This window comes from Solea solea, chromosome 15 (assembly GCF_958295425.1).
Source record: "Solea solea chromosome 15, fSolSol10.1, whole genome shotgun sequence".
Lineage (NCBI taxonomy): Eukaryota > Metazoa > Chordata > Actinopteri > Pleuronectiformes > Soleidae > Solea > Solea solea.
Genome location: NC_081148.1, coordinates 13453489 through 13597667, shown reverse-complemented (window position 1 = coordinate 13597667; position 144179 = coordinate 13453489). Strand labels below are relative to the sequence as shown.

The following is a 144179-nucleotide window of genomic DNA, read 5'->3' as shown; positions in this document are numbered from 1 at the left end:
CTGTCCCAAGATGCGGTACAAGGTATCCATTGTCTTCAAAACGTTTCTTATGTTTGCAATTTTATACAAACAGCATCTCCATAGCTCTGATGACATGCTATTTATTATTATTAATAATAATAATAATAATAATAATAATAATAATAAGTGATACATTTAATTGTGTACATAATTTGTTCTTTGATAAAAATTTGTTTTCAACATAAAATATATATACATATATATGTTTTACTTTACATCATTTCAGTAGTGTATTTTATCTAACTTTTTAAAAAAATTACCTTTGCAGCTTTACATGATCCTTACTAAACTGCTATGTTGGTGTACATCATTAACAGTGTGAGATTTCCATGCTTCGGTTATAATATTTCACGGAAAGTCCCTCCACTCCCCAAACTTTCACAGTGATATATGACATTTTGATGTGCAAGCCCATATTTGTCTAATGTCTCACACTGAGCATGTCTTTCACATCATCTCTGTACGAGAAAGGATCTGTTCTGTACTGTGTTGTCAGTTGAAGAGGAAGGACAGTAAAGCTATGAAGTTTAACTGTACTATTCTCTCAATCCACCCCCTTCACACAGACTTAGTCCTCATCTCTTAAACCAGTGAGAGACATAGTTTGTGCCTCTTGATTACTTTTTCATAGCGCTATCTGACCAACTGTCCCTCTGTAGGAAGAGGGAGATCCTCCTCTTCCCTGTTTGTGCTCTCATGTTTGTTATTATACTGGCAAAGGCACATTAATCCCGGCTTTTTCCCTTCACTTTTCACATAATACAGTTTGTAGTTTTGCTGTCCTTACCCGTATAATATGGGGTTAAGGTTAAATGGTATTCCTTAAAGATAAACTTTCGGTCACAGTTTAAAGGTTAATCAAGGATACCTTGTCAGAGATCCGTTGGCCCTGTTGAAACGAGATAAGCATAAAAATGCATCATGTAATCAAATGCATATGGAGAAGTTATTGCACTGCAGATTCAGATGCAGGAAACCTGAAGTTAAGAGTGGTAAAAACCAGACAAAGTTGATGATGGAGGGCATTTCAGTATTGGAAGAGTGTGTGAGAGGGAGAAAAGGGATAGAGGGGAGGTACAGGCGGGGAAGAGCGGACAGGGCTGCTGAAGACATTAAAGGTTGAGAGAGAGGTCACACTTGCAATGTCAGCCCAACAGCAGACATACTCATAAGCACAAATATTTGTGCATCTTTACACAATTACAGTTGTTTTACTGTGGAGGCCACTTCTCACAAACATGTTCACACCGGACTCTGCATAAAGACAATGACCGAAAGCGAGTTCATTGTATTTGTCAAGATTTACGATTCATCCTTTCATTCTCTCATTCATTTACTAATTCCTCTCCTGCTCTGTTATTCCATGTCAATCTTCACAGGACCTGTTTTGTATCCATGGGAATTTGATGTCTTATTGGGGATTATGGCAGAGAGCCACATCTTTTTATCCATTTACATCTTGTTTTTGGTGTTATTGGTGAATATTGCTCGGCCCGTTTTCTTGTTTGAAAGCCTGTGTATGGAATGCATTGTGTGTTTGTTCTTTTTATATGTCTGTGTGTTGAATCTTGATCGTGCTGTTTGTCTGAGAAAATCGTTGCCACAGCACCTAACCTCCCTCCACTGGTATTTACTCCTCAACCCCCCATATCTGTTATTGAGTATTTGCCATCACAGTGTCTTGTTCACAGCCTCCCCACTTCTTCCTATTTTACTCATTTGGAGCAACACAGAACAAGGGTGAGAAGGTTGCCCAGTTCCCACCTTTGGGCTCTCACACTCCCATAGAAACACACCCGCGCTCAAACACACTCTCAGCACATGCACAGTGTCCCACTCCATTGTCTGATTTGCATATGAGCCAGAGTAGTTAATTAATGCACAGACATACTGTGGAATTGTTCGTTTTCAAGATGGGGAGCCTCTAAATTCTGCTGTTATTGTGTTGGGGGGGGGGGGGGGGGGGGGGGTTGCCTCTTCAAAGACCAAGACACCAATGCTTACACCCTGTTGGACACCACTCAAAACACCTTCAACACTACTCCCACTCTCCATTTTATCCATCTGCTCCTGCCTTCTCACTTGCCACTTCTTTGGAACGCACTGTACCCATCTCTTGCTAAAACTATGTCCACACTATTGTGGATACCTTAAAAACAAAAACAAACCCCTCTTTTCAGACTTTCTTTGCACATTTAGAAGGTGCTTTTCACACAAAAACCTTTAAATATTTCCTATTTGGAAATATTTGAAAATAGACACACTGTGATGTCTGTGGTTAAATATGAAAAATAAACTAAATTTGAATCACTCTTATTTCTGATTATTGGCTTATAAACTCTGAGAACAAGTGTTCGAAGAAATTGTGTATAATGACCCGATTTTTGACATGACCTGATTTTCAGTTGAAGCTGAAAAGGCCAACTAAAATAGTATACTAACACAAACAACTCACAAAAACCAGTTTAGAATTTCATGCAATTGTTCATACGGTAATCTCAGTCCCTGAGGAGCAATAGAACTGCACTGTTTATGTAACTGATACTATTTGCATTGTGAAAGGCATTTTATGGTGACTCCCTATAATGTTCATAGGCGTACTTAAGAGTTTTTTTAAAAAGTTGTAGTCAGGTTACACGTTAAGCCACCACCTGAGCTGTTCTTATGTGTTAAGGATTGGACTATGTAAAGGTACAGTCTCAGAGTGGACTGACTATGAATCCTCCAGGTTACATCGCGACATACCCAGGGGGACAGCTCCATGTGCAGTGAGTTGATAATATCTTTTATCAACTCAACGCATTTTCAAAGCCTGGACATGGATCTGAAGAGCTGGATTCCTTAAAGGGTCCTAGAAAACTTGGAGTCCAGCCAAAAACGGGGGACTGCATGGCCAGTGTCAGATCCTCTTCTTTGTTCTCAAAGCTGGGACTGAACGTCCCACAGAGCCTTGCTGGTTTGGCTGGTGGGTTCAGGGTTAGACGTGACATCCTGCCCCTGGCCACAGTCCCTGCTCCTTTGGCCCTCTGATGTTGAGCTGTTGAGAGCAGAAGGTGAAGCTGTTGGAGGCTAAATGAGACCAAAGGTCTTGGCCCTCCTGTCACTCCACCTCGCATGTCTAGCTAAAGGTCATTTGAATGAACTGTCTTAGTGAGACTTTGCGCATTAAAGTGATCAGTTCTCTGGCCTGGTAATATTTTTATAGAATAGACTGACTGTGCTTAGATGTAGACAAACACTGAAAGCGTATATATCAGCTAGTTGAAAGCTAGGGGCTGCCCCAGTGTATACTCCACCATTAAAACCTTTTGCAATAGGCCTACATCTGGATGCAGCCATACTTGACACGATCGGAAGATGATTCCAAGCAGTTTACTCTAAACAATTGAAAAGTGACTTACCTTTCATTTGTTTTCTCACTGTATTTTATTCCCCTGTCCTCCAATATGATATTATACATTTGGGGATGGGATATATGGCTCAAGCCAATTCTTTGTTATTGCTTTTCTAGCAGCCATACTTAGTAATGGTTGACCGAAATATAGTCACAAATGACAATGGTTTGTTTCCTTGGGGTTTAATGTTTCCACTTTTTACTTAGAGAACAAAGAGATCTATTTTGCATGGTAGTGATTTTCCATTTCTTTGTAGAGATGTATGCGAGCACTGGTCTGTGTCAGTTACTTAAGCATAAGTGCTGAATAAGCAGACTTTGATCATAACAAATGAAGCGGCCTCCCACTTGACTTTGCCACTCTGTAGTACCTGGTCCAATAAGAGGAGAGGCTTACACATTCACATGCACACACAAAATTAATAGATTATACTCAGAGAGACAGAATTCCCCGTTTTACATACTTGGTGAGGGAGTCGGAGAGTCACACGAAGAGGCTTTTATTCTTGTTATTAGCATTTACAATGAAAGAATGTCACACTGAACTCAGGAAATTATTGCATTTTCCACTAAGAGGAAGATGAAGAAGTCAGCAAAGTGACCAAGAACAGGAGGAAGAGGACAAATGGAGAGAAAGAAAAAGAGGTGACAAAATGTGTGCCAAATGAGGAAAGGAGGCTAGATGAAAAGGATTATACATTTCTCGGTGGCACTTCACTGACTTTTTAAAAGCTTTTTACAGGCAGCTGCACCTCCGTTCCCTTTCAACCCAACTCCTCCTCACTGACAAACAACAAGCAGTGACTGAGCTGGTCAGTTCTCTATCAACAGCCTGCAGTTTTTTTCAAATTCAGCAGACCTGAAATGAATAGATCCAGGCGTCGGCAGCCAAAAGCATGTTTTGAATTTGATGTTAATTTCACCCTTCTGCTCATATGTGCCTTAATCACTGAGTGCCTGACGGCCTTTCTGTCACCTGCTGAATGAGGTTTAGTTATCACGACATCAATTATGACAAAGTACCGCCCATCTCAGGCATGGCCGCCGGACCTCCTTTTCTCACGGCGTACGCACCTGCAGACAGAAGGTTTTAAAAGTTAGACTTTTATCAATGTTAGGCCTGATCTTTTTCTCACTCACTTCTTTTAAGATTAGCAGAAACTCTTCAACAAAGACAAAAGGCACTTTTCTTTTTGAATTACCATAAGGTCATCAATAACCATATGTTAATTGTAAACCTCTTCTTTAAAAAATAAGTCTCCTCTTCAGGTACGCAGTGGCAGGCTAGGACATGCCAAAAGTCCACAAGCCACAGCTGTCAGGACTCCGCAATCTCCATGCATGTTGTTTTCATTCTAGGGACTCATTCAGACAGAATTGTGTGTGTATGTGTGTGACCTTACATTCTGTGTGTGTCACTTCTACATCTGGGTACATTAAGAGTGACTGTGAGTGAGTTTGAGGCATTTAATGGAGCGTGTTTGCCACAGAGATTAGAGAGTGAACAATGATAATGCACAGCGTCTTTCCTCTCTTGCCTTTTCTGTTTCTTGGAAGTGCTGGAGTTGTTCATGACGGTGTACTATAATGTTTTTGAGTGTTGTTATGCTCTTTGCATACACATTTTAAGTCCCTGATAGATTTTGTTATGTTGTTTTTAAAAGGTTTTCAGTGCATACCATACTGTGGTTTTATGCTTCACAGGTCCAACATGTCTGGGCACAGTACATTCACCTCTTCTTCACTTCTTGTTTCCATTCTCCTTTCAGCAACTGTTAACGAAGCGATCTGCCATAGTGGTTGGGATGAAGGATTGATAGAGGGAGAAGAGATTGGACTAAAAACATGCAGCAGATTTCATTTGGAGATAAAACGTGGCAACACATTTTGTTCATTTATTCTAAAGTTATTAGAGTGCCAGCAGGCAGGAGTGACTCCTGATCCTGTTCCACCAATTGTCATAGTTGCATGCTAAGATGCACTGAGTCATTATGGCAGAGATAGAGGTGGTATAAAGTTACTTAGTGCAGTGTTCCATGTTGGACTAATGGCATCTCTCATGTGTTTACCATCATACTTTGTTTTGTTTAGTTTTTTTACGCCACTTATTATTTTTTCTCTGTTCTTTTCCTTAGATGAAGCAATTGATGACTGCATTTAGCATTTATGCTGATATCATTGCCTTCCAGTAATGTGCCTATCAGAACCAGTGCCCATCAAAATAAAAACAAGTCCATTTTCACCCTCTCTGCCAAAGCATACCCATTTTGTTGCCTGCCAATTCTCTCCCCTCCCCCGATTTAAAAAGGTGCCTTTCTGACAGAAACAGGGTTGTTTGATTTAGCTCGACAGGAGACCACCAACAGTGTGCCTCTCAGCAGAAACATTTGTTTAAAGTTTTTGATTTTTTTTTTAAATTTTTCTTCTCTTTTATGCTTTATCATCTCTTTTTGTTTTCCTTATGTCTTGCCGCAGTTGTGTTTTTAACAAATCATTTACAGGCCACAGCACAGTTGGGGGGGGCAGCCACTGCTTGGCACCCCCTAGCAAGCGTGCTGACAGGGTTAGGATCTGAGGGAACATAGTTCAAAAGGTCAGGTCATATAAGATGCAGTCTCTCTGCTGGTGGAAGGATGGAGCTTGGTGAAGGCTGGTGGCAGGAGGGTGAAAGCAAGGGGGAGGGATGAAGGTCATGCGGGTGAAAATGCAAGTTTAGAGATGGTGTCATGCTGAGCTGATCCAGAGCCCTCTAGCTGCCACTCTGAGGTGTTTGCCTTGCCATTACCTTCCCCACTATTTATTTTCAAATCTGCTGCAGCCACACCACTTTGTCTGAAATGCTTGGCCTCTTCTTGACAAGGGAATGCATTCAAACCTTGGATAAGTACTGCTGGGCCAAATGAGCGTGTATCTTAAATGCAATTAGACGTCGATTCAGCGTGTGGGTGGATGGCCTCTAGTTTGGTCTTACAGTCAGAAGTTTGAGCTGGGGTTTTAAGGCACAGATAAGGGGCTATGGCTCCCACTGCAAGTCAGTAAGCCGTGGTCTGTGTCAGACGGGCGTAACAGCTCGCCTGCCCATAAAGCCAGAGGAGATAAAGAGATAAAAGTACCCAGTCTGTGAGCTGATGCCCATAAAAGTGCTGCCATTGGTTCTCAGAGCTCAGTCGAAATGCGATCCTGTAAAAATATTTTCTCCTCATTAACCTGTCATCCGTGGAGCCGTGACGCATAGCAAGGCAAGGGAGTGCTGGGATAGAGTGGAATGGGTGGAGGGGATTGTGGGGATTGTATAGAGGCCCAAGGGGGAGACTTACCAGCCTGGAAGCTTTATTTGAAGGGCGTTCTGTGGTAATGCGTTGAGTATGGTGAAAAACCCTTGGCTGGCCCCGAGTGTTTAAACAGCAGCAGTTAGCGTAAATCTCCCCAAATGCAGACACCAGACAAATTCAGGGGATACACACACACACACACACACACACACACACACACACACACACACACACACGCATGCATGCATATGTACACAATGCCACAGACTGTGGCGAGAGTGCATCTGTGTGGGCCACTATTCTGACATAATGCTTGTTTGGACATGTCTTTCATCGGTGCTGTCCCTCTGTCCAACCTTCTTGGTTTTTAATGTCATTTGTCAAGCTGCATTTGTTTGTGAGAGCTGTGCTGTTTACATGTGTCCGTCAGCGGCCACTGGCCCCTCAGCCGTGCCCCTACGTCTGGGTAGAATGTGTCTCAACAGACTATATAGGGGATGTATTGTGAGAGATGTATGTTTAAGAGAGAGTACGGATGTAGGGATCAAGGCCTGTGTTTATTGGTTTTCTGCTAAGATTGGTCGACTCTGACCCTGGGTCAGAGTGCTGGCCTGGGCCAGTCTCGTTTAGGCCTGCCTGCCTCTGCGTCAAACTAGGCTTCTTTGTTTTCCCCTTTGAATCCCATCTTGTCCTGGATGAGAACAAGCTGAATAACACACTGCAAAGAGTGCAAAGAGGCCACAAAATGTGACATGGTGACTGCATTTGCCTGTTTGGGTCAAATGTCTGTTTTTCTCTGAGTGCATGATCACCATATGCAATGTTTGACATTATAGCCTATTCAGTATTGTGTTTAGGCTTGACCTACACTATTATAAAGCAAATTTCTATTTGTATTGCATGTTATTTTGCACACTACTGTATCCAAACTACTGTTTGCCAAAGTCCAACATTATTGACCTCATCTGTCTTGGAGCCACTCTGTCTCACACTAGATGGCGTAGATGTTTAGTTGAGCAGCAGTTTATTGTATAAATAGATGGTCTTTCTTTGAGTTATAGTGAGAGAGATGCACAATGCATTTAGATTTTCTGCACAGTGCCTGGCTTGTGCACACACATATAGGGACACATCAGTTTAGGGGAAGGGTGGGTGAAAACGCAACTGGAGATATGAGCAGGAAATCAGCAGCAGATGTTGGTGTAAAGTAATGCAGATGGAGGCAGGGAAACCTTCATACTGCAACAAGTCCACCTCCTTTCTCTTGGTCTGTTCTCCACCAATCCTGAAAAAGAACCAGACTGGAGCACTGACACTGCATTGTGACTGCAAAACAGTGACTAAGTTCATCCAGAAGTCTTCTCGTGTTCTATAATATTGGAAATGGACAGCCCATGGCCGCGTGGAAAGGGAACTTGGCTTGTAACTGGAGGGTTGCCAGTTTGAATTTTCACAGATCAAGGGCCTGGGTACCTCTGAGCAAGGTACCCAATCCCCATTGCTTGCCATTGATTGGGTTAAGTGGACACTCTAAATTGACCCCAGCCACGGGGGTGTGCTCCATATTCTCCCAAGCACAGATAAATGGGAGGGTTGTGTCAGGAAGGGCATCTAGTGTACACTGATCACTGCTGAGAAGCGATGGAGAAGCCGGAGGAAAAAAGAAATGTTATAAAATATAAAGCCCAAAGGAGAAAGTGTAAAAATGATTTAGATATAATGCATTCATTTATCTCAAGCTGAGTTGAATTTTAACCTGTCATCAATTTTGTGGCACATAACGTTATGGTTGATAATAAAAATTGTCTCAACTCTACACAGACCAAAACCTACAGTACCTGTATGACTACTGTCTAATCAGGCAGCAAGGAAGAAAAGAAGCCAGAGGATTTCTTTGGCTGCAGCGAAACACCCCATTTATTTATCAGATTAATTGCTTTTCATATATTTCTCACACATATGTGTGTGTGAGAAAAACAAGGCAAAACAAGGTTGCTTGGTGAAAGAGAGGAAGAAGGTGACAGTTTTGTTTTGAAGAAGATAAGTTGACAATAAAGTTCACTCTGACAGCAGGGCCACTGCTGTGTTTATGAGAGTAAAATGTGTGGCCTGAAAATAGTGAATAATGGTCTGTCACAACGGGACTCTTGAGTGATAATAGATCTTCATTGTGTTGTATAAGTGCATGTCAAACCCTGTGGAGATATGTGTTTATTTATTTCTAATGACAGAGGTTGTGTAATTGTTTACACTGGGGTAGCTTGTTTCTTAAATGAGGTTGAGTCATTTTCCTCTCTGTGTTGTTAAAGTTAGGTTTATTGGGAAATCTCCGCTGTAGAAGATTCCGTTCCTATAAACGGTGACCTCTGCACATTCATGAGCAAAAGCACAGCACTACTGGGTTTGTGTTAGCTTTACAGTTGGCATTTTATGAAGCTTCTCCCCCAATGGGGCCACCATTGTATGCACCTCATGCTTCTTTCCATCTCACATTCCCATCCCAGCTTTGTCTTTCCAAGCACTCCCTCTTCATTCACCACTTCCAGGATCATCTCTCCATACTGACCTGGCCCTCAGACATACTGTGTCCTATTTATTTTAAATGCCATCCCTTTACTCGTCTGCACCTAATTTTCTCTCCTCCCTCCCCGTCTCCCGCTATCTCCATCTCTTTTCTCACACCTCTGATGGCAGCCAAATTCATGTGCTGAAGTTTGGACATTTCCTTCTTTCTCCATTCATTTGTTCACCGTCCATCTCCCTCGCTGTCTCTCTAAACAAGCCCTTTGCGAGGCTGTCACTCATCAACATCAACTCTATATCCGTCCGAACTTGCAAGCATGGAAAGGAGGGAAGGATAGTGATGGATTGGTTTATGTGGGAGGGTTTGGGCATTTAGAAAGGGAGGAATGGAGCGATTGATGAGAGGAGGACCAAGCTTTGGTCTGGAAAGCTTCATTCGGGTTACCTATTTAGTTGCTAGGTATTCCTCAAGTCCACACAATAACATGCACAAGGTACTCACACAATAAACATTACCACACAGCTTTTTGGCCCTTAATATGTCTGCCGGCTGTCACTTCCCGTGGTCTTTTTACACTTCTTTGTACAACTCAACAATGTAAACAACATCCATGTTACTACATTTTTGTCTGAAAATGGCGTTTTCAGACAAAACATGATCTGCGTCTGTGAGTATTTCAGCTCTGTATCAGGACTACTCAGCATCTATAGTAATAGATACTAATGTAAACAGGCAGGAGGCAGATTCTCCCCTCTGCAGTCGTTTGCTTTGTTACTTGAAAATACTACTAACGTGAAACACTAATTGCGAAAAGTAAGAGCCTGGATTTCTTTTATGAGAACAAGGCAGAACTGAACCTGAAAGTAAGTTTGAACAGATATTGTTTCAAAGGTCTATTTCTGTTTATCCAGACTGAAGCACAGCAGTTGGCAGCATTGTCAGACTTCTCAAACGTTTTGGGACTCTAAAATGCTGGAGTACTGGACAGCAGGCGTGTTTGGAGCACAATTTATGCATTTTAAACCAAAATAGACTTGTGTGCACATAACTTTCAGCCACTAGGTTAGTTGCAATGGCAGTCTTCTCTAAGTTTCAGTAAAAGAAAACAGGGTTTCTGCTGGTTAAAGCAACCGTTAGTCAAAGAGATAGATGTTGTGAGGGAACTGAAGCCATAACAGAAAACACAGGGCTGAACAGGAGCCAGGGAAGAAGGGGCAGCTGTGAGCCAAAGTTGGGAAAGGAAAAAGTTAAGTGGGAAGATAAAGAAAGTCACTGCTGTGCAACAAGTCCAATAAAAAACAGAAGCTGACAGATAGGCTGTGGAAAATTAAGCTTTTCTTTTTATCCTGTCTTTTTCTTTTCTCTTTTTCTCTGTCCAGACCACTAATCGCTGTGTCCTCTCATACTCTTCATCTCACTTTGTGTCCTTTTTTCTTTTCAGAGGGAGAATAGAAATGTTCCTGTGCCATAAGAAGACTCAGGGTCTCATTTTGGTTAGATAGGCTTTTCTGTCTCCTGAAACTTCACAGCAGAAGACTGGATATATAATCTTTAGACACTAAATGTAGGTCTGAGGCTTTCTGGAATGGATTTCATGTCTTTAAGAAATGCATAGTGATATGAAACACAAATGGCTTTTCCTCATGGTTTCAATAACCAAAGGTCTGTCCTTGCTGGTTTCCTCTCTGGCAACGGCTAGTTGCTGTTTCTGCTTTGTTGCTCTGATTCCACCCTTTAGTTTAGGTGCAATGTCAGGGAGGAGCGGCCTATAGCAGCAAGTATGTGTGTCATGCAGTGTTTACTGCAGAGCAGGTGTGTGTGTTCTGTACATAGAGGTGTGTCCCACTCCAGTGTTGAAGGAGTGCATAGAGGTGAGGTAGAGTGTGAGAGTGTCAGGCTGACTGTGGTGACAGTTGTAGACAGTTGTAGGTTGTTGGGACATGGAGAGCATCCAATCAATGTGTGTGTGTTCATTGCAGCTACAGATTCATAGCATACCAATCCCTATCCATCTGTTAGCAGAAGCACTTAAAGTATGTTTTAGCTTCACTGTGAATTGTTTTTTTTTTTTTTTTACTTTTGCATAGCTGTATATGGCTTCTGTTATACATGTTAACCTTTTACCTGCACCTTTTAAATACATTTTATGGGTGAACAAAAAATGGCTGTAGATGAGAATAAGAACATTCTGGCTCTGTGTATGTTTTGAATTCTTTTGTTTTTCAGTTGCCATGGTATCCTAACCTGCATGTCAAAACAAGCAAGATAACCTCCATATAGGCCCACTGACAGATGGGCAGTGGCCAGAGTGCCCGCGTAGCAACAGCATCTAATAATGTCTTCCTTTGTGTTGCTCACAGTAACTTCCTTATGACAGTCATTTTTTGTTCATTTCAATCTATCTACCACCACCTTCTGATCCCAGAAATTCTGGATTCTGTGCCCTAAAGTTTGATGTCACATAAACTATAAATATTATTGTGTGTGTTGAGATAGTGCAGCAGGGCTGTTGCAGGCGCCTGGTTGTTTACAGAGCTATCTCGGCAGTTTGTATTTGTTTGGAGTCATGTGATAGAACACAGGTCCCTGATAATGGATCTCTTTCTGTTGGTTCTACCTCTCTCATTCTTTCTTCTTGCCCTGCAGCTGTTTTTATTCAACTTGGTTTATTTTTCCATCCTAAATGTTCGGTCAGATGCAGACTTTCGCAAATGCATTACAATAGGCGTGTGTGTTTAACTTCCTGTTGCACACTGCAGATGATTTAACACTCATTTAAGTATAGCTGAAGCAACACACGTAAACAGTCAGTCCAGATATCAACCCACATCCTGACCCTGAGGTCATTTCACAGCTTGTCTTCACAGCTTGTCAAAATGGTAACTCAATGATTATTTCAGTGGTCAGTTTGTCTATAAAATGTCAGAAAACATTCACAACATGAAGATGCTTGCTATGTCCAACTAAAAATAAATACCAAAGATATTTGATTCATTAAAATGTAAAGAACAATAGATACAAGTCTCAAGTAAGCAAATGTTTGACTTATTATTATTATTGGAAGATTAATCATAACCTTTAAGATTGATGGCATTTTCTGCTGATTGATAATCTGTCATAAATCATTTATGTAACCCTCCCTCTCTGTCCTGTTTTCATTTCTCAGGGGCAGTACCGGCCTTCAGACCTCCTTTGCCCCGAGACCTATGTTTGGGTACCAATAGAGCAATGCCTACCACATTTGGAGAACTCCCGCTATGCTCGTTTCAACCAGGATCCTGATGCAGGTACAGCTATACATCGCTTCACTGTGTTGAAGAAACTAAGGAAACAGCATTTCCCAACGTTTATCTCATGTGATTGGATCAAAGAATCTGAACTCCCATTTTGAAGGCTCCAGAATCGCAATTTGGCCAACACCCTGTTGAGGTTTAGCAAGTAGAAATTCACAGACGTCCCATACAACCAGGCTGTTAGAGGACAATACCAGCTGTCAATCACACTGGCGTCCATCCACTGATACTGCAAAATCAAGTGTGGGCAAATTTTTCCATAAAATTCCCTTCAAACGGATGCCGTTTTGGAACTAGTGGAGTCGCCCTCAGTATATTTCACTTCTGTATAAGTATCCTCAGGACGACTATACAATTTTTATGTATGGTCCATGGGTTGCATACTGTTTGATCTTTGTCTTCAGCCCACTAGGCCTTATGTTAACATTTGATATAGTTTCACTGTGGCTGTTCATTGACAATTGTGGGTTTGCTGTGCAGCTGCGCTCAATGACTGAACATGGGTCAACACGGCTGGCAGCTCCGAGCACACAGTCCTCATGTTCCTTTATTGTGGTAAGAGCAGGGCTAGAGTTGTCGATATGGAAGGTTCATTAGAAGAATAGTGATATCAGTGGTAATAAACCACATGTAGAAGGTAGACTGGCAGGCACCCATAGCCTGGGTTGTCAGTGTTGGAGCCTGGGGCCAGGGAGAGTGTAAGTGAAGTTGAAAGTTTTGACAGGATAATTTAGAATTAGTTTTTTGTATTTTGTATTGATTCATGGCCAAAAAGACTCTCTCTCTTCATATTTTCTAATCTCTTTCTGTTCATCCTCCTGTGCTGATTCTGTGTTTTTATGCCCCAGGTGGATTTAGGTGAATATGCAGTTAGATCCAGTCAGCTCACACATAAGCCAGACTGAACATGTTTACTTTTTATAGCGCTGCGAAAAAAAACCTCACACCTCATCGTACCGTTAAGGTTATGACACTGCTCGGCTTCTAAAATAAGGTTTACAGTATTACATGAACAGTTGTAGCAGACTGTTTGGGGTTAAATTAGACTTAATTGCAGTTAACTGAGGGCTGACCGATAAGCATAAAAACTCCCAGAGATATAGAGAGGGGGAGGACGTGGAGGAGTCGGTCAGTGTCACACTTCTAAAAACTGAAATACAGTGAGACTCTGGAAAAAAAAAGTGAGGATCAATCGCTTAGTCTGAATGTGAAATAAATAAGTAAATGAAGCTGCAGCTGCTAAGAGACGGTGAGAAATAATTCTGCTGCTTCTGTGTGACAAGAATCACTTTAACGTATTCAAAAAGTCTAAAATGATATGATAATGTGGCAGTCGTTCATCTGCCCAACCCTAATCCACAGCCTGTATGAAACAGAGAAGCTTCTGAAGTTGAAATGGTGTTATCTTATACTATTATTTCACATATTTTGATTTGAAATAATCAAACAAATCTAAACGTAAAGTTCATAAAGTAGCTTTCTTCAAGATACACTGGTAAGAGTTGGTGTATATGATGATTCCGATTTGAAAAAGTGTTGTGAATTGCGAAACAACATCATTTTAAACGTGTGATAAAAGTGTGATTAAGTGCAATTAAATAATGAATTTCTTTGTGAAAAAGATCTTTGTTTGACGGTCCTAGTATAAAAGGTGTACAGTATATTCATACACAAGCTAAGTGCTTAAAACCTTATGGATTGAGTGAGTACACAGGGGCCAGCAAGCTCCAGTTTACTCTTCTCCATTAATCTACATCACCAAACAGAAAAGAGCCACTGATGGACAGTAATAGAAGATGTGAGGGGACAGATATTTGATTATCAAGTACGCAGGGACTATAAGAGAGGGAGTAATAAAAGAATAGATCGGGGGAGCAGGATGGGGGGGATGTAATAAAATTGAATTTTATAGAAATGGTAAGTGAAATGGAGGGAGGCTGGTGTCTGTATCTGCCGCTAGAAGAGAGAGATGTATAATAAAATAAGAGAAGAGAGGTGGGTGAGGAATGAGACGTATATGAACATGCTTTGATTTGGCACCACAGAGAAAGGTGAAAAGCAGCACACGTGATAAAACTTTCTGGCACACATGCAAAAAAGGGTTCTCTGCTCCCTTCTTTGTTGCACATTTTCAGATTGTGTGAATAGCTTCAATGTGTGGACACAACGTACCACCATTTGTATATAAAAAAAAAAGTTTTATCATGTGTACATCAATCTTCAACCTTTGCTTAGTTCCTGCTAGCTTTTGGTGTTGGCTCCTGGGCGTGGTGCTTTCACCACCACGCCCAGGAGAAATTAAGGCATTAAATAAGACCATTAACGGGCTGATCATTTACAGCATTGCTTTAACAGTTTAGCCACTGGTGGGTCCGACCTGCTCTTGTCAATCATACCTTAATCCCCTGATTAGGCACAAATTACAAAGTGGTGGTCTAGGAGTCTGAGATTTTCACAGTGGCCAGTTTACGGCGTGTTTGCGGCTCTCATGGAGCCTCCATTCCTGCATGGAATGTTGATCTTGGATAGAGCCAGACATTATTTCAGGCTGAGCTGTCCAGAGGATCGCAGTGCCCTTATATTCCTGAGCTAGCTGTTCTGATGGCTGGCTCCTAGGTCTGTTGCCAATCTTGTGAGGTTGAGCTGCGGCTAAGGTTGTTCTCTGCCAGAGAAGCAGTGGTGTGGATATCTTCTCCAGAGATATGCCCAGTGCTCAGTCAGTCACCAGGTCAGCCTGTGCCTGTGTCATCATCAGGTTAGCAGCATGGCACACAGTCTGAATTGGCAAAGGTCTAAGTGATGATATGTTTCAGTCTTGTCCTGGGTCAGTTTTGACCGCTTGTAAGGGTGTGGGAATCTCTTTTGCATCTTTTAAGGAAGTCAGTCAAGCAACTTTACACTCTTGCTACTTGTAACACCATATATTCAACAGAATGTTTCATCAGTGTGATTAAGTACACCTCCTGAAGTTTTATATCACTAAATCTTAAATAAGGTCAGTATTCGGTGTGATAAATGGATGACAGTTAAAATGCTTCAATGAGATTTGGTTTGTTGAAAAGCTTGTTAGAGGTTATAGCCTTATATACAGCAATAAATAAACACAAATCTGTTTTTAAACAAAAATTAGGCCTGTTTGTAAGGCCCTGCCTCAGACTCTATGTGTCACCCGGGAGTGAATGAGATGTCCTTGGGGTTGCTGGACGTGCGTTAAAGTGGTGACCGGGTTACAGCTTTGTCCTAATGAGGTGTGGAAAGACAGCTAATCTAAAGTTTACACAATGCTGTCCAAAACAGGCTCACATTGATTACATGCATGTTGCTGACACATTGAGGGTCCCAGGCCCTTTTTGTGACACCACCCCCCCCCCCCCCCCCCACAATATACATACAGGACGTACTCTCACATGCACACACACACATTCTACACAACACATATGTAACTTCTCTCTCATACACGTATAATCAGTGTGGGCACTTGACAGAGGCAGGAGCATTGTCCGCTCAGTAGGATAAACACTTGCAAAGATGTGTGACACGAGTCGTCACACTCTGGGTCCTAAGTGCATCCAGCAGGCACCAACTAAGACCAAGATTACGTATAGCATACACACACACGCTACACTTAGCTGCCTACAATTATAATATATATAAAATGATGTGCAACTAACGATTATTTTCATAATCGATTAATCTGTCGATTATTTTCTCGATTCATCGTTTGGTCCATAAAATATCAGAAAGCCTTAAAAAATGTTGATCGGTGTTCGTCAAACCTGGAAATGATGATGTTCTCAAATCTTGTCTTGTTTTGTCCACAAACCAAAATCATGAACTTTTAATGATTTCTTTGTTATCCAGAGCAAAGAAATGAAGAAAATATTCACATTTAAGAAGCTTAAACAATCGGGAGTCTTGTTTTAATCATGAAAAAAAAGCTTCAAACCGATTAATCGATTATCAAAATAGTTGTCGATTAATTTAGTAATCGATTACTAAATGATCAATCGTTTCAGCTCTACTCCCATTCTCCTTTCTCTAATTTATTTCATTTCTCAAACAAATGTGCATTTGCTTCTCATCACACTGACTGACTTGAAGATCCACAGCATCTGTGGTTCCAGCAAAACACAGTGAAGCCTAAATATTAGGTGGGAGATTCAGTGTTAGCCTTGAACCACCAACCCTCTTTATTTTATTTGAGATACAATTTATTTATACAGGTTATGTCTCAAAGCTGGAAATAGGTTATACTATATTTTGCAATATACACTTTTTATACTGTGTCTCACTGTCAGTAGGACATTTCACATCAATTTTGATAACAATAAAAATGGTGATTCCCTTTATAATGTCGATGAATTCCCGTGATGCTTTCTTTAACGGTGGAGGTCAAAATTTATGTTCAGCTAAAGAAGACTTAGGGTCAGCTGGTCGGATGTGTGCGAACACCAGGGCTTGAACCCAGGTCTTCCTGTCAAAGAGTAGTCTTGTGACTCAGTACACCACCATTTTGGCCCTTTCCTTTTCAAAACTAAGCCCTGCTTTGGAGTCGTAACACTGGGTCAAATTCAGTGGTCGTAACCCGATGGCCTGCTATTGACCAACATCCGGTGTGAGGCAAGTGTTTAGAAAGTTTGAGCTGCATGAGAAGAGCGAGAGGAGCGTGGCAAAGTGTCAGGGCTCCTCGCCTCGGCCCTGACCCTAGTGCTTCATGGCCGACCCTCAGCACTCCTCTTCCCCCTGATCCTTGAACCCTCGACCCAGAGGAGCTGTGACCTCAGAGTGGTGTGTCACTGAATGTCCGGTGGGCCTGACGGAAACAGGGTCTGGAGCGGCTCAAAATGAGGAGGGAGCATGGATGGAGAAGAAAAGGAAAGTTGTTTATGTGAGGAACGGATGTTTGGATTGACTGGAGTACGAGAAGGAGAGAGAGCGAGAGAACGGGCCAAGGGCCTCTGCTTGGTTTTTCTGATAAGATTAATAGACCATCTTAAATCTACATGCTGCTATTTACTTTGCTCTGTACAGCAGGCTGTGGTACTTTAGTGCAGTGTGTCTTACTGGAGTGGACACATTTGAAATGCTGTTATAGTGGGCTGACACACTGATAAAAAAAAAAAAACATGAGGAAGCACATCGTGCTTAGAAAGACAATACTGACGGAAGCTCAAGTTATTTAAAGAAGCATTTAGCATTTAAATAGTTCCACTTAATTCCTTCAGGACACATTCATTCTTTGTGGACTAAAACTATGGTCAAGCCTTGTGGGGGTGGGAGGAACAAAACATGTGCATGTGTTTTAAAAGCCATTTCTCCACATGCTGAGACTTAACATTCTGCTGGCTTTCTTCATTTAAATGTTTGCATCGAGCATTCTTCAACTGTGTGACTCAGCAGAGAGTAGGTGGAGACATAGTGGTTAGAGCATTACCGCGGGGAGGGTAATAAATAAAACATGAATTCACAATGTACTTTGAAAATTTTGGTTGAAACAGGAAAATGTCTTGATGGAGATGAGGGTTTTGAGGTCCATGGAGCCTCAGGGTTTTGTGCTTGTATCAGCTCACTCTCTTTCCTTGAGCTTGCTTGAGGAGGTACATCTGATAACATCTGGTGGAAGAGAAAACACCATTTTACAGCTTTTTTTTTTCTGTGATCCCAGGGATTTGACACCGCCCTGGCGTTTTAGGAAATAGTAGAAAAATGTGCCTTTTCATTGGTAATATTTCGTAGATGCTCAGTTTTGAGAACTTATATGTTTAACTCACTACTGTTCACTATAAGGGATGGGCATTTCTATCAAAAAAAGCAATTTGAATATTCAACATTATTATCCATCATCAGACATCATCATGTAGAACAGTCTAAATGGATACAAGACTGTGTGTTTGTTAGTAAGTAATGTGTCATTTAGAACATGATACATGTTTTAAAAATTATGCAAAGGCATAAGACAGACCAGACAGGAGAGAAATTAAAGATAAAAACTGCTTTTTAAAGTCTTTTTACAGTGTGTGTTTGTTAGGGCTCGGCAATGTCTGTCAAACAGTTTATATTGCTCTATACTTTTCTTCATAATCAATATAATGATTTTATACTATGCAATGCCACTGTGAAACATGACACAATTGCAGTAAGTGGTTTTCGTAACATGTGTGAATTGTTTCTCTGTTTGTTTTCTGTCTATGAAGAAATGTCAAACCACAGCTAACGGGTTTCACTCGGGAGCAAAACGGAATCTTTAGTTAACTGACATTTAAAGCAGAAATGATCAGTCGACTGATAAGAATCTGAGTTGAATGTCCTCTCTGCACCAACTGTGAGGGTCATTTTAGGGTCATCATTTTTACCCTTTTTTCGATCCCACTCTTAAGAGGACCATTGTTTGGTTTCTAAACATGCGCACTTTTGAGGTTAGCAGTGTTTAACAAGATCTAATGAGATGCCAACAGGGAGCAAGACCCCATAAAGTAAGACCAGTAAACTGTTCTTGCACCACCGTGACTCCAGGTTTGGGGCTTTCTGCTTCTCCAGCAGCTTCTCGGAATAATGGTGTACCACTGCCAAGTCACTCAGAGATTAACCCAAATGAGTGAGGGAAAATAAGGACAGTGTTTATTGTGCTTGACGTGTCTACTCTGGTCTTTATTATGTTCTCATGTGTGCCTGACTGTGTCCAGGAGATGCCCGAGGACTGAAGGACATCGACAGAGCAATGATGCTGTACAAGCGAGTCGTCATGCCCTATGCGGTCTACTCCCGCAAACGCAAGGGCTCCAGCGATGAGACGGAGGTACAGAAATATGCCAGCTTGGTTGGCCAGGACTGCGCTGAAAGAATCCTGCTTTACCGCTCTTAAACATACAACTTCACACCACTGCACCTTTTTTAATCCACACCTCCCTCCCAGCATATATCCGTGTGTCTCTCTTTCTGTATGTCTGTGAAAAGTGCTTTCTGGTGCCCCTGTAGTCTCACCATGCTTACAGGCTTGTACAATGCAGTAGCCATTTACTGTATGTTTATACCCATCACTCACTGGCCTCATACATTAGCTGTGTATCTTTTGAGGAGTTCCATTTTTACCAATGATTTCTGCATCATCTTGTCTTATTTTTAGATATTTTGCATCGTTTTGATTTGACTCCACACAGGAACCAGACCCTTTGTATTTTAATATCATGTACGGATCATCAGGCAGATGAGAGCTCTTCTCTCCTGAACAGACACAGGTTTGGATATATCTCTGCACTGTCACTTGAAGAGCATGTTCCCTCAAAGTCCACTAAATTTGCTTACGTGGCATCTTCATACACTCACCTGATTTACTTACATTGTTTAGATTTTTAATCTCATGATTTATGTACAGCCGTTATATTTAGATTTCTTCGTTTTCTTTTCGTTTAATATTGGCAGTTATTTTTTGTTGAACCAAATAAAGGGGTTGTATATTCCCTGCTTGGAGGTTGTGGCTTTCCTTTCACGTTGACCCTGCCGTGCAACACCGCACCTACAATTGGACAGGTGAGTTGCAGCATATGTAACACAAATGCAAATGACCTGTGGACACCAAACAGGGGGCTCGGCTCTCAATAGACGACTGGCTAAACTGGACTGAAAGAGTCCTGATCCTGTCCAAGATCTTAAAATGAGATATGCACACTTTAAGCTGCATATTTTGAATACGCGAGCTGCAGAGGTTAAAAGGCTTGATCCCTACTTTTCTGTGAAGGAGTGGCAGCTTCAGTGGTTTTAACACTCTTTCGATTAATTCTGGTTTCTCACTCACTCACTCATCTTCTGCCACTTTATCCTCCACACACCCTAATGATTTCACACTCTTTTTACTCAATTGCAGGTGGTGGTAAGAGCCAAAAGTAAATAATAAATAAATAAATACAAATGTGGGTTTGAAGTTGTACTTTGCAAATAATTTCAAAACATGCCTTTTATAATTATAGTTAGACCTTAAGGAAACATGCAGTGCAAATATCAAAATGTAAACTGGGAGCGTGTGATCCACACCAATCAGCCACTAAAAGCACTCACTTGTTGTATTATCAGTTCAGTTTATACCGTGATATGGTAACGCTAAAAAATGTCTGATAGTAGCACCATTGGAAACTTCCTACAGCCATTTTTGGAGTTGTTTTTACCACCAGCAGCACCAGTTCAGGTTGAAAAAAAGTCTGATGCATTGCATTATGATGGTTTAAGTTGCAGTCCTAAATTCTGTCCTTGTTTTTTTTCAGCAGGGAGCCCCTGCTTAGGATTTCACACACGGTGACGACGCGATGCAAGTAGTCACGTAAATGCCGGTAGTGCTGTGTGGCAATGTGGCAAAAGATCAGCAGCAGACTCAACAACAACAACAACAACAACAACATGACATTAGAGTGATCATAATGGTGTGAAGATTTAAATAGCAACCCTGCATGTTCAAGTCTGCTCACGTTGTCGTTATTTATCAGCTATTTAGCCAAGTTGAATGAACAGAGTAAACATCCTGCTCCTCAAGGTCCTTTCTCTCAGTTGTTGGACAAATGCAGTCAGTGGTTAGAGTTACAGACTAACCACTGACCAGAAAGTGTCAGCTTGACCTGTATTCATGCAGTGTTCTGCTCTCCAGTGCCACACACTCAGCCAGCCCGCCTGTCCGATTGGGTGCCGACTGAGAGAGCCAGTCTCTCCAGTTTAAACTGAGCCTTGGTTTAAGAGCAGCCTGTGTCCTCTGAAATAAGATAGATTGACAGGCTAATTCTCCAAGACGGGAACACTGATGCTGGCTAGTGGCCCTGTTGGATTCACTGTCTCTCTCCCACATTAGGCATGCTTACCCTCTGACTTAATATGCACAAAGATAGACACTCATACACACACACACCTGGCACTGTCACGACTAGTTAGTCTTGGTGGAGTAACGCATCAGGACATGTGCCAGTACTGTGGTGGACCTCTTTCTGTCAAAATTGAAAGTACCCCGGACCATTTTGGTTATTTTATGAGACAATAATACTGCAAAACACAGCATGGCAGGGTCTGGACATTATGTCTCTGTGCTCGTAAATCTTATTAAAATATGAGGTCTGCACTGACCATGCACTGCTGCCGAAATACTGTTCAGCCAAAGGTCAGCATGTAGAGGATAAAGGAGACTGGTGAGAAGGCTCTCCTGTATGTTCATGGCGACATGAGACGCAGAAGTGGTTTAAATACACGCTCTGGTTTGTTTTAGACCGAGTTGGTGCCAAATGGGTGTGGTTTGTCACACTGGAAAATAAAGGGACTTCCAAAAATGCTGTGAGAGGAGAGTGTGACCCTGTAATAAGCATGGATGGATCGCTGAATAGGCCGATCTGGCAGTGGCCCAGGGGCCCGGGAGCCAGAGGTTGTGTGTGAAGCGACTGTTAACATTTCTTGTTTGGAAGTCATAAAGTAAAGACAAAGTAGAAGTAAAAAAAGTAAAAAAAAGACAAAAACAAGCACAAAGAGACAGACAACAAATAGACGTGTAGTACCTAAAATGGACTACAGGTATCTTACCAGAAAAGTCACTTTTTTATAATATTACTTAAGTAAAAGTCTTAAAGGCTGTGGGTTCAATTCCTGAGTCACCAAAGGGCTCAATGACCATTAAGAAATAAAGAATGACCAAAGGGACCCAAAGCTGCCACACAGAGTCCAAAAACAACCAGAATGTGACACAAACGGATGATAAAGAGACAAAATGAACAAAACAAAAACAAGGGCAAATAATGCACACCGCATACTGCCAGTTTTAATGTGAGCAGTATGTGAGCAAATGATAATGAATTAACTCTCCACTGGAAGTCTTTGCGTCAGTCACATACAGTACAGTACATACCCCCACTCTTTCCTCCGACTGCAATCCACCGCAGATGTATTGAGGCCAGATGAAAATGCCCAGGGACCCACAGAGAAAAGATGGCTTAGCGTGAAATACTGTGGGAAGGAAAAACAAATCGGAAACTCAGGAAAAAGGCACAACATGGCTGAGGTCGTCCAGTTTTCCAGCAGAGATAATCTCTCTGCCTGTGGAATCGTGTCAGAGAAATATGGAATAAAAACCCTTTACTTACTTACTACGTAATCCTCTCTGAATGTTAAATGCCTAGTAATAATAGCTTTTGTGGTAAAAAAAAAAAAAAAAATGTGTATAGGTAGAGCATGGCTGTGCAGATTTGAGCTCCTTTAAAATGATTCATTTTCCCACATGGTCAACAGAAATGACGCCAGGGGTTAAAGCATCCGCTAATCACATCTCCCGTATGTATGAGTGAGCTGAGACTCCATGTCGCATCCGATGAGGCTATTACATGGAAAAATATGGAACTATCTGTCGGCAGCGACCGGTTTGATCCCCGTCCTCTTCTGTCCTTCACCGAGCTAATCTGTCTACAGTACATTCAAGCTTCGTCTCATTGTACTGGGGGACAGAATGTAAACACGGCCTCTGCCCACACTATGTATGTGTGTGTTTACTCTTGTATGCGTGGGCTGCTTGTTTGGATTGGCTTCCCATAAGAACAGTGTGAATTTTTTCAACTTTTTCTTCTTCTTCTTCTTTTTTTTTTATTCGCTTATGCTCACTCTTCTCTCCAGCGTGCATGTCCTGTTGTTTGTTCCATTGTGATGTGGTTGTGTGTTATTGGTGCATGTTTGTACTGGCACCCACGCCAGGCCCCCCGGACCAGCGGAAGCTCCCGGGCCAGAGGAAGTGCCGGCCTCCTTTGTTAACTTTGTCCCCCCCCCGGATTAAATGTATCGTACCCTAAATGCAGGTCCTTTCTCCTGGGGATTATCTGAGAGACTGCGGGGTGGAGGGGGGGGGGAAGGGGCGGTTACTGGGACCCTGTCACCCAAATTCAACACGCCACCACCAGACTGCTCCCCATCCGCCTTGCTAGGATACAGGACATTCGGGGAGGCTTTGTGCCTCTGGAGACAATACTAAAATGATTAGCCGGAGTTATTAAGGGACCATAGAAAATGCATTTTGACATGGGGCTTCAAGTTGATCCAACTGGCTGTTGGACACGGGGAAAAGTATTAGGTTGTTGTGTACATACTCACATAGACCAGTAGTTACGGAGTGAGCTATTGAAGCTTGGTTGTTTTTTTTTTAAAACAAACAAACAAACATATTCTCTCCATCATGGAAGGCCCAGAGCCTCAAGCAGTAATTCAACTGTCTTAAATATAAATTGATATTGTCGAGGGAATACTATCTGTTTACATTTACTCAAGTCCCTGAGATAGTATTCACTTTATACTACTGTAATTCAGAGGAAGATATTTGTGCCTATATATTGTTGTGGGCTTTTCTCCAAGTTGACAGATGTAATTGAACTTTTCAGACTTTGTGTTTAAAAGAACAGTTTGACGCCCAAGGACAAAAAAGCAACCCGTAATACAGTATTTCACGCAGATCAAAGATTTAGTCAAGTAAAAACAAAAGTAAAAATAGGGCCTCGCACCCCTCTAGCCCTATTAGTATCATGGAACATTTTTTCTTGTTTTCTCATCACTCAAGCAAGTTACCAACCTTTAAAGTGGAAACCGAAAGACTAAATCAAACCAGCTACAACAATAAGGTCTTTTTTTTTTCTTTTTTTTTTATTGCTGATGCATTAGTGTTAACGGCGTAATAATGCCATATAATGTATGATATCACATCTCTCACAGGGGGCATTTTTCCACAGAGCTGTTTTTGCTGTTTTATTTCTGTAGTTTCACTCAGGTACGGTTTTATTGGAGTGATTTTGTCACGCGAGAGAATGTTTACATGGGTTGTTAATGAACACAGTAGGCTCATGGGGTTTAAACTGTAAAACATGTTTTGTGGTAATTCGTCATTATCAATTCACAGTTTCACTATAAAGGTCAGTCATATAAAAACCCATCCCATGTCTCAGTGCTCCTCTCTCTCTCTCTCTATCCTCTGTTTACCCTTCCCTATGTTCCATTATCTTCTCTTCTGGCACAGGCCTGTCCATCTCTTTCTCCCGATGGCAGCCATACATATTCACTCTGGCATTAGAATACTAATGTGTCAGTGTGAATAGAGTAAAGCTGTTGGCTGCTGGTGGGAGTAGACCCTCCTCTCAATATGTGCGCTGTCTCCTCTGGGGAATCTAAAGCTTTCTACGCACGCTCTCACTCCTTGCTCACTGAGCTAGTTTCCACCAGATTTGGAAAATAGAGTTTTAGGTTGTTCAGATGTTCAGGTAGAGGTGGAGTCAGTATCCAAACCACCTTAAATTTATATCCATTTATGGCCTGTGAACACCAATGCGGCCTGTATTTGCAGAGTTCTAAATCTGCCTGTTGAATGCCGCTGTTGTTGTCGAGGGGAAGTGCTTGGCATCGTCATGGCAACCTGCATTTGTTTGGGGGTGGCGCTAACCTGTGGAGGAGAACAGAAAATATGTCTCTGTAATTAAGATTATAAAAATGCTGCATTCACTCCAGTGGGAGTCCTTTTCGACGCAGTTTTTCCACACCGTGTCATTAGTGGTGCTTTTCATGACACTAGTACACAGTGCAGTTTTTCATGCGTCCCACATTAAAGTATTTTTATACATTGCCTTTGGAAATTCCTTGTAAATGTATATGGCGTTTCTATAATTGCCTTGAGCGACGCATGAAGTCAGTCTTGTTTGGTTTCCCTTTGCACGATGCACCCCCCCCCCCCCCCCCACACACACACACACACTTTACTAACATTTCGCCAGTAAAAAAAAAAACACATCGTCTTTTCTTCTACTTCATTATAACATATGGACAAGACATGAGTATGTTTTCATTAACAAGTTACAGTGTAGTTTGGGACATTATTGCCTTAAAAGGGCTTTATCGCTCTATATCACAAGGAGTAAAACACGGTGTGCTTGACACGCACATTAATATTTTCATTACAATATAGTGATGTGGAAAAGTTACAAAAAATCTATACAGTATATATATAAATCATCCGCAGCCTGAATGCTACACAGTTTGTTGTTCCCCTTAAGTGTAATACAGCTGTACCGCATCACCCCCCCATCTCCCAGAGTTAGAGAATCCTCCACACATGAGCAGCCATTCCTGATTAGCCACACATTTGAGAAATGTCTGAAATGTTTCATGCGCCTTGTCTCAGCTCAACTGGTGCAGTCAGATGCCCGTACAGGACTGATAAAGGCACGGGGTCGGGGAGCTGAGGGGTCCAGAGGGGAGGCTCCACATGCCGTGGGGGCCGCTGTTTGGTTTGGAGGATGAAGCCTTCAAATACATGCCACTCTTTTGTCAGAGACATCAGATTGCACAACAGAAATCAGTCCAGAAAAGACCATCTGAACTCCTGTTGCCTTTTTCTGCATTACGATGTGGAGCGGGCCACGTGTAGATGGATGAAGAAAAGAGGGTCAAGTAGAGCAGTCTGGCAAGAACTTGAAATTAGGGGAAAAAGGTGTAGCAGCTTTTTTGGACTCCATACGCAATATTTTACGACCGCCTTTACGATGTTATTTAATTTAAGTGGTTGTGTGCTCATAGCAGCCCCAGTTATGATGTAAATACTCTGCAAAAGTAATATAACAACATGGTGATTAGATTTGTATTTATGTTTTAAATTTCAGTTCCAAACGAACGCTAGTAAATGATGATGAAAAATATAGGTGTGCTCTTAAAAACAAGGCCGAGAATGATGTGAAAATGCTGCAGAGTTTAGGTAACGGCCGACGCAATCAGTATGAACCACAACTGTGTTAAATACTCTGGTTGATGTGGTTTGCTTGGACAGTGCGGCGCAAAGGGAGAATTTACGTCTGGGTTTTGACTTTGTAGTCACTACATGGCGCCCGTAAATCCAACCAAATAAGGGCCGTGGCCAGAAATCATGCTCCCTCCAAAAGCTGGAGTCTTTCAGCCATATGGAGATAGAGGGAGAGATTCACTGATCCCAGAAATCCCTTGTGGAACACAGCCTGGCCTGCTCTCATTCAGCCACTGTGGACACTGGATCAGGGCCCACCAGTGGCTTGCAGAGAGATGATCAATCTCGCAGAACACAAACTGTTCCACACTAACAGGGGTGTTGGATGTGCGTGAGTGTGCGGGCTTAGCGTCTCCTCTGAAATTTTTATTGCTGACTACGCTGATGCATGATTGGAAATTCACTGACAATTCCTTCATACCAGCACTCGCCCAAGTCAAAATTTGGCCACAGTGAATAGAAGGATTTTTTACTCTTCTCGAAAAAGGCGTCTATAAGTCCAGGTCGCTGCGAAAACAAAGACATTGTAAACCAACATGTCTCTCAGCAGTGATTCAACAGACGCTTGCTCAGGTCAGCATTTGAGGCCGCAGTGAAGAAAGTTGCTGGCAGGCTGGATTTCTCAGAAAATATCCCCGTTGCTGGTTAGCAAGCCACACAATTGTGCTTTGGCCAGAGGACTTTGCTGAATGTGCAAGAAGCAAATAGGGGATAGCAGATGAGAAAAATAGAAGAAAATACTGAGCTGCCATGCAAATTAAATGAAGAATGTGTATGTATGATTTTAATGTCACAAATGAAAAAAAAGGAAAGGATGAAAAATGGAGAGAAATAAACATCATCGGGCTGGCTGGGCCTCTTGTTTCATTTGGCGAATCCAGCCTCAGCACCATTACAGTCATTACCCAGGAATCCAGAGTCAGGGAAAAGAAAACCAGGCCTTTCCTTCCTCTTTTTCCTCCACTTTTCACCTCTGTCACTGACTTTCTTGAACCTTAAACATTCTATATGTCTCTTTGCTCGTCTTTTGTGATTTTCTCTAGTCTGTTCTAGTCCTTCAACTCACTCACTAGTCTCTTTTTTTCCGGTCTGTTTGGGGTTAGAATAAATTCTACATTTGGAGAGAACGTGAGATTCTTAAGTGCACCACTCTGAAAAAGCAGCACCAGATCATTTTGGGTTAGTGTTTATGATGTGTTCTGGAGGCCAATACTGTAATATGAAGAATAATATAACAAAAACCCGATCTCCAAGGCTGCAGGAAAGGAAGTGTTTTGGGCTCTGGTCACATTATTAGTGTTATTTTTCATTAAATGGGGTTCTTTCTGCTGGGAATGAGGAGCCCACATCGGTCTGTGGCCTCCCGAGTTTTACTGTTCAATAAACAGAGCAGGGAAGAAGATGGTCGACACCACACATGTCGAGAAACCCAGAAACTTCAGCACATGAATCAAAAATGTCTGGGCAGGAAAGCTCTCAAAGCCCGGTGCCGCAGCTTTACCACACAGGATACATGCAGCTAGATGTTGACATGGTGGGGGGGGAGAATATTTGTGTTATTTTCTACACAAATAAAGACAGCGTTAATTGCTAGAAAGACAGATGGAGACCAAGACAGAAGGAGCCAGAGAAAGTCATGCATGACCCTGACCCTGACCCTGACCCTGACCCTGACCCTGGTCACCACACTGGAACCACGTTGCTGTTGCAGCGGAAATTACCATCACAAACAAGACACTAAAACTCACAAAGACATATTTATGTTCCTTTCAAGATAACTGACCATGTGACTCTTCCCTCTTCCAATGTGCATTTTTCTTGCTGTCTTTTTCTACTGTTTTAACCTGTGTGTGTGAGACAGAGAAGCTGGCCCTTCATATCATCTTATCTCCTATATCCCTCCCATGAGTTTCCTCCTCATTCTTTTTTCTTCCAACAGGGTGAGCTGAGTTCCTGTCCTGCTAAAGTGACTTTCCATCATATGTGTAGGGACAAACTACTGGACTCTTTACTATGAAACATCGACGGGACTGACCCTGAAACTGGACATTTCACTCATGTAATGTAAAGTCAGTCCGTAGGTGCACGTTGGAGCTTTGAGTTGCAACTGTGACGGTGGCAACAACAGTTTATTTTATCATCACAGTACTACAGGTTATTTGATGGATTTATCAGATTGTTCAAAGTGAGTGTGCACTTGCTGTATGAGCCTCTGGCAACATCCACGCTACGCTGTTGTTTCTCGAAAAAGCAAGTGGCAGCGTATTAGTCTGGACGGGCAGAAAACGAGACCTTTTCAAACAATCATGCAGTTGCCAACGCTTGCTTCCTTATTGGACACTGGACTATCAGTCGTGATGGAAAAGCTCTCTCTGAACACTTACTCGCAGTCTCATCTCGTCGTTTGTCTCAAAATAGAAAATCCCTGCTCTGACTTTTCACCATCGTCGTTTCTTGTGAGCACTACTTTCGGAAACTAAGACTGCAGAGAAGTCATGTCGCCTTCGTCTCTTCCCGGCCGTTTACTTAATAAAAGTCAAATACTAGTCTGAGCCAGGTTGATCGCACCCAACACCCAATGATATCCTGTGATGTTACAGTGTCGTTGTGCCAGGAGGAGGGTGGCATCAGTGTCCACTCTCCCTTGTGAGCGGACTTAGCATGGTGCATTCTTCCCTTTCAAAGAGTCTGAAGGACCATCGTCGAAGACAGAAAGAGACACTATTCATGACTGGACAAGGTGGAGTCACTGGGCGCCGTCTCTCATACTCTCCTCTCCCACTGCTACACTGACGAGAGGCAAGAGATGCTTTTGTCAGTCCTGTTGATGAGTGGCAGGCCAGACTGACCTTTTTTTTTTATGTGTGGTTTATGGGGGGGGGGAGCGTCATGGTGTGGGGTGAGGGCGGAGGGGTGTTGTCCGTCAGATGGACTGACAGGCAGGCGGCCTGTGGGAATGGCTGACACGGGCCATCCGGGGCCTTCACGGGCTAACATGGGGCCCTTTTATGGGTTTATCAAACTGCTGACCCCCCGTCACCCTGTGCACAGGAAACACTCTGACACATGAATGGAGAGATCATGTTAATAATGAGAACGGGGCCTGGGACGAGAGTCAGGGTAGGGGTGAGTCATGTGGAGTGGGGAAGACGAGCGTGCAGCGTGGAATCGCGGTGTGAACTTGGTGGGTTGAGATGGAGATTCAGATATGAGGATGCTTTCCCTGCACTTGTTTTTAGGCTTTTAATATTATACTCTTTATTTAAGACTGTTTACAACTGTTTACACATTCTCACTCAAAAGACTCCATAGAGAAAATCAGTGTTTATAGCTCGCTGGGACACGGGAGATACTGTTGTACTGGTGCCTAGTTTGGTGAGTTTGTATCACTAAGATGAATCTATCCAAATAAAGGATTTGAAACACTTAAGTCACAAAATAACACATTTTAACTCACTGACGGAGGCAGCAGTGGATCAATAACTCTTCTGTGCCATGATGAAACATTGCTGATTGTCTGGTGCAGGGAGTAAGCAGTTCCCAAAGTGAAATAAACTTCAAATGTGTATATGTATATATACATATATGTATGTATATATACATACATATATGTGTATATGTATATATACATTAAGATTAAGATACTGCTTTTTCTGTATGCCCACTGTATTTTCAGTGAGGACGATTGACGGCGACATCAGAGCCTTACTTTTGTATCAGTACATCATACAACCACTCTTTCAAAATCCTGAAACATCCCTTTAAATATCACACTCTGACAGAGGTGCTGCCAGTTCACGAGCGAGAAGAGCTCTCCCCTTCTTTTTCAGCATCGGTGGTGATTTGTTGTACGTTCCGTTTGAAGTTGCTCGAGTAGTTTATTACATAGCGTGATCTCCATCTCCACCTTTAATCTAGCTCCCAAACCAATGCTCCTCCTGCTGAAATTCATCAAGTCTCCTGTGTGAGTCAGTTGTCCCTTAAAACAGCCATTTATTGTTTCTTTCTTTCCTCCTTCCCAGCAGCAAAGTACAGTATTGGTAAACAGATCATGTAACACTGCAGCACTAAAAGAAGCCGTCACAGACAGAACGCTTCAATGATAACAAGGATGGCAATAGTTAGTAAGAGGGAAGGGGAGATTTGCGGGGGGAAAGCAAAGGGAGCGGGGGCATTTTGAAGCATTTCACAACAGTACGTGATACTTGCCGTGTGTTTTTTTTGTTTTTTTTTGAGAAATTACGAGGTTACATGCGATGCATCTTGTCAAGTGGGGCCTGTGCTTGTCAAATTAAAAACTCTGCAAAATATTTATCGGGCAAAGATCTAATCTGTAGCTGTCTTTGTGGTTCATTCCTCCAAAGATGTAGATATTTTAAATCCATTATTTATGGTAAACTCTCCCTCTTATCAACCTTCTACGTGGGAGATATACTAAACATATCTCACCCTCAGACAGTTGTGAGATTAACATACGTCAAAGTCAATGTGGAGCTCAACATCAATCCCCCTTTCAAAGGTTTTGGATCTGAACACATTTCTATGAAGCTGAACCTGTGACCACTGTGAGTGAACGTGAGCTGTCCACGGCTCTGTGTGTACAAGTGTGTGTGTGTTTCTGTGTTTCTGTGTTTCTGTGTTTCTGGCTCGGTTTAGTCTTGTCTGGATTTAAAGGCCAGGGCCCTTGTGTTCTGCGTTTGGGTGTCTGGGTTTCGGCGTCCTCCTCTATCCAGGACGGCTTATTTATGACCTGAACCAAGCCCGGTCCAGCAGCCAGAGAGACAGAAGGAGAGAAGGGATCGTGTGCTGCATCACCCTGTTGCATTCCTACGCACACAAGACTTGACTGACACACACACACACACACACACACACACACACAGTACAGATAAGGAGATGTGAATATTTCCCATGATCTCACATCACAGACTGTGAGTATTAGGCTGTCGACTGAGCCACTTTCCCTCCCGTCTAATATCTCCACTGTCTTAGTGTGTGCTTTGATTCTTGATAAGCTGTATATTATGGGATTCAACCTGCATGATACATTACAGTGCTACCATTTAATGCTTGATTTGAACTTTGAGATGTTCTGATGGAGTTTAGTTCATCAAAATGTGCTTGGATCATCCATGTATCTTAAATTTCATAATCCACCCATTTCTGCACTGCTCTGTGCGGACCCTACATGGACACCTCCAAAAGACACAACGAGGAAGAGGGTTACCATGGACGCTTGATTGAGGTTATGTGAGGAAGTCCGCCAGTAACCCCGCACACACGACTCACAAACAAAGAAGTAGCCACTACTGAAATGGGATGAAATGGAATGTGAGATTGAGTACATATGCGTGGAACACGCCGGTATGTACGCACTTGTGCAAATGCAAAGCTGCTTTCCAGGGGGATGTGTAATGCGTTCAGTATAACCTGACCCTTAGTGCGTTCTGTTAGATGCTGATCGTACACAGATTTCCTCGGTTGGTCTGACGTTGCAGGCCCGTATGTCAAAGTCCTGCATTTTCTCATTGCTTGAACCTACTGAGGCCTCTTTATAGTCAGTTTGGATTAGGGAGCATGCGGCTCAAAAACCGCCGTTTCTTCCACGCTCTCTGTCTCTTCCCTCCCTGCTGTCTTTTCACCTTTTCCCCATTATGTAAAGGCTCAGCTCCATCATACATCACTGCTCAAACATCCCTGTGTCAGTGAACTCTTGAATACCAAAAGACATCGTATAGGGTATGCGCAGAAAAGAAAAAAAGGATGTCGTTGCTTTGGTGTTTAGTTTCAAAACAACACGGCAGCAAATCCGCGGCTACTGCTGCTGGTTTTTTCCTGTGGTGGACATGTAAACGAGACGGGATGGGTAAAGAGAGTGCTTCGCTGCACCGCTCTCTTTCTTTCACATTTGCTCTTCCTTTTTTGTGGTTAAATGCTGCGGAAAATTGGATGGCCTGGCAAAGCAGAGGTAGATGTTTTCCCCCGAAGCAGAGTGCGGACGGAGCACATTCCAGAGGAAAGCTGTGTAAATCCCTCCATTGATTTGGTGCGAAACCTTCCTGACCTCTGGAATACATTAGCAGATTATCCATGGAGGCCGTGTGCACACAGCTCTTTTAGCTCAGCTGTCAGCCTATTCAGTCTCCACACCAGCAACGGTCTGCCCGTGGGCCCCCCAAACGCATCGCCCGGATATCAAAACCTAATTACGACTCTGCGTGTACGTATTTGTGTACACTTTGCTTCATAAATCTGCAGCACACATGCAGCATCGTCACTCACTTTTTAAAACCTACAAAGGTTGCAACACGTCTGTAGGAACATGAAATACTCCTTAACCTTCAACATTTTTTGCAAGTGTATTTTCTGGCGTATCACATTGTACAGCCCCAATTTAAACAAAAAAAGAAGACTGTCTGTGATCAATTTTATGAATCCAGACCATGTTTTTAGTGTGATTCTAGAGATAAAAAGGATGTTTCATCTTCAATAAATTGAGTTTGATGGCTGGTTAACTGTATGCGCATCATTGTTTCTTTATGATACGTCTTTAACAATTCCAATGTGTGTGCTTATGTGTTTGTCATGGAGGTCTGTGGCGAGTGTTGGTGCTTCCTTTACATCTTGCAGTCAGGAGGGGAGTCCATTCTTCCTTCTATTCAACTTATAGACTCTTTCACACTGAAATAAGTAGGTATTCTTGGGACCTTTGAAGCTGCTAAATGGAAAATTCAGACCATTCCCATTACCAGTGTTTGGTCTGTAGTGTGGTGTTTTGTTCATCCCCGTATCACCCAACCAACAAAGACCTCAGCTATAAAGCTATGTTGGTTACTATGGTCCCTTTTCAATCGGTCGTTCAGAAGATGATGATGAAATAAAGAAACCCTGAGTGCTGTGCCACGTTTTAAAAACATTAGCTCCAAACATTAAGGGATAATGTGCGTCGCGGGATTGCACCGGAAATGACGCATCGGTGCCAAAAGTGAAACAAGTCAAAACTACTAATGCTGATCAGAGCTGACGTTCCCACTATGAAAAACGTGTTTTTTGACTCGTGGGAATGGTTTGTGTGTCAAGACTGGATCTATCGTGTAGTAAATATGTTTTAACGTGAGCTAAAACGTCAAATAAAGCTGTAAATACAATCGTGAAACTTGTTATTTTCACCCCGTTTAGTGGATGAATAATGTATTGGCATAACTGATAGTAAACCAGTGTGAATGTGGACGCCAGGTTTTCCATTGTATCAGAGCCTTTGGACATGTGCTTTTCATAACATTGTAAGCTCATATAAACGCTGACAGAGTGTTAATGGATTGAGCAAGTGGCCACTGACCTGGTATTGTGCTTATGTGTGTTCGGATGCATGCATCTTGTTTGGGGGGGTGAGGGGCTGCTGCTCTGGGTCAGGGGAACAGGCATCGTGGTCACAGGCCGCAGGACTCACCAGGACCCCTGTGCACCCCCCCCACCCCCGCCCCCCTCAGAGGGGACACATGGTCTTGAGACCTCCTGACAGACTCCCTGACAGACCTCCACACCACAGGCAAACACTTCACACACCAGCCTGGCAGCCTGACACCCAGATGGTAGCTGCTCACTCGCCGTCCACCCTCCACTAGCGTGAGGCAGATGAGATGAAATCAGCTCATCTGTCATCGGTGTGTTTTCACTGATGAATGAAGGCTCCACAAAACCTCTGGGACTAATAATGTTATGGCTCGTTCTGCTCCTTTCATTCTTCTCCACTGTGTTCTGCACAGCAGTATATTACTCTTATTAACTCTAGCTTACTCCGGTTTATTGAACCAAGTGTCAAGTTGACTTTTCTATTCTTGACTCCTCCTCCATTCTGTACGTGACTATACATCTAATGAAGCCATAGTGTTACTTCTGCCATGACCAGACTACTCTTTTGCAGGTTTTTGGTTCTCTTGTCTCTATGATTCTTTTCCCGGGGATCTTCATCGGCTGCTCCTGTCCGTCCACCGGCACAGCAACACATCATCATCGCTTACCCGTTATCTTGCAGCTGACGTTTATATATACGATGAACCTCTTCCTGCTTTAATCAGTTCATGCTGATGTAAAGAGCGCGCTCCCCCTGCTCCATATATTATCATCACATCCATCATTCTTTATCCTCCAAATCGTCGACCACCATCACCACTAGTGTCTGGACTCCAGGGGATTTATTTAGCTGCTGCTCAGGCCAGAAAGCCTTCAATCTCAATATCTCCTTGACTTTATCAAGACATTTAATCCGAACAATGTGTCTATAACTGATATTATAAATAACTATTCTATTCTATTTACTCTACTACTACTTGCTGTGTTTATAATTGGTCTTACTTCCGCGTGCTATAGGACATTCTTATTCTGACTTACGTTTCTATAAACTTTCCTGATACTGCAGTGTAGCATACATACAGTGTTGTGACCAGTACACTGATGCTATTCACAGCTATTTTGCAGCTGTGTATTAACAGCGTCTCGGTCCAGATTGGCAACATGGGTAACAAGGGTTGAATACAGTGGACAGCAAGTGAAATACGCACCGCACTCGTGCTCGCACCACATGTGCAACTGATGTGAGAACATTATGAGGAGAGTTTTTACTGCAGACTGAGGTACTGCTACCAAACGTCCAATCCTAGTTTAGTTTTCACCGTGTTGTAATGTGTGAAAACTCGAAAGCTGCTGCTGTCACTTATATATTCGATTATAATTAAACGTTGAATTGTTGTAGTGAAATAATATTTTACATTTTTAAATAACGCAGTCTTTGTTGTGATGTCTGAGCTTCAGACACAGGTTAGAGGCTGCGTGGCCAAAAACATGTTACACACATGTTGGTGCGGGAACTTACCGCGAAAGGTTAAAGGACCATCGCCAGCCACTGTTTGCACTTAAATGGAGTTTGCTTGAAAAAGTTGGCCTGTTTGTCATGCCATGTGTGAGGTCATCCCTTTCTTTTCTCCCTGAAAGAGTTTCCCGCCCTCTGGCTCTCTGCACCCTGGTTAATGTTTACACCCTGATTGATTTGGAGTAATGCAAGACAAACAACATGTGATCAGCCTCAGAAGTGGCTCCGCGCTCTGCGAGAGAACAATTTGGCTCCTCGGCTGGAAAGCAGAGCAGAGCCCAGAGGTGTTGTGTTTTCACGCCATCTTTGATTTATGGTTCGTCTTCGGCTGAACCCTTAGTCAGGTTCCCCCTTTCTCTCTTCTTCTCTCTTTACCCCCCGTCCCTCCTATTGCCACTTAATTCATATTATTGTTATGCGTCCCTTCTCTCCCGTGTTTCTCTCCAGCCTTTTTTTGTCGGCTTTTAATTGTTTTTACAGGGAAAGAAAGATCTCCTCATACTTATTCAAATCCTCAATCTAATCTGAAACTAATCTATACTGTGATCCCCCCCCCCCCCCCCCCCCCAACACCACCACTTCTGTCTTCTTTTTCTTTGCTTCAGGGTTAAAGTTCAGCCTACTCTTCCGCGACCTATCAACCCCACTGACAGGACCATATTGATTGTCAGACTCAGTGTGACCTTTCAGAATAATAACAACCATAAAGCTAAAATATTAATTGTGGGGTTTTCCTCTGCACTGCAACAGGAAGTAAATATTAAATAGATATGACAGATAAATGGTTTTTATACATGACAATAGTTACCCCTCCCCCTTGGCCCCCACTTTCTAGTCTCGCTACCCTTTGCTCCTTTTCTCCTTCTCTCTATGTCCCCTCTGCCCTTTCTCTTCTTCCAGGTCTCCATTACTCCTCCTCCTCCTCCTCCTCCTCCTCCTCCCCCTCCACCCTTCAGTATGCTGTGAGGGATCATGGGTAGTGTGTGCAACATGGGCGCTTATTTATTGTCACTGTGAATTACAGTGACATAGTAAAGGAGTGACGGATCATGTTAGGTATCACAGGCAGGAAAGGCCAGGCTGGGGTGGAGATGGGTGTTTTTGGGTGTGTTTTTCGCGGGTGGGGGTGGGCGGTGGGAGGAACTTTACCAAAGCCAGAGGAAGAGACAGACAGGGGGGAGGGACTTTCGCTGTGAAAATCACGATCTCATGTAACAAGGTGTGTCTCCGTGACTTTCACTGTTACACTAATTACGAGCTGAGGTTTTCCCACAGCGCTGCACTGGTCGTACTTTTAAACACAGCAAACATTCTCATTCCATAGGGTGAGAGATTATTTGTGGAACATGGCGTAATGTTCCACAAACATTACGCCAGTCGTGGTTGTTTGCAGTCTGTAAAATAACTTTTCAACGGTATGTGTAGTTTGCACAAATAATAATAATAATAATAATAATAATAATAACAAACCATCAGACTGGACTGTGCAGTGAACTCTGCTCTCAGTGGACACATGTAACTCATCCCCATGTGCAATAGTGCAACATCTCATGTTTACACTGTATATATCAAACATATCTGTACAATAGAACACTTAATACTTAACTATAACTGTATAAAAACTAAATATCTGTGTGATTATGAAGGGATTTTTTTTTCAAAGCACAGAATATTTATGTTAGAACGTTATGATTAATAAATAATGTTCTGTTTATTAATCAACTGTTAACAGATCAATAATAATCCAATATTGTAATAAAACATTGCTCATAGGTGCATTCAAATTTTTGAAATGACGTCATTTATTGACAATTGAAATACAGACATTAATGTGAGGAAACCACTGACCATTTATGGATTCACTGATGGGTGAATCAGAGCCACTGATAAATAATTGTCCTCTTTTCAACAAACGCCACATTTTACAGTTCCATAATTCTTTTCTTAAATCTCTGCTGAAACAGTTCTTCGTGTTGCCGTTGTCCCACTTTTCCACGATTATTTGATCATGATTGATGAAATATGTACTAACGGGGCCCCTGAACGGCTAAGTGCTTTGAGAGGATGTGTAGCATTCAGCTTGATTCATTTATTTGTACGGCGCAGAACGAGAGCGGAGCACAGCAGCCTCAATGTTTTCAGGCACAGGCGTCTGTTTATATGTGAAGACAGATTTCTTAAGTCTTTTTTTTTTTCCCCAGCAAGAGTCAATAGCTCTTTTGTCTTGAGGTGCATTTATTTCTACAGAACAGTCTATCCAGGTGCCTTCATGAGTGCTTAGTTATTTTATAGGCCTTTTTTTTTTTGTTTAATCCTCCTGCTTTGCACAGCTCAGGGTTTCCGCCATTGCTGTGGGCCAGAGGGAGGGAGAAATAGAAACCAGTCGATGCTGAGAGATGGGTTTTTCTGGGGGGCGCCATTGCTCAAGAGCATGATTAGGACTTGCAAGTGCAGAACGATGTGGTAGACAACAATGTAAATCTCCCAGTCTGTTTTCCGGAGTTGGGCATGCTGCAACCTGAAGCTCTGAGTAAAGCCAGCTTTGCTCACAGTCACTTTTCTGTTAGTGAGTGCGGGAAACTATGTAATCATAGGGGGGAAAATGCACAAATGCAGTGAGGCATGACTTTTTTTTTTTTCTTTTTTTTTTTAAAGTTTTTTAAAGTTTTTTTAAAGTCGTTCTGCACATGCACAAGGATTATTTGCCGGGATGCAGAGCACAGACGTGTTAAACCAGTCTGTCACTCTCCCTCTCTTCTTGTACCTATCTCTCGATGTAGTGCAGAGGCTGGTGGAGTTGGGCAAAGGTCAGGGCCACTGGTGAGGAGGTGACTCCTCAGGAGACCGCTCAGCTCAAATTAGGCCTCAGATTGCCGTTCACGGTCAAAATAGTTAACCTCAGCTCACCTCATTGTCCCTTAAGAAAACATATGCTTTGCCTCAATGCCCGAGTCCCATTTTTTAACAAACCGCCTCATTCACACAAGAGCCACTGACACAGACCTAAACATCACCTGAATAAACACTTATGTGCCCTCAATAACACACAACACGTGATGCCCGTGGACACATTTCTTTAATTAGCAGAACTGCAGTCGTTGGATGAAACGACAGAACCAAACAGTGTTTATTGCTCCCATGACTTAGAATTTTGTACGATCCTGCCTCTGGACAGGGCCTTGTGTAGGGACACAAGAGAAACAATAAACAGAGTTAAAACTGGGAGCAGGGGAATGGAAAGGAGCACAAAGCCAAGGTCACTTCTATAACTGTCGCCCCGTGGAGTGATTTAGGTGCTGCGGCCAGCGGGTTGGTCCAATCGCAGCTCAGCAGAGTGAGTTAGGGTGGTATGGCAGAGGTGTTGAGAGCCTTGGTGGTAATGACTTGCTGATGACATCAGGACATAGAGCAGAGTCTTTTCTCAGCCTGGGGGTTAAAGGCCAGACAGCCCATTCCCTGACCCAGTGATTTATTCCCTGGGCCTCCCTCAATCTATTAACACAATAAAAGCTACATGTATGCTTGGAATGCATGACACTCTCTGAGGTGGGCACTTTAGGCTGATTCTAAATACTTTCCGTGAGTTTCTTCACGCCTCTCTATTCCTTGCTTTGTCACTACTTCAGCGACAGCAAACATTTAGCCAGGATCCGTCAGGTGACAGACCGTGTTCATCTTCTAAAGCTGTAAAAGACTTGCAGCAGAGTGAAAGTCTTGCAGAAGCCCCACTGCCACGAGGACTCCCTCCAAGATAGCATCACTTGTCTTCACAGCGCTGCGTCGCGCTGTTGTTGAGAATATAGATTACATGCAAGACAAAGCACACATTCTGCTGTTTGTGGGGAAAGATTTGGCTCCGAACACTGTGAAATATTTAACCTGACTTCCTGCTGCTTCGGGGCGAGGAGTACAGGATTACTGTAGTCAGCATTAATATCTAATCCTCACTGACAGTGGGTGAGCAGAAAATTATATACATTTCCACTAAAGTAATACAATAAGCAGCAATAAGTATTTGGAATAAGTGCCACTGCATGTTGCCATGACAAGCACCGCCCGACCACAAGTCTTATTCAAAAACTCATTTCAGTGGTGAGTGTCACTCAAAAAACAATTCTTAAATAAACAATTAGGTGTTAAAATGTTTTTTTTTTCCTGCCAACTAAAGGCTCCAGATTTCCAAAAAGTGACTTTCAGGGACAGCCATGTTTGCTGCTTTTACACCATGATTTGGAGTTTGATTCACACGCTTTTATTCCCGGTTGCCGCCGTCTCCAGGTCTAACTGATTATCCTCGTCAGTGAAAATGCTCAGACGGTCCTGGACCTCTTCATCCGTCCATCTGTCGCTGTCTTCTTCGTGGTACCTATTCTCAATGTTTGGAATAAAAGGTTTAGGTTTTTATAAATGCTGAGTGAAATAAAATGTGAAATGTGGTGCTGCAAAGTAGTATCTCTCAAACATGTACTTGGTTCATTGTTCCTATGGTAGAAACTCACTGTTTGTGAGTCTTATTCCTAAACTAGAGAAACACTAAGAGGGCACACATCTGTGCCAAGGCTGCACGGTTTCCCACTGTGTCAAAACACGCAAATCCAGACCAGCACTAAAATCGAATGATTTCTTCTTCGGGCCTTAACCTACATCTCCGGAAAATTCAATTTAAATCTGTCCTTAGCTTTTTGAGTTACGCTGCTCACAAACACAAACAAAAACTAAATCTACTTGGAACGTTTCATTACTTTTTTTTCTGAATGATGAACTTTTGTCAGATATTTAAATGAAGTCTTTAAAAAAAAAAAAACACACTTGAGACTTTCAATTGCAAAAATAGACAACTGAAGATTAAGTTTTGTTTTCCAAAAACTCTTTACTGCTGGTGACAGTGAGCATTGAGCAGTGGGTCACTGTGCAGTAATGAATCTCAGGTGTAGCAATGACATAAGACTCCGTCAGCTTGAAGAGAAAAACAAACCAAACGTTCAGCAGTGTCAGCACAAGCCTGAGTCCTGACTAATAATGTGTCTGTCTCTCTGTGTGTGTGTGTGTGTGTGTGCACACGAGAGCACACGTGTTTGTGAAAAATGCTCATGTTTGAAAGACGAATTATGAGAAGGAGGCCTTTAGACACTGACGACGTGATGAGAGAACTCCTTGTCAAACCGTAAAAAAAAAAGAAAAACCTTTCTCCATTTTATATGGACTTATAAAGTTGTCAGTTCCTCTCACTCAGCATTTCTCCGTGTCTGTGCCTTGAAAGAAAACTCTTGTGTTATTTTTATTAGGAGCGCTGGTGCCAGTCAGGTGGGAGGGAAAGCAGACATTTTGATCAAACGTTACACATGCAACACTGCGGCGGCGTGCCTCATGTTCCTGCTCCGTGTGCTGCTGTGTGCCGTTGAAACGACCTAACTCCCAGCTCCAAGTTGGAAACATCCACCCCCCTCCTTCGCCGTGTGCTCGCTGAGCTACATTGCAAGCTAAGTCTGCAGGCATCCCAGCTATTCCAAACACTCTGGAGTAGTGAGGTGGAAACATGTGAGGAATCTGAGCGACTGACCGTCCACTCCCCCTCCATCCACTCCCTCTATCCCTGCACTCTGTTACCTGCTGAGGGGGAGGAGACGACAGGGGGGGAGGCCTGCTTCTCTGGACGAGGTTATTACGGCGTATCAGTGACACTAAGGAGGCAGACCTGCTGACTTATGGAGTGATGCCTCCTCGGCTCAAAGAAGAGGGGACTCTGCTGTGCAAGATGGCTCATGCTGGCTGGTGTGGGAGCGTCCAGCACAAAGAACTGGCCTCTTGCTTAGTGGACACAAAGAGGTCTCTCTCTCTCTCTGAATAGTTTCCCCACTTTAAAACCTATTTTTTTTTGTTCTGCATTTCTCTTCCTCGCTAACCCAGCACCCAAACCTTCTTCTCACACTTTCTGTCAGCGCTCGTTTATGACGCCACATGGCTGCAGAGCGGCTATATGGTTTGAATTAGACCCCTAGGCGTGCATCTACTTCTTATTTCTCCATAAAGTCCCCCCACCCCCTACCACACACACACACAGCACCACGCATTTGTTTCATATTTTGCGCAGGATATGACTCACCTACGTTTGATGTTTTAATTATATAGTGTCAGTGATATATTGGGAGAAAAGGGGTAAAAGTCTCTTGGCATGGTGACGTTACAATAACATCTCGCTGCCATTCATGCTTAACCGCAGCACCCTCAAGGAAGAAAAGGGAGAACAAGTCTGTTTTGTGCTCAGTGATTCTTAACAGTGAATAACTTAGTTAGACTTTTGCAGCATTTAGAGGGATAGCGGGAGGGAGGGGGGGGGGGGGGGGGGGGGCTTTGCAGTTGTGGCCCAGTCCACTGTAGAGAGTGGATTGTCTTTGTGCCTCTGCAGTAAGAAAAAAAGTGCCATATAACAGTTCATTGACTCCAGGAGAGGCGTACACTGCAACCACTGCTTATAGTCACACTCGTACACTGATGGGATTAGTTGTGATGACGGCTTAAAATAGCCTCGTCCGTGTTCCTGATTCATCCCCATCTGACCTGTGTTTGGACCAATTAAAGTCCTTGTTAATACAAATCCTAACATTTGAATATCACATACTTTTCTGTCCGTGCGTGACAGTAAAACTCTTGTTCAACTCACGACCTACAGTAAGTCCCTCCTTGTTGAAACGGTGTCACATACTGGACCATCATTAGGTTCCAAACAAAACACCTTTGACTTGCAGTGAAAACAACCATCGCCTGTTAAACTTTGAACAGTAAAACACATTAGAAGGGGCCACTTTAATATGAGTCAATTATTATTTGCTCCGTGAACAAAGACAGAACAGCTCACTGGTGATTAGCTCAGTTCAACTGTGTCTTGGATTTGCATAACAGCAGGAGGTTTGTTTTAATGGCAGCAGAGAGGCTCAAACGTCACTCACACTTTCAATCGTCATCACACTAATACTGAAGAGGAAAACTTTCACTACGCCGTCTCCTCCTGATGATCCCTATCAACAATAATGAGGACTCGCCGTGTTCATCTGTGGCGATGAAGACCTATGCTTGTCACCTTCCCTTCCTCACTCTCGTCGCTCATTCCAAACATGGTGGTTGCTGGTGGAAGGAAGGATGAAGGAAGTGTGGAAGACGAAAGAAAAGACTGGAGATGAAGAGAGACAATGACAGGTTGACAGATACCACAGTGTGGGGGCATTGAGTCCACAGAGTTCTCAGTCAAAGGCCCATGAGACTCCGCTCAGTGAAGTTTCTTTCACTGCTCAGATGCCCGAGCAGTTGAAAATAAATTGGGCAATTGTAAATAGATTTAGAAAAGAGAGGGAGCAACAGCGGGGGGTCATTTGTGCCACTCTCGAAAAAATGAGTCAAACCCTTCCTCGTCACCCTCTCGCGCTCTCTTTATTTCTAGCCAACCTGTCAGCTCCACTGTTATCTGATGGCTTCACTGGTGGAGGCAGAGATGGGAGAGACGAGGAAAAACAGAAGGAGAAACCCTCCATTCACAGGTCAAACCCTTGCCTCAGAAAAAAAAAAAAAAAGATCTTGTTAGTGTCTCTTTTCAAAATGAATGGAAGCTTTTTCCAGGAAAAAAAAAAAAAGGACTCAGGCAATGGAACTGGAGATCAGAGTCTTGCCTGCGTCTCCTTCTGAACACTTGAACGCCTGAACCAATGTAGGAGACAGCTTGAAGCAGTGGGGGATAAGCTGCAGGAGGCCCGGCTTCAGTCTCCCTCTGGATAGCAGATCTGTTCTCCCTTTTCTTTTTCTTTTACAAAAGTTCCCATATCTGCAACATTGCACAATCACATTTTGTTTAAATCTTGAGTCCTTTATTGTCTGTTTTTTTGTTTTTGTTTTTGTTGCTCCCCTGCCTTTATTCTCTTCCCCCAGGTTCCATGACTTTTTTTCATGACTATGTTTGGATGAAGTCCACACTAAAAGAATGATCATTCCAAACCTCAGTCAGTGCAATCAAAGTTAGAAGTTATATATATTTAAGGTATTAAACATGAAAACATTGTATGTGTGTGGGCTATTAATGACAACACGACAGCCGTTTCATTTTGCAACTGGTTAAGCCATGTTAGGTATTTAAATGCGCACTTAAATCGTTATAATATAGTACATCTTGTTTTTGATGACAGAGAGCCTTTACAGACATGTTGCTTGTATTATTTTCCTTTCATATATTGCATTTTATCTTCTCTCAACGACAAACCCATAACAGTAAATCTAGTCTTCATTGTTCATTTTAGAAAATAACACTTATTAAGCAATTATAGTTCATTATAGTTACTATAGTTAAATGACAGATACGATCAGTGCATTTCACTGCATATATCTGGAATGTAACACATTTAGAGGTGGTTTGTTATATGAAACAAGCTCTTTTTTGTTGTTGTTACTCATAAGCAAACATACAGTTTTTAAATGCATAACATCTACCCTGAAATTTACAAATATTTAAAATTATTACTCATATTCCTACCTGATTTCTTACCTGCGTGGCATGGTCTGAATGCTGAGGCTGTGATTTTCTCTCTGATTTGTGAATTGTGATTCCATTCCACCTTTTTGAAAAGGAGTTTGAAAGACAACAGAACGTGTATGATTGCAAAAGTCTATGCATTTTAACGCTTTTGTGTTCATTTGTTTAGATTGTGTTTCCATAGAACTGGATATTTGACTTTGTATGACTTTTATATATGGATATATGATATATGACTTGAAAATGTATCCTCCACCACACTGTGTAAAGGTTTGTCCATCCGCACATGCCATCCCTCGGACACGAGAGGGCGCTGTTACTGCTGTCGGACAGAGCTGGGGGCCCACGCAGGTTTGACTTGAGTGGATGTGAAGGCAGCGCGCAGGAGGCAGGACACGCAGCTCCAGCGCTCAGTTTTGCAGGAAGCAGCTCGAGTTACACTGGGGGAACTCGGGGAGGTGGGATGACACCCACTGGAGTGAAGGAGGAGGGAAGTGTGTGGAGACGTAAGGAGGAGAAAAAAAAGCGAGTAAACCTGACAAAGCGTCTGAGAAACAGTGCGAGAACCGTCGGCGGAAGAAGAGAGCGAGACACACGGTAGACGCACTTTCCAGCTGAGGAACGCACATTGATGGATTCTACTTGGTTTTTGGCATCGGACTAAACTATCCTCGTGTACAGTTGACGTCTTGCTCTCCCTCATCAGTCGCTACAAACTTTCTTTGTAGTTGTCAAGTGCGCTGCTCGGGAAAACGGGGCATGTTTTGCGCCCTGGAAGAAACTTGGTGACGGGGAGGAAAGTTTCGGGGGGCGACAGCGGTATGGTTTTTCCGAGCTGTTTCGAAGGATAACGTGTGCGAACCCGGATTTCTTCGCTTGGCACTTGGACTACACTGCCTCTCCGGTTTGGAATAAGCCCTAATCTCTGAGTCGATGCCGGTTGGTTGTGGATTAGAAAGAAGGGAACGGCAGCGCCTCGCAGATTGTTTTTTGGTGCGTTGTGGAGTTGGAGACATTCCTCCTTCAGGATTCAGCTCATGCTCTCTCCTCCCTTATCTGTGCATGTCAAAACAGAAAGCTTTACGATTTTAGTCCTCCCTGGTAAGCAGCGTTTGCTCTTTCTCTTTGTATGATAAAGCTCAGCTGGGGGAAAAGTTTAGAACTTCCTCACGCCACACATATTTCGGCTGTCATGACACACAAAGGGTTTGCACTTGCATTCATTTAGTTCATATAGTTCTTTATGAAATGATTCATCCACTATATATATATATTTTTTTTAATACACAGCACATCAAACCTGAAAGCATTGTGCGTAATTGCATCCCGCATTAATCTGAATAAGTCAACTCAAACACGTCCTTGTTTGTTTTACTCACACAGCACCTTGCCCCATCACTTTAGCACCCATTAACAAGTGTCCTGGTTATTTATTACTTTGCTTAATTTTCTACATTGCATTTATGGAGCCAATTATCCCGTGACCGCAGTTGTTTTTTCACTGCTTGGTGCCGGAGCCCTAAATCACCCGAGCTGCTCCAAATGAGCCCCCATTGTGGAAAAAGCCAACTGATTTGAATTTCAATGGGAATGAAATCAGTGCCAAAAAAAAAAGAAATAATGTCATTCAAAGGCCGCGTTTAAATGAAGGCAGTGGTCATGTATGGAGCAAAGTCCCTCGTGTGTCCAAATGTCATGGTTGACCGAGCACATGAACACTTTATTTTAACTTTAATACGTTTTTTTTCCTCGTCTTGTTTGTTTTACTTTGGCGTTGATCTGGTTTGATACCAGCTGCATTTTTATTATTATTATTATTAAGCTCCAGACATCACTTACTTTGCAATGATGCGGAGGTTTCTGGGTAAATGTGCTGTCCTCTCGTGCTGCTGCAGGACAGCAGAACACTGGAGCCCAGAGTCTGAATCGTGATTTTCAATTCATTAACGATTCATAATGTCTCGCGCTGTCACGATGCACTAAAGTAAAAACCCGGTGCCTTTGTAGACAAAAATCTCCTCGAATCAGCTCCGTCGTCTCGTGCGCGTCAATCGTCCGTGTCCCCGCGTGGGTGAGTGAATGTCGGCATTTGCATGTTTTCAGGTTCGCTGTCTACAAGTGAAATTACACGTAAAAACCAATCGATATGTCCTGCTGGGGCGCAGAGACGCGTGACTGGTCCAAACCTCCAGAGGTTTACGCGCAGATGTCTGTCTGTCTGTCTCTGTGTGTGTGTCTGTGTGACTGACACAGTGTGTGTGTGTGGTTGTGTGTCCCAATATTGCGAAACTGCATTTTAATTAAAGCCTTGCTTGTCTGAAAATAAAGCCACGAACACGTAGCGAACATGAATAGATCGCTGCAGCGCGGGCAACAGGTTTTGGTGCATCTGTTGCATCGTGAATAAAACAAACACAAAAAAAAAACATGTCCAAGTGAAGGAAACTGGTGCAACTCTGACTGATCTGCTGTCTGTAGTCTGTACTGTGTCCATCCGTCAACAATAGGTTTTATTATTCATTTGTTTGGAGGAAAAAAAAACCAGAAAATAATTACATAAAAGTCTCAGAGATATAGAATTTCTCTTAATTTGTTTATATAAACATAACTCAGTGCCTAAAATGACAGGTGAAAGGTAAAAGGAGATGCACTGCGGTCGTGTGCTGTGCGTGGGGCTGTCTCACAGCATCGGTATGTCTGTGGCATGGCTTGTTTGACAGCATTTTGAAACCCTCTGCGTCTCTGTTGCCTTCTACTGATTCATTTCCCAGTTTCACTCTGTCAAAATGAAAGTAAGCGCCACAGTGGTGCAGGGGGGGGGGGAAATAAAAAAAAAGGTTGATTATTTCACACTGATGCATTTAACATTTCTCTCCTCTTCTGTCACCCCTCCCTCATCTTGTCTCCCCCCGTCCTCACAGCCCAGGTGATCGGGTGAATTCCAGTGGGTGACAGGCCGACCCGGCTGCAGTTGATGGTTGGGCGGACTCCCTCAGATGGGATCAGTGTCCAGGGGGAGGTGGAGAAGAGGAGTATGGGGAGCGCTAGCCCCCACTAACAGGATGGCCTCGTGGGCCTGGCTGCTGGCCGCGGTCCTGCTGTCCCTGTTGACGGTCAGTGTGGCCCGGCCGCCCCTCACCGCCACCAAGGAGGAGGAGGCGACTCTGGAACCTGAAGGTGAGCAGCAGGGGGACGGGAAGAGGGTGGAGATGTGTGTGGGGGGGGGGGGGGGGTTAGCCATTTGTTGGGTTTGTTTTTAGCAAGCAGGTGTAAGTCTGTCAAGCTTGTGACCTGAACCCCCCCCTGAGTACCCCCTCTGGGTAAATGAATATTTAGGTTTTGACAGTTTCATTTGAGGACATTAGGAACAACAAAACAATATAATACATTCTCTATAAGCGGAGGTTTGCACCATGACACTATTACATACAAACGAGTTTCTGACAAATCTATCTGAGAAAACAGGATTTCAGTCTTCACCTCTGTCTTTTTAAACATCACTAACAATCCAGTCAGAGACGAGAAAAAATAGATGAACAGAAGGGTAACGTCTAACCCTGGCATGACTACGAAACGTGTGATTCACACCTTTTTGTGTGTGTGTGTGTGTGTGTGTATGTTTTTGTTTCGGATGTCTGTGGTACTTGAGTGTTAGAGGCAGGTTTGTGACCCTTGTGTGTGGAAAGGCCAAGGGAGAGCTGTGAAGCAGGGTGGGACGTTGTTTACATTACCATCCCTCTAATAATGCCCCGTTTGCCTTGAAAGACACACAAAGAGAGAGCGAGAGAAAAAATAGGATTCAGATTTTTGCTTTGTTTCTAGTTACAGCCTCTGCTCCATTATTTCCAAAGTTTATGATTCAAAGTTTTAGTTAAGTTTTTAATCCGCCTTTTACTTATTCTTTTTCGAGGCTTCTCCATTTTCTGTCTCCAGTCTTGGAGTCTGTAGACGAGCTAATTAGAGTTGTTGTGATGGATGGTAACTCACATTCCAAAGCCTTTTGTTCACAGGCTTTAATCAGCATACTAATTGTAAGTTAGGGCAACAGCAGGGCATCACTTTTTAAGCCACCTCCCCTCCTTCTTCTGTTTCTACACACACACACATACACACACTCTGTACCTTGTCTTGCCCTTTGACCCTAGAGGTCAGGTAACTTTGTAACCTACCTTGATGAGAGGCCGTCCGAGATGGGCTCTCCTCTTCAGCTTATGTTTTTGTTGTGCTGTCTCAGACTGCTTGGCTCCAAGCTGATGTGTCCAGAGCCCCGTGTGGGTCCAACAGCTATGTAGAGGACACACAAAGTTTTACACAATCCTCCAGGAACGTTCTAAGAGGATTTGCGCATATTTGACTTCTCCTTTGGATGGAGAGATTACATGGTGCTGGGCAGCAGTGAAGTCATGTGACTGGGGATTGAGTGGCTAGACCCAAAAGGGTCACCTGATGAGAGATCAACAGGTCAAAGAGGATCTGGTCTGCTTCTGTCTTCTGTTTCCCTGCTGCACATGTCAACCCTAGATTTCATTTTTTATACTGCAACTGTGTGTGTGTGACTGAACTTGTGTCCATACTCTTCAGTTTACTGCCGTTGTCACCTGTAGGGCATATATGTCAGGGAGACAACATGGCTGGACCCGCCCTCTCTGTCCAAATAACACCCCCTACAGAGATGTTAAGGATTTTCAGGCCTGTCTGCCCTGCAGCATGTGTCACACTGTTGCCGACGTGTGGGTGTAGTAATTGCTGGAGATTAATCAGCTTGCATATCAATGTTGTCTCTATAGAGCCTACGCCTGCACCCCTTGGTGGCTCCTGCTAGTATGTTTACCTGTGGCTGCTGTAATAGAAGAAGTAGAGCAAGTGCGCGAGTGAAGGCCTCCACAACAGACCTATTGTTGTTGCTGTACCCACTGCAGTATCTATGGGAGTGTTTACCTTGTCTGAGCGCTCACCATTTGCACAGTAATTAAAATACTATGACTGAGTTGAATAACAATCACAGCGCGGGAGCTGTGTGTGTGTGTGTGTGTGTGCGTGTGTGTGTGTGTGTAACATTTTCTGCCCTGTGGTCTGTTGTGGCCCCTCTTTGCATATAATGTGGAATAAATGTGGCACCAGACACACTGGAGTGCAGGCTGAACGTGAGTGCAGCCAACAAAAGTCAGCTCGTGGTTTGGCTGCACTTTACTGTTCTCCTTGCCAAATTCTGCTCTTCAAAAAGAAAAAAAAAAAAAAAAAAAAAAAAGCAGCCCTGATCAGCATACACTTCAAAAACAGTTAAGTAAATAAAGGCTACATTATGTGTCAAGGATGAGTCTTTCATGCTCAGACAGACACATGGAAAGGAGAGATGTTTGCCAGCAGAAGGCTTTTTATTTCCTTGGCACTGTAGGACTTTAATTGCTCTCTTGGCATCGCTGTGCAGCATGTCTATGTTAAGTCTTCACCAGCACGCTGTATCTTCCCTAATGAGATGCTTAATTACCTCACGATACACAGTACCAACAGTCACGAGGACTGTACGCGACTCATTCAAGTCGCGTTTGTCAGTATACCGACGGTGAAGGTGTCACAAGGCGCTGCAGGCGTACTATCTTGCTATAACACTGTGATACAGTATCTGCACAGTAGGAGCACAGCTGTAAAAGTGTAAAAGTGTCAGCTAATGGCATGGTGTGTGTGTGTGTGTGTGTGTGTGTGTGTGAGAGACTGCAATGATGGCAATGGAACTGAACTCCAAGTAAATGTAGTGTGTCGGCTGGTGGTTGGGGCCAGGGGGGTAGCTGGTCTGAATATATGGCCTTCACACAATGACTTTTATTAGCCTGTCGTTTGCTGGTGTTAATCTTGAAAGTTCAAGTGTGCCTGTTTGTGTGTGTGTGTGTGTGTGTGTGTGTGTGTGTGTGTCTGCAGCACTGTCTCACAACCTGTCTGATAAGAGGACGGGAAGAGCTGCTGCCTGTGCCAGCTTGTGCCTCCGGTCTCAGTGGACAGCAGCAGTCCGGTGTATACAGACTAGGAATTGAATAAGTCTGCTGTGACAAACGTGCAGGATGATCTAGTGGACGGGAGGAAACACGTGGGATAAAACAATGTTTTGGCAACAAGGCTCTTGGTGCTTCTGCTTTCCTAGTTAAACTATTATGAAAAAGGAGTTTCAGTAAATCCTTAGTTTTGTTACCATGTTTGCTTACTGTACTGTATTATTACCTTGCTTAGGTTGATGGACCTGAATGATTTCCCGCATCAGCTTCTTTCTGTGCAATCGTAGTTATCAGCTGAAAAGTAATCAATAATTGTTCCATCTTCTGCAGTTATTTTGTTTCTCTTTGAGGTTTTGAGATTTTGCTAAATGTCCATAAAAGGTTCTCGATACTCAGTTTTGATGCCGGTTGTAGATTATGATCTGAGGTTGTTTCAAAACCCACAGTTTAAATAATTGATTAGTAATCAATAATGGGAACAATCTATAGTGGCAGCCTTTGTGTTTACATGGATCTAAATTTAGATTTTAAGATGAATCTCCACCAGCACAGAGTAAAGTTTAACATTGAGGGTCACTCACTCACAACAGAGTTTTTTTTGAAGATAAGGATACCCAAAGGTCGGGTGGGGTTCAGAGAATGCCTGAATGAGGGGTGAAGGGCTGGACATACCGGAGCGGCCGTTGCCATGGACAGCAGCAGGAGCCAGTTCATGGAGCTGCTCCTTTGTCCCCCCTCCGAAAAAAAAAACTAAGGAGGGATTTAAATGTGAAAGGACATTAGAAAAGAGGGAGAGACAAAACAGGGGAGAAAAGTCCTGGGATGTGGCTCCATGAGAAGAACACAGAGGAAAGAAAAGAGGCATAAAGAAGGGATAAGAGGGGCAACAGAGATGGTGTGATCTAGCTGTGTGTGTGTGTTTATTTGTGTGCGTGCGTGCTTGTTTTTGTTGCCGCTTTAGGATCTTTTCTGGTGTAAAAACACCAATTTTTTTTCCTCATGAGAACCAAAAACCGGTCCTAATGAGGCAGAACCTTATTGCCGAGGCTCTGGTTAAAGTTAGGATGAAAATTGTGGTGAAGTTACGCTTAGGGTTTGGTTTTTACTGTCTCGGGGGAAGGCAGTCATTACATTTAAAAGTCCAATGATCGGAATGCTACAAGGAGGAGGTGGCAGCACATGCACATGCTGAATATGCTTCACTGTACAAGTAAAAACAAAATGTAAAAAAAACTGCAAATGGAAATGGACAGACAGACAGACAGACAGAGAGACAGACAGGCGTAGAGGAGACATGGTGGGAATTACTTGCTGCAGACTCTCAGGTTGCGAGACTAATTATTGCCAGGCAAGACTGCGCGAACCAGAATGGAGAGGTAGTGAGGAGTGGACGGCCTGATAGACACTTGTAATAGCTGTCAGAGTAAAAGACGTAGAGACTGAGATGGTTTTTGAAATGGAGATGTGCTTCAGGAGAAGAGAGTCAGAATGATAGCGATGATGAAGGAGGTCGGACACATGAGAGGGAAAGCTGTTTGATTGATATTGGGCAAGTGTGGGTGTGGGTGTGTGTGGGTGTGTGTGTGTGAGTGAGAGATCTACAGGCTCACACTCCCTCCTGTGGGGCCGGGAGATATAACTTTGTAGAGATTAAAAATCTGCAGTGAAGTGTTTCAGCTTCTCATCTCAGACCACTTCCCTGGACTGTTGTAAACTGTGTGTGTGTGTGTGTGTGTGCATGTGCAGTAATACATGCTTTTATTAAGGTGTGACCGTGTAACTGCATTTTCTCAGTATGCCTGTGTGATCACGGGACACAGGTTCCCATGAACAATTGGGCATGTCAACAGGTTTGGTAAGGGTCAGGGTCAGGTCAGCGGGGTCAGCAGGGCGGGGGTGGGGAGATGTGCGAAGGGGGAAGAAGGGGGCAAAGCAGAAGGGGAGGTGAAGGAGGGAAATGAAGGAGCAGCAGGGGGAAGCTGACTTGATGGAGAAGGACAGATGGACACAGCAGAGATAAGAAAATGATGAAGGCAGAAGTGACACATGCATGCTTTCTTTAATCAGATGCACCATTTGGAGTTTTTTTCTTCCTTTCCTTTGTAGTAGTTTTCCCGTCTTAGTTTTCCTCACCTTCCATCTCTTCCACTTCCTCAGACCGTCTTGTAGTCTGTGAGTATTATCTTTCTATGAAGTTCTTCAGTTTCCCTCTTTTTTTCTTCCATGTGCTGACAGATAGTGCAGTCGGTGTGTGCGTGTGTGTGTGTGCGTGCGTATGTACATTCCAGGTGTTTTGTTGCTGTGCCTACCTCATTCAGAGGCCCCTGCGTTGAAGTTGTCTATACCTGTTAAGATTCCTAGTAGACTCTACCTACACTGCCTCATATGTTCTGTTGGTTTCGACATCTTTTGGTCTCTAAAATCCTCAATAAACAAGAAAGGAAAAGGCGGATCCAGTAATAATAATATCAAAAGGCCTCCGGTGTGGAAAACCACGTCGTAAAAAGGTACCGGACACAGCTCCCATCCATCAGCATAAGGGCTCCACCCCTTATCAGACCACACACTCAGTCCTGGGTGGTGAGGGAGGGGTTAATCATTTCTGGATTGAGGGGAAAAGAGAGAGGAAAAAAAGACAATACAGGAACTGTACCTGTGTATCCTCTTGCCCAGGGGGAATGTTTAGAGGCTTGCGCACATGCCTTGAATGCTGGTTTGTGAGGGAATGACTTTCCCTTCTTGCTGAAGTGTGTATGTGTGTGTGTGTGTGTGTGTGTGTGTGTGTGTGTGTGTGTGTACTCTCTACATGTTACATCCATACACAGAGCAGCAGCATATAATCAGGGTGGAATCATTGAAAAGGTATGAAAGTGAGGTACAGGAAAGGCCTCTGTAATTACACCTATCACTTCACCACTTTTCCACTGTCGCACATTTTCCTCCTCAAATCCCACTCTTTTGTTTACCCATTTTCTTAAGTTACCTCAAAAGTAAACACATGCACACACACACACGGTCTGTGTACTGCAGGACAGAGAGAAACTTTGTTCATTTCTTTTTGCGTATGGTTGCAAGGATTTATGAGATTTAAACTATTTCCCTTTTGAGAGTGGATGTACACATTAGTTTAATGCATGGATTGTGTGTGTGTGTGTGTGTGTGAGAGAGAGAAAGAGTGTGTTTAAATATGTGCCTCAGGCTAACTGGAATTAGGTTTTGGTATATATTGTAGAGAGCAACTTGTATTTCAGGCAGGTTTTCTCCTCCTTTTACTCAACATCCGGTCGCAGTCTAGAGTTTGTTTGTTTACCGATAAAATCCAACCTGAGTCTCTGCTATTGACTCTCAGATTTACCTTTTGTACGTTGTTGCACACTCGGCCCATTCTTTCCGCGGTGTTGTACAAGCTAGAGAACGAGGTGTACACGCATGCACTCCCAGGCTGACTTGGATTGTCTCCCAGAAGTGGAAGGTTTTATGCGCTTTGGAGTCTCGCAGAATCTCTCGCTCGCTGCCTTGGCCAGCAGATCTTGAGCTGGGGTTGTAGATCCTCCATGGCCATGTTTTGAAAGAAAATGCAGAAGGGAGAGATGGAAAACAGAAGAGTCAGGCTACAGCCAGGTCAAGGTTTTCGAAGCTTAGGCGCCGAGTCAAAACCGGAGAAAGGCTAAAGAAGAAATAGAAAGAGCGCCCCCTCCTCCCCCTTCCCCTGCCTGACAAGTGCTTCCGTCCTGGACCTTTCTGGCTGCTTTCCTTTCTGATGGACAGACACACTGAATTTCATTCCCTTTTTTTGTACTGCTCCTAATCACTCACACACACTGGCTGCTTGGCATCTTTGTAAAAAGGTAGGGGTGGTAGTGTGTGGTCGTCAGTGCATCTCGCAAAGCATTGATTGTCTTTTTTTTCTACATGTGCTGCTTTGGCCGTGACTGCATGCTCTGAATCTATAAGCACCAATCACACTGCACATTTCATAGCAAAACGGTGGTATTTTCCAATAGCCCCATTTCAAATAACTGACTGGAGTTTGTGGTAACATTTTGGTGTGACATTTAAAAAATAAATAAAAATGGGCCTTCTCTTTTCTGTATTGCTCCCTCTGTATAAGTTGATATAATTGCATCCATTGGGGGTTGTGTGGTGTTTTTGTTTCTTACACTATTATGGCTTGTTTCTTCCTCTCCCACTTCTCTTTCCTCTTCCTGTGCACCCTCTTCCTCCTCCTCCTCCAATCCGACCTTTCCCTTCTCTCCCCCTGACTTCCACTCCCTCACCCCCCACTCCATTCGCTCTGCAGACGCATCGAACAAATACCAAATTTCTAAGCCCACGGTGTGCTCAGTGCACCCAGGGGAGGTGCTGAAGCTGAGCTGCCCTCTGCCAGCGACGGGGACCATCACCTGGACCAAAGATGGCAGCTCTCTGGGCACCAACAACCGCACGGTGATAGAGCAGGAGGTGCTGCAGATTCGTGATGCCACGCCTAAGGATTCGGGCCTGTACGCCTGCACCAGCGTTGGCAAAGACACGGTCTGCTTCATAGTGAATGTCACAGGTGAGTCAGGGATCAGGCAGGAGAGACGAGCTCAGGGCGGGACAGGGAGTTTGGAGATGTGGAATTATCCAGGTTGTGGCCACGGCACGGATGTGATCAGGGATACACATCCTGACTAACAGTAGCACACGTCTGCATGCAATACTGTATGTGTGTGTGTGTGTGGGGGGGGGGGGGGTGCAGAAGGGTGGCAGTAACCGTGGTTACTCTGTGCAGATGCCATCTCGTCGGGGGATGATGAGGACGATACAGAGCGATCAGAGGACGCTGGGGCAGACGGTGAGCAGTTAAGTAAGTACAGAAGAATTGGAGGGATGAATGAGCTAAATGTCATCACTAAGTCCCAAAAATCTGCACATTTGGGTGTAAAGAAGCCTTTGTGCCTGCGCTTCTTATGTTGTGATAGTTTACACATTTTTGACATAGCAATAAAAAGTTCTTGTTCTTGGTTCCTGCTAAAAAAACAGAGTGTAATGCTTATAGTCAAACTCACACAAAGACTTAATCCCGAAAGCAAAATTCTGTGTGTTTATGATCAATGCAGCTGCACCTACATCTTTGCTATTCTACACCTTAGCAATCATTTCCAGGCCTATGCTGTGAGACTGTGAGAGGGGTGTGTGTTGTATAGTATGTGAGTGTGTGTGTGTGTGTGTGTGTGTCTCTAAAGCTCCAGGGAATACAGAGATTCCTGACATTCCTGCTGCCAGTGTCTCTCAGGTAGTCAGGCTCCTTGGAGCCAACCAGCCGTCCAGTCAGCTGGGCCCATCCATTTTGAAAGACACCCATCTGGACCTAGTTACCCACCCGATGGGCTTGTGTATAATAGCATCCCTGTGTGTGTGCGTGTGTGTGTTTGTGAGAAAGAGAAAGTTTGTCTGTTGAGATGTGGTGTGTGCGTGCGTGTGTGTGTGTGATTATGTAGCCACGTGCACACGTGCGTGCATGCACAAACACATGCATTCAAAAAAAAGGGCTGAAGTTAAGATGAGGGCTTCCACATCTTGTTAAAATTCTCCACACACATTTCGTCTCACCCCGAGTCCTCCTCCTCCATTTTTGGGCTGACTGTAATTACCTGAAATCCATTAAATATAGGGGGGGGGGGCTTGGAAAGTGGAAAAAAATGGGGGGAAAGGGAAAGGATCCAGCCATTTGGTGGTAATAAGATGTTTGAAAACAAAGGGAAAGCTGTTCTGGCAGTACAATATATCACTGTGTGTTTCTGGAGATTCAAAATTCAAAATTATTATTAAAAGAAAGGGGACAACAGAAGAGGAGAGGCAACAGAGGCAGAAGGAGGGGGTTTGTTGGATCAACACCAGCACTACTCTGAGCATGGCGTGGAGCCTTGGCCTCAGGCCGAGGACTGGAGTAGGGAAGGAGGGTGCATGTAGGCGTGGGAGGGAATGAGAGCGGAGACTGTGGGGAGTACTTTTATATTGGTGGCTTTTTTTTCCTCTGGAGCGCTCAGAATGGGCTGGGCATCAGGCCATGGTGAAACAGAGGATTTTGATTTGACTTTGTGTAGAAGAAGGAACAACATAAACGGGTGAAATCCAGGGTGTTTGTCCATCGTCAGCAGTGGGTGGTGTTATTGCAGGAGACATGGAAGAGCCTCTCCAGGAATCTGTGAGGGGAAGGGTGAGGGTGGGCAGGTGGAGGGAGATACTGCTGATGTAATGATGACGATCCACTTGCAGCTTTGCTGTCTGTGTTTACTCCTGTTGTAGGAAGTCTGTCCTGTTGATTCATTATTGTGAACATTGTCCTTCAATCAGAAAAATGTCATTTATTAAAAGCAGGGGCTTTTAATACACGTGTTAAAGGGGACATATTATGCAAAATCAACTTTTTAACCATTTTAATACTGATATTTGGGACTCTGGGGGCCCTACCAGTCGCCAAAGTGTGGAAAAACAATACTCAGTCATGTTTTCGTGGTTCCGCTTAGTGTAAGTATAGGCGATAAATCGCTCGATGTTGAATTCCCTGCGCTTATGACGTCAGCATGCGCATTTCACCGCGAATGTTACCGCCCCACCAGTACGTTTACTTCGCAAGCTCCACCTTAGCTCCACCTTGTCCCTGCCAGAGTGCAGGCGAGGGAGGAAGAGCGGTATTATGTCAACGTGGCGGGACAAGTGTGCTGTTGGTGGCTGCACAGTGGAGCACAGTGTTTTACAGAGGATTTTATATATGAAGCTAATGTGCCGGATAAAGTCAGCAATCGTGTGTTCGTGTGTTCGCACCACTTCACATCAGACTGCGGCCAGCGGTTGCCGTATTTAGTCAGGGGACGTATTTCACCGACGTACAAACACACAACTTGTTAAGAAAAGATCACATAGAGCTCATAACTGACCATTCTGACACGTCCTAATTAAACATATTTGTTCAGTACGTCCTCCATGACCGGAGCACAGACTCAGTCTGATACAATCACATAAAGCAGCTGTTTATGCAGCTCGCCGCTGACGATCAGCGGTGCTGCACTCTCTGTGCAGCGGTGCTACACTCTCTGTGTCACCGATAGCCTAAACTGCCGCTGGCGATCGCTGATCGGCAGCGGCGCGCTGAATAAACTGTATGTTGCTGTATCAGACCGGAGACTGTCTGATACAGCGGTGGCGCGTTACACGGTGATCGCCAGCTCGCCGGAGCACCGGAGGTGGTCAGCGGTGGTGAGGTCTCCGGAGCACAGTCTCCGGTCTGATACAGCAACATACAGTTTATTCAGCGCGCCGCTGGCGATCAGCGGTGGCGCGTTACACGGTGATCGCCACCGCTGATCGCCAGCTCGCCGGAGCACCGGAGCTGGTCAGCGGTGGTGAGGTCTCCGGTCTGATACAGCAACATACAGTTTATTCAGCGCGCCGCTGGCGATCAGCGGTGGCGATCAGCGGTGCTGCACTCTCTGTGCAGCGGTGCTGCACTCTCTGTGTCACCGCTGATCTTCTGTTCCTAAGTGTTTTTAACTGATTTACAGTTGGACAGTGTTCGGCTCGATCCTTATGTAGGACGTCTCTTCCTGTGACGGCACTCTCGCTGACATGTTGATATTGTCAGAGAGCTAGTGGAGGGAGGGGGAGACGAATAGAGCTGTAAAGAGGACAAATCAGAACCCCCCTGGAAGAAGTGGGTGTGTGTTTGCCTGTGTCTCATTTGCATATAAAGGGACCTTGCACGAAAACCGAGCGTTCTGAAAGGGGCGGGTTTAGCAGGGTTGTTGAACTACTATGATTCTTCATCCTTATGGTATTTTGACCAAAGCATGTCACTGACATGTTCATTAGGACACCAGGGAACTATTTTAATGGGGGAAATAGGGTATAATATGTCCCCTTTAACATGTTGGTTTGACTGAAATTGGACGAAATCGAATCTCTCAAAGTTGGACTAACACCCAGTTAAACCGCTTTAACTGGGAGTTAATTCACTATCGTTAATGGGTGGTGTGAAAAAAGATTTTGAATGAAAGACTTTTTCTTGTTTACTTGTTTGAAATGGGTGGAGCTTAGCTGGAAAAAAGTCAGTACTTTGACGTTGGATTCCTTAAAAATGCAGTCTCTCTTAACCAGGAGTCTTATATTATAATAATTCATAGCATGTAATTGCGTTGTTAAGCTTTCATAGAGAAATGGTGAAGGGGAATATGTCACTGCTTTCAGTGGTGGGTTAAATTCTCCAGTGCAACTTAGGGAGAGGGAAAAAAGAAAAGTCTTGACTCATGGTGCTGGGGTTAGATAACCTCAGCTCACCCCAGGCCAGCTTAGGATAAACAGCCGTGAGTGGAGATCCGGATGCACGGGGCTTTGGGGGTAGCAGGGGTTCCTGGAGGCCTCAGCAGTTGGGCCAGTGAAAGTTTGGCTTCATCTGGTGAGAGGTCTGAGGGTCGTCTCGTTTGAAGTGTTGCCCCTCCGGACTGAGAGCATGGGAAACTGCAACGCTCACCTTTCATCTCCAAACCCCATCCTCCGTCCTGGCTGCCAATGTGGGGTTATGGGGTCATTTCAGGGAGACCGGCTTGTGATGAGCCAGTCTCTAACTCATCTGTCTCTGTCTGACAGGACGAGTGGATGGAGAGCAATAGAGGGGAATGAGAGGTGAAGAAGCAGGAAGAGCAGCAAAGCTAGTGAGAGTAAGGAGGAGGAAGAAGAAAGGGGGGAGTGCCTAATTATAGTTTGAGCGCTTACTGTATGCATCCATTCAGGAAGGAAAAGCCCTGTTTACTGACTTTACTATCCAAGTATGTGTGACTTGTCCGGTTGTGCATGCCAGAGAAAATGATGGGAGGTGTCAGATGTGTAGACTGGACCGATGGCAAAGCATTTGAGTATTTGAAACAAATACTACAGTCTGTAGCGGTCGTATCCGTGGGTATCTCTTCTGTTGCATGCACTCGTGCTATGCAGTGAGAAAGTAATGGTGTGGAAGACCATTTGGGTTGTTGTTTGACTTTTTCTTCCCCTCTGAGCCCCATCTGCTTAGGCAATCATTCTCCCAGGTGCAGAGAGAAGGGGCGGAATGGGGGGCTCGGAGGAAAATCCAGCTGACTGAGACTGAGAAATGGGGGGAAAAAAAGGGAACCCGGCAATGGACGAAACACAGGGAAGGCAGGCAGCAATGGGAGCAGTGTGGCACTGATAAAGTTTTTGCTGACCGCTCTGGAATCCTTTGTTGAACGTGACGTTCATTTTCCCCTGTGCACATAATGATTTTCCAAGGGTGATAAGCATCCCTGCCTCTGCTGTCCATATCTAGCCAAGTGGCAGATAAACAGGGAGCTTTGGTAATTGGAGGAAGTAGGGGGATAAAAAAAAAAACTGCCAAGTGGAATGAGATGAAATTGAATGTGATGGTCTAGTTACCCTCTTGGAAACGCCCAGGCACATTCTCCCCCCTCAGAGTGGACCCCCCCCGCAACACCCCGCTAAGCCTGCAGGGAGAGTGTATGTTTTTATTTAACTGTGTGAGCTCTGGGTTGTGTTATGCAGACGGCAGGTCGGTTAGACCAAGTTGGAAGTTGGGGGGGGGGGGGGGGGCTGGGAATGCTAAGAATCTTCCACACTTCCATGTATACTGTGTTTGAAAACCGCCACTGACGCCAACCGCTCTCTGTCTGTAGGCGCTCCGTATTGGACCTCATCGGCGAAGATGGAGAAGAAGCTGCATGCGGTGCCAGCTGCCAACACAGTCAAGTTCCGCTGTGCTGCAGGAGGCAATCCCAAGCCCAAGATGCGCTGGCTAAAAAACAGCAGGCCTTTCCGCCAAGAAGACCGCATGGGAGGGTATAAGGTAAGATAAACAGTAATACATCACTCTTTTTATTACAAATGTCAACTCCCTGCCTTCTCTGGCTTTGTGCTGTTTCTTTGCTACAGTGCGTCTGGCTAGTTTGCGAATGTGTTTACAAGGGATGTCAAGACCTCTTCTCCCAATCACTCTCTAGCTGTCCCTTTTCCCCTTCTCCACCCTTCACTGGAGAGACGGGAGGAGCGTAGACAGAGGAAACCAGGGCAGGGTTTCTGGTGTGAAATTGGAATTGTTCATCCGTGTGCCTCCTCTCAACAGGATACTTTGCAGAGCTTCTCACTGTAACCCGAAATGGTTCCTTAACCCCAACAATTAGAAACCTAAGCCCGGGACTTAAGGGTTAAATGCTCCCAGACAGTAACGTATAGAGAGAGTAGGTAGCGTCAGAGTTGAAATGAGTTAAGAATGCTGAGGTAACTCAATCAGGGAGAACAGGTCCCACTGGCTTATCTTGGAAACTAGTATGCGATTCACGCATGTGATTCTGTTGTTGATGAAATGGGATTTACAAACACTTTTGCTGAGCTGATGAAAGATTAAACTGATGGAGCTTCCACTTGTAAGGCTCTGTTTATACATTCCATATAAAGCAAACCATAAATCTATGAATTAGTCGCCATACACCAGCAATAAAGATTATTTTAATGGCCAGAACTTTATTTACAGGCTGATTGAAAACTTGTAAATAAAATAAATGGACCGGGTTGATTTACAGTACATGTTGTGAATATCGTATTCTCATGGTCATGGGAAAGTAAAGTCCATTTTGTTTTGTTTTATTTCCTCTTCGTATAGAAAAGCCCCAGCTACTCTGAATATGAAAAATCCCTCCCATGTGGCAGAGTCTATTTGGATTGCATTTGAGTTACTTTGCTTCTAAATTCCTCTTTGTCTCTCAAAACAAGAGTTTACTGTATAAGCTGCAGTCGTGCTGATGGAGTGGAATAACAGTTTAAGCAGACAGTAATGGAATTAATTTATGAAAGATTCCATTGACGCCGAAGGGATCTGAGACTCCTGGTTAATAGCAGATAGTTTATGAGGAAACACATCTCCCTTGTCAGGAGAGTTAAGCAGATTATGTTGACGTAGGTGCTGATGTCGTCTCTGTTTGGCTTTTAGCAGGGCTTGTTAACGGCGCTGACAAAAAACAGCCATTGGCGTGACGGAAATGATACAGTCAGACTGTCAAATGTAATGTGGGCAGCTCATTTCTCTCTTTTTTGTCAACAAGTGTTGGACAAAAGCTGTACCTGAGCCCAGCCCTGTGGCTTAATCTCTCCTTTGTAGGAAATGTAGGCCTGCACAAGCAGTAGCTGTGCTCTCCCTTCAGTGTGTAGACTGAAACACCTTTGTAAGCTCACACCTGTGGATTTCACACACAGGTGAAAACACATTCTTTTTTTCTTTTACAATTATTGATGATAATTGTTTGAAAAAAGAGAGGTGTACTTTACGACTTAAGCAACACGTGATGCACACGGATAAGATTCAGTTTCATGCACAGTAGATCTTTATATTTGTACATTGTTCACCTTTGTAAGAAAATTAATAACATTTTATCCAGGAATATTATAACTATATGCAAGTATTACAGTCATTGTGACTGAAGGTTAGCCAGTTTGAGTCCCTGCCAGGTCTCCCCTGAGAAAGGTACCAAATCCTCATCGCTCATTGTTAAATGGACACAAGCCACAAGAGCTACATCCAGTGCACTCCTAGTGTCTGTCCTAAGCCCGAATAAATAAAAAAAGTGTGTCAAAGTGTGCGGATCATCTGCTGTGGCGAACCCTAGACTTAATCAGACTTTGTATTGTTTTCACGCACAATCCACAATCTTTCGCTCCTGCAGCCAACTTTCCTGTCCACAGCATTTTATCATCTTTCTCACTTTCACCACCAGCTTTTTGTGTCCGTTAATGCTTGTTTTTTTCGCCCTGTAAGCCGTATTTACTGGAGTGTACGTGCATTTTCGTGTGTTTGTGTTTGTGTTTCTTACCCACTGCCATTTGTACACAGGTGCGTAGCCAGCACTGGACCTTGATCATGGAGAGCGTGGTGCCGTCGGACAAGGGCAACTACACCTGTCTGGTGGAGAACGAGTTCGGGGCCATCAACCACACGTACACCTTGGACGTCGTAGGTTAGTAGCACAAAACTCCGAAAACACGCTCTCCACGTACACCTGCGAGGCCAGATGAGTAGGAGGAGGTGGGGGGGGGGGAGGGAAGAAGGGGAAGACAGCTGAAAGAGTTCTCACAGTCAGTGAGGTGTGCGTATTGTTCGATTGCCCAGGTGCACACCGTGGATGCAGGTGCAGGTCAAGCACTGCTGCCAAGTGTGTGGAAGCTTAACATGGGTCAATGGGTAGTTTGTATGTACTGTAAAGTCTTTTTTATTCATTTGTATAATATGTTAGTCTATTAAATCCAGTGTTCATGTGAGATCAAATAACAGTCAGTGTCAAAAATGGCTGATAGTGAGGTCTATGACTTTCTGTAATGACTTTTCTATTACACATTGAGTAAGTAGGAAAATTCATTTTTACTGTCAGCTGAGGGATCATACTGGTCCTAAACCACAGCCGGTGAATGTTTTGTATCCCTCTTTGAGGACATGGTTCTGAGGTCAGCGCTATCACAGTGAGTTCAGATCCACCTCAGTCAACCCCTCACACTGACCTTTGAAGCACAGAAAGTCACGAGTGTTTTTCTGCTCAGTTTGAGGAGAACTAATAAACAGTGGGGACAGCAAAAAGGGGGATAAAGGTAGTAGTAGATCAATTGATGTTTGTGCAGGAACTTTGCCCTGATTTCAATGCAGATCCCTCTTCCGTGGACTCACTCGAGCCACGATACAAGCAGTCAGTACACATCAAAGTTTATCTGACACAGATAGTCTTCTAAAGGCTGGTCAATAATCCACTGATAGCCTGGACACACATGCAGCTGCAGCATTTTGATCCTCAGTTAAACGTTTAGCGGCCGGTGATCAGTGTGTTTGTATGTGGAATCATTCTCAGACTGTCTCCATTGTCCTGAGCAGACTTACTGTAATTACACACTTCTGTTTTGATTAGTGTCTCCATAGTAATAAGGAGGATTATTTTCATTTTATCAGATGGAGATTGAATACCTGAGGGTTTTTACACCATGAGCATACACTGTATGCGCTTGCTCTCTCTCTCTCTCTCTCTCTCACACACACACACACACACACACACGCTCCCTAACACAGGCCCCCTGCTCTGCTCCCCTCTGGAGTCAGCTAAAGCTCTACTTCAGACTGTACATTTCTGTTTTTTGTTCTGTTTTATTGCAGAGCAGTAAACCCCCTCCACGTCTGGCTCCACAGCCACTGCACCCTGCAACCTCTTGCTTCATTTTCCTCCATTATAGTGGGTGGACAGCGGGAAAACTGAGAGAAAAAGGGGGGTGGGGGGGGGGGTGAGCAGAGACAGAAAAAGGCTGTTCTTATCAGTCTTTTTCCCCCCAAGTGACCTGCAGGATCAGTCATTTCAAAGAACTACCCATTTCTGGTTCAAACTGGCCTCTGGAGATTGGACAGACTAGTAGACACAAATACACACACACACACACATAGGCTTTCTCAGTCATAACCGTGCCACCCGTGCAACCATGCAACCCGCTGTCATTTGCTCCATGCCATCCTGTGCCATGCAGTGTCCTTCCTGTTCCTTTATGACCCCGTGTGCCAAGCCCGCGGGTTTACCCAGAGTTCACTGGTCTTGCATGGAGCCCCATGGAATGCCCATGGTTCGTTTCCTCACACTTCTCTCCGCCTTTGTCCCACCACTGCTGCCACCATCAAATTACTCAGCTAATGACTTAATTGATAAATGGATTACGTTTTGAAATGGGTCACTAGATTTTGGTCACAGCAAAGCAGGAGAAGCTACTGCGCACAGATAGAAACAATAGCCCCGGACCTGCGAGCCTTCTTCTGTCACCATTCCCTCATGTTAATGCTGCAGGCTGAGAGGACAACAGTTTTTCATTTTCTTCTTGTGCTGTTTCTCTTTTCCCAAGCACAACTCTTTTGTGTCCGTCCAATTGGTCATAAAAGAACGCCTCTGCACTCGCAGGTTTATGTTTAAACAAGAATTGCTCCACAGACTTTTACTTTTATCAGTGTTACTCCATAATCCCGATGTGGCCCATTCTCTCTCAGCAAATCACCTCATCGTTTTCATCTGGTTTCATCGATGCAGATGTTACTGCTCCTCCAAGCATTTAGATAAATTACAGTATAATGAAGTTATTATCGTTATTATTATTATTATTGCTTTCAAAAATGAAAATCTGTCTGTACGATTGCCTCAGATCTCTTAAAAATAGGCGTTAGCACCGGATGAGAGAGCACTACATTTCCCATTTTTGCGTTCAGGAAAGATGGGGATGGATGGTGAGAGGGCCTGTGTAAGATGGAGAAGAGACAAATAAAGAGGGCCAATCAACAAGGCCAGCCCTAGGAATGTTGTGGGGGGTGGGAATCATGTGATCTGACAGAGTTCAGATAGATGGAGGAGGAAGACAGACAGGCATGGATGAGGTCTCTGTGCCTAGTTTCTGCACTCTCCATCTGTTGATCCCCATTCCTCCCCTCACTCTCGCGCCTCATTCTTTTTTTTCACTTTCCTTACCCCCCTCCTTCTAAAACCCAGCCTCACCAATTGACCATCCCCCTCGACCATACACACACATGACTGCACAACTGAATGCACTGCACCTACCTTAAGGCTTTGTTTTGGAAAAGCACTGAATTGCTCAAGCCTGAGTGATGTCATTTTGTGTGTGTGTGTGTGGCAGTAATGTGGGGGGTTGGTGGTCTCCTCAGTGTGGTTGTGAAGGCTGGCCAGTGTTTTGAAAGGGGGCATTGTTCAGCAGGTCTCGCTGTGTTTGGATTCGCTGGCCAAATGTTTGCTTGTAAAAGAATGCAGATAGCTGCATACGTGGGGGTGATATGAAGGTGTTTCTCAAGACTGGCACGTAGTTTAACTTACACCCCTTGCTTATATGCAACACAGACACCCCACCTAAGTCCTCCTCCATGTCCTGCAGTTTTTGGTTTTTAAATGCTTCAGCTAAGAAAGAGGCAGACAGTCATGACATTACCTGTCAGGGTTGCTAGGAAACATTAGCACTTATAGTAAATGTCGTTCTGCTTCTGCGAAAGATAAGCTCTTGCACCTTTTGTGCAACATTGAAATTGTGAATTGTATGTTCCATGATAACAAATCAGGTGTTATTGTTTGAGTGCAAACACAAACATTTTTCCTCACCCCCCACAGAACGTTCTCCACACCGGCCCATTCTCCAAGCTGGCCTCCCGGCCAACACAACAGTTCATGTCGGGGAAGATGCACGCTTTGTCTGCAAGGTCTACAGCGACGCACAACCTCACATCCAGTGGCTGAAACACATCACTCAGAACGGCAGTCGCTATGGTCCAGATGGACACCCCTATGTCCGGGTGCTAAAGGTACATTCGCCTTCTTTCCTCTTTTAGTTTAAGTTTATCCTTTTAGAATCAAATCATTTCCTGGTGGTTGTTTACTGTGTTAGAAAGTAATCATTCATTTCCCTCCTTATGAACGGATTCAGGTTTTGGTGGTCATTCCCTGCCGTCTCTTCTCTCCTGCAGATACATACGCTGTAGCCGTAGCCATGATGTTTGCATGTCTGACTGTGTGTATTACATGTTGGAAACGTTCAATATGTGTATGTGTGGATTACAGCGTTCAGGCATTAACAGCTCGGACGTGGAGGTGCTCACCCTCACCAACGTGACACAGGACGATGCTGGAGAGTATATCTGTAAAGTCTCCAATTATATAGGCCAAGCCAACCAGTCAGGCTGGCTGACTGTCATCCCAGGTAACCCTTGAGACCTGACCCCATCTACCTTCCTGCCCCTACCTACCTCCCTACCTCCCGGTGTGGTTTCCTGGGCCTCGTCCCTGACCTGCTGTGTTGTGGTGATCCCACTGGTGGTCTCTTGGTGTTCCTGGTGCTCACAGACCTTCTCATCAACCCTAATGTCAGACCTTTGTGTTTCAGCTGCTCCCTCCACTGCTGAGACTGGTGCAGCCATGGAAGCACTGGCCTTACCTGCACACTTAAACACTGGAAGTGTCACAGCTAGTGTTCCATTGTCATCGCTTACTCACGCTGTGTCACGATGGTGTATAGTGTTGCAGGACAGTGCTCTCCATGCTTTGTTTGTTTGTTTGTTTGTTTGTTTGTTTGTGTGTGTTTGTGGAATAGACTGGTGTCTCTTAGCAGGTTCTGTTGGTGATGGGAACCTTTTGGATTTTTATTGTTGTGTTTATGGACTCCATTTTCCTATGTTTTGGTGGTGTACTGGGCTCTATCTGTGTTTTTGTTTATGAAGCTTCCTCCTACCCATCCATGAAATCTCCCATGATGCTTTACTCTAGATGGAAACTCCACGAAGGACGTCACCCAGCTCCTCTTATTTCTCTCCTGGTGTTTTGGGTCTCATTTTTTTTCTCTCTCTCTCTCTCTGTTCTCCCTCATCTTTCTCTGTCACTCAACCTCCCTGTTTCTACTTTCCGTTCTGCCTCCACTCTTTATCTTTCACCCTTTTCCCCTAATTTTTTCCTTCCTCCTCCTCCTGTTTTCCTCTCCCAGACCGCAGGTGTTAACACCACAGATAAGGAGATAGAAGTTCTCTACTTGCCCAATGTGACATTTGAAGATGCTGGGGAGTATACTTGCTTGGCGGGTAATTCTATTGGGATCTCATATCACACTGCTTGGTTGACGGTGCTTCCAGGTATATACCCTTGTATACTGTCCTTTCCTTTTTCTCAGTCTCGTCGTAGTCTGGATGGTGCAATTTTCAGTCGAAGACAAATTCTCCCAACAGCACACTGCTCAAATACTGCAGCAACGAGCATATCTAATATATGACCAATAATAAATATTATATATCTACAATTTCTGGTTTGGCGACTGATTCAAAGTTGAAGATTTATTGTTAACCCTTAGAGGACAGTGAAGCTTCCAGAGAAGCTCAAGTGTCTGAAAACCCAAAGAGCAGGGGAGAATTTGTCTCCTGACTTTTTTTCCTGCTGTAACATATCTCCTCGGGGAACATCTTTCAGTGCCACACTTTAGTTCTGCATGTCGAGGAATTCTGTGTTTTTCACTTGTGTTTCACTCTTGCCTCAACATTTCTCCTCCCCGTTTCCTGGCTTTGATAATTGCCTACTTTTAAGATCCTTATTTCCTTTTGAAATAAAGATCGAAAGCTAAAGCTCAACACTAGTTTCCAGTTGGCTTGGCTTTCGCAATTATCAGGGCCGTAAATCTGCTCTTCTGCACAGTGAATCTCGCGCATGTGAATGTTTGTCGATGTGTGTGTTCTCATTTTTCATCTCGTTTTATCCTATTTTTGTCCGTTGCTGTATGCCTGGTCTGTAATTATGCATACCAAAGGATCAAATACATAGAGCTCAGTTTGAGAGTCGACGCAAGTTCAGTCCAGGCTAAACACTTCGGTGCGAGTGTGCGTTAATGAGATTGATGAGAGTAGATGCAGGGCACGGCTCAACCCTTTCTTAATATTGTTATAATAGTCTTGTTTTGTCTGTACACAATACACCTTAGTGATCACACAGCCATTTCCCCGTGAGAGTAATATTGATGTGCTCCACTGGCGCCATCAGCTCTGTGGCTTCTCTGTGTGTGCTATGAGTTTTGGACCAGCAGATACGAGGCAGAGAGGAGAAAGGCTCCTATATGTAGATTCACCTCCAGCTGGCTGCGCTGCACAAGAGCCTTGTTTTTTTTGTGTGTGCGTGTGGAGGCCAGTGCTTTATGTAGTGCACGCCTATACACACACACACACACACACACACATGCATAAATACAAACTCAACTCATTTCCTCGACAGGAAGTTCAGGCCTTATACAAGCACGAAGGACACTACTGTCCCTTGTTAGTGATCTGAAGTGAAGCAGATATTGTTCTGTTGACTGTGGGTTTGTGTTTGTGTTAATGCTTGTGCGTCTCAAACGTTAGTAGAGACATATGCAGGCCTGGCTGTTGGCTGAGTTAAGATTATTAATCCCCGCACAAGCCTGTTTGGTTAAAAAAAAAAGTAGGCGTGCCGGCGCCTTAGGAAGAAGAAGAGGGAGGAGAAAGCTATAAAATCATTTAGGTTTAGTTCATGCCGTTCATGATTTTAGGTGTCTCTGCAAAAACATCTGTCTGTGTTCGTCTTTCTGATACTCGTGTACGTCTACTCAAATGAAGAATGTCCCTATGTGTCACACATACATGAGTTTTATTCTCCTCTGACCTCTGTCTCACCTCTCTTCCTTTATTCTCCTCAGCCCTTGAGCAAACGCCAGGGCCCTTCTCCCCAGATTATGTGGAGATTGCAATATACTGTGCTGGCGTGTTCCTCATTGCCTGCATGGTAGGCATCGTGGTGGTGTGTCGCATGAGGAACACTGCAAAGAAACCTGACTTTGGAGGCCAACCGGCTGTTCACAAACTGAGCAAGCAGATCCCTCTGCGCCGCCAGGTAACAGAAAGTAGATAAAGAGTTCTAAAGGCATCTAACACCCCTAGAGGAGAAAAATACACTGTAGCCATGCTACAGAAACACAATGACAGACAAAAACAATAATAATAATATATATATATATATATATTTAGTAGGATATTGCTGATATAGATGTATATATAGATATATAAGATTTTATTTTTTCTACACTTTAAAAAATAGTATCAGATAGTTTTTATATTCAAGTAACTGTACCCAGAAATACTACAACTATATTAACTAATTAACAAGGCATGCATTTCTGAGCAAGTTTGCACTGCTGCCTTAAAAAATGAAGCCAGAGCTTTTTTTTTGTTCTGTGTATGAGCCATGCTTTTCCCTCAGTGCTCAAAAAGGTGATAAGTATTGGATTACAATCTGCGGAGAGACATGATTCCTGTGTCAAGGTAAGGTTAGGGTGGAGATGAGACCTGAGGACAAAGACGAGATCAAGCGAAGCATTTGCCAAAGCTGTGAATGTCGAATTATGTCTTAATGATCTACTGAACGCTGGCCTTGAGGCAGACTCTACAATAATGTCTTTAAGGATACACTGCACATTGTCAATGTTCTTTTATTCACCAACTAGGCTGCTCACTGCAATACATTTTACACCATCACATTGACTCAGACTCCTCTAGTGATGTCTTGGAGCTCTAGCTGACCAGTGAACCCAGACTGTGGTGATCAGCCAATGTTTTTTTCCCTGTAGGTGTCGGCAGACTCGAGCTCTTCTATGAACTCTAGCACTCCATTGGTACGCATCACAACACGCCGGAGTTCAGCACACGATGAGCCGATCCCCGAGTATGACCTTCCCGAGGATCCGCGCTGGGAGTTTTCCCGAGACAGGTGAGGCTCCTCATTTGTCATCTGCTAGAATCTTTGTCCTGAGACATCCTCCCTGTGACTGTCGGTTATTTCACAGTGAAACTTAACGTCACGTTTCAACTTTTGAAGACAACAAGGTTTATGTATTCTGCTGGTTCTGGTTTTGTATTAATAATATTAATGATGATGCAGCTATTACCATTTCACGAAAGACAAAATACATAATGTGAAACATAAAAAAAACTCTTTAAAATGCTGCTCCTCTTTCATCTGAAAATCAATAATTTTGTTTTTTATGATAACACATTGAGGATTCAAGGCCGGTAAAGGACTTTGACAGTTTGCATGACAGCTTTCAGTGCTACACTCTTGACCTTGGCAATGGTGGATCAGTGGTAAAGCAGGTTGTTGTGGTTGTGGGTTTGATTCCCGTCGCCGCTAGTCTACATGCTGATGTGTCCTTGGGCAACACCCCATGTTGCTCCTGACAGCTGTGTGTGTGTGCACATCATCTTTTAAAATGCACGCTTGCCTCGATGAATGGCAAAAACTTCGTTGCATAAGTCCAGACCATTTACCTTTGTCCCCCCCCACCCCCCAACCCCCACCCCCCAACCTCACCTCATCTTTACAACCTCTGCTGCATCACACTCTCACTCACATAATATTCACACATACACACATGCTTCTGATGATGAGGAATGCAGCGCTGGTAATTAGTGGTTAGCACTCGCAGCTTTCATCTGCATGTTTGGGCGAGAGGAGTTAGCTCAGCTTCATACCAGAGGAATTATCACCACCGAGGTTTCAGTTAGTCACAGTTGCTGCAGCCAGCGATAAGCTTCAGGGTGGATTTAATAGGACAGTAAAGGTTAAGGTTGTTTCATACCCACTTGAGGCCTCTGGTTTTGAAAGAGGGGGGGGGGGGGGGGGGGGGAGGAAAATCCCAGACCGTAAACATAAATGTCTGTCTTTTGTTAAAATGGCTGTAAAAAAAAAAAATAAAAAAAAAAAAAACATTGGATCATAAATTTTATCATCTCTCATCAACTCTGCTGATGTAATGCTGGACTCGCTGCGCACATACAGAGCAGCATTCTGCAGAAGTGTTTTAATATTAATTGACGAACCAACCAGAGAGGCTGAATTCACCCCCGAGTCTTTCTATGTGGGTTTATTTATGTCCTGCCTGTCATCCCAGCACCTGAGGGTCCATGTTGGGCCTGGAGAAGGCTGAGGACAGGAACGCTAACATTTGCAGTGTGCACGGGGGAAAAAACAACAACATTGATTATGTGGGGCTGGATCAATAGAATGGTTTCTATTGAGCATGGCGAGGGTGCGTGGACAGACACAGCATTGTGTTACTATGACGGGGCGCCGGCCTCGGGGCCTAGTTTTCGCAGTGTGCAGTGTAATTGTTGACATAGCCAGGATACAAGACCAACACCTGTCAATCAAAGGACAACAACACCAGCACCAGTGGACACAAGTTGAGGGGTCAGGATGGTTTGATTGATAGTTGTGTGAAAGTGTAATTTCTTCACTATAACGTTTAACACAACAGCTTGTGATACATTAAAATAGCACTTAAATTTCCATCTGGTTCTGTGTTCAGACCCACCTGTATGGTACCACAAAGCCAGCATTCCATCCACAGGCTAAGCTACGCCCTGTGTAATGACTTGTAAAGAGTGTATATTGGAACATGCCAAGGCAGGGTAAACGGTTTATAAATAAGTGCCACTCACTGGCTTTATCAGGTGATTATCATTGCCATGTCTGCCTGCCTTACTGCCCTGGCACGGGCTACAGTCACAGCGCCAATAAAGCACTCTCACAGACACAATCTGATTGTAACAGAGGGAGCGATGTAGAAGAAAAAGACAGGGTGAGGTTTAGAAACTGGCGTGGTGCCTGGTTTCATTCCCTCTGTCTCTCTCATTCTCTATCTAACCTGTTTATTTCTGCACAGGGAGGGAATTAATGCCACAGTCAAATCAGGTCAGTGGGGTTTTAGGTTGTGTTTCAACAGCTTATCAGTGTCCTGTCTGTTTTTTTCTTGTTTCCCTCTCTCGGCTGCTGTGTGGTCGCTGCAGGTTGACCCTGGGCAAGCCCCTTGGGGAAGGCTGCTTTGGCCAAGTTGTAATGGCAGAGGCCCTGGGCATCGATAAGGACAAACCCAAGGAAGCAGTAACTGTCGCCGTCAAGATGTTGAAAGGTAAGTAGTTCTCCTGCAGGTGCACAATCACACTGAGATTGTAGTAGTAAATGCATTGCTTGTGTTTCAAATCTGACCTCTGGGAAAAGAGATATGCTGCTACATTACGTCTCGTGAGTATATTTTATAGGTGGTTTATCCTTTAGCGAAGGTTCAGCAGAGGGCAAGGTGGAGCCAGGGGCTTCCATTATTATTCGTTATTGGTGGCTGCTGAGTGACGGCTGGGGGGAGGCGAGCGGGGTAGTGGGCTGGTTGGTTCTCAGTCAGCACCCACACAAAGAGGCAAGTCACTTTAGTAGCACTGTAGTGATTAATGAAAGCAGCAGGAGGGGAACTCGGCTGGTTTGGGATGAGCAGTTAGATCAGGTACCGCAGCAGGCTATTTGACCTACACTGACAATGGAAATCAGCTCTTTAGAACCACTTCAGGTAAGGTAACGGTGAAGAGGAATGCAGGCCATGCCATTCCGACCTCCTGGATACTCCTATGGCTCAATCAGTCCCCTGAAAAAGTAGCCTGTGCAGCAGATAATGAATCTAGATTGAGCGTCTTTAATTCCTCCTCCACCCTCCCCTTGGCAGTGAAAGGATGCCTCTGTAGTCTGTGTGAGGAGCTGCCCTCGCTGCCGTAACTTTAGCCCACATTGTCTGTCACTTATTCAGATGCACCTACAAAACAAGGTGTTGTCTGGCGGAGCAGCCCAGGAATCCAGAGTTAAAGGGGTTAAAGGGTAAGACGGGGGCCGGTGTGTTTGTTTTGCCGAGTTTCTTTTGACAACCTTCTATCCACCTTCCTCTGCTCCTCAGATGACGCCACTGAGAAAGACCTGTCTGACCTGGTGTCAGAGATGGAGATGATGAAGATGATCGGCAAACACAAGAACATCATTAATCTTTTGGGGGCCTGTACACAAGATGGTGAGTAGCACACGTTTGTTATTGTTTGAAAAAGGTTCCTCTTCTTTGTGTATTTTCTTTTTTCTTTTTTCGTGTTTCGCTCGTCTCTTAAAAAGAATATTTACGAGAACGTTCAAATGGTAATGTGAGTCTTTTCTCCTCTGCAGGCGCCCTCTATGTGATAGTGGAGTACGCCTCTAAAGGCAACCTAAGGGAGTACCTACGAGCCCGACGGCCTCCAGGCATGGAATACTCTTACGATATCACCCGTGTCTCAGACGAACAGCTCACTTTCAAAGATCTGGTCTCCTGCACTTACCAGGTGGCACGGGGCATGGAGTACCTAGCATCACAGAAGGTTAGAGGAGACACACATCAGTATCTCTCCACACCGGTCACACACACTGTTTGATTTCGATTTTTGACACACACACACACACACACACACACACAGACGTGGCCATATACAGTACATGGCAAAGAATGTAAGGAATCTTTACTTAAGCAGACATGTTCATATCGTAACAGTCACCGCGGAGTGCAGCTCGGTGTTACCTCATTGCAGGAGATTTCTGCATGATTCTTGCACCACAAACATTTCAACACCATCCCAATGTCAGTGCACACCTGTTTCTTGGTTGATTTATTTATCCAATGAGGTAACTGTCTTTTTCTTCTCTTCCCCTCACTTTTTCCACTCTGTGACTCCCCCCCCCCCCGTTTATCCACTCTCTCTCTTTTTTTTACACCCTCCCCCTCAATCCTCACTCTCTCCATCTCAGTGTATTCACAGAGACCTGGCTGCCAGGAATGTCCTGGTCACAGAAAGCAACGTCATGAAGATTGCTGACTTTGGCCTGGCCAGGGATGTCCATAACATTGACTACTATAAAAAGACGACTAATGTGAGTCCTCAACCTGCGTGTTACTCATTGAGCGATGGGCACTTCGATGGAGAGCAATAGTTTTTAAGAGCTGCAGTGTCAGATTAGCCCACCCATTATTCTCTTTCCTCAACATCTCTCCCTTCCCTCATCTTTCTGCTTCACTCAGTCCCTCGGCTGGTGTCTTGGCAGGAGCTGAGGGTTCCCATGCTGCCTGTGAATGTAGTGCTTCTGGAGACTCTGCCTTGTTTATCCCTCAGTCTATTGTTTCTTTAGTTCTGCAGACACTTACACAATTATTCAGAAAGAGAGGGAAAGAGGGAAGTGGCTTAAATGTCACTGAAAATCTCCATAGTGTCTATATCTCCCACCGTAGAGTGGTGTTGCCTGCACATCATCGCTTAAAATGCATGGCTGCCTTCTCATCATCATAAGAACTATCTGACAACAACAACAACAACATATTTTATGTCTGTTTTTTTCTTTTAACCTACGGTCTAACAGGAGCAGAGCAATTATAAACATATTGCAGGTGCACATAGCTGGTTGTCCATTAGCAATGCCATTTCACCATCGTTCTGAGTGTCTGATAAGATTGTTCATGCACTCAGGCTAACACACAGATATTAATCAAGGTTGTGTTGAGAGCTGTACTTTTAGTTTCCCACTTAGTGTTTTAATAGCACATAGAGATAATCTCTCTTTGTCTGTCACCATGTTTATCAGCTCTTTTACTTTAGCAATCTAAATGCTCCTGTGGGAAATCCTCCTCCCGGGCTGTTACCACAGTTCTGGTGCCATGTGTCGTATTCCCCAGGCTTTCCAGGAGTAATTATATAATAAACTTTTCTGACCCCCCCCGCCCCCCCCCACCTGTGTGTTTCCTCAGGGTCGTCTCCCGGTGAAATGGATGGCTCCAGAAGCTCTGTTTGACCGGGTCTACACACACCAGAGTGATGTGTAAGTATTTAACATACATTTATTACATTACATTGAAAAACTGTTGTTTATCTCTAGGAGTTTTTTGAGGTTTATTTTTGAATCCAGCTGTTGTCATAGACGTAGACTGCAGTCAGATTCAGAGGGTTCAGGGACTTGGTGATGTGTTTTGCTGCAGTGCTGGTAAGTGTTACATGGGGTGACTGGTTTGGAAGGCTAGTGCTGGCCAGTCTGTGGCCAGCACCAAAAGTGAGGATTTCATGCTAGACTTGTAGTCAATGCCGTGTTACTAATCTGACTGGCTTCAAAGGGCCCTGGAAGAAACCCAGAGCCCAACAGCACCTCCTCTCCCTCTGCTCTCCCATCCCTCGCTCCTCCAACTTAGGTCAGAAGTCTCCCCTCCCTTTGGGCCTCCGCACATGTCTGAATGCAACAATACTGCAGCTCTACAGCCTGGGTCTTATCCACTCTACATCCCCACCCCCTTAAACCTCGTGCCTGCCATCCCATCTTCACTCCTCTGTCCTCTTTCAGCAGCACTTTTTGAGCACTTTGTGGCTCATCGTTTTAGTGATGATCAAAATACCACCTCCCCCTCCCTCTTTTCACCCGTCGTTCTTAATTTCATTCATCTGGTATGTGAATTGCTGACCCGTCTCTCTGCCTCGCTCCTTTTTTTTTACTTGAAGAGAACTCATTCTAAAAACAGAACAAAGGGAGACCATCCCTCTCTATTTGGTGTTTGAGTCTTATGCGTTCTGACAGTGTTGTTTGAAGTTTCCTCTTCAGACACTGGCGGCAGAAAGTGCATGTGGCAATTAGATAAATGCCTTGGATGTTGACCCCTGGGAAAGGACATTGTGTGTTTGTGTGTGTGTGTGTACTTTTTTTTATTTGTTAGGACCATTTTTTGGTGTAAACACTGACCCTGTCAGGACCAGTAGTCCTCATGGGGACCAAAACCTGGACCAATATCTGATGATCTGGTTAAGTTTGGGTCTAAGATTTGAATTGTGGTTAGTATAAGGTTAGGATTCAGGTAGGCATTAACTGGAGGGATATCTGTGCAAACCTCTGTGTGTGTGTGTGAGAGAGAGAGAGAGAGAGGGTCATACATCAGTAGCACACGAAACATACATGTAGAAATCCTCCACTTAAAGACTTGGATACAGAATCTCTCTGTATTGTCCAAGTTTGTGTATGTGAATTTTGTGCACATAAATCAAATGTGCACATACACTTGACGCCCTTCATGTTCCATCGCACAGCCTCAATCAATAACCTGGAGGAGCCCCTGGGGCAGAATGGAGGGGGGGCATATATTGGCTACTAGCCCTTTTTAGCAGCTCACTGCTAATTATGTTTCATCACTCACTTATAGTAATTGGCTTTTTCGTATAGCATATGAAAGGGAAAGGAGGATGACGAGAGGTGTTGGGGCGGTGCGGGACTGGTGTGCTTACTCTGTCACATCACCAGATGCACACACAATCCATACATGACATCAGATTAAATGAATACATGAATTCCAATGAAACGCGCCCCCCTTGTTTTGACAAATGGGCCCTGGGGATTCAGCTGTCGCTGGTGTTGGTAAAGAGTTGTAACACAAGCCGAGAGAGATGGAGTCACGGCCAGGGTAAGTGGTCGGAGGTGTAATTCCCTCGTCACATAGAAAAAAAGAAATTCCTTTGGCTCTTGCTCTTACACCTCGTTTCAGGCCCACTGATGTGTGCACATGTTTTGAGTGGATATCTGAAATTCATATCCTTGTTGCGCCTGGTCAATATCATAAACTTAAGCAACAGACAACCTACCCTCTATCTGCATGAGATAGGAGCGTAACAAGATACCAATGACTCCAGAATACAAGCCCATGTGAATAAGGTCAACTGTCAGGTCTGTGAAAGTGACCCGGAGCATGTTGGCATGTGTGTTTATTTGTTAAGTCACGGTTTGTTGAAGGTGGACACAAACCTGCGCGATCCAACAGAGTGACACCCACTGCTGACACAGTTACAAAGTAGGACAGAAAGGAGAGATGAGTGTGTCAACAAAGTGTAGAGATACGACTCAGAGATAGACGAAAGACCAAACCTGGGACTGGTTGTGTAAACAGATGGAGGAACTGATAAACAGCCGACCTGCCTGTCCATGCCTCCTTGCCTGTTTGGACCACTAACATGGCCTGTGGCTGTCTTGTGAATTTGTGTTGAATTTGCACAAACTGCACGTTTGTCTTTTTACAAATGTTTCCATGCGTTATAATACAGACTTCAGTGTGGGCACTGTTAGGGCAAAGATTATTCATTTCAAAATACTCTACAGCTGTTAACTAAACATGCAGTGCAAATGGCAGAGGAGGAAATCAGTCGCATGGAATTGCTGACAGTTAAATACCGGATATTGTGAGGAGGAAGTAGTTAATAGTTAATATTCACTAGCCATTGCTGCACCCCTCCCGCCTCTTTTGTCTGCTGTGGGTGGTCTTCTGTTTGTTTTGGTGTGGTGGGACTGGACAATGGCAGCCTGTGTAACCGGCCAGCCGGGCACAAAAGCCATCATTGAGATCAGGGCCAAATGTGGCACAGGCAGCGGGTTTGCACCACAAGCCACCGGACGGCAGAAAGAGGGCATTGACACCACTGCTGTCACAGAGTTGAAGTTGTTTCCAAACTTTGGTTCAGTGTCTTTCTGTAAATTATCTGTGGGTTAAAGGAAAGTGACACTGCTTGGGCCCAAAGTTACGTATTGTGAGTTCCTGTTGATATCATGACTAGATTATTGATGTATATATTCATGTTTCTCTCTGACCAGCTGGTCGTTTGGGGTGCTGATGTGGGAGATCTTCACCCTCGGGGGCTCACCCTACCCTGGCATACCTGTTGAAGAGCTCTTCAAGTTGCTGAAAGAGGGCCATCGCATGGACAAGCCTGGAAATTGCACCAATGAGCTGTAAGTTTAGCTTTTTTTCTGCCAAACTGGCATCTTCCCTGACAGAGCTGTGACTCAGCCTTATTCTAGTCTCTATCGAACTATGACTCTGGGGCACTGTGTCCACTCTGTCAAGCGTCTGCACAGCTGTGACTGGCTGATATCAGTGTCCTCATTCACAATGAGTCCTCCTCAGTCAGTGGATAGTGGCACAGTTCACACTGGAGCACAAAGTAGAGAGCAAAGGCACATGCACACATGCACATTATAGTACTTAATAATTCTAAAGCGCTGGGGAGTGGGGAGCACGTTTGTGATCAGAAGCAGCTCCTCAAAATGAAGGAAAAATAGATGTTTTCGTTTATATTCTTTTAGAAATTTGAGTTGACGTCCAAAATCACCCAAAAAAAGTCATAGTATTGTATGTCGTCCAAAATCAGTCAAAAAAAGTCATACTTTAGAATGTCATCCAAAATCGGTCAAAAAAGTCATAGTATAGTATGTCGTCCAAAATTGGTCAAAAAAGTCACAGTATAGTATGTCGTCCAAACTCACCCAAAAAAGTCAAGGTATAGTATGATGTCAAAAATCAGTCAAAAAAGTCAAGGTATAGTATGTCGTGCAAAATTGGTTAAAAAAGTCATAGTATAGTATATCGTCCAACATCACCCAAATAAGTCGTACTATAGTATGTCGTCCGAAATCACACAAAAAAGTCATAGTATAGTATGTCGTCCAAAATCGGTCAAAAAAGGCATAGCATTGTATGTCGTCCAAAATTGGTCAAAAAAGTCATAGTATAGTATGTCGTCCAAAATCGGTCAAAAAAGTCATAGTATAGTATGTCGTCCAAAATTGGTCAAAAAAGTCATAGTATAGTATCTCGTCCGAAATCGGTAAAAAAAGGCATAGTATTGTATGTCGTCCAAAATTGGTCAAAAAAGTCATAGTATAGTATCTCGTCCAAAATCGGTAAAAAAAGGCATAGTATTGTATGTCGTCCAAAATTGGTCAAAAAAGTCATAGTATAGTATCTCGTCCAAAATCGGTAAAAAAAGGCATAGTATTGTATGTCGTCCAAAATCGGTCAAAAAGTCATAGTATAGTATGTCGTTCAAAATCAGTCAAAAAAGTCATAGTATAGTATGTCGTCCAAAATCAGTCAAAAAAGTCATAGTATAGTATGTCGTCCAAAATCAGTCAAAAAAGTCATAGTATAGTATCTCGTCCAAAATCGGTAAAAAAAGGCATAGTATTGTATGTCGTCCAAAATTGGGCAAAAAAGTCATAGTATAGTATCTCGTCCAATATCGGTAAAAAAAGGCATAGTATTGTATGTCGTCCAAAATCGGTCAAAAAAGTCATAGTATAGTATGTCGTATAAAATCTGTCAAAAAAGTCATAGTATTGTATGTCGTCCAAAATTGGTCAAAAAAGTCATAGTATAGTATCTCGTCCAAAATCTGTCAAAAAAGGCATAGTATTGTATGTCGTCCAAAATCGGTCAAAAAAGTCACAGTATAGTATGTCGTCCAAACTCACCCAAAAAAGTCAAGGTATAGTATGATGTCAAAAATCAGTCAAAAAAGTCAAGGTATAGTATGTCGTGCAAAATTGGTTAAAAAAGTCATAGTATAGTATGTCGTCCAACATCACCCAAATAAGTCGTACTATAGTATGTCGTCCGAAATCACACAAAAAAGTCATAGTATAGTATGTCGTCCAAAATCGGTCAAAAAAGGCATAGCATTGTATGTCGTCCAAAATTGGTCAAAAAAGTCATAGTATAGTATGTCGTCCAAAATCTGTCAAAAAAGTCATAGTATAGTATATCGTCCAAATTAGTCAAAAAAGGTCATAGTATAGTATGTCGTCCAAAATCACACAAAAAAGTCATAGTATAGTATGTCGTCCAAAATCGGTCAAAAAAGGTATAGCATTGTATGTCATCCAAAATTGGTCAAAAAAGTCATAGTATAGTATGTCGTATAAAATCTGTCAAAAAAGTCATAGTATTGTATGGCGTCCAAAATCAGTCAAAAAGGTCATAGTATAGTATGTCGTCCAAAATCGATCAAAAAAGTCATAGTATAGTATGTCGTCCAAAATCTGTCAAAAAAGTCATAGTATAGTATATCGTCCAAATTAGTCAAAAAAGGTCATAGAATAGTATGTCGTCCAAAATCACACAAAAAAGTCATAGTATAGTATGTCGTCCAAAATCAGTCAAAAAAGGTATAGCATTGTATGTCATCCAAAATTGGTCAAAAAAGTCATAGTATAGTATGTAGTCCAAAATCACCCAAAAAAGGCATTGTATAGTATGTCTTCCGAAATCACACAAAAAAGTCATAGTATAGTATGTCGTCCAAAATCATCCAAAAAAGTCATACTATAGTATGTCGTCCAAAATCAGTCAAAAAAGGCATACTATAGTATGTCGTCCAAAATCAGTAAAAAAAGTCATAGTTTAGTATGTCGTTCAAAATCAGTCAAAAAAGTCATACTATAGTATGTCGTCCAAAATCAGTCAAAAAAGTCATACTATCGTACGTCGTCCAAAATCAGTCAAAAAAGTCATACTATAGTATGTCTTCGGAAATCACACAAAAAAGTCATAGTATAGTATGTCGTCCAAAATCACCCAAAAAAGGCATAGTATAGTATGTCGTCCAAAATCGGTCAAAAAGTCATAGTATAGTATGTCGTTCAAAATCAGTCAAAAAAGTCATACTATAGTATGTCGTCCAAAATCAGTCAAAAAAGTCATAGTATAGTATGTCGTCCAAAATCAGTCAAAAAAGTCATAGTATAGTATGTCGTCCAAAATCGGTCAAAAAGTCATAGTATAGTATGTCGTCCAAAATCGGTCAAAAAGTCATAGTATAGTATGTTTTTCAAAATCAGTCAAAAAAGTCATAGTATAGTATGTCATCCAAAATCAGTCAAAAAAGTCATAGTATAGTATGTCGTCCAAAATCGGTCAAAAAGTCATAGTATAGTATGTCGTTCAAAATCAGTCAAAAAAGTCATAGTATAGTATGTCGTCCAAAATCTGTCAAAAAGTCATAGTATAGTATGTCGTCCAAAATCAGTCAAAAAAGTAATAGTATAGTATGTCGTCCAAAATCACCCAAAAAGGTCATAGTATCGTATGTCCTCCAACATCACCAAAACATGTGATAGTATAGTATGTCGTCCAAAACGGCACCAATACATCTCAAGACTGCAGAGGATACTTGCAGCAACCAGGGATTGAACCCGGGTCTTCTATATGAAAAGTAAGAGTGCTAACCCCTACACTGTCCTGGTGAACTAATAATATCGTTGGTTGTCCTATATGACACCAAAACATCACAGTATAGTATGTCGTCCAAAATCACCCAAAAAAGTCATACTATGGTATGTCTTCCGAAATCACACAAAAAAGTCATAGTATAGTATGTCGTACAAAATCACCCAAAAAAGTCATACTATAGTATGTCGTCCAAAATCACACAAAAAAGTCATAGTATAGTATGTCGTCCAAAATCACCCAAAAAAGGCATAGTATAGTATGTCGTCCAAAATCGGTCAAAAAGTCATAGTATAGTATGTCGTTCAAAATCAGTCAAAAAAGTCATACTATAGTATGTCGTCCAAAATCAGTCAAAAAAGTCATAGTATAGTATGTCGTCCAAAATCAGTCAAAAAAGTCATAGTATAGTATGTCGTCCAAAATCACCCAAAAAAGGCATAGTATAGTATGTCGTCCAAAATCACCCAAAAATGTCATACTATAGTATGTCGTCCGAAATCACATAGAAAAGTCATAGTATAGTATGTCGTCCAAAATCGGTCAAAAAAGTCATAGTATAGTATGTCGTCCAAAATCGGTCAAAAAAGACATAGTATAGTATGTCGTCCAAAATCGGTCAAAAAAGTCATAGTATAGTATGTCGTCCAAAATCGGTCAAAAAAGTCATAGTATAGTATGTCGTCCAAAATCAGTCAAAAAAGTCATACTATAGTATGTCGTCCAAAATCGGTCAAAAAAGTCATAGTATAGTATGTTGTACAAAATCGGTCAAAAAAGTCATACTATAGTATGTCGTCCAAAATCAGTCAAAAAAGTCATAGTATAGTCTGTCGTTCAAAATCAGTCAAAAAAGTCATACTATAGTATGTCGTCCAAAATCAGTCAAAAAAGTCATAGTATAGTATGTCGTTCAAAATCAGTCAAAAAAGTCATACTATAGTATGTCGTCCAAAATCAGTCAAAAAAGTCATAGTATAGTATGTCGTCCGGAATCACACAGAAAAGTCATAGTACAGTATGTCGTACAAAATCGGTCAAAAAAGTCATACTATAGTATGTCGTCCGAAATCACACAGAAAAGTCATACTATAGTATGTCGTCCAAAATCAGTCAAAAAAGTCATACTATAGTATGTCGTGCAACATCAGTCAAAAAAGTCATACTACAGTATGTCGTCCGAAATCACACAGAAAAGTCATACTATAGTATGTCGTCCAAAATCAGTCAAAAAAGTCATAGTATAGTATGTCGTGCAACATCAGTCAAAAAAGTCATACTATAGTATGTCGTCCAAATTCAGTCAAAAAAGTCATACTATAGTATGTCGTCCAAAATCAGTCAAAAAAGTCATAGTATAGTATGTCGTCCAAAATCTGTCAAAAAGTCATAGTATAGTATGTCGTCCAAAATCAGTCAAAAAAGTAATAGTATAGTATGTCGTCCAAAATCACCCAAAAAGGTCATAGTATCGTATGTCCTCCAACATCACCAAAACATGTGATAGTATAGTATGTCGTCCAAAACGGCACCAATACATCTCAAGACTGCAGAGGATACTTGCAGCAACCAGGGATTGAACCCGGGTCTTCTATATGAAAAGTAAGAGTGCTAACCCCTACACTGTCCTGGTGAACTAATAATATCGTTGGTTGTCCTATATGACACCAAAACATCACAGTATAGTATGTCGTCCAAAATCACCCAAAAAAGTCATACTATGGTATGTCTTCCGAAATCACACAAAAAAGTCATAGTATAGTATGTCGTACAAAATCACCCAAAAAAGTCATACTATAGTATGTCGTCCAAAATCACACAAAAAAGTCATAGTATAGTATGTCGTCCAAAATCACCCAAAAAAGGCATAGTATAGTATGTCGTCCAAAATCGGTCAAAAAGTCATAGTATAGTATGTCGTTCAAAATCAGTCAAAAAAGTCATACTATAGTATGTCGTCCAAAATCAGTCAAAAAAGTCATAGTATAGTATGTCGTCCAAAATCAGTCAAAAAAGTCATAGTATAGTATGTCGTCCAAAATCACCCAAAAAAGGCATAGTATAGTATGTCGTCCAAAATCACCCAAAAATGTCATACTATAGTATGTCGTCCGAAATCACATAGAAAAGTCATAGTATAGTATGTCGTCCAAAATCGGTCAAAAAAGTCATAGTATAGTATGTCGTCCAAAATCGGTCAAAAAAGACATAGTATAGTATGTCGTCCAAAATCGGTCAAAAAAGTCATAGTATAGTATGTCGTCCAAAATCGGTCAAAAAAGTCATAGTATAGTATGTCGTCCAAAATCAGTCAAAAAAGTCATACTATAGTATGTCGTCCAAAATCGGTCAAAAAAGTCATAGTATAGTATGTTGTACAAAATCGGTCAAAAAAGTCATACTATAGTATGTCGTCCAAAATCAGTCAAAAAAGTCATAGTATAGTCTGTCGTTCAAAATCAGTCAAAAAAGTCATACTATAGTATGTCGTCCAAAATCAGTCAAAAAAGTCATAGTATAGTATGTCGTTCAAAATCAGTCAAAAAAGTCATACTATAGTATGTCGTCCAAAATCAGTCAAAAAAGTCATAGTATAGTATGTCGTCCGGAATCACACAGAAAAGTCATAGTACAGTATGTCGTACAAAATCGGTCAAAAAAGTCATACTATAGTATGTCGTCCGAAATCACACAGAAAAGTCATACTATAGTATGTCGTCCAAAATCAGTCAAAAAAGTCATACTATAGTATGTCGTGCAACATCAGTCAAAAAAGTCATACTACAGTATGTCGTCCGAAATCACACAGAAAAGTCATACTATAGTATGTCGTCCAAAATCAGTCAAAAAAGTCATAGTATAGTATGTCGTGCAACATCAGTCAAAAAAGTCATACTATAGTATGTCGTCCAAATTCAGTCAAAAAAGTCATACTATAGTATGTCGTCCAAAATCAGTCAAAAAAGTCATAGTATAGTATGTCGTTCAAAATCAGTCAAAAAAGTCATACTATAGTATGTCGTCCATAATCAGTCAAAAAAGTCATACTATAGTATGTCATCCAAAATCAGTCAAAAAAGTCATACTATAGTATGTCATCCAAAATCAGTCAAAAAAGTCATAGTATAGTATGTCGTTCAAAATCAGTCAAAAAAGTCATACTATAGTATGTCGTCCAAAATTACCCAAAAAAGGCATAGTATAGTATGTCGTCCAAAATCAGTCAAAAAAGTCATAGGTTAGTATGTCGTCCAAAATTACCCAAAAAAGGCATAGTATAGTATGTCGTCCAAAATCAGTCAAAAAAGTCATAGTATAGTATGTCGTCCAAATGTGACAAAAAAGTCATAGTATAGTATGTCGTCCAAAATCATTCAAAAAAGTCATAGTATAGTATGTCGTCCAAAATCAGTCAAAAAAGTAATAGTATAGTATGTCGTCCAAAATCACCCAAAAAGGTCATAGTATTGTATGTCCTCCAACATCATCAAAACATGTGATAGTATAGTATGTCGTCCAAAACGGCACCAATACATCTCAAGACTGCAGAGGACACTTGCAGCAACCAGGGATTGAACCCGGGTCTTCTATATGAAAAGTTAGAGTGCTAACCCCTACACTGTCCTGGTGAACTAATAATATGGTTGGTTGTCCTATATGACACCAAAACATCACAGTATAGTATGTCGTCCAAAATCACCCAAAAAAGTCATACTATAGTATGTCTTCCGAAATCACACAAAAAAGTCATAGTATAGTATGTCGTCCAAAATCACCCAAAAAAGTCATACTATAGTATGTCGTCCAAAATCAGTCAAAAAAGGCATAGTATAGTATGTCGTTCAAAATCAGTCAAAAAAGTCATACTATAGTATGTCATCCAAAATCAGTCAAAAAAGTCATAGTATAGTATGTCGTTCAAAATCAGTCAAAAAAGTCATACTATAGTATGTCGTCCAAAATTACCCAAAAAAGGCATAGTATAGTATGTCGTCCAAAATCAGTCAAAAAAGTCATAGGTTAGTATGTCGTCCAAAATTACCCAAAAAAGGCATAGTATAGTATGTCGTCCAAAATCAGTCAAAAAAGTCATAGTATAGTATGTCGTCCAAATGTGACAAAAAAGTCATAGTATAGTATGTCGTCCAAAATCATTCAAAAAAGTCATAGTATAGTATGTCGTCCAAAATCAGTCAAAAAAGTAATAGTATAGTATGTCGTCCAAAATCACCCAAAAAGGTCATAGTATTGTATGTCCTCCAACATCATCAAAACATGTGATAGTATAGTATGTCGTCCAAAACGGCACCAATACATCTCAAGACTGCAGAGGACACTTGCAGCAACCAGGGATTGAACCCGGGTCTTCTATATGAAAAGTAAGAGTGCTAACCCCTACACTGTCCTGGTGAACTAATAATATGGTTGGTTGTCCTATAGGACACCAAAACATCACAGTATAGTATGTCGTCCAAAATCACCCAAAAAAGTCATACTATAGTATGTCTTCCGAAATCACACAAAAAAGTCATAGTATAGTATGTCGTCCAAAATCACCCAAAAAAGTCATACTATAGTATGTCGTCCAAAATCAGTCAAAAAAGGCATAGTATAGTATGTCGTCCAAATTCAGTCAAAAAAGTCATACTATAGTATGTCGTCCAAAATCAGTCAAAAAAGTCATAGTATAGTATGTCGTTCAAAATCAGTCAAAAAAGTCATACTATAGTATGTCGTCCATAATCAGTCAAAAAAGTCATACTATAGTATGTCATCCAAAATCAGTCAAAAAAGTCATAGTATAGTATGTCATCCAAAATCAGTCAAAAAAGTCATAGTATAGTATGTCGTTCAAAATCAGTCAAAAAAGTCATACTATAGTATGTCGTCCAAAATTACCCAAAAAAGGCATAGTATAGTATGTCGTCCAAAATCAGTCAAAAAAGTCATAGTATAGTATGTCGTCCAAATGTGACAAAAAAGTCATAGTATAGTATGTCGTCCAAAATCATTCAAAAAAGTCATAGTATAGTATGTCGTCCAAAATCAGTCAAAAAAGTAATAGTATAGTATGTCGTCCAAAATCACCCAAAAAGGTCATAGTATTGTATGTCCTCCAACATCACCAAAACATGTGATAGGATAGTATGTCGTCCAAAATCAGTCAAAAAAGTCATAGTGTAGTATGTCGTCCAAATGTGACAAAAAAGTCATAGTATAGTATGTCGTCCAAAATCATTCAAAAAAGTCATAGTATAGTATGTCGTCCAAAATCAGTCAAAAAAGTAATTGTATAGTATGTCGTCCAAAATCACCCAAAAAGGTCATAGTATTGTATGTCCTCCAACATCACCAAAACATGTGATAGTATAGTATGTCGTCCAAAACGGCACCAATACATCTCAAGACTGCAGAGGACACTTGCAGCAACCAGGGATTGAACCCGGGTCTTCTATATGAAAAGTAAGAGTGCTAACCCCTACACTGTCCTGGTGAACTAATAATATGGTTGGTTGTCCTATATGACACCAAAACATCACAGTATAGTATGTCGTCCAAAATCACCCAAAAAAGTCATACTATAGTATGACTTCCGAAATCACACAAAAAAGTCATAGTATAGTATGTCGTCCAAAATCACCCAAAAAAGTCATACTATAGTATGTCGTCCAAAATCAGTCAAAAAAGGCATAGTATAGTATGTCGTTCAAAATCAGTCAAAAAAGTCATACTATAGTATGTCTTCCGAAATCACGCAAAAAAGTCATAGTATAGTATTTCGTCCAAAATCAGTCAAAAAAGTAATAGTATAGTATGTCGTCCAAAATCACCCAAAAAGGTCATACTATAGTATGTCGTCCAAAACGGCACCAATACATCTCAAGACTGCAGAGGACACTTGCAGCAACCAGGGATTGAACCCGGGTCTTCTATATGAAAAGTAAGAGTGCTAACCCCTACACTGTCCTGGTGAACTAATAATATCGTTGGTTGTCCTATATGACACCAAAACATCACAGTATAGTATGTCGTCCAAAATCACCCAAAAAAGTCATACTATAGTATGTCTTCCGAAATCACACAAAAAAGTCATAGTATAGTATGTCGTCCAAAATCACCCAAAAAAGTCATACTATAGTATGTCGTCCAAAATCAGTCAAAAAAGGCATAGTATAGTATGTCGTTCAAAATCAGTCAAAAAAGGCATACTATAGTATGTCGTCCAAAATCAGTCAAAAAAGTCATAGTTTAGTATGTCGTTCAAAATCAGTCAAAAAAGTCATACTATAGTATGTCGTACAAAATCAGTCAAAAAAGTCATACTATAGTATGTCATCCAAAATCAGTCAAAAAAGTCATAGTATAGTATGTCGTTCAAAATCAGTCAAAAAAGTCATACTATAGTATGTCATCCAAAATCAGTCAAAAAAGGCTTAGTATAGTATGTCGTTCAAAATAAGTCAAAAAAGTCATACTATAGAATGTCGTTCAAAATCAGTCAAAAAAGTCATACTATAGTATGTCGTTCAAAATCAGTCTAAAAAGTCATACTATAGTATGTCGTCCAAAATCAGTCAAAAAAGTCATACTATAGTATGTCGTCCAAAATCACCCAAAAAAGTCATACTATAGTATATCGTCCAAAATTACCCAAAAAAGGCATAGTATAGTATGTCGTTCAAAATCAGTCGAAAAAGTCATACTATAGTATGTCATCCAAAATCAGTCAAAAAAGTCATACTATAGTATGTCGTCCAAAATCAGTCAAAAAAGTCATAGTATAGTATGTAGTCCGAAATCACACAGAAAAGTCATAGTATAGTATGTCGTACAAAATCGGTCAAAAAAGTCATACTATATTATGTCGTCCGAAATCACACAGAAAAGTCATACTATAGTATGTCGTCCAAAATTACCCAAAAAAGGCATAGTATAGTATGTCGTTCAAAATCAGTCAAAAAAGTCACACTATAGTATGTCGTCCAAAATCAGTCAAAAAAGTCATACTATAGTATGTCGTCCGGAATCACACAGAAAAGTCATACTATAGTATGTCGTCCGAAATCACACAGAAAAGTCATACTATAGTATGTCGTCCAAAATCAGTCAAAAAAGTCATACTATAGTATGTCGTGCAACATCAGTCAAAAAAGTCATACTACAGTATGTCGTCCGAAATCACACAGAAAAGTCATACTATAGTATGTCGTCCAAAATCAGTCAAAAAAGTCATAGTATAGTATGTCGTGCAACATCAGTCAAAAAAGTCATACTATAGTACGTCGTCCGAAATCACACAGAAAAGTCATAGTATAGTATGTCGTACAAAATCGGTCAAAAAAGTCATACTATAGTATGTCGTCCAAAATCAGTGAAAAAAGTCATACTATAGTATGTCGTCCAAAATCAGTCAAAAAAGTCATACTATAGTATGTCGTCCAAAATCAGTCAAAAAAGTCATACTATAGTATGTCGTCCAAAATCAGTCAAAAAAGTCATACTATAGTATGTCATCCAAAATCAGTCAAAAAAGTCATACTATAGTATGTCGTCCAAAATCAGTCAAAAAAGTCATAGTATAGTATGTCGTCCAAAATCAGTCAAAAAAGTCATACTATAGTATGTCGTCCAAAATCAGTGAAAAAAGTCATAGTATAGTATGTCGTCCAAAATCAGTCAAAAAAGTCATACTATAGTATGTCGTACTATAGTATGTCGTCCAAAATCAGTCAAAAAAGTCATAGTATAGTATGTCGTCCAAAATCAGTCAAAAAAGTCATACTATAGTATGTCATCCAAAATCAGTCAAAAAAGTCATACTATAGTATGTCATCCAAAATCAGTCAAAAAAGTCATAGTATAGTTTGTCCTTCAAAATCAGTCAAAAAAGTCATACTATAGTATGTCGTCCAAAATCAGTCAAAAAAGTCATAGTATAGTATGTCGTTCAAAATCAGTCAAAAAAGTCATACTATAGTATGTCGTCCAAAATCAGTCAAAAAAGTCATACTATAGTATGTCATCCAAAATCAGTCAAAAAAGTCATACTATAGAATGTCGTTCAAAATCAGTCTAAAAAGTCATACTATAGTATGTCGTCCAAAATCAGTCAAAAAAGTCATAGTATAGTATGTCGTCCGAAATCACACAGAAAAGTCATAGTATAGTATGTCGTACAAAATCGGTCAAAAAAGTCATACTATATTATGTCGTCCGAAATCACACAGAAAAGTCATACTATAGTATGTCGTCCAAAATTACCCAAAAAAGGCATAGTATAGTATGTCGTTCAAAATCAGTCAAAAAAGTCATACTATAGTATGTCGTCCAAAATCAGTCAAAAAAGTCATACTATAGTATGTCATCCAAAATCAGTCAAAAAAGTCATACTATAGTATGTCGTCCGAAATCACACAGAAAAGTCATACTATAGTATGTCGTCCAAAATCAGTCAAAAAAGTCATACTATAGTATGTCGTGCAACATCAGTCAAAAAGTCATACTACAGTATGTCGTCCGAAATCACACAAAAAAGTCATAGTATAGTATGTCGTCCAAAATCACCCAAAAAAGTCATACTATAGTATGTCGTCCAAAATCAGTCAAAAAAGTCATAGTATAGTATGTCGTTCAAAATCAGTCAAAAAAGTCATACTATAGTATGTCGTGCAACATCAGTCAAAAAAGTCATACTACAGTATGTCGTCCGAAATCACACAGAAAAGTCATACTATAGTATGTCGTCCAAAATCAGTCAAAAAAGTCATAGTATAGTATGTCGTGCAACATCAGTCAAAAAAGTCATAGTATAGTATGTCGTCCAAAATCGGTCAAAAAAAGTCATACTATAGTATGTTGTCCAAAATCAGTCAAAAAAGTCATAGTATAGTATGTCGTCCAAAATCAGTGAAAAAAGTCATACTATAGTATGTCGTTCAAAATCAGTCAAAAAAGTCATACTATAGTATGTCGTCCAAAATCAGTCAAAAAAGTCATACTATAGTATGTCATCCAAAATCAGTCAAAAAAGTCATACTATAGTATGTCGTCCAAAATCAGTCAAAAAAGTCATAGTATAGTATGTCGTCCAAAATCAGTCAAAAAAGTCATACTATAGTATGTCATCCAAAATCAGTCAAAAAAGTCATACTATAGTATGTCATCCAAAATCAGTCAAAAAAGTCATAGTATAGTATGTCGTTCAAAATCAGTCAAAAAAGTCATACTATAGTATGTCGTCCAAAATCAGTCAAAAAAGTCATAGTATAGTATGTCGTTCAAAATCAGTCAAAAAAGTCATACTATAGTATGTCGTCCAAAATCAGTCAAAAAAGTCATAGTATAGTATGTCGTCCGAAATCACACAGAAAAGTCATACTATAGTATGTCGTCCAAAATTACCCAAAAAAGGCATAGTATAGTATGTCGTTCAAAATCAGTCAAAAAAGTCATACTATAGTATGTCGTCCAAAATCAGTCAAAAAAGTCATACTATAGTATGTCATCCAAAATCAGTCAAAAAAGTCATACTATAGTATGTTGTCCGGAATCACACAGAAAAGTCATAGTATAGTATGTCGTACAAAATCGGTCAAAAAAGTCATACTATAGTATGTCGTCCGAAATCACACAGAAAAGTCATACTATAGTATGTCGTCCAAAATCAGTCAAAAAAGTCATACTATAGTATGTCGTGCAACATCAGTCAAAAAGTCATACTACAGTATGTCGTCCGAAATCACACAAAAAAGTCATAGTATAGTATGTCGTCCAAAATCACCCAAAAAAGTCATACTATAGTATGTCGTCCAAAATCAGTCAAAAAAGTCATAGTATAGTATGTCGTTCAAAATCAGTCAAAAAAGTCATACTATAGTATGTCGTGCAACATCAGTCAAAAAAGTCATACTACAGTATGTCGTCCGAAATCACACAGAAAAGTCATACTATAGTATGTCGTCCAAAATCAGTCAAAAAAGTCATAGTATAGTATGTCGTGCAACATCAGTCAAAAAAGTCATAGTATAGTATGTCGTACAAAATCGGTCAAAAAAAGTCATACTATAGTATGTTGTCCAAAATCAGTCAAAAAAGTCATAGTATAGTATGTCGTCCAAAATCAGTGAAAAAAGTCATACTATAGTATGTCGTCCAAAATCAGTCAAAAAAGTCATAGTATAGTATGTCGTCCAAAATCAGTCAAAAAAGTCATACTATAGTATGTCATCCAAAATCAGTCAAAAAAGGCTTAGTATAGTATGTCGTTCAAAATCAGTCAAAAAAGTCATACTATAGTATGTCGTTCAAAATCAGTCTAAAAAGTCACACTTTGAGATTGGACTAACTAACTCCACAAATTTACACTGCTCTTGCTCCTTTTCGTGTTAACTAATCGTAATTTTCTCTCGCTCCCTCAGGTACATGATGATGAAAGACTGCTGGCATGCCATCTCATCCCAGAGACCCACTTTCAAGCAGCTAGTCGAGGATCTGGACAGAATCCTCACCCTCAACACTAATGAGGTGAGCGTCATTCTCCTTCACGCACAAATTTCTTCCAAAAAGTTTTCAAAATTCCGGGTGGTCAGGAAACACACTACATGAACAGTGTCATTTCCTGGCGGCATCCAGTGTTTCATGACAATAAAATCGAAGAATATGTTAATTCCTTCACACAGTTACACAGTTTGTCGGTCCAAAGTGAATTACACACTTTCCAGTGCCTGCTGGGTTCAACAGAAATTTGGTGAAAGTTTTAGGAGCATTAACAGCAATTTTGCTGACACGGGGACTAAATGGTGACCAAAGACATGATCTGGGCTGAGCACTGCATCCCAACAAAGTTACCCAATCATCTCATCCATTCCTCGCTCCCTATAATGGCCTGCATTTCTCTCCATCCCCCTTCTTGTCTCGTTTAATATCCGCGTGCCACTGTGAAAAGAGGCCGTCGATGGAAAGCTGTCAAGACTCGTCTGCTGTGGAGCTGGAGCTTTGGAAATTTATGCCAAAAAACCCAACATTGAGTTTGAACATTTGAAATAGAATAAAGCAGCCTTTGCTTGCCCCCCTCCCCCCTTCCTCTGCCTCAAACCGCTGGCAGATGTGGTCGTTTTCAGTAATGTGAGCCTCCTCGTGTTGGGCTGGGAAAATGGAAGCCAGTGATAATTTTCAACAAAACCCCAAGAACTCTTCTTCCTCACAGTTATTACCAATAACGGCCAGGAAAGACATCATAATCTTCTTTTTGGAGTCCAGCACTGCATCCTGCCAGTGCCTTTAATTTTTTTCCAACCCTCTTTTACCAGTCACGTCAGAGCAGATGTCAGATTTGTTTGGACTGAACTTGATGTTCTTTGTATCTATGTTCCTCTTTTGACCAACGTCACCACAGAATATAAGACCAAAACTCATTCATTTTTTTTATACCTGCAAGTACTTTGTGAAAATATCTAGTTCAACATTTGTTTTCTGCTGTGTTTCATAAATACAGTCAGTGTGATTATGAGTGATTTAAAATTAATAACATAATAGAGGTTATACTATTCTCCTCCACCTCTCTTACCCTCCTGTGGAAAGTCCCTGTTCTTGTTGACTGGCTGTCAGCTCTACATTTATATTCTCTACGACTTTCACCTCACGCCTCTGAATATACTGTATATTTTTGCCCCTTTTGTAAGATACGAGCTTGTGTCTGGGTGCAAATGATCTCATACGACCGTCTCTTTCCTCTGTTCTGTGTTCCCAGGAGTATCTGGACCTGTGCGCCCCAACAGAGCAGTATTCCCCCAGCTTCCCAGACACACGCAGCTCCTGCTCCTCCAGTGACGACTCTGTGTTTTCCCATGACCCCTTACCAGACGAGCCCTGCCTTCCCAAGTACCAGCACATCAACGGAAATGTTAAAACATGAGCCACGCACCTTCCCTCTCTACCCCAAGCTTGTTCAGCCCCTCTTACCCTTCGACGTCCTAAAACACACACAGTCAGACTTCTTCTCCGTCATCAACCCCCCCCCCCCCCAATAATCCCTCTGGCTCTCAATGGACTGAGAGAGAGCCCCAGAAGGGCCTGGGCTGGTGGCAGCGCTGCTGTCACACACTCTTACTGCCATGTGCTCACACACACTACACACACACTACATGCTCACATGAGGTCTTAAATGAGAGGACGGGGTCCCTGCAGAGGCTGTTTCTTTGCTGACTGAATGGACTGGCATTCACCAGGGGGGGGGGGGATCCTCTTCCTCTCCCTTCATGTAAATACTCAAAGACTTTGAATTTTGGTTTCATGTTTGTAACCAGAGAGGCATTACACGTGTTTGGCGATCCCGTTCCAGTGGCTGGCATTTTTGAGACTGTTGTTTGCCCCTGGAGGAATGTATGGATCCATGTGAACTTCAGAAACAAGGGACGAGAAGAGGACAATGTATAGGAAAAAGGACTCGGGAGACAGAGCTCCGACTAACAAAACAGAGGAATAGGAAGAGAGCACATATAGGAACTACTCTCCTGTTTATTTTGTAATATTGATGCATTTCTTTTTCAATTCTCTTGATAAAGCTTCCCAATTATTCTGGAGAAAAAAAAAAACAATACACAGTATAATGTATAGTGCTGGGTATATTTGTAAATATATTCAAATATGTATAAATATATATTATATATTTACAATGAATTATTTTTTGTATGGACTCTGAAATAACCCCCATCTCACCCGAGCCTGCGCTGTGTTTGAGGCAGGAATGGTAACAGGTTACGTGTACTCTTATTTCTCTTCACGCACACACACACACACACACGCTCACACACGCAGACATGGACACACACTTACCTACACAAACACCTGTCTTACTCTCATCCAGTAACACAGTCGAGTATTGGCTTTCAGGGACTGAGGTAGCATGTTAATTTATTGACTTATTTGTTTTTTGAAATTATTCAAGAAAAAGTTTGGAAGAAAAAAGAAAAGGAAAGAACAAAAACTATGTGGCAGAGATGATTACATTAATGATGCTGACAATACATCAATAATCCATTCAATTTATGGTAATTTAAAATGGTCTTTCAACAGTAACAGAAAAAAAAGATATTTTTAGCTTTGAAAGATCCAGGTTTTGTAAGTTTTATATATGAATGTGAATTTAAGTTAAATTTTTTAATAAGTGTACATTTTATAGTCAGCTAATCCCTTTCTAATGTAGATATTGATGCCATTTCTCTCCAGTCATTTGACTCTTTCTTAGCGTCGCTTTAGGAAACGAGGTTGATTTCTGGACATTCATGTACGGTTAAAAGAATTCTTTTTCAAAACCTACAAACAATCCGCTCCCTCATTTAGACTTAAATATAGACTCCAAATTTACTTGACAGAATTGAAAGCTGAAAAACAAAGTGTTAAATCATTCAAGTGTTTGTTTTTTTTTCTACTGGACCAACTTAAAGATGTTTTTTTGCAAGTGTTTATGTCACATTTGCGAAAATAAACGATGGAAAAAATAGATTCTTGTCCTAATCTGTGATTTTATTGGAAGAATGAAGTGAAGGGCAGAGAGGCTGTTTACGCCCATATGTTGAAAGAATGTGCGTTAAACTTAAACTGCACTTTGGTCTGAACCTCTTCTACTTGATATGGGTGGAGACGCTCAGCCGTCTTTTTTTTTTCCTTTCCTTGCTGTGCTTAGGAGAAAGTATTTTGTTTGTATGCTTTCAGTGTAAACTTACGATTCAAAGAGGAGGGATTTTCCATCATGTCTGCAATTAATTCCGAAAAATGAATCTGCTGGGTCTCAATAAGTGGGCACAGCTTGTTGTTTTTCAGGCTTTTTTTTCAATAACAGGCCATGTCTTCATAAAAACAAAACAAAAAAAAAAAACGGTTAGGCCTCAGCACAAATACAGTAAATGTGATTGAGTTGTTATGATAGCGTGGCTGTGTGTGTGTGTGTGTGTGTGTGTCTCACTCTGTCAGACTTAGATCAGACAACGAGTCTTTGTAAGCCTCCTGGCAGACTAACAGCAGCTCTGATTAGCTGATTGATTCCCTTTTTTCTCTTATTACAACAGATTTAATTCAGCAGAGTGAGCGGTTGATTTATCTGATTTGACGTAAGTGAATCAGAGATGATCTATCGGCGCGTGTTATTCACAGTGGCGGCCGTTGATGTGGTCGCATTAAGTAAAGGTGCAACACACAGCGCGGCGGCGACGGAGACGCACAGAGGTCACGACATTACACGGATTCATGTACTGGAAACCTTTCAATTTGACTTGATTAAAAGTGAATAATTAAAAGCTAAAGCAGGACATGCTTGTATTCATCACATGGGTAGACAAACTGACATTACAATGTGGTAAATGGACAGTAATAACAAATAACATCGTAGTGTGTAGAATATGTTGCTGTGTAAACTAAAGCAATGCCATGTGTTCTGGGAAAACTGGGTGTATCAAGTGTTAAGTGTTCTTCAACATAAATCTGGATCCCCTCTGGCACCAAGCTTCAACTTGTCCTGAATAAACATACAGTCTTCCTCCAATAGACGTGCCCCCTCATGTCTCCGGAACCTGAAAAAGGGCTTGGAGGGAAAAGTTACTCGGAAAACATTCCTCTTATTCCATAGAATAAGGAGGAAGAAAACAGCTATAGACCTGGGGGATTGGAGGGGGATTGGAAAGAAAGAGTGGCAGGATAAACCACAGCTCCAAACACCCTCATTAAAGGGGGGGGAGCGGAGAGAAAGGCAGCCGGATATCCTTACTGGCTATTGCACACTTTTATCAGAACGGCTGTCTATTGTGCTGTAGGCTGACGGCACACACACACACACACACACACACACACACACACACACACACAGCCAGAGAACAAGGAGGAGAGAACTACAAGGAGGTGAAATAGAGGATTAGATTGTTTCATCTTGACAAAATGCCTCCTGTGCTGCCAATGCTTTTATGTGGAAAAAAAAAAAAAAAAAAATCCCACCTCACTTTGTCTTATGTCAGTAACATAACAGACCTAACTTTCAAGAGATTTGTTATCACCTCTGGTTACATGCCGATAATGATGTAGTGGTGAATAAACAGATGGGTTACCTATGACCTCAGTCATTCGTCAGTCCAATGAGTCTAATTTAAAACAGAGAAGCCTATATATTTGGCCGTTTTGGCTCCAGCAATTCTCATTTATCGTTATCATATTAATAATATATAATGCTATTTGTTTGAAAGATTGAATTTAGATAATAGACATGTTAGTCAACCCAGTGAGCGAATTGTACTGCATTGCATTTAACTCTGCTTTACATGTTGATATGTTAATATTATAATATTAATAATATATATTAACACACAGTTTGGCACAAAGTTTCCTGGCCAAAATACAATAAATGCACTTTTTTTTTTTATTTCTGCAGAACAAAGGCATTCAGATGTTTTTTACTCCCATGCAAACGCTTAAAGGACACATGGAGCAGTGATACTTTCATCGGGCTCGTACACAAGAACAAGTTTAAGAGAATGCACAGACGTTTTGTCTCGTTTTGGCATTTTTTTTAGTTTTGGAAGTCCTAAAATGCCTTTTTTTTGGAAAACAGGTCCCAGAGAGAAAAAATCTCCAACTGCAAATCAACCCTGCGTTTTCCTTTACACAACCAATACACTAGTTTGGGAGAATGATGATGTCATCGCCCCACTTCTCTCTTTCTTTGTTTGTTTGGTCTACTCGGTTTATGTTAACTATTATGTTCTTTCCTTCAACCCTGGTTCATTCTTCTCAGTTCACATCTTCTTCTACATTTCGGCTATATTTTGCGGCAGCCTTACAGCGTCACACACAGGCTTGGCATGTGTACTACAGCGTTTAGAGTCGTTTGGATGAAAACATTCATTGAAACGATGCCATATGGAAAAAGCAGAAGATTGTATTGGGAACGTTCTGTTTTCATGGGGATAAGGCCTTGCCCTCTGGTGACAAACACAACACACCACACTAAATGAGTTTTTCATTTGGAGGGCTTTTTCCAGATTAACCCAATGACCCTAAAGTATTAGCTTTGAATGGCTTTAGGGAGATGGGGCAGATGCTGGAGGACACAAGAAGAACATATATAAGACAGGATTGACTTTTATGTTAATTACAAATGTCTGCCTTTTGCATTAAGTTTGTGAAGGAGTGTGAATCGCCAGGGTAGCCTGACATTTTAGTGGTAAAGGTGATTTTCACTCAGATCCCACTATTTCTTCCTGTTCTTGGTCCTCCTCTGTGTCCTTTGTCCTTGCCCTGTCCTCCCTCACCAAGCCATCTGGTGGGGCCTGGTGTGTTTGCACAAGGCTCGGTCCTCTGGAATGTCAATATGAGGCTTTGTGCAAAGCCAGAGGAGCCCTCATCCACTGGAGATAAGACCACACCAACCCTAGGGAAGGAGGAGGGGTCTGAGATTGGGAAGCTGGTGGGAGTAGTTAGAGGGTGACTTGAAGTTTAACAAAGCGGCCAGGGAACCGCAGTACCCACAGATGAACCTGGACATCACTTTCTCACCCCTCGCCAAACTCCAGCTTTGCTTAATCAGTCAGGCTGATAAAAAGATTGTTATAAGACCACGTTAATCTTGTTTTATTTAATGCATTTGATCAAGGCTTTTCAATAAATGTCCTGACATTGACCACTGAGGTAAGAGTATGTTTCTGTCAAGGCTGGTCTTGTCAGTCTTCCATTTGCATTGGAGCAGATAATGAATGGTTCATCGCTAGGTCAGTGCTCATGAGAAGGAGGTGTCTACTTGTGTTTGATTAAGGGCATGCGAGGCACCGTGTCTGTTTCTGCATGGAAGGATAAACACGTCAAGTGTGTGTTCATGCGCGTGCGCAAGCGAAGTTAAGTGCCGTTTGTTGCCCAATGGATCTTCATTTACCAGTGGCGTAACTGTGTCTGCGCTAAGTAATTCATAGATTCCACTTCCAGTTAGTTTATATGCTGACTTAGTTATTTCTACGTCTGAGGAAACAGCTCTTAGAATGTAATCAGTGTAAAAGGAAGCGTTCAGCCTAAATTGTTTGGAGGAAGATAATAGGGGGCTAACATCGTAGAGTTTAGATGACATTTGTTTGTTATGGGGAGAGAAATATGTGCGCCGTTAAATAGTGTTTAGTCAGATTTAAGTAGGTTAAATATTGCCCACTCTACAAAACAATGACACACACACACACACACACACACATGCAGAATTTCACAATGCAAAATACTGTAGTCTACCCATGTGAGTGTTGTTGCACTGGGCTGACATGACATGCTTTACAGCTCTGGGTGTGTTCTGTAAATGAGCTAGTCATAATGTTCTCAGTCCAGCGATGCCAATCACAACACTCACCCCATCAGTCAGACCGATTCCCTCGTGTCTTGTCTTGCAGTGATGATGTCATTGGTGACATCGAAAGCCATTAAACCCTGACGCATGCAAATTATGTTTTGCCAATGTGTCAAACAGGACTTTTCCAGTGGTGATTTCTTTTTAAGGTTTCTGCATAAACAAAATGCCTAATGTAATAAAGAATAATTTAGTCTTATGACAGTACATAACCAAACTTTTGAATAGTAATGGAAACTAACGCAGCCAGCATGGAATCAAACGTGTAGGGGGCTACTAACTTTCCAACAATGCAACTCAATAAAGTCTATTATTAGGTGTGTCTCTGTCCTTTTAAGCCACACAATACAAATCATCTGTTTTCTGAGACTCAAAACTACTTCACATCGCGATTGAATTGATTTTGACCATGTACCGTATGATTAATATTCATTGTAGGCTTCATTTTGCGCTAGCTCGTGCTTGCAATGACAACTGTGTTTGCAGGAATACCTGACCAAGCCAAAGTCACAGTGGAGAGTCCAACTCATGTCTCTGCAGTTTATATACATGTTTATGTAACTAATAATTTTTTAGGAGGAACAAACAGCAACATCAAAGAAATACGCTTGGCCTACATTTGAAATGAACTGCCATTTTCCCCCTCGCACACGTCAGGCTGAACAAATGGCGCAGTATATTCCTGACAGGAGGACACAGAGGTGGGGCAAAGAGTCTGTTGCCACCGCTGGCTTCAATGTCAGAAGAAACACTGGACGGAGATATATGGTGGTGTACATGCAGCACAGTGAGCCACTCCAGCACAATTACTGTCATGAGTAAACACAGACCCGGGCCAATAAAAAACGCTTGTTAAAAAAAAGGAGTGCCCATAAATGATGTTTAATTGAAACTTTCAGGAGGGCAGTTCGTCAGAGCTATGGCTCTCAGGAGTTCACACAAACATTGGAGTGCGGTGGGGGGGGGGGGAGCAGGAGGTGGAAACGGAGAAGGGTGATGAAGAACAGGACGTCGAAGAAAGGAGGGACGGATTGATTGAAAAGGGAGCTTTTTCTTTTCTTTCGCTCCGTAGTATTGAACATAAAGGGCCATTTCGAAATGGTTGGATTAGAGTTGCAACCCTGCATGCACAAGGGTCATCATAATTTTAATATACAACTTTTAGTGATTCACAGCAACCACCTAACAAAGTGATCTCCTATAACATTTGTAGGTCTGAGCAATTATGCACCCGGAATAAAACGTCCCACCAGAGTTCAGGAGGAAAGTTTACATAGACTCAGCTGCAAAGGTTGGCACCTACCTTTGTCAGGTGGACTGTTTTCACAATCTAAATGACAAATGATCACCATGACAATGCCATGGTGACAGACAGGGGATATAAATCACATGGGAAATAAATCACCCCTAGACCCTCCTCCCCTTTTCACCTGCATCACTCTTTCCAGCTAACAACAAGCCCTCTGTTTCCCTGAATGCCAACATAGTCCATTTCCCTTCACCCCCCTCTACTCAATTTGTCAATTTCAAATATGCTTTCAACATTTTGTTGGTTCTCTTTCTGCCAGTGTTTGTGTCTCCTGGCTGCTAAACTCTCCCCCAAACTCTTTTTTTCCCCTGGTCAATCACAGCCCCCCTCACTCCTTTCTGACTTGAATGGCCCTATCCACACGGGAAAGGAACGAAATGTAAACAATCTCTTTTCTCTGTCATTTTGATAAAAACAACTCACACAAACAAACATATGTCAGGCCTGTACGGAGTGCTGCTACAGAAATGTATAATAAAAAGTGGAGAATATACACAATTCAAATAAGTATATATACAGAATGAAGAAAGCCAGGGCGACGAAGGAGATAAAAAAAAGGAAAAAGACCAAAGTGAAAAACACAAGAAGAAAAAGACGACAACGACAAAGATAGCAACAGTGAATGCGAGCGCAACAAAGAGTTGGGATTATGACATCATTGTTTTCCCAAAGTGGTGTATTTTGTTGTCTACACGAAGACACAAGGGTGGCATTTTGAGATTTTCCCTCTCTGGAACCCATTTTCAAAAAATAGCGTTTCTGGGCTCACAAAACGCCATGTGGATAACATGCCAATAAAATAAAAAAAAAACTTGCAGATTCACCTAGACTTGTCTTTATATGGACAGCCCCTGGGAAAACACCTTCTCTCTTTCTCTCTACTGTAAGCAGGTCATTAAACGTGTCCTGTGAGTGACATCCCTCCATACCTGCGTCTCTGCACAGAAACAACAAGAGCCAACTCTGTCCTGCCCAGACAAGACAGTATAATTATGCTGACTTAATCACTTATTATGCCTCAAAGCCCTTTGGTTCTATAGTTTCTTTTTTTTTTTTTTTGCCACAGCCCTCCAACAGTGAAGTTTTGTAATATTGTGGATTGGTAATTTTTCTTTCAGAGACAATGATGGGTGTGGGCTGAGAGCCGCGGCTATGATAGTTCAGACATGCAGAGAGGGAAAGAGAGACAAACTGTTCAAAGACGTGCTGCAGGCATTTACTTAGACGCACTGTGGTTTGTGGGGTCACTCGCAGGTTAGCATCTATCTCATCTGGGCTTGACACTTTTGTCAATCTCTCAGATTTTCCAGAAAGGAGTTTGGATTGTTGAGTGAGTTAAATTTGCTACAATGACTTGCTGTCTGAGTCATGGATCATTGCAATCCTGTGATCACTAAATTGTCTAATCTTGCTTGTATATGGTTTATGAACAGATTCAAGTCCGTCTGGAGTTTTCCATGTCCCACTTGGGAACATATGAATTCGTAGTTTGAACCTAATCTCATTTCTACAATGAATATTCCCTCCCGGGCTCCATAAGGTGGCTGGCTCAGGCTGTGCATGAAGAGGGGGGGAGCAAAGGAGAGAGGGCCCCTGAAAAGGTGCTTTGTACTGGTGTGGAAGGGTCCAAGGCTTTAGCCTGTCAAAGGTTGTGGTTCTAGGCCAGCAGCCAGGCCTTCAGACCCTCGCTGGCAGGGACTGAACTACCATCTGGAGTGACGGGCCTTTCCTGAACTGCTCCATGAAGTGCGCAGAGCCAGGCTGGGCTGAGTTGTTTGGGCTAGGCTGAGACACACCACAGAGGGCTGCAAAAATAAACCATCGCTGCTTTGCTGAAAATTCCTTGGCCCCTGGAGCCGTAACTCTGAAAATCAATCCCATGGTAGAGTGGTAGAGTGGTCTTACACTGAGCAGAAGAGTACAGAACACACCTACTTTACAACTACTTTAGCAGAGCTATCTGCTAACACCTACAACAAATCCGGGACTATGATCTGGCATGATGATGATTGCGTTGGATGGCTTTTGATGATAATGATGTTTGACTTGCAGTCGGGAACCAGCTCGCGTTGCATTTGGCTGTTAGGGTTAGGGTGGAGGCGTCAACGGTTGATCAAAAGACAGAGAAATGAATAAATGGTGAGTCACTGTCTTCAAAAGTGATGTACAGTGTTATGTGCATGTTCTATGGAGGTCTGGGTCCTGCTTGTCATCAACAAGAGGGAATGATTAGCACACTACACGGTGTGGCAAACGTTCATTGTATGTCATCGCCCCACGTCTATTGAACTTCTTTTTGGATACGGACTTTTAGTGCAGGAAAGCAGGTCAGATCAACACAGTATTGACTATGTGCTGTCAGACTGCTATAGACTCAGATTTAGCCTGTTGAATACATATGCTGTAGACCTCATGGCTGCATTTCAGCCACATGGCTAGGAAAACAAGATAATTCATGGTACACTTAGTATGAGAGATACAAATGTGAACCGTATTGTGTTGGGTGTTTTAGTGGGCAGGTTCCTATACCTCCCCATCCCCCCTTCTCCAGCAAAAGAATAAAATTCCTCTCCGTTTCTGGAGTTGTCCCAAGCCAAGCAAATTATAGCCCAAAATCTTTTTATATGAACCTCTGTCACGCAAGAACATCACTAAGCCCCATCTCCAGTGCTCCCCTCTCCTGGAATAGTCTCTGTTTTATTCCATTCCTCTAAGCAAGGCCATGATGTTGAATCCTTGAGGCTCTCTTGATAGAAATAGGAAAGAAAACAAACAAAAGAGCAAAAGCCCAGGCCTTGCAACGACCACTTCAGAGATTATGATGCAAATCAAAAGACTAAGTTACATCAGCAGGGCTGGGTAGCGTAACCCAATGACTGATCAATATATCGCCTTGTTAAGGGTTTGGAATTGATCTCACAAGCCTCAAAGCTGGAGCAATCATGAGGACAAAGAACTCCTTTTCTCTTGAACCACATTTTCAAAGACATTTATATTCCTTCTCTTTACCAGTTCTTTGACCCTTCTCATGATTCTTGGTTTACAGACCATAATGGTAACTCAAGAGTTTCCCCTCACAGATCTAGCAACAATTATTTGGTGTAACATTGACCCACTCTATTAAATGAAGGTTTGGTTTAACTATGATGAGAGTGTACCTAGGTTAACCATACCTTTGTAGTGTTGCCAGTTTGTGGCCACTTCCACTGACGCCACCGTAATTCTCTGTTTGCAGTCAGGTTGTGTACCCCAGCTTTCACCTCAAAAGTCCACTATGTTATAGAGCACTCAAATGGGCATGTTGTTTACAGTAGTGTTAAGTGTGTGTCCCTCCAGGATCAGTCAGAGCTATAATCCCCTCTTCATTCCCACTGAGGCCCAAAGTGTGCCTAAGTGGACATGGGTGATGGCAGACAGGGAACGGCTCACCAGCCCACCCCTTCATGCCAGCTACACACACACACACACACACGATGGGAATGAACAGTGACTAAATGAAAAGTATACCCCCCTCCTACACGTTGGCCCCTTCTTGCTCTGTTCTCTCTGACTTTTTATGTCATGTCACCTTGTAAAACGGCTTTATGGTCTTCCCTGGCCTCATGACTATGAGTGTGGTGAGGTGGACTGCAGGAGTTTTAGAAGTCCTCCACGCCCAGCGAGTGACAAGGAAGCATCTCCAGAGAGCTTTAGCTCGCAAAATGGGAAACTCTTTAATTTGACTTTATTTCCTATTCTTGCCCCCCACCCCTTCCACAAAGGTAATGTACTTTCAAAGAACTTAGGGATACTCTCCAAAAGCTAAATATAGCCATAGGAGCATTTAGTATGAAATAATAATTTTTTTGGGAAATGCTTGTGATGACTAATTATAACTTTCTATATGACTCTGCTGACCTCTGTCATCAGCGTCCAAATAAAACTGACCAATGGCATATAAGTCAATGATTACTTAATAAACTTAATGTTTTTGTTTAAGTTAGACTCTTGCCCAGGGCAGATCTGATGCAATGAAGGCAATGGTTTTTATCAGTTTTAACCCAATAAACTGTGAATGAATGAATGGGGTGAATTCACCTGTGGCTTTGAATTGGTTCCCACATGTTCTCCAGGTCATTTATATGATTAAAACAACCACATTTACCAGAAGGGAGTTAATGTGAAATCCACATGACGGAGAGCAGAGAAAGGAAAGGACATGCATTGGTCAGATGTTTATCTCATCAGGTAGGTATTATCCTTTACCACCGAGGCCTCATAGCAGCAGCTCTAACATCTTCATGCCCCCGCCGTCACTTTCTATTGCTCATTTTCTGTGCAGGCTTTTAATGTCCACACAAAGCCAGTGTGGGGCCTCTCTGAGGTGTTCAACAGCTATGCTTTAAATCATGCAATTAGTGCTCAGCTGCGGGATTTATACTTTCTGGCAACAGTCCTTCGTAGGTTTATATATGGCCTTGGGGAAACGACCCTGTAAGAAATGCAACAGTAAAAACACCCTGAGAATCACGTTTTATTATACATACATCTATCACTCAATACATATAGGATTTTATAAATAAGAGCTTTTAACATGTGCATGCAAACATTGTGTGTGTGTGTGTGTCTAATTGACCAGTTTACTGATTTGTGTGTTTAACCTTCATTTAAAATATATCAAGCTTATATAAAGTTTGAAGAAAAAGTGGTTTAACTGCAGTGCCGTAACCCTAGTGTGTTGGGTGCTTGTCTCTGGTCTTGAGGCTTCAGCCAGAGCAGTTTTAATAAAATAAACAGGCTAAAATTAACGTAATGTAGGCTTCAGTAAGCACTGACTCCACGGCTTAAACTATCTTTCCCAACACAAAAGTCATCCAAAAAGGAATGTATTACTCAGAGCAGTCTTCCTTGCATTTTAATCATGGGTATCTTTATACTCAAACACAGAAACCAAATAAACACTGGACAATACAAACATATGCCTTGCTGTGAGAAGGCTCCAAAAACCTGTGTGTGTAACAAAATAGCTGACCACAAATTCCAGTGTCGAGCCTTTGGTCACTATCTCTAGTCCAAAACCAAAACCCACGAAGCATACAAAACCGCTGCAAAGAATTCTGTCTCTCTCGCACACATGATACTAATAGCGCACACATGTACACAATACCCACCTACAAGAAAAACCTCGCTCACTCATACGGGCCTTTACAGTGCACAGTCACCGATGGGGACACAGAAACCCTTTGTGAAGACAAAGACAGCTGTCACACAAACACATTTAGACCAAATTGAATTATCATAATGATCCTCATCAATCACAGTGGAGGTAAATATGAGTTTGTGTTGGGGATGAATCATGTCTGATAAATTGAATCCATTTAATTGGTCAGGCGTCCCCGAGATGAGCAATGAGCTAAAGACATTCCCCAGATTTGATTTCCCATTAGCCTGGTGAAGAGTCACGGGCACTATACCATCCACTCTGATTGATATGATGTTTATTCATATGAGGAGAGATAAGCTATGATGCTTTATCTGTTATGGGAAAAGGAAGTACTAATGGTTGGGTTTGTTTTATACAAAATAAAATAGGATTCTGTCATTTCAGAAGGTGGTAACATCTTTAATATTCACAATTGAAACATGTGATTGTGAAGTATAACGTCATTTCTTTGCTTCCTTTCCCTCCCACCCTCCGTGTTTGCATGTGTGTGTGTGTGTGTTCTTGTGTGGCATACTCTCTAGGTTGTGCTCTGCAAGAAGATTTACGATGGACGATAGTTGGTCTTCCTATAGCTCCTGGGCAGGAAAAGTTGTGAAATAATATGTGCAAGCAGTAAAGGAGACCAGCATGTGTGTGTTTAAATGGTGCAAATGTAACATACACACCAGCTGTTTGCATACGAACAAACAAACACACACTCACACACACACACACATGCTTGGAACCTGACTGCACACACATGCTCCAACCACAAAGTTGAGGACTGAGACTGATGGATTCAGATGTGTGATAAGAGGGAGAGAGGATACTGTGATATACGGTGTGTGTTACAGGTATTACTCATGTGGTGGGGACCTAACTGTTTACGCAGTCGCCATAATGTAAATGATTACATTTTAAGACATCTTGTATGGTTAGGATGAGGCTGAGGTTAAGGTTAGGGTAAGGCCAGTAGTAGTTATGGTTAAGGTTAGGGTAAGTCTCCAGGAAATGAATGTAAGTCAAAGTAATGTCCTCTGAAGTCATGGAAAACCAGACTGTCTGTGTGTGTGTGTGTGTGTGTGAAAGAGAGAGAGAGCGGGGAAGGGAAAGAAAGAGAGACACAGCTATTGGGAGATTGAGGCTGTGTAATTCTTGGCGGTGTATTTGGACCCTGTTACATTCCTTCCACGAGAGAATGCAATGATTATTAAAGCTCTTTACTGCAGTGATTGTCCAGCAGCAGCCCAGCTCATTTACTGTGGCATAACTTACTGTTTTGTTAATAATTTGGCTGCATTAAAAAAATAAATAAATCCGTTTTTAAATAAATTGGGATTGTGTGCTTGAGTATGAAGGCATGTCTTAAAGAATTGGTAACTACTGGCTTGCTAACATTCCTCTTTATGGGTTTTGGTTGTTTGTTGTCTGTGACTTTTCAGGTTGAAGAAAAGTTAAAGGAGAAAATAACTGCTCAGTTTTATTATTGAGTAAGATTTTTTTTTCTTCAGCGTGTGCAGGAAACACATGTGTCTTCTTGCACCGTGTCAGTTGTGTGTTTAGTTTAATGTTGCCCAATATGAAAAAAAAAGAAGAAAAAAGTAAGTGCATGCAAGCATTTATCTCCCTGCTGCCCGAACGCTGCTGTGGTAATGCTTACACACTGGAGACATTGTTTCTCTCAGTAAAAAGCCAACTGGATGGACTCCAGTGACAATAGTATGAAGGATGAGTTGATCATCTATTAACCTATGTTTGCATTCTTGAAAGGATATGGATCACGCCATTGTGTTGCTATAGGGTGAATGCCATCAGGCACTTTTGCAATTTTTATTGTAACAAGTGCAGTGCTACTCACTGACGCTTATTGATCTAAAACTGCTCATCATATCCAGGAATGCTGAGCCGTTGTGGAATCAAACATTTGTGGCCAACAACAATGATAGCTCAGAAAAGCTGCTGAAATCCTTTAATGGGACATTTGGAAGCACAGTTAAATGCATGCTCACCCCCCCCCACCTCCCTTTCCCCACACGGCTGGTGTCTCCTCACTATGGCATACAGTAAAATGATGGCGTAATTAAGTCAGGGGGTTTAGAGGAGGTGGTTGGGTTTCAGGGTCTAACTACTGCTGCTGCTCGAGATGCTATCAGCTCAGGCACAGGGGAGCACAGGGGACCGACGTTTAGCCCCCCACCCTCTTAGAGGCTATGGGTGCAGACAGTTTGGTGCCATTAGGTCCGGAACCAGTAATGGACCGAGCAGTGACTAATGAGCCCCCTATCGCACAAATGGGAGCATGTGGCTGGGGCCACATCCCCTTGACTCCCATTCCAGAGTTCACAAAAAAATAGGGGTTATGTGCTTGGAAAAGTGTTTGCCTGATATTGCTTTTCCACAAAAAAGTATAACTTCTACCTTTAAATGAAACATATTCAAAACTCAGGATTCTGTTTGAGCTCAACTTGTCAAACCATCAGTCCAAAACCTGTGCACTAATGTAACATTTCTCTAGAAATATGTTTGACAAATTAATCAAAATCTCTTACATAAAAGGCAGGAATAATGTCTACTGTGACCCATCTGTAGGTCCCGATCCAGTCTGTAAATGGTTGCTATGACAATAAAGCCAGCAAAAACCCACACCTAAGAAGCTGGAAACAGCAGACGTTCTCTTTCTCTTTCACTCATAGCTTTCCCCACAATGTTCTTCTCCCAAACAGTGTTGTTTTAGCAATATCTTTGTATTCTCCACAGCTCCTTCTCTCTCCAGCTTCTCTTCTCTGAACAAAGCTGGTACCTCCATTTCTCGCTCATCTTAAAACATAGACAAGGTCTTGAGCAAATTGCACACTTTATAATGAGAGTCTATGCCCAAAGATTTCTGCGATTTCTAAATTTCTAATGCAAAATATACATTTTACCCACTAACTGTGTAACATTACCCCCTGCTAATTTAAAAACATGAAAATGGCGCTTGACGAGCCGCCACTGGTCATTGGGCTCCGACAGCCGCTGAAGATCAAATTAACATGCACATCTTTTTCGTGCTGTCTTTTAGAGAGATGTATTTCTTGCAACATTTCACTACAAGACAATCATCTGTCAACGAGCGAGGCTAATGCTGTGACATCTTCTTCCTTGGACTTTCTGTTAAATGCGTCATTGTTGCTGCAGAAACAAAATAATCCACATCCTATTTACCAGATGGAGTCGCGAGAACCACAGCGGACAACGTCAAACTTTGAGCAGCTTGAACACAACACAGCTGTGTTACATAAATTGGTCACAGTGTTTCAAATTTGACTTTCATATTATTGAAATGAAAACGCTGTGGCTCATCAGAGGGAAGAAGGAAAAAAAAAAAAAGATTTACTCTCAATATTCAGGAAAAACTCTCAATGCCCCTCAAGGCCCGCGGTTGTTAGCGCAAACATAAACTGAGTTGCAGAGATGTGTATATCATGTAAGGGTGTGCGAGCCGTTTGTTGAATCTCCTCGATCACCCTCCGTCCACCCACCGCCCTCGCAAACCCTTCAGTGGATGTTTTGCCACAACCTCAACACATCAGCTCATTTCTGACACAGTCGTGACAAATAACAAGTTCCTGTGTTTAGCTGGACTGCGTTGGTGGGAGTGGGAGCAACATATGCAGTGTGTTTGGAGATGACGGGGTTGACGGGAGCCAAGCTGTTGGGCCAATCACAGAAATAACAATGTGGCTCTGAAAACCACCGTTGACCATATGGTGGCACTTAGTATTTCAATTGTTTCATTTCATATATGCCGGCCTAAGACAAGACAATGTTTATGTTTACTCTCCCATAGTGGAATGTGGATTTTGCGCAACGGATAAATATTTACAGCCCCGAGATGAAAAGTCATTCATCAGGTTTATGATAGCTTGGTGGGATTACTTACGCAGAGTGATTTATGAAATCGGAGTTTATCTACGAACAATCAACATTGTTTCATGCTCTCTGTTCGCTTCCAACTGACATCACCGTGTCTCTGTGAATGTGGTGGGGTGATCTTCGAAATGCTGACGCACAATTTATTACCGCTAAACTTCTGAACCTGGCGCATGCATCAGTGCAGTTCAAACCACACGTAGCATCCCCCCCCCCCCCCCCCCCTTTTATTAGCAGCTGAACCCGATCCTCCTTGCATTATGTACAGATGCTGTCTGAAACGGGAGACAACCAGTAAGTGGAGGTCTGGTGATCCTGGAGGAACAATATATTCGGGTAGTTCTGGGCTCTCTATTGAACTAACAGAGAGTTAATTCATTGGAGGGTAAAAGGTGATCAATGGTCCATTACATCAGATAAGCACCTGACTGGGTGGCTGAAAGCTCCCCTCTCAGTAGCGCAGGGTAAACAATTTAGCGCCAGAGTCACCTAAAGACACCCAAATATTAAGGGACAATCAGAGCTTGTCAGAGTGAGGCAGTGAGGTTGAGGGAGGGCAGGAGAGGTAATAAAGGCTCTGTGACTAACATGAAAATAACTTGGTTGACGGATCTGATGACAGTGATCGAGTCAGTGCTCGTGTGTGTGTGCAGTGAAGATCGTCGTGCTTGGATTGTTTCACAAAGACCAACATTGTTAAGTGTTATTATTGATAAATGACAGTGTAATGGATAGAAGATGGGTAACATAGAAGTCCAGATGGAGGAAGCCAGGGATGAAGGATGATGAGACACCATGTTTGCGAGTCAACGCAGTGAAGTCTGTCTCTCGCAGGCCATGATCTCATATGCATGAGGAGAAACACCTGTTTGTAGCTGGCCGTCTCCCTGGCACAGTGATATGTAGCTGCTGAAAGAGACAAGAGAGAGAGAGAGTGGTTGTATTAAACATCTGTTGAGCTTTACGCTGTTGAATCATGAATAACGAGTGTTGAATTGTACGTTTACAATCGAATGGCACTGATTAATCACGTGAGAGTGACCGAGGTTACAGGGCAAGTTTGGAGCAGTTTTGTATGGTTCAAAAACACCGAGACGGCACCAGCCAAAACACTAAAGTTGAGGCTTCAAAATGGCAGTCAGTAACTACGCTGCACATACCAGAGCCTACCGGTGCAGCATGGAAAATTAAGCTACAGCAATTAATACTAAGGAAAACTTAATATATCTCCCAAATGTCATGGCTGTCACTTGTTTCACTCAATGTTGCTGTTATTAATCTTCTGAAGAGAAAATAAATATCCGTACAGAATTTATAGAAAACTGAAAAAGACTGCTAAAAACTATTTGCCACCTGTATGCAGCAGATTTGATTTTGAGGAGATGGAGAGGTTTATGTTGGAGCGTTCCTATAAAAACCTCTGTTTATTTAATTACTTCCTCCAAAGTCTCTTTGACTTTGACCTTTCCGTGCTCATTACCTCATGCCGTGAGATCACACACATCCAATAAGAGTGTATTTAGAGTCCACAGTTAACACCTGCACTGCACTTCTCCAACGTCTTATGCAAATTTTGGACGAACTGATGAATAAAATTCACCAGTTCTCTTGTGTGTCAATTAGACGAGAGCTCCATCACCGGTTTCTTTGCAAGGTGTTGGCAGACTCTTTGTGTGTTCACTGCCTGGGGCTGTCCAGCAGACAGTGGTGTGTGTAATGGTGTGGCCTCACTTCACATTCCTCTGTATTGTTCCTTCAGGCCCAAGGCAAACATTTCTACATTCAGTGACACACAAAAGGGACAATAACACGTTTCATAGTGCCCCGGCTAGTGTTTTCAAGTGAACTTGAAATTTTGGTGCCTCAAAAATCACAGAAACTGGGCTGTTGGCCATGTGGGAGGGGTCAGGGAAGGAAGACGTTACTGGGTAGATGAAGACAAAGAGGTCAAGCTGCCTGCGAACATGGAAACGTGATCTTTAATCTTGAAAAAGAAGTGACCGCTGGGTTGAGTGAAGTTAAACCAACAAGAGCCTGACTGGAGGAAAGCTTGATTCTCTTCTCGACCCTCGCCCCCTTCAGACGTCCCTATAAAACCTGCACATATTCCTCCTGTGCTGCCTCGATAAATACCCTCTCACTCCCAGGACACAAGGTTTTTGTTTTGTCTCCCAGAAAGCGGCCTCTCTCGGCCTATTGTAGCTCTGACCATCCAGCCCCGATGTTTCCAGTTAACCCACAGTGGAAGTCTCTCATTTGACAAACAGCCGTTTTGCCCCTAGAGATCTGGTACACCAACAGGAGAGCCAATCCACATGAAGGCTGATGCTGGCAAAAGAAACTTTTACTGATCCCACAAAACACACGCTCTCTCTCGCTCTCTCATTGTGATTTACGCCTGCCTGTGTTGTCAAGATGCTCCAAACCAGCTGCACAAATTGATAACAGTGTAGTTTACGAGTGTGGATCATCACTCATACTTCTGCAAGTGATTTAGAAAATCTCGGCAGGGTTGTTGCAGGCATGTGCATTTTCCCATTGTGTGATGTGATCTTGGTTTTGGTGTTTGGATTCCAGTCTGAAGCCCTTTTGTTCGAGGGTAACTAAGGGCAGAAGGTCCCAGCTCCTTTCCTGTGACAGCTGGAGATAAACGGAAAATGGAAAAGTGGGCTCGGTCTGCTGACAAGATTCTAGTACAGAGTGTATTTTGATATTAGAAAGAATTTTGCAAATGTATCAAGGCAAAAAGAGCTACAGTATTTATATCTTCAACATTCAAATATAGTCTCCAAGATTTATTGGATGGTGCATGAACATACAACAGGGAGAGGGGGCCCCCTGTCAAAGCCTGAGCAGGTCTGCATCACCTGCATTGGCACTATGTGGCTTTTGGTTTTGGGTCTGCGCCACTAAAAGAACTATGACTTAACTTATAACTACATTTTATCACACTTTCGCTCCACTATCGGAGGGACACTTGCCTGAGGGCAACCTGGTCCTGTAACTGTTGGACTAGTAAGTGTAAATAGTTTTCTTATAATCTATATCTAGAGCATTTGAGCTGTGCGTCAGATTATTGTTCATAAATCAAGTGATTCAAACAATGCACATACAATGAGCAAAAGGTTATACAAGCTCAGTTGAAAACACAAGCTAGGCAAACTAAAGCACAATCACCTTTTTTTGTTGTTGTTTTTGTTTCTAATATCTTGAAAAATTAAACAATGTAATTATATTTGTATAAAATGCTATAACACAGGCTCTGAAGCAGGTACAATCAGGTAGCAGGTAGGAACCCATGAGCAAATCCGACATTGTGTTACTCTAATTTCGACAGCTTCTACAGCTCATTGAAAACAATATCAAGACCTAGTTTGATGATGTCAAGAATGGGCTTGCTGTCTCGTTTGGTCAATTGTTCCAATCCATTAGTGACAAAAACACACAATTAATAGAAAAAAAAGAAAAAAAGAAAGGCATCACACTAGCAGCACCACATTTAACGCACACTCCTCTGCCAAGTGCTCTTGATGATCAACCTGTATGAGTCAAATGTACCTGGCTAATGATAGTAACAGACAGACAACAGGAGACGAGGGACACCGAGGGAGGAAAGTAGAGAGTGTGAGGGACAGAAAAACATTTTTACTATAGCCTGCACAGTAGATCACTCTCACCCGGGGGTATAGTCAGGATAGGCTGGGCCACTTTATTGACTGCTTGGCAGAGCTGTGAGCAGAGGGGAGGGACGGAAGATTAGAAAGTTCTCTCATCTGAAACACTTCTAATCCAGCAAGAGTTACTGCTAAGAGTTGCTGGCGGTTTAAACACAAGTGACAGGGGCATTTCCAGAAGAGTGATTACTGTGAGTCAGATATTGGACTTTACAGAACATTTTATATCAGCACATTGCAGCAAATGAAGAGCAACAGTATGAAACTTAAAAATGAGCTCGGGAAAGATCACAGTAATCACTCTGTGCATAGAAGTTGCTGGTTCTGTCAGTTATACTGATTGGTGCAGTAAATCGCTTGCAATAAAACTGCAGAACAATCCAGCAAATTAAATCACAGAGTGTTGTGTTCATGTGCAGGAAACAAGACCAAAAAAATGCACTTTTGATCATGATGCATCTTGCATTGAAAATGATGGTTTCTGGCAAGTCAACAATTGGGTCTGTTTTGGGGGCGTCCTGGAATGCACCAGCGAGGAAAGCTTTTGCAGGAGCAACTGCATTATCATATCATATCATTCTGTAGCTTTGACTAAGCTAATAAAAGCAACGTGGCTTTTATTTAAAATAGACTTTATGATATTCACACATATAATGTACACTAAAGGAAACTACAAGATGATGATGATGGTGGCTGGAAATGATCAGCTCTATTGAAAATAATAATTGTGCATTTGAAAGTACAATTGTTTTGCAGTTGTGTTCAACATCTGTCGAAAACGCCGAGCTTTTCAGTTGCCAGTGACAGAAGTAAGGATTCATGCTTTCTTCGTTACAAGAACACATACTTAAACTGTTGTTGTGTTGCCTTTTCCTCTCACATCACCTCGTAGCTTTCGTCTTTGATCTCAACAAGTAAGCACACGATGACTCACCTCAGCAGCAGCAATACCAAACTGCCACAAACCAAAGTAAGTGCATATTATTCTTGACTTAAAATGCTGGAAACCTAATAAAAGAGCACATTCAGCCTGGTTTTGAGGACATGTTCACCGCCGTCAATTAAAAGATTAATTTGTTATTAAAAAAAAAAACAAAAAAAAAACAAAGGATTCCTGTGTGAAGTATTCAACTCTGCAACAGCTCATGTCTGCGTCTGGGGAGATGTGCAGTCACTCAACTCCCTGTAACTGCTCTTGTTAGCACCTAAAGTACACACACAAGCACAATGAGGTGTCCCAACTTGTTTGGAGGACAAAACAGAAATGATTAATGACAAGTAGTTGCAGCGCACATTCACTTCAGGGGTGGGATAATAACTGTGCCAGACTGAAACGCTGCTAAAAAAAGAACAACTTAAGTGAAGCTCCTCCAAGTGGTTTATTTATGATGTTTAATTCTGCCCTGCAGCAAGGGTATCTTCCTGGGAGGGGAGGCCTTCTGTCGATCTCTTGACTGTTTGAGGCCTTACAGTAAGTCACAGAGAATACTGAAAAGCCCGCTAGGCTTGCCAGTACCCAGGCATTATGACAACACCCAGTGATGGCATGAAGTCATCCTGCAAGACTACACATGCAGCTATACCAGCAGCACTCTACTCACCTCGCAAAGAGCGAAAACTTTTGCCTTCCCCTTGGATAAAAATGCTTTAAGACTTGCGGTAAGAGGCTTGTCATTGTATTGTATTGTCACCGCAGCTATTATTGTAATAAACAGTTCAGACTTGTGTGGATTTCCTTAACCATTTAATCATTAAATAACAAAATTAACCTATGGGCAACGTCTATACATCTTACCAAACCCTACAAAGCCCTGAACGTCTTTACGGTAAGAAAAGGTCACGACATGAGAGTTTGAATGATCATTATTTCTCAGCAAAAAAAAAAAAGAAGGTTTTATTTGTTTACTTTCTTTGTCTCAAATCAAGAGAAAAAAAACCCCCACTAACTATATATAATATGATAGTATTACCATGGATTTACTTTGCAATTGCAAATTATTACTATACTATTACTGTTACTGTCCTGTATTTTATGAAAGGCACAAACAAATGATGACAAGAAGTGCACTGATTATTAGTTTAAGGTAATTAAATAAGCAACACATTTAAATGAGTATCTTTAATGAAACGGAGTGAGCGTGTGAGACGTGTGTTGATCTGAATAAATGGGGACCTGAGTTAATCATCTCTCCAGGGTCTGTGTGGGTCACATGGGGAAAATAGGCCTTTGCTTTATGGCTGGGTGATGACAGTAAGTCTGGACTATGGAGTCGCACGGGGGGGGAAAACTCCACTCACACATACACACACACACACACACACAAACATGTCATAGGTTTCCACTCAAAAAATACATTTCACACCAATCCCAATTTCACACCCCATGATGGTGAAGGTTTGTGGTGAGAAGTGTCAGGTAGAGAGAAAGAAACAGAGTGACACAGAGGCAGACGCTTTTCTTAAATCAATGACATCACCTCAAGCACTTCAAAACACTCTCTTACAACATAACACAAGTCAGTTAGTGGAGAGAAACGGAACAGGAGGCTCATTCTGAAGACATAACAGTAACCAAATATTAAAACACAACAACGGATAAATGGCAGACTTAGTCTGATTCCGTTTCCACATGTGGTTGTGGTGACGCTAGCCCATTTAAGTATTTGTGATATTAGATGGATTTGACACCATGCTTACTATTCATTTCCTAAATGTCAAATAAAGCTTTTCAGTCGTTCTTTTTTTCCCTTGATGCACATGATACGTGAGGCTTTTTCACACACAAACTCTGGACAACGTCCTGTTTACACACAGCCAATACAACAGGACATTATTATTACTGGTCAGATGCATTCAAAACAGCTGGAGACCCACGTGAGGGGTGCACCAGACTGGAGCATGGAGGATTGACTTGCTGAAGATTCTTGGGGAGTTTTTTTTATGTTGAATTCTCACATGATTAACCATTCAGTGGACATTTTGCATGCACACATCCACAATCCCCCTGCACAATCTCTGGAGAATCTCCTGAGTTCAGAACATATCTGAAAGCAGATTTTCAAGGGTTTTTGGGAAATGATGTGCAACATTTGCGTCTATACCTCCAAGACCACAATTTGTGCACCTGTACTGACTTTTATTATTAGATTATGTTGTAAATAATTAGAGGTTACTTAATTAATAAGGTCCCACAGGCAGCATTATTAAAATACCAAACTCAAGAATTCTCCAAACAAGCTCTGTTGACCATCGCAACTATGATAATAAAATATGTGGAGAAGCTCGTTTTCATTCTTTAAATTTGCCAGCATAGTGCAACAAACCTCAGTCCAGTGTGTAACATTTAGGAGGATTTATTGCAGAAATTCTATAAGTAAGTATATTTATACACATGTATAATCACTCACTCATATTGTGCCACTTTATCCTCTACATGAGGGTCGGCGGTACACCCTGGACAGGATGCCAGTCCATCACAGGGCAGTGTATAATCAAGTCAAAAGACAATTTTATTGTTTTTAATAGCCTTAGAAGACATTTATATGTGTTTCACAATTTGAAGTGGAAGCTTACTGCACATACATAAGAACTATATCATTTCTGGTATGCAAATGCCACTATGATGCACTTAGGAAAATGAGGGGTAAGCAGAGGGGTCTTAATGTACGTTACAGTCTCAAGTCTCATGATTATTTGACACTAATTCTTACACCATGATTGGTATGGTTAAATTTAACAAACACACGGACATTAATATAAGTTCTAAGTCTCCATTTGTGTCCACATTAGGCAGAAAATGTGTGCTTATAGAAAAGCAGACAGATATAAAGACAGGGAAAAGGACAAACGACATGTCGGGCATGTATAGTGTTTCTTGAGTCTGCTCCAGCCAAATCAGTCAGCTGCTCCGAAATCTCACTCCACTCAGACATAAAGTGAACTAAGGTTACCTTGTGACAAATGAACTGTCTCTCCCTCTGGTTTCATTCACCTTTCCCAACTGTATTGACTCCCTCTCATCCAATCTACTTTCCTGCTCATTTAATCTTCTCTTTGCTTGATTCCTTACCTCCTCCAGCCCACTATCTACTGAATATACTCATCCTTATCTCTATCCTCCTTCTGGCTGTATTCTAAAAGGACCCCGTCATCAGAATATGGAAGCAGAAGGAGCTTTGCATCTGGCTGGCAAACTCACAGGAGTTCAAAGGTGAATGTGATCTTGGTGATGTGGGAAAGAGTGATGAGGAAAAGCGGAATACTGAGACAGACTCCAGACAGAATCAAATATCGGTCCAAAATCCCTGTTTGTTCAGATTCATCACCTCTGAAGTGTGTGGATATATAAAAATGTTATGTTTATTCTGAGTCATGTTAAAGATGATCAGAGACTGGGGCTTTCACAAACACCTAACTTCAATGGCTACAATATATTTAAGGCTTATATAAGACTATGTTCCATTTACACTGTAAAGGAAAAAAAATAAAATTATATACATTAAAATGGCCCTGCTTTAAATCCCTGCCTGAATAAAGTCAACAACATGTAATATGACTCTTTACTCAAACAATTGTGTAATTCAATAGTAGGTGAAAAAAAAAACCCACATCACCATCTAAAGTTAAAAAAACAAACAAACCTCAAACCATTCCTCAAAAGTATAGAGACATGTCGTACACTAGCTTTTGCTGAGCTGGCCAACAGATACAGTATAAGCAGTAATTTGACGGATCACGTTGTCTTTTTGTTTTTCATGCCAGTTTCAGACTGATAATAAATCAGCTCTGCTCCCCTGTCCTCTTAAAACTACTCCACATGGTGGGGTATGTGGATGATAATACTCATGATCTGTCTCCTGCTATTGATATGCTACTTTCATATACTGAGCCGGTTTCTTCAGATACACATGAAATAAAAATAAACTTGATCGTGTATTTGCATTAATGTACACCCACGATCTCACTTTATCTACTTACAAACTGCAGTGCACACAGACAAAAGTCAAAGTCTTATGTAATTATACCACTGAAAGATTCTGCAATTCATTCCAATGCACATCATCTTGTTAAAGACCGAAAAACAGCTCCACAGCAGCAGCAGCAGTTAAGGCTGACAGTGTACAGTTTCCCCTGGACACAGTTGAACACAGTGCTTCCATACACTGAAAGTATGCTACTAATGTCTTGTAATTGCTAACGTATGCTCAAAAGTGGGCCATTTCACTTGTCGTAGCAGCTCAAACTCCATTTTATATAGAGGTTATTTTGTTTTAAGAGTTTTTGGGAATGTGTCTGTTGATGCAGAACAATCCACAGCTGAGGGGCCTGAACTGAAATCCTGTTTTCAGTTCAGATGTCGGACGTCTTGTTCATGACTCTTCCTGAGATGGAGAATCAAGCCGAACAGTCCTAAAAACGTGGGTTAATCTCCAGCAATTACCAGGGAAATATATCAAATCTCAATATTTAACAGCGGAGTCTGGTGTATTTCAATCAGGGGACTGTGTCAGACGGAGTCATGGAGGGAGTACTGAACAAATCATTTTAATTTACTGATTCTAACGATTCCGTTTCACTGAAAACAACAGCTTTACAAATCACTAGTCACTCGTCTGTGTGTGTCATGTTTCATGCAGTGATGACTCCGCCCACGTTGAGGAGGCTACTATATTGTAATGGAAACACAACCTGTCACGTGCCGTGCTGAGGCGAGGTGAGCTGAGCTGGGACCATAGGTGTAAAAGGGGCTTACGTCAGCCCCCCTGAAACCCTCATTTGGAGGAAGTGGTAGAAAATGGATGGATGGATATTTAAAAAAAAAAAAACCAAAGAACAAAAACATTAGACTCTATTAATACAGTCTGCCTTTCAAATTTGGAAATTAAGAAAAAAAAAAAAGCTAAGGAAATATAAAACTAAAATGATGATGTTATAATATGTGATAAAATGAATGAATACAAATGTAAAGCATAAACGTAATGAGTAAAATTAAAGAGAACAACAGAACAATAACATTGATTTGAGAAGAATTATACACGACTTAATGTGTGCTCAGACCCTCCACAGACACACATTTTTTTCCCTTTCATTCCTTTTATGTCAATCCATCTCTGTTTCTGGATCCAGAGCGAGCAGTAAATCCTGGCTGGCAAAGACTCTGACAGTTTAGCTTGTGTGGATCTGTAAATAATTATCTTTGTCTGTACATGAGGAATATCTCTCTGGGCTGTAAAGAACTGAAGTGATACTGGCCCAACCTGATCTACAAAATCCTCTTAAAATGATGTTTGGAGGGTACAAGTGCACCCTTTTCCCCCATTTTTGATGTCAAACCAATAAAGGCGAAGAGAAGCCCAAGTACTTGAATGGACATGCTAACTGTCAGAGGCAAGAATAATTACTCCAAATATGAGCTGGGTTGTTGTGATGGAAAGTAGCACTGAATATTCCACTGCCCCTGGGTGAGAAGGCCACATGCCGAGCTAATTGTCAAGAGAACCCAAAGACTCAGCGTACGTGTGCTGAACATTCCCATATAGTCGTGAGCTGGTGTCTGTTTGCATAAACGAGCAGTGTAACTTGATTAGGAGTGTAAGTGTGAGGTGTGTGTTGTTTGGGACAGCGTCACGTTTCAATCTTCTCGGGAAATCTGAGCGTTCAAGTCCGTGAGCACGTGGACAGTTCGCCCGGAAGGGAAAGCTCACGATTGTCTCCGAGAGTGAAAAGCAGCTTTACAGCAGCAGCTTGGGTGACAGTGTACAGTTCTCCTTGACACAGTTGAACACCGTGCTACATTTCACTGAGAGGGTATTTACTTATGTCTCATAGTTGCAGGCATGTGTGCGCATGGATTCGAGACGATCCATTTGTTTACGACATCAGTTTACAAGCAGCGCCAATAGACTCTCGGGTCAAAAACGTGCTTGCTTGTGGGTTTATGCACGTGCGTCGGCGCAACCGGACTTTACGGATGTAACTGTCGCGCTCATTCTGTGACCGTCGCAGCTTCATGCTGCTCAGCTGATCCTCGGTTGAGCCACAGAGGCAGTATGGGTAAGGCGATCCACCTGAGAACTGCCCAGGGAATTGTGTGTCTTTGTGCGGAGGAGAAAGGTAGGGCCCTCCAGCGTGTGTCTGCTGAATAAGAGCCACTTGTGCCATTTTTCACAACATACAATAACACCACCTCACGGCCCAATCAAATCAACAGGCTTTCGTTTTCATTGTGTGCTGTGACCTTATGTACAAATACTGTACCTTCAATTACCACTTCCCAACCCAATGCAACACCACGGTTAAACAATACCCAGACAGTGTATGTACACCGCTCGCCATTGTTCCGCACAGTGAAAGCATGTGACCTTGAAAAAAAAAGTGAATGTTTGGTCACATAAAGGGACAATGCTGTAAAGGGGCTAAATGTGTAAAATGTATTATATTAGGTCATAAAATGACCACGATAGGTCTTTAGAGAGTAAGGACACATGTTACATTTAAATATTAGCCTCACTTATAAGAATGATACGACCAGTTTATTCATAAATGTCACATCTCATAGCACTTCAACAAGGTGAACCTGCAAAACCTTAAAGGAAAACTTTGCATGTGGCGTTGTATTGCTGGAATAGGAAGAGTATCTTTTTAAAAAATTGTGATTCCCTCCCTCAGGTTTCCACTGAGTAAAAACTCAGTTTTTCCCTTTCAAACGTTTACATTTAATTTAATTCCTCACAGGGATTTGTGTTTTTACACAACTAGCGCTGTCTGCTTCGAAGCTTGAGACGGCGAGACTCTCGCGGGGCAGTGAGCACAGTGCATTCTGGGAGTTGTTGTTCATCTACATGAGCCAAAATTAAATTTTTCTGCCTTTCCCGGCCAAGAAAACACTTGCTTCAATGTTATTTCACATTTCTACAACATAGATGACCCAGTTTTAATAGACATTCTTCTTTCCAACGGTGAAATATTCCTTTCACCACAATCAAAACAAGCATCTGCAGTGGAGAGGCATTAAAATGCAGATCGATGAAGATGAAGAGGATGGATAATTGAAACATTTTCTTCTGGACAGAGAAGCAAAACAGGAAGCTTCCAGTAAGGTTAGTGTAGCGTCTCTTTCTCCCTGTCTTACAAACATGTTGTTGGTGCATATTTAAGTTTATTGTTGCACTGTCGTCTCCTTGTCATGTGATAACTCTCTGCTGCTGTGTTGCTGCAGCTGCGGACACACTTTAACGTTCAATCTCTGCCTGTTGCCGACATGTGAAAATGACCCAAATATGTTCAATGTTTATAAAAATAAAACCGACGGCAGGGCGGTTATGTACGTGCATGAACAAAGTGTTACGCCAAGTATAAGTGCAACTCCTTATTGTTGTATACCTAATTGATGCCATGAGTTGCAACTTTGGAGACTTAACCGTGTGCCGCAATGTTTGGAACTGAAATGCCTGTTCTAAATGATAAAGGTTGTTGTGCACACTGTATTTTACAAATAAAATAGTTTTTCTATTTCCCGTGAGGAAACCTCATAGACATAACGCATTCCCTAGCCCCTTACCCTTACCTTAACCATCACAACTAAATGTCTAAGCCTAACTTAAACGTAATTCTAACCCTAAAACCAGGTCTTAACCCAGAAAAAGCCCTTAAACTTAGTGGGGACCAGACATATATATATATATACATATATATATGTATATATATATATATATAATATATATATGTATTATGTATGATGTAACATAAAGTATTTATATACAGTATATACATACTTTACGTTATGCTTTTTGTCCCTGTATAGAAGACAAGTCCCCAAAGTGTGTAATACCTGGAAAATACAGGGTACACACACACACAAACAATAGAACGTAATACCCTTCTCTGAATATACACCGATGATAAGATGTTACCTCAAGGATGAAGAATTGCAAGAAGAGCAATTAAGTTGTTTTCGTCAATTTACTTCTTAACCACAGAGACTACTTTTAATTTGTCTCATTTTCAGCTTTGCAGACATAATGACCTGTTGCTGTGGGTGGCCCAGCTCCCTCCACACAATAACTTTATTAAACGAATATTTATCGTCCCACAAAAACTAAGGTGTGGGATTAGGTGAGGGGAACAGGACGAGAGAGACACGTTGGTGAAGGTTTAGAATTTTTATATTACTACAGCTGGTTCTTCTCACGGTGTATCTTTGAGAAGAAAAAAGAAGACGAAAACGAGAGGGAGAGGGTGGGAGGCTGCACAGCCGTAGGCAAGCACATTCTCCGCTATTACATTTCACATGTTTCCATTTCACACTCATGCACTCTCTGAAGAAGTGCCATCGTTGCATTTTTTTTTTTTTTTTCCTGTCCGTCTTGTTGAGACACTTTCAGGTGTCAGGAATAAAACTCAACGCGATGATTTACATTTGGCTTATGCATGAGAGATATCCATAGGATCAACGAGGAGCAATAGATATGTGTGTGTGTGTGTTGGGGGATGTCCCGGGGGCAAGATCAGACAGATTGCTAAATATCTCCTGAAAAATGCCATCACACACACCTACTGATGACCTTATCCTGCCTTTATACAACCACAGGGTAGATCGTAAAGCGCGGTACATGAACATTGTTTCATCAAATGTGCCTTTCATTCACCAAGTACAGAGACATCTGCTGCATGTATCATAAACATACAGAGAGCAGAGAAGCGGAGGCTAGAAGGAGAAGCAAAGGTAGCTGTTAATAGCTGCTGTCAATCTCCCCTCTAACCTCTCCTGCACATTCCTCCCCTTCCTTGCCTATTAGTCGTATATTAGCTTTTCCATTTGTCTCTGCTAACCCCTGACAGGGTGTATGTTGTCATACAGGCGTTTGCGGACAGCCACATGGGACTCTTTGAGAGGTGGGCACAAAGGTAGCACTGTTTTTCCAGACGCAACGGCAGCCATTCAAATCGAAAGTGTCGGTATAGACTGTGACAGCAAAAATGGACAGAGGGGCATGCTGTGTGCGTGTGTGCATGTGCTCGTATGAAACAGTTTTAACCCGCACTCCCTGTGAGCAACCCAGCCCTCTCCTGCCCTCCCCAACCCGAATGCAAGCCAGCCAACACCTGAAGCTTATTAAACATAAATCTCAACTGCGCCATAGACGTAACCTGACACCAATATTGACTTTTCAGGGGAGCTACATAAATCTCTTTGGTTCGCTCCTTCGTCTCTCGTCAACATTCCTTATATATCCCACAGAAAGCCGTTTCAAAATGAGAGTGTTTGCCGCTCTCATGTTAACAAAACAGTGGAGATCTACAGGTGAGCTGCAGAAATGTAGACGGTCATGCGGGAAGACCCCGTTTTTTTCACTGTTGAGAAACTTGCACATGGAGAAAATATTAAACTTATTACCTCCGCCAAGGGGGTTATGTTTTTGGCCCTGTTTGTCTGTGCGTAAATTAAAAAAAAAAAAAAGGAAAGAAAGGAGCTGGATGAAACTTTCTGGGGATGTAGGTTACGGCACAAGGAAGAAATTATTAGGTTTTGGTGGTGATCCAGATCTGGATCCGGGATTTTTCTGTTAACTTTGCGAAAGAGAGGAGTTTATTGACAGTGTGGGAACTTGGCGGAGGAGCGCTTTCTGTAGTTACTTTTTTATTTAAAAGGAATGCATGAATGGTTCTTATTATAGTAATGAAAGAGGCTTTAGATGTTTTTTAACTTTCAAAATGTATTTTAAACTCATCAAAAGTCAAAAGGGTTGAGAAGAAAAGGTAAAGTAAAACAAATGTTTTTTTTTTCAGGCATTAAAAAAAGAATACACAGGCAGCCCAAATACGTGTGTTAAATAACCGATGACTAAGAAATAAGAAAAATAGTTTCTATATAGAGACAATGATGGGTCTATTTATCTAAGACACACATGATCTTTTTTAAAAATGAACTTAATTATCCAAATATTTCTTCAAATGACTCTGAGCTGAGCATGTCACAGATCACTTTGCATCGTGTCGTCACGTCTTCCTGCCGCAGGCGATGCCACAGTTTTGTGAGGAAGAATGGCTGTGTGTGCAAATGGCTCTGGAGCAGTACTGGTCCAGATGGAAGACAAAACAGCAGACACAGAGAAATCACTGCTCTGAAGAACGGCAACATGATATGTCGATGGTATAAACCTTTTGGCAATACGACTCATTCCAATAAAGCAGAAATATGAAAGCAGTAGCAGGATATACGGGAAAGGATGCATGGTGGGGGCCTGAAGGTGCACTTAAGTTACCTCGAAGATGAATATATAAGCAGGGATAGGGAGAAAATTGATACCATGACTTGCAAAGAATTCTAATATATTCAAACATCTGGGTGCTATTCCCATCTAAACAACAGACACAGCAGCAGGATGTTCCAGACTGGGGGGACCCAGGTTGAATTTGTGGCTACATCACATGCTGCCACTGCCAGAGCCCTGGGCTTGGAGCCGCAGAGTTCATGACACACTTCCCCTCCCTGGAAAGAATGAATGATTGCTGCCTACAATAAAAAGGAGCAGCAGTTGGATGATGTGTGTTTGTAGGTGTGTGTGTGTGTGTACATGAAAGTGTCAGTGGGCAGGATTGGCAGCTTCAGGGAAAGGCAGAGTGGTGAAGAGAGGTGTGGAGGTGTTACAAACTGGGGATGTGCACAAAGGCTCCTCTGTGCAAGGGTGGCCCGTGGGACGCGCGCACACACGCACACACGCACACACGCACACACGCACACACCTCCCTTAACCTGCTGCCACGACCTCCCCCAAGGGAACCTTCCATTTTGAAGTTGCCCGGCACGAGCAGAGTGAGCTCATTCTAATAGCATGACAAATAAGGCCAAAAAGTGTCCAGAAAAAAACATGGCGTCAGATGAGAGACATGGTGGTGGCGGTGGGGGGGGCATTGAACATGGATTTCTTCTCTCCAGCGACAATGTCTCATTGTTTTTGAGAGGAGGGGCAAGTGAGGAGGAAAACCCACTGGAATGCAGAATTGTATGAGTTTCTTTCTTTACCCCCATCTTCTCATATTTAATGCATCTCCTATAATAACAGCCATGCTTGCAAACATAAACACAACGGAGATTTCCTTTGGCAGGTGGACCACTTAGTATGACATCCACCCCCCCCCCCCGACAGACAAGACACGGAGACTGTGCAAGTCGGTGGAGGACGCCTGAGAAAGTGTGTGTTTATAAAGTCTGACGGGCATTTGTGTATTTGTGCGTCTGCAGCGCGCCGATGGTTTATACTAGAACCTTGTACTCTTTGCCCCCTGCAGAGCGCAGACCATCTGACAAGCTGGTTGGCACTCTGGTGCTTGAACCTGAGGCATTAAACAAATATTTTCTGGAGAAAATTGGAGGGAGGAAAAAAAGATCCAATTGGAACAATCCATTTTCACCAATTATTATTATTATTGTTTTTTTTTAATTATTTTATTTTTTATTTCTGGTTATCGTGTGGAACTGGCAGCTTCACAATCTCCATAGTGGCAAAAAAAAACCCACATAAAAGTAGATTTTAAAATCCAAACATTATGTCTAGAGTCATTTAGTAAAGAGGACAAGTGTCCAGCAAGCCAACACACACACACACACACACACATGCAGACAAACAAACACACACACAGACACAAGAGAGAGCGAGACAGAGAGAGAGAGAGAGGAAAGGGGAGACAGGCATTGAGTTGAAATGTTTTCTACCACAGCCTGTCAGGACAGGCCAAGTCGAGTCGATTTCTCTGCCAGACAATTTTCCATATGGAGCTGCGCTAACCCATAAAGATTAACTGTGTTATTCTCTCATGAGAATCCAGACAGAATGCTTTGTGATGGGAAACACACATGAGAGGTGAGATTAATGGGGCATTATCCAAAGACTTCAACAATCTAAAGAGTGCTGCATTTACAGGACATCCCCCCTCCCAAGTCTCTGAGAGTAGTGTTCGCTTCCATTCAAGACCAGTGGATGTAACTATTTACAGTAAATAGATACATGCATGCAAGGAAAAGACCTTCCTCTGTAAAACTATATTTTATGGTTTGGTCATAATGTCTTTCTGTGGTTTAATTGTTCAAGAAAAAAAACCTCAAACATTGATTCATTTACATTATTCACAAAGAGGCGTAGAAGTTACATTTTGTTCAGGAGTTCAAACAGAAGCAGACATAAAGGCCCTCGAGTGAAGACATGCTTGCGTCTTTGGGCTTAATCAGGTATTTTTCCTGGATGAAATCACTGGCGACTTGCTGGGTATGTTTCTCTCCGGGGTTAAGCTTCATTGCCTCATTGTCCAGTTGAAGACTCTTGAACTTTCACCTCTTACCGAGATGTTGCCTCACGTGTTTCCGCGGTGCTCGGACTCAGCGTGATCAAAGTGAACTCACGTTGTGTGAGTAAGAGCTTTAGCTTAAAGATGCATCGGGCGACTTAGACTCAGCAGTAGCAAATTGCTGGTAAGAATGAATGAAGGCACTTTTCCTCAGAGCTGGTGTTATGTCTGGAAAAGAACACCTTTGTAAAAACAAGATAGATTTCCAGGTAATGCTTCGGTTGATTTGGAAATGGAATGACACAGTGTCTTTAAATTGAGTTGTCCCCCCCCCCCCCATGAAAACAGCTGTGAAAGTGATGGTATTCACTCTGAAATGTGTTTAGTTGCACACTTCTAAACTTGCTACACATTTAGCTGAATCGCTAACTGACTGCAAATAAGTAGGTCAACAAACCAGGAAAGAATTTGGCCTATTTCCCATATACATGATGTCAACTACACGGTAAATGAAACAGCACATTCATATTTGACGGCAGGAAAATGTTTGGTTGGAGCTAAAATGTCTTTGACTTACTTTAATATCATCTTTCAACGTGCTCCTCAACACAGAACACACAACTATCAGACGCTGTGGTAAGTGATATTATTTAAAATAAACGATAAACCTGTGATCAGATCATTTTATTTCCATTATTTGATTTTGATCACAGAAGAAAAGTTTATAGAAAAGAATATTGAAACACTTTGAGAGTGTTTCTATAATCTGTGGTGAAAAATACCTATTAAAAGTAAAAGAGCGTGTCCTATTTGACCTTTTACAAGTGTAGTGCTGCATCACAGGCTGCAGTTTAGACACACATTGGCTGACATGAGCGAAGGAGACAGAGGGTATGTTCTTTTGCTCCTGGGAAATGTTTCTCAAAATTGCCCGAAACACTGAGCTGTGGTGGCTCGGCACATGGCTCGGCTGATGATGCCTTTGTGCCTTGAAGGATTTCCTGCTGCCAGTGCTGACAGGAATTGATGTAGTGATGCTGCCCTATAGGAGTGGAGGCCTCTAACTAACTCTGACACCTTAACACCTTAAGGAAAATTCCACCTGATCACAACTTGGATTCCGGGACAACAAACTGTGCAGTCAAGCAATCAGAGAGGTTTCATAACAAGCTCGCAGTTTGGACAGATTGTAAACCACTTAGTTTGCCAGTAAGCCAAGAATAAAGCACACCAGAAATGTCAGGACTTGGTAGTCATAGTTAAAACCGGATCTCATTACACACAACAGGTTTAAATAATTATTTGTAAATGAAGAAAAAAAACCAAACAGATCACAGTGCAGCTCATTAATGTATTTTAAAAGGTTTCGGGAATCACATAAAGAGGAATACGACATCAGACTTTATTTGTTACGGTAGCATCACCTTTCAGTGGTTTGCTGTTTTCCTCGGACTTGCTGACAGTACAATAAATGCAGCACATCGCCAGGCTTACGCTTAAATAACGTACGCGCCTGTATCATTTGTAGAAGAACGTCAAAGGCATCGCCAGAGTGGAGAGAATTATCTGCAAGCTGATGAATCAACCTGTCTTCCGACAGACACCCATGTCATAAGTCATTCTAATGAGTTTGACTGGGGATCTGACGGGAAAAAGCTCCTAATCAGGCTTTTGTGGCGCTTCACTCTCTCACACCTGGTTCAGCCCCAGGGCCTGGGCTTTAAGGAGCTGTCAGTCTAAAACTTAAGCTCCTCTGTGGAGTCTCGGGGCATGTATGACGCCCTGCACCTGACTGTGCTCGGACGTCACCTCACCTCAGGTGAAATACCAGCAGCAGCAGCTCACAATGTACCTGCTGGTATACGTCGAAGAGAGAAGGGACATTTGTCGAGCTTAACGATTTTGTTTGAGGAAAAAAAAAGAAGAAAGTTGGATGTTTGAGGGGAAAAGTGCTTGGGAATACACAGCAACGCCTTGCAGATATCTCCATGCACTCCCACTGCCCTCGCACATCTTGCCAATCCGTAGTGAAGCAAGATACCGAAAGAAAATAAAACACGGGCCTCGCATTGCTGGAGTGGAGCGCCTCTCACACGGCCTGTTCACTGAGCGCTGCCAGAGCAAACATGGTGGCTGTTATTGTAGAGAACAATTACATACAGTTAAAAGTATACTCCTCGGCCAGGGTCGGCCTGTTTTTAAACCCACTGTGAATAGAAGAACAAACACGGGGAGGAGCGCTCTCTCTCTCACACACACACACACACACAGAGTACACACACACACACACACACAGTACACACACACACACACACACACACACACAGTACACACACACACACACACACACCAAGTGAAAGCACGCGGCCACATACACACTGTGCATTTAGCTTCAGCCAACCATGAACTCCCAGGCATCCACTTTCACCCAGCCTCGCTGTTCGTCTAGCGACCCTGCTGTCCAGCGTCCAAACGGCACAATTATCTGCAATTTATGCTCCGACAAAACGGATCACTTCCCCAGTAAATGAAATTCCCCATTATGAAGGGCAACGAGGGGGGAGGAGATAAGTTTAGTAATACTTTCTCTGGTATGAGACAATAGAGGGCACAGTGTACGCTCACAAATGAAGCCATACAGAGGCATTGGTGGCTTTTTTCTTTTTTTTAAATATATTAAAACCATAAAATGTAAGAAAAACATTGCCTAATGGCTCCTGAGTATCAGAGGTAAAATTTATATTTAAAAAGAGGGCAGAAATGATCAGTAAGAAAAGCCTTTAAGAGCTTCCCATTAAATAAAAGCACAGCCATTACATGCCCGCTAACATCTTAGCAAGAGCCTTCAATGACTTGCTCGTAATGAGTGATGAGGAATTAAAAACCTGTGGAAATACAGTGTTTTGCTTGGACCCAGCACACATTTCCATTAGGTTTTCAGATATTCATTTGTCATGTTAATTAGCCCGAAGGAGTCAGTGGTGAAAATAAGAGCTCACTGAGACACTATTTAGCAAATGTTGGTGTGGGATATGAAGAACCTTGGCTCCTCTTCAGCTCTTTCAACTGTTTCAAAAGACTAAAAGTGAACGTATAATAAATTGATTTTGTCAAAGTGTTATTTATGACAAATAGCAATGTTCCAACTTTTTTTTTCTTTTTTTTTTTTTTTTAAAGGCATGATTGCTCAAGCCTCCCGGATGCTCAACTGAATTCAAAGTTGACCTTGATTTATAGACCGTATAAAAACCTCACATCACTGTTGCGACATGTCGGATTCCAGCTTGCCTGGATGTATGAAAATGTACATAAACATTCATCGAAACACACGTACAGGAGAAATTCCATCCTTTGGACACCTTTGGAGAGCTCGAGGTCGTCAATCGTTTGCCTAGTGCAATGTGAAAGTATCCAGAATAACTTATATCATGGGTTAAGAAGGTGAGTCTCAAACTATACTACAAATACAACAAAGGTTGTAGCATAGCTGTGTTGGAGCATATCCCAGCTGTCATTGGGTGAGAGGCTGTGTCCACCCCTAGGACAGGTTCCCAGTCTCACAGAGCTAAAATACACACACAACCATTCATACTCACATTCACACCTAGGGGCATTTTAAAGCCGGGCACATAAGGCATGAACATATAAGATTTAATGGTAATCAGTGTAACTGGATGCAGTACAATGCTCAATTGGGAAATAGTGGAAGAACACATAAGCAGGTCAGAAAATTAAACCACATCAAATATGTGAAAATGTACTTTTAGTCATCTAATGACAGAATAAGAAAAGCTTATGCAGATATCTTAGTAAAAATATTGGTAAATCATACAAACTTTCCTCTACTGAGACTCGATAATTATCATCTTATATCTGTAATAAACATTAATGTCCTTTACTTCTGGTTCTATTCACAATGTTGCAGTTGTATATTTCTCTATTACAGGCGAAGTAGCTACTTTCCCTTTGCACTGTTTCTTAACTGAACCAGGAATTGGGACCTTCTTGCTGTCAGGCAGTTGTGCTTACCACTGTTCCACCCTGGATCAATTATTCTCACAAAAAGCAACAATATATATATCATTTCTAGTCAAAATAACGCATATATTTTCATATACTCTAAAGCATTTGGTCTCACATGTTCATCACACAGTGTGAATAAGGCTCCCACTCTCATTAGTGTGCAGAAATCAAATAAACCACATTTGTTTCTCCTTTGGGAGAAAAACACAAATGCTCATATTCATATTCATCACAGGCACAGTCAGGAATGCACGCACATACACGTACATCCCAAGGTCACTTGTGTTTGACAGATTAAGGCTGCAAATGGCTACTATGTGTCGCTCTAATGACGGATCCGTCATCAGTTTTTATTACATGCAGCGGGTTTACCGAGGTAAGGCTGTTCCGTCTGCGCAGTCTGGACTGAGAGAGGAACTTGGAACAGCTGAGTGACCTCGACTTCCAATAAAATACCGGAGCAGCAAAGACGCTGGTGTTGGCGTGTTTGGCATGTGCAAACAGAGCTTGTGACTCGGGTCGCTGGCACTGTGTCCTTAAGGGCAAATTCCAGCAAAGTCATCATTTGGAAGAAAAATAACATGCCTCATGAATTCCACGGTGGTCGACAAGACGCATTGCTTAGGCAATAGTATGTTTGTCCAATCAGCAGGAAATAATCCCACATACAGTAGTACATGTAAAGACATAGATTTATATTCCCAAATTAGCTGCATTTTGTGCACAGTTCAAAAAAGAGAAACTGCCTGTTTTTTTTTTCTGCCTGCGAGGCATCAGCAGAGATGGTGCAGAGCCAGCGCCGCGGTCCAGGACACGAACCAGAGTCACCTCAGACAGAACACACAGAAACATAAGGACATTGTTCTTAAAAGCATAGGAACACGGCTGACAATGTTTGGACAACTTGCTCGACTCTTTTCCCAGATATTTATCCGCTTGCTTCCTCTTTCCCCCTCTATCCTGCACCACCAGAAACAAGGAAGGACGATGTGGAGATGAGTGCGAAACAAACTCAAATATGACATATGTTATCCCTCTGTGCTGGTGATGGTGCTGAAATCTCAACCACTGCAATTAAAAGTCGAGTATATTGAAAGTAAGATTTAAAGCATCAAACAAAACGACCCCATTACTGTCCAACTTGCACTGACAAATGTACAATATTGAGTCCTTGTGTGGGATCTTTTTGTTTGTTGCTTTGAGTCTTGGCACCTGTCCCTGAATATATATGCAAATTATCCTTTTGATTCAACCTAACACAGGAAAGTGTAGAGTGTAGAGAAAATCCTGCAATTCCAACTACAGATTAACAAAAGCAGAGTTGTAGGTTTTTCCCACAGCAGTGCAAGATACGACTGGTCTCAGTGAGATTAACAGAGGTTTGAGGAGAGCCATTTCCTTCTTAATTAAACATTAATATCACAAGCCAATAATCAACATAAATGATTAATCTGGTTTATCACAGTCAAACAAACAACACAGACAGAAATCTGGAGCAGACAATCCCCAAAATGCCCTTTCAGTCCTGCTGTTATAATTAGCTTTTACTAAAATCTCTCTAAAAAAGAAAAAAAGGGGGGTCTGGTCTGGAATTGGATTTTGTGATAAGCCAGCCATATGAGCTGCATTCTCTGTCCTTTTTGACCCAGCTACATGTGAGCCATAATAACAAAGGCGCTTAGACGTGGGCCCCAGGGTCCGTTTACTCAGTGGCGTAATGTTTGTGCTCTCATGGCCCTCACAGCAGCCGGGTGCAGCCCTTATCAGGGGCCCCAGCCCAGCTTACCACAGCCTTGCAGAAGGCTGTGGCCATGCTGCACTGTGTGTTCTACCACTGCAAACAACCCTCAAATCAAAGGAGAGAAAAGGAGCAAAGGGTGAGGAGGTAAAGAAAGGGATGAAAAACAGAGAGATCTGGTGCCTTAGGGTCTTGGTTGCTTTCCATAAAGGGGCCTCCATCCCAACTCCTCCGGAGGGAAAGAGGAGAGAAGGGTGGAGGGTTGGAGTGCATTCCTCTCTCCTCATGCCCTGGAGGGCTATTGGCTTTGGCTGTAGAAGTAGGAATGAAGGCAAGCCTAAGCCCCTGCAGACACGCAGGCCTTGGCTGGCTAATGCTCTGTGGGCTTTACAGCAAGCAGGACGGAGGGTTCTGTGGGTCCATCACTTTCCCCTGGTTCCCCAGTTTGACTGACCAGAGAAGCTCTCTGCTCCACCACCCTCATTCTACATGGATGTACCGTTAAAAAAACACACACCATCTGCATCTGTGGGTATGGAAGTGTAAAAACAGCAAGAAAACATAAGGGGGAAGTGTTGATAGAAAACATTCCCTGCTGCGAACTAAGCTGAACTCATTTCAGTTGTTTGGTGAGTCAGAATGCCCGTCCACCCAGGGGAGAAAAGGACGACTCCATATTTTCCATTGCTGTTGCTACTTTCTGGGCTTTTCTCCTTCACTGGCATGCAGACAGGCAGCAGACTGGCATGGCCACTATAATTTCCAGCTCTGTCCTTTCTCAAATGCCTCAACGCACAGTGCTGAACGTCACTCAGGCCAATTCAGTCTAATTGGAAATATTACAGCTATAAATACCTTCCGACCACTGCAGACAAAAAGACAAAAAGAATAGTTTTGTAGAAAAAAATAAAACAAAAAACATCTGTAGAAATGAAAGGGAAATCAATCATTTGGAAGTGATAATGATGCCCGCTTAAAAAAGGAACGACTTCCACGTCCAAAATGAAATCAAAATTTCCTCTGAAGGATTAGTGTCAGCTATGTGATGCCAGTGACCGATGCGGAAATCTCCCCGAAACCCACCAAAAAGTTTCAGCTTAAAGGAAATCGTCCCACACTGAGCAAAAGAGGACTTCCTTACATCAAGCTGCCAACCCACCAACCCACAGCTCTATGGCGTTCCCTTAAAACCAACAGCAAAATAGGATGCAGGCCTGCAGACTGTTTTGAATCATACCCATAAAAAGGACAGACAGAGAGATGGAGCACTCTTTTTGGTCCCCAAGAGTAGAGGAATGTTAAGCGTATCCCTAAGAAGATTAGGGGTTTCCTTTGGTATAGTACACAGCTTTCTCCCGACGTGCCAAAGGACCCATGTAGATCAAAGCCACGTCGGACTTCCTCGTCATTAGCCGTGGCTTATCCCCAAATGCATTCACCCCCTGATACTGACCCCCCTCATTATCCAAGCACACCCATCACTTCTTCTGGCTTTGGAAACAGAGTGCAGCGCTCTGGCACAGGATGTGATACCCCCTTCTGTAAGTCCCTCTTCCTCATGTATCTAAAAAAGTCGCCCTGCGTGAGTGAAACTCAGGTGTACACAGCCAACAGTATGTGAGCGAGCTGATGAGCACACAACAAATTTGACTTTTCGTGAGCTGCCGCAACACATTTTTTCTGAGCCATGGCTGTTTATTTTCCAGAAATCAATCATTCATAGATGCATCATTAAAATGATGAATGCCAAACAGAGTGACTTATGGAGAATGTATGCGCTTGAACAAACAGAAAAGAAAAGCCTACGCGGGTAAGTGGTGAAATATTGTTTGTTTCACTGTTATTGCTTATTCATCTTCCTATTTCTCTTCCTTTGTTTACAGTGCGAAATGTGAATTTTGTTAACATTCCTCCATTTTTCCTTTCGCCATCTGGAGGCCATTATTGTCGGGCGGCGCTTGCCAAGATGGTTATAAGCGTATTTATACACGTATGGCTCTGACTCGAGCAGCCTGGTATCGCCAAATGCCATACGGCTAAAATGCCATTTCCTCAAGTGGTTTTCACATGTTATCCCAAAGCGTTCTTCATTTTTCACACATCATTTCAAACCGTGTACTTTCACACAGTGATGTCTCTTACTACTGGTACGTGACACATGAAAAGCTTCGAGTGGCTTCATTCAATAACATATTCCATGATGTCAAGACAAAAATCAAACACAGCGATTTACAGGATTGTTAAAAGAGAAATGTTCGCTCCAGAGGCAAAAGATTAGGCTCGCTGTTCACTAGCTGTCACTCTGTGATCCATGAAAAAAAGGTGAGCAGTGATAGATTGCAGGTCGCTGCCAACAGCCATGTGACCAGGCCCCTATAAGTCAATACAGAGCAATTAGGCATGAAGGAAGCAGCTAGAAACAGCCTTTGTTCCAACATTTATAAACACATTCCTCCATACAGCAGACGAGCTATAACACGGGAACGAGCCAGTCATACAGATATGGATGTTTCCCCTCATATGAGTATATTGTGCAGAGCAATTCAAGCATTTACTGTGTTTGTTCATGGGGTTGCAGGAAAGGCCACCTGAGCATGAGCGAGCTTGCACACCTGCTCTCTGTTTGGTCAACAGCGCAGTCGTAGCCCGGTCACACTGCACAATGCTATCGCTGCCGATCTGGAGAGCAATCCGACGCTTATCTCTTATTGGCACTGATTGCAGCCATTCAGGCCAATTAGGAGCTCTCCCTCCTGTTCAGCGAGTTCCTGCCCTCCAGCAGCGCAGCCCCGCTACACGGCTGCTGCAGTTCCTGTACGGGGGGCCGAGCCAGTCGAGGCACGGAGGGAATTAAGATGTGAGCAAACACCATGGGACATCAACTCCCACATACGGATGTGTTTGTAAAAAAAAAAGAAAAAAAAAAATGAAAATAAAGGTGGAGCAGTGGCTGATGTCACAGTCCAAACCTTGTCACACCAATTAAAGAAAATTGTTTTCACAGAAATACAGCTCCTCCTGAGTGGTTTGCACGTTTTCATGGATGGCTGGTTTTAGTTAAGTGTCAGACTCGGCAGCAAACACAGGATTCTGGCTTTTGTTTGGACTGAACTTGCAACCGTTCAGTCACAAACGTGTCCAGCAGGCCACCCTCCGTCTTGACAGCATTACGCTATAAAACCTGAGTTGTACTCGCACAGCACCAGTCACATCATTATCACACCAAGCTGCCGCTGACCTGGTGAGAATCAGAGGTCGTGCCAGTGACACTGAGAGACTAGACCCTGCAAGTTTGCCAAAGTCCTCCATTGTGAGCGAAGAAATACAGTATGAACCTGGCATTGACCCTCCATTCTCACCAATGCCTACTTCTCAGGAGCCAGAGAGAAGGCGGGAAGAGGACTTTCACCACGCCCCACACAACACACGCACACACGCCTGCTATTTGCCTTGGACAGATTCACATTGGTACGTCACCAGCCTGACCACGTTTGACCATCGCCATGGTGACAATTCACAGCCCAGCCATTAACACTGCTAAAGCACTGGAAATCTTGATACAAACCTGGCAACATGCACGTATTTTCCACATGTGAATTTCCCAAATTAGACCCAGAAATTAGAATTGATCTTTTCATGAGCTGGGAGCTGGGAGTGTGCCAGTATCATACCTGCTCTCTCTCTCTCCCCCCGCCCCCTCCCCCCCGGGGTGTTTGTGGGTGTGTGTTCATGGTTAATGATTTGGTTAAATTTTTTTTTGTCCAATAGTTTTATGTGAATTTCGACATGCTGACACATTCGGTGCAGGACACACAAGATGACCCGACAGAATACGCTTAAAGAGAGCACACAGAGAGAGCGCAAACATGATGTATGGAATCATTTCTTCCTCCGGTCATAAGCTACATCCCCAGGAAATTCAGAAAAAAGAAGCTCAGCTGCGCTGCATCACCTCTTGACAGATCGGAGTGCTAACAAAGAGCTCGGGGAAAAAACCCGGCACTCGCCAGAGACAGAGAGGACACTGAATATGAAGTGGGGATTTAGAAGGAAAAGACCCAGAATGCAATCTAACCCTCAATGCTTTTCTGCACACGCAGAGCACAGCTTTCAGCTGAACGGACAGACATCCTGTCTAATGTTTAGAGTTTAAAGAGCATCTGTGTCATATCATTTTTGAACACGCACAAGCCCTAAATCTGTGCTTTTTTTCCTGGGCACGATTTGCTTTTTATATACACTTTAGGAGCTGATGGATGTAGCATCGAGACTGGAACTTGTCTGGCCCTGTTCAAACTTCCATCTGCACAGATCTGGATAGAAATACAATACATGTACTTCTTATATTTATTTTTTTTGTTTGTTTGACAAACAAAAAAAGGGATGGTTGCCTTGGAGATTGCTTGAGGATATCATATTGAGGAAGTCAGCTGGTACCCATACATGTACAAGTCAGAACTCAAATCATACAACTGGGGTGAACTCCTGGTGAGAGATTGCCACTACTGGTACAGAATATGAGATAGAGTACATATGCATGCGCGGAACACGCCATGGAACACGTGTGCACAAGTTAGCATGTGCAATCATGGTGTATGGTGTATAGCTTTGCTGTGTGCCAGAAAAACGTAATGTTTTAAGCTGAAGTAAAAGACAAACAATTGCGAGCAGGGAATGTTTGCAGGAAATAAAAGGCCTAATCTCAAGCTTCCTTTCTGCAAACATGCAGCCAAAGTGGACGGGATTCTGAGGGCAAATGCACTTGGATAAAGACAAATGCTTGCGAAAAGGAGCGAGTGTGCTAAACAAACAGCTTTCAGAGGACCCACATGCTGACTGAGAGCTTCCACCAAAGAAGCTGAGACCTTGTTCAGAGGGAGGATTGTGTAGCTGCAGAGCGCGCGAGTCAAAGAAAAATCGCTCCAAAGTATCAGATTGTCTCAAGGAATCATCGCAGAGCAGATTACTGACGTGGCACTGAGAAGTGACAACATTCTTTCAGAATACAATGAAGCAACAAACATTATGGAAAAAAAAAAGACCTTTAACCATTGTCGTGCATGAGATTACTGAGCATTTGATATGAGGGAGTGTTGTATTTGTAAGTCATACAGAGAGCACCACCAAAGGTGAGGACTGGTTTTTTTTTGCCTGTCTATGAATAGCACCTCTGTCATCACTACCATGTGACCATAGAGAAGCATTGAAGAGGTTAATGTGATATATGTGTTCAAGGATCTAGTGTGTCCTGTGAAGGATGTTATAAAAGTTTATACGGTGCCCCTCCTCCGCCATATATCAACGATACTGAACCTCACACCGAAAACAGGTAAAGAAAAAGTCTGAATCAAACTTCTACCCCCGCTTCTCCTCCTATGGAAATGATTCTAGAATTTCCTTGAGAGGCAGCCAAGCCAAGCCACAGTCAGAAAAAAAATGAAACATACGGGGCACAGTACATGTGAAAGTCTTTATGGGACCCTATAGTATGCCTCACTCTTTGTTTCACTCACCCCTTCCCTTCGTTCTCCTTGTCTTGTCATCTTCAGAGTTGTTTAAACTCTGTGGTTTTGGCAAGCCAGTGCAGAGATCCTAGTAGTTCCTGATGTGGGGAGAGCAACTATTACAACTCCACAATGCTACAGTTCACAGAACAATTATCATAATTATCATTTCAACAAAAAGAGCTATGTTACCCAGTGACGCGGCTGCCGTGGGTTTCAGATGTCAGCTTGAGTCGCCTGATACGTTTCTATTCTGTCGTCTGTCTTGAATTTGCTTCCTTGAGCGTATCCAGTTGTGGGAAGTAGTGATTTGACCAACCACATGAAGAGCACTGTGTCATTAGATAAGTGGCCACTGTGAGAAATGTGTGCACCAACCGCTTTCTATTATACTGATGATACAGAGGACAATTAGGACGATTAAAAAAAATCGGAATGACACCATGCATTTTCTTTTTTGTCTCTGCTATAAGTTGCAGGGAATATGGTCACAATCTGTCGTGTGATTTATGATTTTTCTCCCCCAGAACATTATAATGTCACTGTGAAGATGACTTTTGTTAATTTAGATACATAATGTTATCACTTCAGCATTTTATCCAATTACAATCTGCCACTGTTGCTATTTACTTCCTACTGCTTTGACGTTTTTAATGGTTTTATGTTGTTCATTTACATATTTATTTCTATAGTTATTTCCTACATACTTATTTTGAGTACGCTACTTTACCAAGACCTGGGTAATGCATGTCATACTTCTCATTTTTACATGACCACAATGGCAATAAAGTGTGTCACACCTCACACCTCGCACAGGAAGCCCAACAACAATAATACCTGTTGCCATGGCTGTCACCAGCCTGGAGGCACAGCAACTGGTAAGATTTGAGCTGTGAGCTTCTTCCCCTCCCCTCTGCACATCTGGCAGCTTGTATACAGAATGAACAAAACCAAAACCAGTTTTTATAAAGAGGAAAAATATGAAACAAAACAGTTTTTGAGCAGAACAGTGTAGGAAGAGATGAGGCATCGACTAGTCTTCCAAGCCGAGCGAGGACGAGGAAAAGAGCAGAGCAATAATCATTTCTATCTGGTCAGAAACACTCGCGTCCCTCTTCCATTGAAGAATAAATGAGTTCAACTTAAGGAGCGAGGGCCATGAGACCCCATGAGACCCTGCATGTCTGCCATCAAGACTCAATATACCTTTCAGGGCTGAAAGGTCACATCTGAGCGGACTCAATGCTTTACGTATTCTCTGACAAAATTAAACGAGAGGCAGTGGTTGGGGGGGGATCAGAGTCTAAGTAGGGGTTTTTACTTTGTGTATATATATTCATGTTTCCTCTGTGGCCTGCAATTGGAGCCAGATCACACTTAATCTTCCATAGAGACCCGTCATCATGTTTTAATACAAAGTCAAAAAACCTCAGATTCACTTTTTTTTTTGGATGGGATTTGATTTGTTCAAAACGAGTGACGTCAGTCAAAGTCATATGGGTACAAGCAGATTATGTTCAATTGCACATGCATGTTGACATTCACATAAATTTAATGCCATGCACCCCCCCCTCCCTCTCTCTCTCTCTCTTTCCAAATGCTTCCACTCACTCACTACATTTAACTGCACTCTTGCATACTTGTGGCTGTTGTGAGTCCCATTGAAGCCACATTTCCTTCATTAGGATATACTTCACTGGCACAGCGCTCTGGATGCAGCCTGTTTCAATAAGACCCCAGCAGACTCAACCAGACTCATTAATCACATTAAGGAAGTCCGAGGAGCCTGGGACAGGTGCTGAAGCCCGCTCACAGAAATATCCCTGGGTTTTGACATAAAACACCTTTGCTATCAGTGCCGAAGCATTTGCGACACTTAGCGCAACAAAAATCTAGTGGACAACTTTTGTTTTCGTCCTGAAAAGTGCCACATTCTGTTGCAGACCCTTGAATTGCATTTGCATCTGTAAAGCAGTGGAAAATATTTTAATAGCAGTCTAAAGAGGCCTACATAACTTTATTTTATTACATCACCGCATTAAATTCCACAAACCAAAAACACTATGGACTGTGTGTAAACATTATTTGACCCAATTCCTTTCTCGACTTGGAGTTGTTACCTGATCCTATCCCCAAAAAACAGCAGCAACCTGGTTTCCATTGAACCACTTATTTTAACTACTTAATGATTTCTGAATGCCTTAATCGCCTCTGCTCGGGATACATTTTTAAGACGCTCCCCGAGAAAACAAACCGACTGATATTTGGTGTCAGGTGTTTATCTTAAATCCAGTGGCAGATTAATGAACTCTGGCTTCTCATGAACTGAAAGAAGCATCAAAAGGTGCAGCACCGTTCAGGACAGCCTCAAACAACGAATGTAAAGAACTCTCGAGTCACAACTTGTGTCTTGTCTTAATGCTCATTATTCAAGCTTGAAAAAAGTAAATCCACGTTTTCTTATATCTCATCGTTGACTAGACCTGCTAAAGAGTCTGAACATGTCGTGAACCCTTTGGCAGACAGAGAGCGTATATGTGTGTATGTTGGTATGTTGTTTGTTCAGTGAGTGTGAAGCAGTGCCTTGGGGGGGTCACCTCCTGGGCTGACTGTGATGAATCCTCCTCTGCATTTCATGGCAAACCTCACCCAACCTGTGCAGGTGTGCTTTCTCCTCCAGGTCAGTGTGTGCAGAAACCCTGAGCCTGCTGGGGTCGTGGAGCCAGCCAGTCCTGTTTTATAGCTCATCTGCTGGGCCTGTCTCCTCCTCCTGTCCAAGCAGCCTTGTAATGAAGCCCTAATGAGCCTGTCACTCCAAATGTCACTTATTCTCACCTGGGAGACAAAGCAAGAGACGGTAAAAATTAGGGCAAAGAGGAGGAAAAAGACTGACAGGCTGCAAGTCACAGGAAATTCTATTAAATTCACATTTTGGTAATAGGCCTAAAAGTGAAATTGGTTGAAGAGAAATATTGGAAAAACAAAGAAAGAAAGAAAAAAGAAAGAAAGAAAGAAAGAAAGAAAGAAAGAAAGAAAGAAAGAAGAAATCATAACAAGATATCCATTTCATATAATGGTGGAAGAAGTACTCAGAAGAACCAAGTTAAAGTGCCAATACCACAGTTTAAAGTAAACACTCAAGTCGAAGTCTTACATTTTAAAATCCCACTTACATTAAGTGCAGCGATTGCCAAACTGGGGCAGCAACTAAGACTGATGGATCATGGGATCATTATTTGAGTAGGACACAAATCTGCATTTCTTTCCACGTTCTTTTGTTTTTACTGAATTTCTCCTGAAACTGCCTCTTGTGAAGAGTAACACAGCAATTCTACCTGACATTGTTGCTGCTGCTGCAAAAATGTTGAGGCAGAAAGAATCATATTTCTCTCTCAACTGCTGTTAGTCTAAATGTGCTTAGTAACATTTCAACCAATGGCTGTTAAAGTTCCACAGCTTGCACGAGCTGAAGCTCTCCCACAGGGTGGAGCCAATGAGCTGCTTCCTCTGCAGCGGTGAGAGAAAATGGTTTTAATCCAGAGTGAAGGGAGGGAAGAAAGCGAGAGGAGGAGGAGGAGGAGGAGGACGAGGAGGACGAGAGGGGGGAACAGTGAACAGTCGTCTGGCAAAGCTGTGGATCGTCTGATTAAAAGCATGTGCAGACCCCTGATTCTCAAACTATGACAGACAGACCGCAGCAGATACACACAGATGAACAAAGAAGTGAGCTCAAAGATGCCACAGTCAACACACACACACACACACAAACATTTGGAAATTATGGTGAAGGTGGAGGTGGGTGGTGTTCATGAGGGAGGTATTATAATTCCAGCCTCCACGAGTCTTTATCTGTTGCATCTATTCACACTGATAATGGTCGCACAGCTAAATGAGCGTGTAAAAGCGCCACACAGGCCTCTGTCGTCCTCTTACATAGTGATTACACACAGGTATTTAGAGAGGAATATGTCCTCCTGTTTGGAGCAATAACAACGCGCTCTTTAGTTAAAAAGGTGGGTGTCCTTTGTAGAAGCATCTCTGGCCCGTGACGTGAGGAAATGGGGTGAGCCAGGCGAAAGCAAACAGAAGCAGAGAGCTGAAGAGAGGCTCGGGGTCCAGGGAAAACGACAACATTGGAACCATGAAAGAAAATACTCTGCGCAGGCCTTGACATAAAATAATATCTCCACAAACACGAGAGCTGGGCAGTAAACTGCTCTGAAATGACAACACGCAGAGACGCCTTTGTTCTCCATGTGGTTGGCTGGGATGCAAACGCTTTGAAGCTGACAACTGACAAATCCAGACAAAAGAAACAATTTGAGGGGGGAAAAATCATGACTTTAATAAAAGTTATATATATATATATATATATATATATATATATTTCTTTTTTCTTTCTTTATTTAGACCTTGCATGCGTTTTCTGTTTCACCGAGATCTTTCACCATGCTTGTGCTGCGGCCTGGCTTTGCAATATTAAATATTTATCCAAACTTGGACCACATCAGTCTGTCCTTTCTCACTGGTGTGGGTTTCAAAAACACACATGCTGACTAGTTTACCTCTAACAAAACATTTTTAAGGGGGGGAGGGTGGGTGGGGGGGGGGAGAGAGTTATACGAGTGTAAAAAAATACATCAATCTCGGTGTGTCAGCACTGGCCTGACACAATGGGGATTTCCAATGGCACGACGCGTACGAGCAGCAGCAAATGCAAGAGCACTTGGTGATGTGGCCCTGAGAGCTTGCTGCCAACAGTCACAGAGACCATCAGTGTCCCCGCGACACAGTTTATTTATTGATGTTGGGCTTTTCATCAGCAGCCTGTACATTTGCAATAAGACAAACACATTCATGGAGACGTGGCAAAAGACAACTGGGCCATTTCAGACATTCGGACGTGATATTTGGCACATTTTTGGACACAATTTACATCGAAACAGATCAAATATGCATTTCAGAGAGCTGGTCTAGCTTTTCTTTTTCTTTTTTTTTTACTTTCCGAATGTTTATTTTTGTGGTAACTGTAGAAAAAAAGGGTCTCCACACTGATTTACTGTAATTTAGAAAAGATGAATACGATGCAGTGAAAAGAATTCACTGTAATTAAACATCTATTGAAAGCGTTTTCCAGCCCTCGTCCAGTAAAAGCTCGGAAAAGAAAGACATCTGGACAACGTGATTTTATTGGAATTGTGGCGCAAAATGTGAAATCACAACAGCCAATTTTAACAATGGCTTCCCCTGTTCAGTAGCCTTGCTCAATCCCTTGTATAAACCAACATTCCCACAATTACGCTGTACCATGTTGGCGGCGTTAACCTGTCCCAGCATGCATTGTGCTGACAACAGTGTGCAGCGGTTAATGATGCACCACTTTTGTCAGCCTTTGGGGTGTCAATAAATATTTTAGCAATACGCTGCTTTTTACTATGGCTGACAGTGACAGCAGGCAAAGCAGTGCTGATACTGCGGGGCATATCGTGCTCCAACATGCCAAGTTAAAAGCTACAAACTGTCTCATAAGATATTTCTCAGTTTTCCAGCTGCAGAGTTTAGGGCATGCAGCGGTCGGTGCGTATAATGCCGGGGCTGCAGTGGTCAGTGGAGCTGCACGCTACACTCTGCCCCCACCTTCTCACGGCTGCTTTGCATTATGGTTTTCCTTCACTCCCCATTGTGAAATTTGTTATTTATCATGTGACTGCCTGGGTTGCATTAAGGCTCACACTTCCCTCCATGCTTCCTCTCTTCCTCCTCCTCCTCCTTCTCTGATGGAGGTGATGCAGGATGGTGACATATGGTGTTTCTTTCCATGTTTATGGATCTGCACTAATGTTTATTTGTGCAGCGGCCAGCTTACCGGGAGTCCACCCTTTCTCTGTCAGCACAGCCCATATGTGAAAGAAGCGGCATGTGTGTATCTGCAGCTACGTGACCCACATTCCTTCACATGTGCAGGCAAACATCCCCGTGTTTGCACTGTACGCTGTGGCTGAGAAGCTGATGGGGTACATTAGAAAGATGTCAGCATGCAGGGCCAGCCTTATCTACAGCGCGAGTGCAGTCATACAGTCAGTATGTGGTAATGCACCGTTACGATAACCCAAATGTGCAACAAACCTACTGGCCTCTGTGGGCCTGATAACAAGTCGGCGCCACAGCCCAACTGATATCACATGACAGGGTGAGTGATTGCCAGGGAGAGAACGAGTCTGTCAAACAGATGACTCAACCTTTCAGCTCAGTCTCCATCCTTCACTCTCACTCTTTATCAATCCCAACACTGGATCCCACCCACTCCCCCTGCTCTCCATCACTCTCCATCGCTCTCCTGCTCCGACTCCTACAGTTATACCTCCGCACGGGGCTGCAGCTGCATCCAGAGGCCCCGCTTCAGAATTGCTCTTTTTGTACTGTCACTCTGATGGAGAGGGGTTATCAGCCCAAAACACCTCCCTTTTTCTCCCCCTCCTCATGCTAGAACAGTCTGGGAAAGAGTGAAGCTGGAGGTGGGAAGAGATGTAACCGTGGTTTGAATGGAGCAGAGCTGTTGGACAGACACCTAAATGCACAATCCTCCGTCTGATGATGTTTACATCTCTCGAAACCTGCTCTGACGATAAAAAAGAATTAACTCACATCCTGTTGCAACACTCTTCCTGGTGCGTAAACAAAGACAAAATAGCAAGTTAAGGAATGGCATGCCAGAAACCTCAGAGAAAGAGTGAAGGCGAACATAAAACATTTTAGCCCGTGTGATACAAAAGAGCAATGTCTCCGTGTTTCTGAACTTTCATTTCTGAGCAATTAGCTTCTCTTTGTTGAGTCACTCAACACATTGAACTACTCTGGAAAAGCAAAAGTGAAGTCCAAGAACAACCACATCTTTGTGTCTTAGTACACACACACACACACATATAGAAAACGGCCTCCCATCTGTGAAAAGGAGCCAAAATACACTTAACAAATCTGCTTGATCTAGCAATTTATTGACAATGAAAACATCAAAAGCATTGAAACTTGAGCCACATGCGTCTCCTAAACCATAGCCGAGGCAATTTCTACCAGCGATGGGGGTTGGGGGTTGAGGGGTGGGGGGGGGGGGGTGTGCAAAGGACCTGACCAGTGGACGGAGCTTTATTGGTTGCATTTCACTTTGGCATAAAACTAATTCACCCTCGATGACAACCCACGGTGAAAGACGAGAAGCATTCTCTTCACCCCTCCACTTCAACTATACTTTATTAGCTGGCCTCTCTGTGACAGGGCTATTCATTCTCTGCCCTGCTTTACCCTCTCTCTCTCTCTCTCTCTCTCTCTCTCTCTCTCTCTCTCTCTCTGACACACACTATGCACATGCTCTCTTTCCTGCTCAGATACACACACACACACACACGCACACACAGCAACTAACCCAACATGTTATATTACTGGCTGGGAATTTATATCGCCTTCAGAGCGAAAAAACAACTACATCTCAGTCTGGAAACAAAGTACCATCGTTCATGTGCACAGGCTGCTCTTTACAGCTGCACAGTAGTGAGGCCCCTCATACACACCACCAGACTCAGGGTACACTCATAGCTGTGAGACACAGGGAATTACAGCAGCAATGTGTCCTTATCTGGACACATGAACAAAGTCGGCTCTATTCAACTTCCCTGTACACTAAAGATTGGAGCGAAGAGGAGAATGTGGTTTAAGAACATAAAGACAATAGGATATTACTCTTTGGAAAGTAATTCATTCCTCCCACCAGGAGCAATAGCTTATCATAACAAGCTAATAAGTCAGAACAATTAAAATAAAGCGATAGCATGGCCGTCAGGAGCCACACGGAGACTTGCATTTGCAGAAAAATGTAGTCAAACACGTCGAATGACCACATAGCTCCATTTTCTCAGGGTCACTCTGTAGGCCAGGAATGTGACCTGCTGCAGATCTCACCGCGTTACAATGAGCTCCACATTGTGCTGAGGTTAGGTACCCACAGGTCCATCTGGGCTTTACTAGCACTCCCGCCTCCAGCAGCTCTACAGGCCTATCACGTTAC

The 144179-nt window shown here is 42.5% G+C and overlaps 2 protein-coding genes and 1 long non-coding RNA gene across 7 annotated transcripts in view; 2 read left to right on the top strand and 1 right to left on the bottom strand.

Moving 5' to 3' along the window:
* The window catches only part of LOC131473966 (arginyl-tRNA--protein transferase 1), a 48329-nt gene extending 28368 nt beyond the window's left edge, over positions 1-19961 (top strand). For all 4 annotated transcript variants that reach the window (XM_058651621.1, XM_058651623.1, XM_058651622.1 and 1 more), the window contains 3 exons: positions 1-22; positions 12378-12498; positions 19188-19961. The exon at positions 1-22 is cut by the window's left edge and continues 78 nt beyond it. In XM_058651621.1, coding sequence (XP_058507604.1) covers positions 1-22; positions 12378-12498; positions 19188-19366 — 322 coding nt within the window. In that variant the 3' untranslated portion in view covers positions 19367-19961. The remainder of the gene's footprint in view (positions 23-12377; positions 12499-19187) is intronic.
* Positions 19962-44108: 24147 nt separating this feature from the next.
* On the top strand, positions 44109-93630 carry fgfr2 (fibroblast growth factor receptor 2). Of its 2 annotated transcripts, none has more exons than XM_058652282.1 (18): positions 44109-44769; positions 46590-46845; positions 53956-54213; positions 54430-54504; positions 59342-59511; positions 61549-61672; positions 64841-65031; positions 65288-65426; positions 67914-68107; positions 68841-68980; positions 71059-71180; positions 71988-72098; positions 72245-72435; positions 72860-72982; positions 73851-73921; positions 76718-76855; positions 90548-90653; positions 91879-93630. In XM_058652282.1, the coding sequence occupies exons 2-18, from the start codon at positions 46665-46667 to the stop codon at positions 92041-92043; spliced, it is 2499 nt and encodes an 832-aa protein (XP_058508265.1). In that variant the 5' UTR covers positions 44109-44769; positions 46590-46664; the 3' UTR covers positions 92044-93630. The 2 variants fall into 2 exon arrangements, with proteins under 2 accessions (XP_058508265.1, XP_058508264.1); XM_058652281.1 differs by lacking the exon at positions 65288-65426 and adding an exon at positions 66204-66348 and having other exon boundaries at positions 44111-44769.
* A 14506-nt stretch (positions 93631-108136) lies between these two features.
* LOC131474256 (uncharacterized) lies at positions 108137-139477 on the bottom strand. Its single transcript, XR_009242277.1, has 5 exons — positions 139294-139477; positions 138718-138955; positions 136313-136452; positions 136130-136218; positions 108137-108806 (listed from the first exon to the last, which is right to left on the bottom strand). It is a non-coding gene; the product is annotated as an uncharacterized LOC131474256 (long non-coding RNA).
* Positions 139478-144179: the final 4702 nt, after the last annotated feature.

What these genes read in the sequence shown, in the direction of transcription:
- fgfr2 (XM_058652281.1), top strand. Translation starts at nt 46,665, where the DNA reads ATGGGATCAGTGTCCAGGGGGAGGTGGAGAAGAGGAGTATGGGGAGCG. An exon ending in CGCCGTCAAGATGTTGAAAG is followed by an intron (nt 71,181 to 71,987) that starts GTAAGTAGTTCT and finishes TCTGCTCCTCAG; the next exon opens with ATGACGCCACTGAGAAAGAC. An exon ending in TCACCCTCAACACTAATGAG is followed by an intron (nt 90,654 to 91,878) that starts GTGAGCGTCATT and finishes CTGTGTTCCCAG; the next exon opens with GAGTATCTGGACCTGTGCGC.